Source organism: Desmodus rotundus, chromosome 13 (genome assembly GCF_022682495.2).
Source record: "Desmodus rotundus isolate HL8 chromosome 13, HLdesRot8A.1, whole genome shotgun sequence".
Taxonomy (NCBI): Eukaryota; Metazoa; Chordata; class Mammalia; order Chiroptera; family Phyllostomidae; genus Desmodus; species Desmodus rotundus.
In genome coordinates this window covers 12,376,072-12,520,250 of record NC_071399.1, presented here as the reverse complement: position 1 = coordinate 12,520,250, position 144,179 = coordinate 12,376,072, and the positions used below count along the sequence as shown (strand labels likewise).

Here is a 144,179-nt window from a genome sequence, read left to right as displayed (position 1 = left end):
CCTCTGCTCTTATGACCCCTTAATTGATAGTTACAGTCCTCACCACTCACTTAAACCTAAATTCTCTCTTTTCACTCGGGTATTCTCTGACCACACATTTCAGCTTAATGGGTTTGGATCCAAATTCACCATCTTTCTTCCTTAGTCAAGTCAGTGGTACTACAGTTTTTATTCGCAACCTGGAATTTCATTCCCCAGGGTCAATCTGTAAAAATGATTACATTTTATCAATTTTTTCTTAGAAAACAATTTTCACATTGGACTTGTGTCTTTTATTTTCATGGCCATCAACCTGAGCAAAGCCTGAATTCCTCTACTTCATTGTGCACGTGGGAACACTGAGGCTTTCCTAGGTCAGAGATAACATGGGCAACAGAAGAGTAGAGACAAAAATTACGCACATTGTGGAATGTAGTGAATGTTCTTATAAATGAGGACTCTGACACAAATGTGGCTCAAGACACATCTATTCCAAAAAGGCTTTATTTTAAATAAGAATCATTAGAGAGGGACTTAAGATGATCACACTCTCAGGTGTGGCCTGAGTCATTCTGAAGGTCAGTATTTGGCCAGGCAATGAAAAACAACGCCTCACTCCTACTTAAAATAATAGCAGAATGGTGAGCCAGTGACCCGTGTATACTCTTTACCCAAGTTCATCTGTAATGTAAATTCCTACAACATTTGATAAGTTGAAAATATTATTGAAAACTTAATCTCTAAAATGTATGTAATATTTTAAAATTAAAAATTTAGAAATACAAACTATTTTTAGACAATCATATTTTATTAAGATGTTTTAAAAAATAAAAGGTATTAAACATGTCATTTTTAAGGAGGGCTGAAAGAAAGATTAATAGTAAGTGGTATTTTTTATCAAAAAGTATGAGTTATAAGAATGGAAGATAGAGAGGCAACGACAATCATAGAAGTTTCTGGTTGTTGGCTTAAGAACTTGAACTTTATTCTGTTAGTACAGACACATTAAAGTTGCTGAAACAGAGGAAACATCAAAATTGTTAATTTTTTAAAGATTTACATTTTAAAAAGATTTTTAATAGATTTATAAAAGGTTGACATGACCTGGAATAGATTGAAACAGGGAAAATGTCTGTAGACAGGGAACTGAGGTAGGAGCTTGTCACCTTGTACAGGTGGGCAGTGACTGACTTTGAACAAAGGTGGAAGTAGTGTGAGTGACAAGGGAGATAGGATCTTGAACAGTGTCACAAAGGAAAGCAAAGTAACAGATTTAATCAGCTACCGTGGTTGGGATGATTAAAAGCTAAGTGGGAAAGAGGGATGATGCTGAGGTACAGGAGCACAGTAGTAAGAGGGAGGGGGTTTGGGACTTCAAAAAGGAAACTGATTTGTGGAGAAGGATGATGATGATAATATTCTAGAGATGTTGCATCTGAAGTCTGAGTAATGTATGCACACCATCCCACAGAAGGTTGGAAATAAAAGTGTGTGGCTCCAGACAAGGGTCAGTGTCCAACAGATAGATGTGGGAAGTATCTGTACATCTGTGTATACGTTTCATAGCTGAAGAGATGTCAGTGGGCTTGGGTTGGGAAAAGGAAGAATGGGGTCCAGTCAAGACTTGGAGAATTCCTTTATACCAGTATTTTTGTTTTAGTGCTCACCATTATCATTGCATTTAACATGATATTTGAAAATCACACTCGAATACATATCTTACCTTTTAAAGAGTACTTACTAACTTATGTGATGGAAAAGGAGTAATTATGTTGAAATGTCTTTATTTTCTAGCAATGAAGACTTGCTCACCTTGAGCTCGGAAATAATAATGTGCCCTGAAATAGGAGTCAGGAATCTTCTTCACCCTCCAATTGCATCGCTCACCTGCAAATACAAATGCAATTATTTCTGGCCTTTAAAAGCAGATGCCAGAAAAGAGCCTCTGGCCATCTCCTTCCTGGAATTATCTCTATTTTCTGATCTTTCTCACTTGTTTTCAAGGAGGCGCTTCCTCTGCACTAAAGCCACAGACCCTGTCCTCTTCCTTCATTGTTCAGTCGTCCCCTCACCTCACCTTGCAGGTTATCTCTCCTAAAAGGAGGCTCTTATCTCTTCTCCATTTGTTTTTGAAGTTAACCAAAATCCCCTTATCTTCTTTTTATTTCTTTGTTTGTTGAAACTCCCATAATTCCTTTGGACATGGTAAGGACTAAGAGGATCTTGGTTTGCTCAAAGAGCTGATTTAGCTGTGCACAGAAATCTGTATAACTAAGAGCATTTGGTTAAAACAGAAAGCATTTGTGTTTCTCTGCTTCTACCATGTAAAGAGCATCACTCTGTTATGTTCTCATCATCTATAAAAGACTATAAAAGTGCTTACGAATTTCACCTCGGTACTGCTTAGAGAAATGTTATGGGAATGACAGACACAAAAGAGTAACTTCTGAAAGGGAGCTACTATATAAACTTATATGTATGCATGTTTGCACATATATAAGCATGCATGTGCATATTTGTATATAATATATTCATGTATGAGCAGGGTGGGGCAAAAGTAAGGTTATTGTTGTTCATATGGAAAATAATACAGTAATGAATAAAAATAATAGAAGAATAAATAGTGTCACATAACTGTAAACCTACTTTTGCCCCATGCTGTGTAATATACACATTATTATATGTATTAATATGCATAATGTATTATATATTAATATAATGTATTATATACATTTCATACACGTTTTAAAAATCTGAGAACCTATTGCTTCCAAACTCTGAGAAATATGAAGTACCCACTAAGCATGTGGGAAGAAATCACTGATTCTTACAAAAATATGCAGTCCGGTTAACAAAAACAATTTTACATGAAAAAGTAGTATGACTGTAGAAGAGAGAGTAAAGGCTACGTCACCACATTCTTTCCAGATCCTGGTCAAAATTTCCCCATGAGGCCTCAACATTCAGTTAGGCACCCCTGTATCCTCCTAGTTAAAAGAATCTTATGATGTCTCAACATCCATTATTGACATGGAAAGGGGATACTATTAGCAATTATTTCAGGGAAACAAGTGTAAACTGCGGCTGTCCTGTGCAAATCAACCCAAGGTCATTATTATACGTTGAATGCATTTCATCTACCTGCCCTGCCCCACCCCCACATTTGTGAAGTCCTGACTCAGTATCTCAGAATGTGACCTCATTTGCAGATAGGATCTTCACAGAGGTAATCAAATTAAAATGAGGTCTTTAGGGTGAGTCCTAATCCAACATGACTAATGTTCTTATAATAAGGGGAAATTTGGAAACAGACATGCACATCATGTGAACTTGAAGATGACCATTTATAAGACAAGGAGAAAGAACTAGAATAGTGTCTTCTTCACAGCCCTTGGAAGGAACCAACCCTGCCAACATCTTGACTTTGGACTTCTAGACTCCAGAAATGTGAGGCCATAAATTTATATTGTTCAAGCCACCCGGTTTGTGGTGCTTTCTAATGGCAGCCCTAGCAAATTAATACAGTCTATTTACTAATAAATCTCTTTGTGTTGTTGTTGTTGTTGTTGTTGCTAGTTTGATTAATTTTGAGCACTGGCAGTCAAAAGACTTTTGACTTCAAGACTTCAGAAATCCAGTGCGAACAAGGAAAGAAGGCATTGTCCAGACCGCTTCAGACAGCAAAGTCCAGGCAAAGAAGTGCTGTAGGTTCACTCAAGGAAGCAGGATAAAAGCCAGCAGTAATGTACTATTTCAAATCCCTCGTCGCTTTTTCAAGAATCTATCAAGGTTGGAAAGTCAGCAATAGCAAGAATGCCTTTGGATTAGGATCCATGAAGTTAATCTCTCCTTCCCTCTACCGTGAGACTTGCTTTGGAGCAAAAGAACTCTCTCTTTCGCTTTGGCCTCAGGCATATGACTTGCTTTGGCCAATGGGATCTCAGCAAGAGGGATGGAAAATGAGACTGGAAATGTGTAAGAGCTATTGAATTGGCCCTCTTGCACCTCATCCTTCAAGTAAACTTGAGTGGTTTGTATCACCATGGACCATACAATTAATACACCTACTTAGACAAAAAAGGGTTGAATTTAGACAGGATGGCATGTGAAAATACAACAATTGTGAGAATAATGGCTCTGCGCATATATCAAGCACCAAATGTACCAGGAGAGAAAGGAATCACGCCAAGGAAAGTAGGAAGTAGCGCTAGCTGCTGGAAGTGCGTCAGCACCCAGGAAACACCCTGAACAGCACCTTCTCTCTTCGTGTGCTCTTATCTTATGAGATTTAAAAATTATTTGATGTGAAGGATCGCCCTTTCTCCTGACTACTTTTATATTCTGAGATTGTCAAGTATGAAACCTCTTCAACTGCACTTTTTAAATTACTCCAGCTCTCCCGTTGTCCCTAAGAAAGGTACAAAATTCATTTTTCCCCATGGTAAATCCACACAGCCCACTCAAGCTATGTCTCTACACCTCATAGCCAGTCAGTTTCCGGAATTCAGTGTGGATTGGCACGTAATCAACCAACTTCACTCTACGAATCATTAGAGGGGGCGGAGATAACCACAAGAAATCATGAATTATAGGTACCAGAGCTCTTTGCTCACTCTCTGATGAGACAGTGTGAGAATCTTAGAGCATCATTAAAAAAAACAAAACACCTTGAATTTAATCACCTAGAAAAATTAGCATGTGTTTCTTGTTGTAGTGAAATTCATAATTTCAAAATTACTGTACATTTTAACTTTTCTCTGTATGTAGCCTTGTTCAGTTTTCTGAACTTAGTAGGTAAAACATTTTGTAACTCTACCAAAAAAAACGTTGTCTTTTTTTACACTCGGCCTGATGCTGGATCTTCAAAGAGGGCTCACGGTAGCACTTGCGAAGCACACTCTGCAGGCAGAGGGGTGTGGGTGGGTGTCTATAAACATACCGCTACGCTCCTCTTTGAAATTATACTTGTAAAAGTTATTACACAGGAAATCCCCATGGATGACTAATACCTAAATTACATAAATATCCCCCACACCGTAGGAAACCTAGAAGCAACAACAAGGGAAAACAGCCAACTGACCTCCTCTCCACTTCTGAAACGGGCAACTAAAGACATTCATTACTCATTACCCACTCAACGGTGATGAGTGATTGTCTTATTACTTAACATAATGAGAAAAGAAGAACAACTGTCAAGTTCCTTTTCATATATAATGCCACATATTGCAGATTTGGCAAGAATGGTGGGGAGAAGCATGCTGTTTTACTGTACCACCATAATTAAGAACAACTGAAGTATTAGGTCTGAGTAATTAACATGAATTTCTGCAGAGGTTTAATTACTCCGTGGGTGACATATCTTCATTTTGCTATATTTTTAATAAAGAAATAATTAGGTAGTGTAATTATTATCCTATTTTTTAGTTTTGAGGATACATGTAAGGGAGATGATGGAAGAGACAGAATAAGAAACTAAGACTGGAAGAACTGAGAAGTGCACAGACTCTAGAAGTATTTAGAAGGGATGTACTTAAGAATATAGGTAGGTGTCTCTGAACGAATAGGTCCCAGGTACCAGAAGCAGAGTTTACACAATAGATCAGAAATTATGTTTGAAATTAAGGACCACACAGATATCAGCAATGAGAGGTGACACTACTTATATCAGTGCTTCTCCAACTTGAGTGCGCATGCATATGACCTGGGAATCTTATTGAAATTGTAAGATTATTAAAATCTATTTCAATAGTCCTGATGTGGGATCTCAAATTCTGCATCTAACGAGTCCATAGGTGATGTCAGTGTTGATGGTCCATACACCACACTTTGCATACCAGAAACTGAGTCTTCCCAGAAATGGGGGCATCAGAGAGTTAGGAAGGCCATCTAAGGGTTGCAAAGCAAGAGCTCCCGTCACGTGAGGTTAATGGTGCCTTACGTCTCAGCCATGACATTTGCTATAGCGGTTTCTTACCAACGGAGCAATAAATCCCAGAAGGTGGAGGGCCCAAGGCCCATAAATGGAAGTAAGTGAGAGGGGGGAAGTAGTAAAACAGACTGTAGGGGTAAAGTGAGGGCAAGTGACCATACCATCCAAGTGTGAAATCCAACAATTTGTATTTCATTAATATCTGCATTCTGATTTTAATAGGGCCACAACAATTCAGTATACCTTTAATAGGTGTTGTAGAAAACTCTTTGGGAACCTTCACTGATTTACTTAACTCGGGATAATTAAGGATATCTCCAGGTATGAAGCATTATATGGGCAGTTTAAGAGAGTGTGTAAGAGTCTGGTCATCTGGAAGTCATATTGCTGGAGTTCTAATTCTGGCCAACATTCATCAGCCGTGTAATACAAACCAAGTGCCCTAACTTCACCGGGTCTCAGATTCCCCTCCTACCACGTGGGGGGTGATGGGAATATTTACCTCATAGAAAGATGGTGATGACTCAGTGAAGGCACATACAGGTCTGAGGAGAGGGCCTGGCCTGGAGGAAGCAGTAAGCGTGTGCTGTGATAGTCAGAGCTTGCCTTGGTATTTCTCCAGGCACCTCTGTAGCAGCGCGAGGTTAAAGAGCACTGGTCTGCTGTGACCTACCTCTGGGCCAGGTAAGTACTCCCCAGAAACTTGTGACCTGGCTCCATCCTGGTCCCTCACACCCATGGCCATAGGGATACAACATCCAGGCCTCACTATACTTGGCACTTCTTGGTACTTTATGTATCTTTAAGGCTATTTTCTTTTTGGGGGGTGGTGGGCAAAGGGGGTGTCAGGAATCTATTCTTGCTCTCCAGTCATTATCTCTTTTCACCATTTCCGATCTTAGTTATGTCTTTTTTCCTCAATTATTAGCATATTTTCTGTAACTTTCTAGATGTTAGTGTCCTGTATTTGGAAACATATGAGTTAAGATTATTTATTATTTTATCAAAATATAATTTAAGGAGAAAATTTCAGGGGCATACACTCTAGTGCTTCTAATTTGTGGGTTTCTCCTACTATGCATTCATTTAGCAATTACATACCAGATCCAAATTCTAATGAGTCTTCACGTAACTCCTCTTGTATTTGCCTCTTTCTTTTTGGGTACCACCTCTTCTCTGCCCTCTTCGGTCCTCATGTCATGAGTTGTAGGTAAATATGGGCATCGTCTCTCATCCCTAATCATCCCTCCTCCAGGCTCTCCTGTGACTGCCGCTTTATTAATCTGCTTACAATACTGCTTTTTGTCGAGTTTCTACTGTTCTCGAGAATCTTGTCTTCCACATCAAGCCTAAAGTCTTTTGTCCACCATAGTCTAACCTGTCTATTTGACCTATCTGTATCTTATCTTTTTCAAAGCGACACCTACCATGGTGTCCTTAGTTGTCATTATCCTTTGCTTTGTTTGCCACCTTTTTCATTTGCCTCTAATGACCATGAGACATTCCCAAAGACATGCATGAGGTGACTTCCATGCACTTGACTGGCAGTTGACTGGAGCACACCCATTAAGAGAAGAAAAACAGAAAAGGCTCTAAAATACACTTACTCATATCTTTCCCTCAAAATTATGATTTCAGCCAAAGATGTACACCGAAGTGACATGTACCAGAGTGTGTCCTATTTTAGAACAAAGTCCTCATGTTGGAAATGAGCCCTGTGACTGACATATTGTCCATTGTTTGACAAAAGGTCACTGTATCTGAGCCGAACACGATCCCTACACCCTGCCTGAGATCATATTACCAGGCTACACATGGGTACAGAAAGCTGTCGAACTGTTATCTTAGAAGATGCGCAAGGAAGAACATGATGACATGGGTCATCTGCTGCCAGGAATATAGCTTCATGGCATGATGTGGCTCTTTAATGGTCCACTGATCGTTCCTCAGGACACCGGAGGGGTTCAAAGCTTTAGCCACCCAGGGTGTGTAAATGGACAGCAGTCAAACTATACAGCTTTAAGTAGCTACTTTCAAAGTTTGTTTTTCAAAAGCCAAAACGAAGTGTAACATGGTAATTCAAATTCCAGCTACAGAGAAAAATTATAAAGACGGAAAAGGTGTAGCAACAATAATTCTCTATTACTCTTGTATTAATAAAGAAGCATGATATAGAATTTATATTCTTCTCCTCTTTTGAAATAGTGACATTGTTTACAACATTTGCTTCCTATTGAATTGCCGTGATTAGGAAATATACAACTATTTGAAAGCAAATCACTCCCAATATTACTTTTTTAAAAATTAGTAACCAAAGACTTATTCCTCAGAGGAGGTGATAGAAAGATAGGCAGGTAAGGGGAAAAGGTAGGTAGGTAGATACATAGATAGATACATAGATAGATAGATAAATAATAGGTAGATAGATGTATTATTTTATGGGTTTTTTCTGTTCACACACACTTTTTATATCCATGCTTCATAGAAATGCTTATCGATTATACTTGACATAAATATAATATTAAATAAAAAGTAATACCATTTAGAGTACCGTAATAGAGTTTGCTAATTATAAAATCAGAAATAATAAAATAGCATTGGGATGGAACTGGTGAAATAGCCATTCCTACTTTTTAATAAAGTACTGGAGAAACAGAAAAAAGAATTCAGAACAGCACTGAAAGCAAGAAACTAAAGTCAAGCCATCACCAGAACCTAGATCTCCCCAAACTTCCTTCTGATGGAACCAGATCAGATTTTCAAGCAGTAGCTGGAGCTTGGCCACATTACCCTGAGACAGGGAGAAACCTACTGGTGGGAAACAAGCCAATGGCCTCACACCGCAGCTGCACACTCTTCTGCTCCCGTGGCCTCCTGCACGTCACCCACTGTTTTATAGACTCCCCCACAGAACTGGGATTCATGACCTATTCCTATAATCTTTCTTTTCTGTCGTTCTGATTTTCTATGACATACAAAATTAAGAACAACATAAGAAGAAAAGGAAAATTAGGGTGTTTATATAGAGAGCAGACAAGCAGCAATTGTTGATACCATTAGAGCAGCTACTTAGTCATCAAACGTTGATTAAGTCCCTATAGGGCATAGTTGTATATGATGTTTATAAATTAAGTGGAAGGTTTATAATTGGTCAGTTGTTTTTTGGGTTTTTTTACTCATTGGCTCAAAAATAAAATAAAGGCATTTCAAATGTTACCCTTTTTTCATAATGAATTTTTTTCAAAGCATAACATTTTAAATTTTTCATAACATTGCATTCATAATCATTGTATACTTTAGACTCCTTTGAAAAATCCAGGGGCCTGTCCTCTAAGAGTTTGTTTTCTAAAGAATAACACTAGTACTTGATAGCATCTGCTCTGTTTGAGTCTCATGTGGTCCTTGATATAAAAAGAAAACCCCTAAATACTTGTGGTTGAAGTTTCTGCCAAAATTCAGCTTTTCTAAGAAGGCCCCAACCACTAATCTGCAGTTTAGGGTTAACCTCTACAGTCAAATAATGGTCATGCTAAGTGTCCCTTCAAGGGCTAAAGATTGGTACTCCAGACAGGAGATTACAGGGGAATTTAAAGCTCAGAAATTAGCACTGGAATCTAAAGTTAAGGAAGAATTTTTCTCTGACTCTTAAGAACTGGGCAGCGGTTCAGAACTGGAGCATTCTTAAAGAGCCACTGTTGCTTTTTGAGGTGAACATGCAGCAACATGTCTCAGTGCGCAGGTTTTCTGGGGGGCTCGGATTATTCTCTTACCTTAGGTATGCATTTAGAAAAGAGCATTACTTTGGTAAAAGGGAAATTCCCGGTGGTAAATAAAGGTTATATAAAAATAACATTAAATTACACTTCCTGTTACTATAACATTTAGTATAATTCTAAAGGGTCTCATCTTGTCAGAAAGGGGATGGCATGTCCTCAAGTATAATTCTGAAAATTCATTTCTTCACCATTTGGGGGATCCTAGAGATCTGGATTCAAATTCACTTTATCTAAGAAAATCTATATATTTCATTTCTTCTCTATTATGTGGGAATATTTAGCTCATTTATTTATTCAGAAAATATGAAACGGATTACTTCTGTGTGTTGCACAGCGTAATGGTTGCAGCTGAACGAAAAGAAGGGAAGATGCAGAGATGCAAAGACCTGTTCCTGGTCCTCGAGGATTTCATAGGCCACTGGGGAAGGCAGAGACTTAGACTAGGAAAGAGCCTCTCATCAATCCGCACAATGTCAGAGACATCTCCACAGACATACTTAGTTTGATCTAGATTTAAAGAAAAAATTGCCAAGAATAAACTATAGGCAAGAGGGGAATATGAATTGGGAATTGTCTTCTAACAGGAAGGAAAATTGCAAAACATTCTCTTACTACTTTTTACTTGCTGATCAAGAAGGAATTTGTGAGGGGATGTTTGAGACTGTGTAACGAGCCTCTCCATCAAACCTTTACCCACTGGTTGTAGCATGCACTGATGATTTTGCCAGATTAGCAGTGATCCTATGACGAATACAAAGTGAGCATTTATTAATTCCTTTGATATTTATTACCTGGTGTTCTACCATAAGGAAAAGTTTTCTTTTCTTCTTTATTTATTTGCTTATAGGTTGTCTATTTATTTAAAGAGTTGTATCCATAGATTATTATTTTATTCTCTAAATTTCTTGTTTCTATCATTATTTATTTTGATGTTCAAATTGTCCCAGATTTGGCCTATGTCCTTTTGACATGTCCTCATTACTTTTTGAAGACATCCTTGCCATCTGGCACAAAAAGATGTCCCTGTGCTGGAGGGAAATTCCTCAACTTAGCTCAGTGACTAACATCACACTTAGTGCCAAGAAACTGGAAGTGTTCTCACTAAGATCAAGAACCAGGCAAGGCTATTGTTACATTGTTCTTAACTTCAATGTCTCTGCTTATATTTTGTTTGCTTTTTTCTTTTGTTGATTATGTTCCAGTTAAAGGTGAGATCATATGGTATTTGTCCCTCACCGCCTGGCTTATTTCACTTAGCATAACGCTCTCCAGTTCCATCCATGCTGTTGCAAAGGGTATAAGCTCCTTCTTTCTCTCTGCTGCATAGAATTCCATTGTGTAAATGTACCATAGGAGAATGGGGAGGGGTTAGTGGGGAGAGGGGTTTACAAGTGCTACTATAAAGGACACAAGGACAAAATCAAGGGGGAGGGTAGAGGTTGGGGAGGGAGGTGGGATTGGCCAGGATGGGGTGGAGGGATTGGGAGAAAATGCAGACAATTGTAACTAAATAACAATAAAAAGAAAAAAAGAAAAAAAAACAGGCAAGGATGTCTCCTCCCACCTTGCCTATTCATCATTGTACTGGAATTACTAGCTAATGCTATGCAACAGAAAAAGGAAACAAATGCTATATACATATTGAGAAGAAAAAAAATAAAACTGTCTTTGCAGATGACACAGTCATCTATGCAGAAAATAAAAATCAACAACAACTAACAAGTGAGTATAGCAAGGTTGCAGGATAGAAAGTTAATATACAAAAGTCAGTTGTTTTCCCATATACCAACACTGAACAACAGGAACTTGAAATTCAAAACACAATGCAATTTACATTAGCACCCCAAAAATAAAATATTTAGGTATAAATCTAACAGAGTATATATGAGATCTACAGGAGGAAAACTACAAAACTCTGATGAAAGAAATCAAAGAACTAAGTACATGGAGAGACTATCCAAGTACAGGGATAGAAGGCTCGATGTAGTCACAGTGTCAGTTCCTTCTAACGTGATATATACAGTCAGCGCAATCCCAGTATAATCTCATTAAGTTACTTTGTGAGTTTTAATAGAATGAATTGAAAGTTTATATGAAGAAGCAAAAGACCCGGACTAGCCAACATAATACTGGAAAAGAAGAAAATTAGAGGACTGGCTTCCTTCAGAAGAAAATTTTACCCTTTGCAACAGCACGGGTGGAACTGGAGAGGATTACAGTAAGTGAAATGGGCCAGTCAGAGACAGACAAGTATCATATGATTGCACTCATATGTGGAATCTAATGAACAAACTGGACCAACAAAACTAATAGAAACAAAAGAAACAGACTCGCAGATACAAAGAGCAAACTAACAGCTGTCGGTGGGGAGGCATGTTGTGAGGGCTGGGTGAAACAGGTGAAGGGATTAAGCAAAAAAAAAAAGAAAGAAAAAAACAGACACAGATAACAGTACGCGTAAATGGGGATTAAACGGTGAAGGAAGGAGACCTGACTTTGGGTGGTGAGTGCACAATTCAGTACACAAATGATGTGTCACAGGATTGTATACTTGAAACCTATATAATTTTTTAACCAATGTCTCCCCAATAAATTCAATGAAAAGGATGAAATAAAATAAAAATAAAGTTAGAGGACTGAGAATTCTTGACTATAAGACTTAGTAGAAGGTTTCAGCAATTAAGACACTGTGGTATTGGTGAAAGAATAGACAGATCGATCAGTGGAAGAGGATAGAGGTCCTAGAAATAGACCTATGTAAATAGTCAACCGATCATTGATAAGGAGCAAAGGTAATACAATGGAGCAGAGACAGTCTATTTTAATAAATGATGGGGGGCAACAGAACATTCACATGCAAAAAAAAAAATGTGTCTGGACACAGACCTTACCTACCAGTACCAGAATAAAATTTAAACTTTTTACTGCAAAAAAAGAAATTCCTTTACTAAATGCCCATCCTTTGTGTGCATAACAGCTGTGATTTTACTAATAAAAATGAAACTACCTTTATAAAATTCTATTTTGAACCTATATTAAACTTATTCAACAATTTTGATTATTATTGTCAATCACATTTTACAGGTGAGGAAATAGAGGCAGAGATTTGTAACACAAAATCCCAGGCAGCTTAGCAACATGCTCAACTATATCATTTCATACCATTTCTGACCTGAAGGATTAGGTTTGACTTAATCAAATATGACTTCCAATATATTGTGTTTGTTACTTAGTGAATATATGATAGAGATAGTTAATATTTAAACGTTATAAAAAGAATTAGAAAATAATTTTAATTGCCCTAAGTGCAGCCGAATGAGAGAAAAGATCCAGTACCGTCAACATACCATTGATGTGAATGGAATTCTCTAATTATAGAAGCTGTAGAGTATGTCAACTAAAAACCAGTGTGTTTGCAAGAGATGGAAGAGATAGGTACTGCCAGGTCATGGCTGACTTGCAGGCCCCGCTCTCAGGAAAGGACCTGGCCTTCAGCAAAGCTCCAGGGAAACCTCCTCAGCCCAGCGCTTCAGACAAAGCAAACTGTGTAGGCAACTTGGCTGTTTGCCTTTGTAGTGTCACTGTTTCCATGACAAACCGGGACATCATTTACACGAAAAATGATTTTGTAAGTCACATAAAATGTAAAGACTATACCAACAGTTTCTAAAATGATAACATAGTTTTCAATAAATTGGGTTCAAATGGTTTAGAAATTATTTGAAAGATTTGATATGTTTGCACTTCTACTTAAATCACTTGGTGAGTAGTGTTACATTTCAATTTATTTAGAGAAAATGGTAATGCATTTGAAGTGTTGATCTGTATAATAATTTATATCATACTAATTATCAAATCTATTGCATGTGAATTCTAGATCCAACTATAAAGTTAGTTAGACATGAAATAAAGTAAAGAACTCAAGAGGTTCGCCACCACTTTTTCCAGTTGCCGTTTAAGAAACAATAACACTCACAATCAAATTAACCAAATCCTTGAGGTTTCAGTATAATCCACTTAACTCCTTTTCCCCATGAAATTTCCCTTTAAGTGACATGATGCAGTAAACCATTTTTTAGTCTTACATAGGCACATGTAAGGCCAAGTACACATAATCCAGAAACCTGAAGAGGACCTCAGATAAAATTTAGCAACATGTAGGAGCCTTTGAAGTCATACATGCTTATAAAAATGTAACGTATTTTAGTATGTAAAAAAACTTTCTTGAATTTTAAAATGTATACTGTGTATATTTTAAGCAAAGAAGAGTAATTGTTAAAGTTCCTGAGGAGGTCAAATAAATGTTCCCCTTTATACTTTCAGTTTTAAGTATTAGTTTATGTGTACCAAACCCTTTAACGCACATTAAACCTTTGGGCTTATTAACAAGTGACAATATTTTAACAGTATTATGTTTTACAAGAGATAGGAAAATGGGATGAGCACTTTGTGAATCTGTCAATTGAAGGAGATGGTGCTCCGTATGCAAAAATATAGTAGCCATGGCTAGATACCACTTGCTGGCAAAAGGCTTCAATCAGATTTGAACTCACCTCACTTTAAGATTAGTTAGTTATTTTCTCCAGCTCTACTACACACATACACACACATGCACACATACAATACACATACATACACGTACACATATACACATGAACACACCACAAGTTAAAGTAAGGAACTCCTTGCCATTTCTCAGAAAAGTACCCTTTGGGCTTCATGGGCTTAGACCATAAGCTTTACATGCGTTGTTTCATTTAATCTGCACATCTTTATTTGCTAGACACTATGACTGTGTTCATTTCACTGATCATTAATCGAGAGTTTAAAGAGGTGAGGTAGATTGGGAAGGGAAGCTAGCACAGCGTTGGCTGAAGAGCTGGTCAGATCTGACTGGGGGACAATGAAGCTCTGACTCTGCACTCGGCAACGCTGCCTCAAACCGTGAGTTCAAAGTGCTTCGCGCTGTGTAGAGCACTTTCACAGATTATTTTCATGCAGTCTTCACAATCTCCTCTCCGAGAGGCACGCACATTTTACGTAATACGTGAAGCCAAGATCAAACCCACGCCTGCAGCTGCCTGTATGGCGGCACGATTTAGAAGAGATCACTTGTCCCAGAAACACCATTTCCTTAACTAACAGCTAAAATTGTTTATATTTCTAAAAAGGAGTCAAAAGTAAAAAAAGATTACCGCAATACTTGTAATGCACAATTGGAAATACCTAAAATATGGAAATGTTTTTATTAATTTTCCAAGTATTTTTTAAAATTTAGTCCATCCATCTTCTTGACATGAAATATTCTATGGTAAAAGGGGAAATTTTAATTTTTTTCTATTTAGTTAATAAAAATTATCACTCTTTTGATAGTGATGATCCTTTTCAAAATGAAAGGTTTTAATAGACATGTCAATAATGGAAAAGTTAAAGTAAGAAAAATATAGGAACATTTCAAGTTTTGCTTTTCATTAGAATTTTAAATATTCTTAGTAGGTTCTCCATTAATTGCCAGATTTTACTTTCTGTTTTTTAATTTTTGTAACAGAAATGAGCTGACAGAATTGAGAATATTCCATTAGCATAATTTGTGGGTCTAGTGGCTGAAATCATCTTTTCAAAGCCATTTGGGATGGATTTTCAAAGCACTCAGCACTTCCCTGAGAATTGTCTTGCTGAGTCCAATGGTTAAAGTTTAATCAATCAGCAGAATCCTATTATGTATTAAATATACCAAGATGACATTTATATTATGGGTATTCCTGCAACACTGACATTTGAAAACCAAAGAGTTTTTCCTTTCATTTTATCATGTATTTAATTGTTTTTTCTTGAGAAAGTAGTTTTGTCAGATGCATCTTTAATTTGTGCAAACAATGTGCCTGGCAAAAAAAAAGAAAAGAAAGATGCAATTGAAATATTTTATATACTGTACGATTATGCTTTACATATTCTTTATTAAATATTATATTTTAATGAGGTATGCTGTACCTGTGGAAGAGTAAGGTATTTTCAAGCATACTTTTGACCCCTTGTGATTTTTGCATGCTCTGACCTGAGAAATGAGCCCCTGGTAAGCTGTGGCCCCACCACACTCAAAATTGTATTAAGATCAAATTCCAGTTTTAAACCATCAGCATTTATTATGAAGAGCCTAGGCTTCTTCATAAACATTCAAATTAAATGATATGCAAATATTTGCCAATTTATATTGGCCACTAGGTCACTTCAATACAGAAGAATTAAATGTCATACATCCAAAAAATTATATGCAATTCTTCCTCTCAATTAAAAAAAAACTGAAAAGCTGACTATGCCTTTGGATCCTCCTCTTTTGTTGTCTGTTTTTTTGTTTTTTTTTTGTCCCAAGAATGTGATTGAAGCTACTGAGGGAGTTTAACATCTTTAACCTTTAAGGGAATCCTAAAAGCATTCCACGCCCTCCTCGACAGCACGAGCCGCAGTAAGATAGGACACCCTAGCGTCTAGAGCACATCTGATTTCCAGCCTACAACCTCTTACTCTTAAGCTTTAACAGTCTCAGAACTTGCAAAGAAAACAATATAAAAGCACCTCGTAGATTAACAGACCATTACTAGTTCTCGACACTTCAGCAGATGAAACCTCCTTGATCCCAGACTATAAAAACGCCTTCTGGAGGCTATTGAGCTCCGCTTTGATTCTCAGCCCAAGTCTTAATTTTCTCACAGTGCTGAAGCTCTGGGTTTCATTAGAGGTATCACTTAAATCCCTGTGTGCTCCTGCTTGTTTCCATGGGGTTTCTCTCCTTCAGATGCATCTGTACTTATTTTAAAGGTGAACTAATAAATACCAAAATACATTTCTAAACCCTATGGATAATAAAGACTGGGTTGGGTTGGTTGGTTGGTTGGTTTTTAGACAGAACCCAATGGTTAGCAGCCTGAACTTTTCTCGTTCCAACCCGATAATCATTTCCTATGGGATCCTTGGGTTAAAAGCACACCTATTAGAGTTAGGTCCAGACTTTGTCCCACGGCCATCTAAGTTTTTCTTGCACTTTCTGTCTCAACTAAATATATAGAATCTCAAACAGCAATTACTGAAAGTCACAAGAACCTTTTCATTCCACACACCATGAACAATATTATCGATAGAATTGGGGTCTGTAGTTGCCCTACAAGGCAAAATATGAAAACCTGCATCGTAGCAGAAGCCCAGCCCTTAGAGTGCGGAATGTGGATTCTGTGTTCGAGCTGTCAGTGGGTCTGGAAATGGACAGATGCTGTTCAAAGGGCGCAGACTTCCAGTTACAGGATGAGCGAGTTCGGGGATCTAACGCGCACAGCATGGTCTTTCTAGTTAATACGCTGTATTATATGCTTGAGAGGTGCTAAGAAAGTAGATCTTAAATGTTCTTACCACAAAAAAGAAACAGCAATTATGTGATGTGATGGAGGTGTTAGCTAACACTATGGTAGTAACAATCATTTTGTAATATATAAGGATATCAAATCAACACATTGTGTATCTTTAACTTGCATAATCTTGTATGTCAATTATATCTCAATAAAGCTTAAAATAAATTGCAAAGGATGGAAGTGGAATCTGAGATTAAAAGAAACTTAAGACCTATATGAATTAATCACAATGTGTTAAACTTGAGTCACATGAATAAATTATAAATATAAAAAGATATGATCTGTTTGGTATATCTAGCCGACACTTTAATAATGATTATATAGTAGCTGAAGGCATTATTGTTTTATACATAACTTTATACAACTACTTATTTAATATAAAACAGTATTGTTTACTTTAACGTGTTGCTTTTATCGATGCTTCAAGTATCCTGAACATCTGAGAAAAGGAGAAATAATGATATTTCCAAAAGAAGTGTTGAAGAACAGTCTGAAAGAGAAAAATTAATGATCTCAAAAATTCAAAATTCAACTAACTTCCAAAAATGAGTGAGCATGCAATGTTCTTTAAGGTTTACTTGCCTGTGAAAAACAAATTAGAGTTTTTTAATGATATAAAAATAGCAGAGATTCAAGCGGGGCAACATGCATAGAACTGATATACACTCACATTAGGCTCAGCAATTACACCGTAGAATGCACTAGAGGCTCGGCACTTTTGTATTTTAATGATGTTGATTGAATTCATTAATATGTGTTTAAACATGAACTGTATAACAAAGACTTAAACCCAGCTAAATAGCTATGAGAGGGGACCCCCAAAGAAACCGAATTATCTTCTGGAAGGCAGGTCCCTTGTAATACAGACCTACCCTGCTAGGTCAGTGTTCTAGGAACCCATCTGTATCACTGCACCAGCTGGCATTGTTGTAAGAGGCTGCGTTTGGCTTCAGTGAATTTTTTAAGACTCTTTCAATGTACTTGCCCATTTCATGATGGGTGATTTATGAGCACACCGCACCTGCCCACACCAGAGTTGAGTGTTCAGCAGTGTTTGACCAAAAATGGCATGACCCCTGCACCTCACCTACCCTATTCACCTGATCTCGCCCCAAGCAACATTTTTTGTGTGTTTATTTCCCTGGATGAAAAAAAGTGCTCAAAGGGAAACATTTTGTTGATGTGGAAGAGGTGAAACAAAAAACAGCAGAATTCACTAAAGGGCATTAAAATCAATGAATTCAAAAACTGTTTAGAGCAGTGGAAAAAAGTCTCGATAGGTGTATTCCACCAAATGGAGAGTACTTTGAAGGTGACTGAAATTTAAACATGTAAGAATAGATACACAATTTTTCATAAATAAATTCTGGGTTTTGGGGGGGTACCCCCTTGTATAACAAGCTGAGTCAGCAGAAAACAAATTTTAAGATTAGAAAGGCATGCTTACCAGGGTGACCTGGATTAAGGAGTTACATGCCATTTTGACTGCAGTTACTATTTTTGTAACATTTATGTTAATCATTTAGCCTATTATCATAGAGTTGGTAACCGTACTATGAAGGCTATTAAAAAAAAAAGGAAAAATAATTCAGGACACAAAGTAAGCTCCGATTAGGAGGAGATGCTGTATTTAATTAAAAGTAGGAACCAAATGTTTATTGACCCTCTATTGTATAAAAGATACAGTGCTGCTAATTACCTGTTAACTCACTTGAGCTCATCAATACACCTTTGAATTAGGTTTATTTTCTCCAGACCCTTCTGATCCACCAAAAAGGCAGGGGAACACTTGGAAGGATGTGGAAAACAAAATAACTACACAGTTCACAAGAAGGTGCACCACACAGCGACACAGACCACAGAGAATACAAGGACAGCACTTTTTCAGCCAGCGAAAGTCTGCACAAGTGTATGCACACAACGCTCACCAAAGCCGACTGACTCCAGAGCGAGGGGCGTGTCCAAGTGACACAGGTGACATTTGCAGCAGGAAGGGTCAGCCTCCGTGCCTCTTTTCTCTTTCTAATGTCATCTTTTCCCGTGGTAAATTTCAGATACAGTAGAACTTCAAGAACCGCACTAAAATCCTTAACTAACTGCTCTTACTTTTCCTACATTTTGGGAGACAGTGGCCAATCACACACATACACAAAATGCATATTTGTTTTGGTTAAACAAGTGAACACAACTTTAACAATATACTCTGGCCTCCGTCTAAATTTAACCTCAAAATCTGTGAACCTTTACATTCAAATTGTGCAGTAAAGTGGTCTAAAGCGTGCAGCTAGCACGCACTAGGTGTAGGCCAGTTGCTGGAGTGCAAGAGGTCTGAGCTGGGACCCTGGCTCCTCTGCCTGCTTGTGAAATTATTCAGCTTCAATGTATTCATTGGTGTGACATGGGAATAATAATGACAGCATCTACTCCCCAGGGTCGTTGTGCCCATTGAAGAAACTGTTCGTGTCAAGCACACAGGAAGTGTGCATTCTAATGTCAACAATTCAGCTTTTTATTTTAACTCTTTTGAAATGTGCGCACGTGTGTGTATGTGTGTGTGAGAGAGAGTGTGAGTGTCAGAAATCTTTTGGTAATAAATACAATCAACCCAACACAGATTTTGCTGGTGAACACACTATAACCTGAAGCTAACTCTTTATTATATACTTCTTTTTTTTTAAACATTTTTTCCTTTACTGAAAAGCATGTGCTTTGATGGAAAGAGAAGCTGTTTGAGAATTACATGTGTCTGGGTTTGAATTTCATCAGTCACTTATTGGCTTGGTGGCTGTGAGATACTGAAAACTTTTTCCATTCTCAGTTTTCTTTTACTTTTACTAATCTTTGGTATCCAGGTTAAAGGAGTTAATTGACACAAAGTAGGTACAAAATAAATAGTAGCTCTTATCATTATTATAATGTATATGATTATTCAATATTTATATGTAAGTTTTATGAGAGTACTAAATATTTAATTAAATGTTTAATTAAATATTTAATATAAATTAAATATTAATTTATTTAGAGTACTAAATTTTTATCATAGACAAGGTTTAACATTAAAAACATGTAGAGGATATTTGTTAGTCCTTTAATAAAAGTCTTCAGTTTACAACCAATTTCGGTGACTTCAAAGATAAGCGAACCCTGGCTGGTGTGGCTCCATTGGTTGGTGTGTTGTCCTGTAAAGTGAAAGATCCTGGTTCAATTCCCAGTCAGGGCACATGCCTGAGTTGTGAGTATGGATCCTGAACAAGAGACAACCAAACAATGTTTCTCTGACATCAATGTTCCTCTCTCTCTTTCCCTTCTTCTCTCTCTGTAATCAATAAATATATATATATTTAAAATTTTTTTAAAGAAAAATGAATTTAATTAACTGGGGAAGCAAAGTTTGCCAAATTACTGACATTTGTTGAGCCACCGTGGCCTCTTCTCTTGCGTGAGAAAGAAATGTCAGCTGATTAGAAAGAAGGAACGTACGATACTAAGCTACGTAGGAAAATTAGTGTTGTTCCAGGCCGACACTGTGGGGCCCTGGCAACCATCCTGATATTTTTTCCATGAGATGCAAATGTAAGAATTATTTTCCCATTTGAATCACACTCAGACAAGAAGGTAATTCAAAGCATAGTAGGTGTGCTTTTCCACCTGGATTGCAGAATAACAATGATGTATTTGGGCACAGAGAATATAAAGTCATTATCACATTGTTGTGGCTGTTTCAGAAAGAACGCAGGAGGCTGCAGCGAGCTCCAGCAACGATGGAGCTTCACATCAACAGCTGGTTAACATTACCAGGATGAATTGCGGGGCAGAAGTGGCAGCTGGATTGGAGCCAGGTAGGCCAAGACACACCAGAGATAATTTCTGTGTCTTAAAGGGAGATTTTCTTCAGTGCCTCTGACCTGGTGCTACATACATCTTAATTTAAGGTGACATAGTGTGATAATAATAATTAAAAAAAGTACAATTATAGTTTGAACCCAAAGGATCTAAACAAATTGAAGTGTCTTAAAGGTGGTGTATTTTCGAACCAGGCCAAAGCATTCACTTTGCTCAAGAACTCTTGGCTAAATGCTAGAAAGATCTAGTGTTCTAGGGAATGTTTATTTTTTAATAAGGATAAACTGTATCTGTTTTTATGGTCAAGTTAAGACAATACTCTTGTCTTATAAGTTTGACAGGTAAAGACACACCAATCTTTTCAGCTTTAAAACCAGTAAAAAAAAAAAAAAAAAATCTGTTTTAACCTTCTAAGATTAGACAACAAAGTCTGAGAGGATTTTCCCTTCAGATTTAGTGATGTCCCCACCTGACACACACACAAGCCAAACTATCAAACAGAACGATGATGCTGATGCTCAACACCTGCACTTCTAGAGCTGCCAACAAAGGGAGACACAGCCTTCTGCTACCTCCACACCTGCTGGGTGGGTGGGTGCCTTTAACCTCTTCTGTCTTAATGGATCCCCACATGACCGAGGTGGAAAAGTATGCTCTTCACAGGCTGACAGTCAGAGAGCAGGCAAGCAAGACTGCTCCACAGGACAAGTTTTAAATGCTTAATTATAGAGTATACCTGGCAGCGTGCTTGGAAGGAAATTACATATTAATAGCAAAAAAATGATTCATTTGTTCCTAATGAAAATGGGGTGTGGGGGGAGGGGAGTGGGGAAGGTGGGTTTCTAAAAACACCAGAAGATAAATTATTTAAAGCAAACTCATGACATCTCATAGAATTTATGGTAGCCAGTGTTTACTTTATTCCTAGAAAACGTATCAAGCATTAAAACATCATATACATATATCTGAAAAACATATTTTTGAAAACAGTTACCTCACAAATACCAGAGATGTAGCTTTTAGACTTCAAACTTGCCTACTCAATTTAATGCTATATGCATTCCTATTACTTATTTTTTTAATGGTATATAATTGTTTTAATCTAGTTTTTTGAAACCGATTTGATAAGTAGATGAGCATGAAGAAATGAATAAATATAGCATGTGTTTGGGAAAATGTTTAATTAACTCGACTACTTATTAAAGCAAAAGAAAAATAAAAATTCTAATAATTGTGTGACTTGAAGTATCACATTATTGAAAACCCAAAAGATTTCACTTTGAAGTACCACTTCAAATGGCAGTGTAAGCAAAAGATAATAAAGTGTCGGGACATTGTAGATGTTAAAGCAATTGGGATTTAATCACATTTAAATGTATTATCAAACAATGTGTTAAATGCCTATGTAATCAAACAGCAAGATCTTTTAAGTATCTTAATTTATAAAATAATAATTTTGAATTACCATATATACCTAAATGGATTTTCCAAAATTATTGACACATTTTTGTCGTTAATGGTTTGGATGCACAGAAATAATTCTTTTCACAGATAGAAAATAGGAATATTTAAGTGCACCACCCTTATTCCTGACACTGCAATTTGTTTCAAGACTTGAGGGGCAAATGCAGGGCTCATGGGTAAATGCCCATCGATGTGGGTGGGAGCAGGACCCCTTTGGAGTTTCTGCGAGATGAAGGAATAAACAACTTCCTTTCCTGCTCTTTTCCCATCACAGATAGAACAGATTTGTGTGTGAAACTACCACCCACCCAAAAGCCATTCCAGGCTCCGGGATTCTTTCCAAAAGTTATGAATGGGCAATTTTTTTTTCATTTTAATAAAGTGATTCAGCCATTGGTCTAATAACACCATTCTGGAGAGCAAGTCCACGCAGCAAACCAGCCATCACTGGAACCACCCATGTGTCAGTGGCCGTCCTTTGAACCCATGCATGACCTTTGGCCGTAGTTAAAATTCACATTGGATTGTCTACTCCTTTAAATGAAGCTCAAAAGTGCTGACAGTGTGTGGATAAGGTTTGAGCGAGTTAATAGGTTTTAGTGTCTGAAACTTTTGATAATCTGGCTTTAAGTGTCCTGGGTCTTTCAAGGTGGATTCCATCTGTCCCATAAAGTTATGTATTGAAACATAATGCATCCCTTTGATCTCCTTTGTGAAAACCCTATGAAGTCAACAAAATGCCCCTGTGGACTCAACAGCCAGATCCCCAACCTGTTGACATGAAAGATTCTCACACTTGTAAGTGTTAGTAAACAGTAAGTGAGCTACGTGTTGAAAACCTCTCCGCAAAAAGATTCGGGATGGGCTGAGTCTTGCCACAGGTACAGGCTGTCCAGCTGATATTTTGTGCCAAAATAAAACAAAAGAGCACAGCTCAAGCTAGGATTAAGCCTATAAAGTCCATTTATATAAGTTTCCAGTTATCCCCTAGTAAAGCATTTAGTTTTTAAAAGCATCATATAGTTTATTTCCAAAGCACTTACGTTAGGGGGTGAAAATATTCCCACAACATCAGTGTATGCCATGGTAACGAACACAAATAAGGTATGTTTGTGTGTTTTGTTTATGTACATGTGTTTATATTTGTATTAATTTTTGTTTAGAATGCTATGTCTACGTGTGTTCATGTGTATATTGTATGCTCAAGACTGGTGCCCGGGGCAACAGCATGCAGTGCAAATTACGCTGACTTTTGCAAAGGTCCAGGTCCAAGTATTTATTGGCTATTACTGCCAAGTAACCTTGAGCATTTTTGCTGTCTCTAAAAATGAATAAATAATACCTTCTCTGCAGATCTGGGGATTGAGACCAACTATATTAAGGACTGGTTAAATAGTAGCAATGACCAAATACTATTTCTCTTTTCTTTCCCCATATCAACATCATAACCAGACTTAGGTCCTAGTTTTTAATGCAGTTTTAGAATCTATTTAGTCTGCTCCTTCAGCATTAACACGTCCTGAAGTTCTTGAGTCACTGAACCTAGGTTCAGTGGGCTCTTTTAGAATGGCAAGGAAATGGGGTCTGTCTGAAGCCTGCAATTCTCTGTTGGCGCATCTCCTCACGACACAAAATCTTGTCCATCCTTCAACAGCCAGGTCAGGTGTCCACTTCTCTGTGAAAACCTACAATGCTGGTGGACAGCAATAATCAATTGTTCTTTTCTCTGTTGTCCCAAATTTTGGCTCATGGTAATATCAAAGTACCTGTTAATTGCATTATTATTAGTTCTTGTCCTGTCTGCTCCCTCCTAGAGAAATTGCATTTCATGAGGTCAGCGTCTGTGTCTTAGTCATCTTGGGACCCCCAGCATGTAGCCCAGAGCCTGGCAGAGAGCAAACACACAGCAGAAAGACACAGGGAAGCAGGAAAGGAAACCAGAAGTAATATTTGCTTACTTTTGTACATTGTGTCTTTGATCACCTGCTCAGCAATGAGTAAGGCTTAAAAATAAATGAACAGTGGTCATTAACAGGAAAAACCAATGAGTTTTGAGTTCTTCCCAATCTTAGGAATATGATTCTACATTATTTCAGCATCTCACTCTTCATCTGCCTCAAAGATCTGCTAATTTCCTAACACCATCTAGCCAAACTATGACAGATGGCTCTGCAAGCCACACTGAATTTTTGTGAGAGAACCAACAAATGTCCTATCCAGTGACATATGTGGGCACATATTAGCAATGCTAGATGCTTCAAGCTTGCAAACAGTCCTAACTGAGGAAATGTACAGCCATGTGAATTCATCTAAACACATAAACCTTTCATGTAATTCAAAATTTGTACTCGTGGATAGCTGCCCATTTATAGATTTATTCCCTTTTCTCAGTTAGCCAGTCTTATTCAGCTTCCTTGCTGGGTATGGCTTTTTTGTAGGCATTTCCATTTACACACACATGCACACAACCTCAGTACTGGAGTTTAAAGCCAGAAAGGAGAGGGCGCTTCTGTTTCTCTCTTAGAACACAAACAGAGACACGCACTCAGGCACATACACCCCCTAGGCACACATATTTGCATGAGTGCCACTTTCTCTCAACCACCTCCTGTGGTGATTGCAGCCAAAGGGATCGACCTAAAGCTCAAACATGAACATTTCCCTTCCATGCTGGAAATTCTGTGTCACCAGAAATAAAGCCTAAAATAAATCTATGATAATTTTAACCAAACTGTCTCCCACTCATCGAATATACTTCCTTGTGTTCTTATTCCTCGGCACATATTGTTTCCATATTCAAAAATGCCATTTTAATGCTTCTCCTATTAAAAAAAAAAACATTTCCTTTCCTCTTGATTTAAGTCCATTGTCAACTTCACTGGAAAACTTTTCAAGCTGACACTTCCCCCCTCAACCACCAAAGAGCTGGGTACCCACTCACCCTGCCCCAGGACACCCTGTGGGGATGGACAGACCATGTCTCATAACAACGCATGTAATTTTTTACATAAACAATTGCCTCACAGGACTGTATGCTACCTGAGAATAAAGACTGAGTTGTGTTCATCAGTTGTACACTCAGTACCTGGGATGCCGCCGGTGCGCAATTCTTTGTTAAACAGCTTACTAAACAGATATCGTCCATGAAGGATTCAGAGTAACTTTGTGTAAACACACATGAGATTACAAAGTTTAAACAAAACACCAGAAGGTAGAATTGAAAGCTCGGGGATCAGGACTGAGGAGGTTAGCAGATCAGAGTGGGCTTCATCCGTACCAAAGGAGGCTGGAAATGAGATCAGCTTATTTTTACAAGTAAGATCAGGTCAGTCCGGAACCTTGCCCTGCCCCCTTACTAACGAAGAATCCCTGGAGAGTTCCAGTTACTACAAGAGCATCCATGGCACACATTTCAGTGGGATGCATTTTTATCATCACGGCAGTAGTCAAATGTCACACTCAGGGCCGTAAGACAGCGGAAGAAGCACAGGAGGAGAAGACCAATGGTCGACCCAGTGACTGTGGCCTGTGGGCTGCGGCTGGCAGCGCCTCACAAGCACAGCCTCTCTGACCCTCTGGAGAACCCAAGCGGCGGCTTTCTGAGCCCTGGGTGCCCTGTGAAGCACAGGAACAAATGTCAGCTCATCAACCGTGCACCCCCTCCTTCTCTGCCCAAGTCATACTTTCTGGGTCTGGGTGCATGCCATGCAGTTCCATCAGTCAGCCTCAGAATGATAAGGTTAAAGAATTCTCTAGATTGCTGTTTTGTCACAGGTTGGATTGAGCAGAGGCTTGTCCTTGTTGCCTCCCCAGAAACTGATCAAGTAGACTAGAAGGGAAGTTAGGGAAGAGAGAGACAGTCCGGGTAGCCAGCACATAAGCATGGCTGATTGGCTGCTCCTAAGACTTTGCATCTTTGGAGAGTGATGGAAAAAATAGGCACGTGACAGACAGAGCCCATCAAAGATTCTCCCCACCATGGGACATAGAGTGCCAAGGCCAGCATGCACTAGCAGTATTGCTAACTGAAGTAGCCCAAGTGGATTATCCTACTAGCGGTGGAATTCTACATTATTCATTCCATCTCTTCTTTTTTTCATGAATTTTCTAAGTTCTCATGCTTCCTAACTTCAATTTTTTTTTTTAACTGCATATCAAGGTCTGTAGGATAGCCATCATCTCTAGCTGTCTTCCACTCCCACTAAGGAAAATGTCCGTATCTGTGTGTGTGGTTACTGTAAGGGACATGGTCCACCAAGATCTGGAAACAGGAAGAAACTGCATCACGTAGCTCAGCCACCTCATCTCTCCGATGAAGGAAGTAAAGCCGTGGAAGCTAAGTTACTTGTTCTAGGTCAGTATATGCTTTGGGTAGGATCGATGGAAGTCTAGCCTTAACCTACTGATCACTTGTCAGGCCGCCTTGCTAGTTCTGCGGCCATGACCAAATGAACAATATTCTTATGATAAAGGTTCGCTTTATTGCTCTAAATTGTTGTAAGCAAAGAACCACGCTGTTAGTTCACTTTGCACTTGTTCAAGCCAGACACGTCTAGTCATACCAAATTGTTACACTAAATAGTCTGGATTGTTTTTTGTATAAAATGGTTTGAATAAATTAGCACTTCATTCCAAATACAAAGTCAGTACTTACAACAGGATAAGGTACAACTCGATTTCTACAAGCACAGTCAAGACTTTTCAATCACTTAGAGCAATATATTTCGCCCGCACGTAAGATGGGCGGATTATTATAATTCTGGAGTTGAGACTCCAGGCAGGAGACAGGAGAAGAGTGATGAGGGTGAGAAGACAACCAAGCTTCAGGCATTTAAGTAGATGGACACAGTGAATTACAAGGGAAGATGGGTCCCTGGAGCAAAACTTCAGCCTGGTGCCTCTGCAGTGGAAAGAGGGACAGAAGAGCTCCTTGTCTGGCATACTATGAGAATTGCAATCGAAATCTCAAATGACTTGGAATTACATCCAGATTCTTTTCTTAGTAAATTCATTTGTAGATACTTGATAAAAAAATATTGAAAAGAGAATTATTAAAATGCATCAAAATAACCATTCCAATGTAAGTTTTGTTTTAGCTAAGATGTTGATTTTCTACTTGGTGTCTGATGCCATTCCAGTGGCCAAGCACTTCGAGTCAGAGAAGTTCCTGTTAAACTAATGTGTAAGAATAAACAAGCCAACAGCCTTAACATTAACATTGCAAATTATCATAATAAAAATAATAGCATGTTCTTGTGGTCTATCGAGTAAAGAGGACTTTTTAAGATCTCAATTCTTATTTGAAAAAATGAAAATTTGCAATGTGTGTTCTGTATATACACAGTTTCAGTAAGCAAAATAAACAGAAGAAACTCTTTTCTTAGCAATCATAAAGAACAAGGTAGAGAAACAACTTCCTGGAAGAGGAAAACTATATGAACTGAAGGCAAATTAGGTTAGATAACCAATACTCGGTGGATCGTTTCCTAGTCCTCAGGAAACCCTTACACATGCACAGCACGCATAAATTGACAGATATTGGACCCACAGCAATAACTTTCATATGGCATTTTAAGTTATGAGGAGGTCTTCATTTAGTTGTCTCAGCATGAGGTCAGGTAATCAATCAAGGTCATCAGCTTTCTGGGCCTCAACATTTCCATTTGTCACAAGGTCCTTAAAGCTTAACCATGTCTACAGTGCTGGGAGGTACTTCCCGCAAAGCCGGTTTTGAATAAAGTCTATTGTTGTTCGCTCCCTCAAAAATTCCAGCCCCAGGTAAGCTGTTCTTGAATCCCAGATGCAAAGAACAAAATATTGTCCTTCACTTTCACGCTCTCAAGCCTCTTGCAAATTTTCCCTTTAAGCTCCATTTTATGATTTTTAAAACATTATACATGTTTCAGGTCAGGATAAGGTCAAACTGGAGGTCTATTTTGTAAATAAAAGTGTGACCCTTCAAACAATTTGTTTCATTTTCCTGTGCAAATATTATTTGAAGTAAAGATAATACATTCGTAATTGATACCACCTTTTCCTCTGCATCAGCTTTGTGCATGGGGCGATTTCAGACTTCAGGAGACCTGTTTGCACGATTCTACTGCATGCATTAGGGGCCTGGGTCAGAATTTAGTACTGACTGGTCTCCTCGGGTCTGGGAAGGTTAGGAGGTGCCCTTGAAGAAAGAGCTGTGGCAACAGCAGAAGAAAAGCAAATTTCTGTAATTTATATTTACCTCATTAGATGGCAGCAAAACCTTCAAAACCAAAGTCTAACACTTGGATGAGGAATAGACCTCTTAGAAGTTGTAAAGGAGAATTAAATGTATTGAAAATAAGTCTTTTGTGAGCTGACTCTATCATATCCTGAAGGCATCCATCTGAATTCAATTGTTTTTGAAGATAGATTTAACATCACACAAAATCACACTCATGTTCATTAATTCAAAAAAATGTATTGAGCACCTACTAAGTGATAGCAACTCTTCTAGATGCTCTAATTATACATGTTCTGGTTGTCTCAACTACACATTTGAACAAAAGAAAGACCTCTGCCTTCCAAAAGAGGGAGGGAGGCATCGGATGGAAACGGAAGTGACACATTAGTAAATTTTCTAGTATGTTAGAAAATTGTTATGAATGCCTGTGGAAAGAATAATGTGGAGTACGGCAAAGAGAGAATCAAGAGTGCTGGTATAAGAGGCGAAATGTGGTGTTAATTAGGAAGCTCACTGTAGGTCTCCTTAAGAAAATGACATTGAGCCAAGATTGGAGAGAGATGAGGAAATCTGTCACGTAGAGAACTGGAAGAGACTTTCAAGCAGAGGAAATAGCCAATACAAAAGGCTAGAATATTGCTGAAATTGAGTGAAAATCTGTACAGGAGTAAGACATTAGATCAGAGAGATGCATGGGCGGAGAGAAGGAGCAGGTAATCCAAGGCCTGGTTACTTATTATGAGAACCACGGCTTTCATGGAGCAACATGGGCACATGTTGCAAGATAGTGAATAGGGAAGTGACTCAGCCTGAGTGAGATTTCAACAGCATCACTCTGGCTGCTGCACTGAGGATAAGCAGTGCACTCAGGAGTGAGGGCAAGTGTAAAGGCAGGGACACGAGTTAGGAGGCCAGTGCCCTATGCATGTGCAAAGGGACAGTGGCTGAGACCGGGACTACTGCAGTGGAGGAGGAGAGGAGCAGTCGGACTTTCAATATGGTTTGAAGGCGGACCCAGCAGGATTCTGGACAGGTTGGATGGAAGGTGTGAGAAAGCACAGGCAGTGAAAAATGAACCCAAGGTTATTAGCCTGCGTGACTGGAAGGATGGAGTTATCACTAGAGGACAAGGCAGAGGCTATGGGTAAATATGTTTTGTGGGGGAAAGTCATTCCAAACATGTTGAGCTTAATATTTAAAAGGGAACACAGTAGTGTATTACATAGCATTGTATAGTCAATACCGCGTTGGCTATCATATTAGTCTGGAGTTCAGAGGGAAGATCCAGGCTGGAGATACATGATTAGGAGTCACAAGCATATATGGAATATTCACAGCCATAACACTGGATGAGATCATTAATAGAGTGAGTGTAAAGAAAGAAAATAAGGGAATTAAGATCTGCGCACAGAGGGTACTCTAAAATTAAGAAGTTGGGGAGGAGCCTACCCTCAAAAGAGACTAAGGAGGAAGAATAAGTAAGGCTGGAGGAAATCCAAGCGGATAGGGCATATTGATGTCAATGCAAGAAAGAAGATGCACTGTTAACTGGTGGGAGAAGTGGGGAAGAGAAAGTTTGTTGGTTTTGTTTTTAAGAGGAGGAAATAACAGCATGCTTGTGTGCCAGCTAGAATGATTCAGGGGAGAGAAAAAGATAATGATGCAGGAGAAAGAGAGGAGCAATGTGGAAACATTTCCTGGAGCAATGTGGAAAATTCAAAAGGCAGGGAAGCCAAATACGTCGGTGACGATGCTCACAGTATGTAACAGAGTACGGGAGAAAATGAGCAGGGGAGGACGGTGTGGTTGCCTGGCATTGGGCCCCCACTTGGGATTCGTGGTCATGATTCTCAGAGTAAGACAGGCAAGCATCTTTCTCTGGAATAATAGAAGAACAGAATTGAGAATAGAAAGTTATCTAGGTCATTCCACACTGTGGAATGGATTACAAAGAAACTTTACAGTGGAGGAAAAAAGGTAACCTGTTAACATTTTTTAAAAACATTCCGTGAAACTCACAGCACCTCTTGGAGATGCATCCCAGCACCTCACAGCCCTTAAAAAGTCACTCCAGTTTTTTTTTTCTTTGCCCACTAGGCACCCACTGCATTAGGCGCAGGGAAGACACAGGTGAATAGAACATTGCCCGTGTCCTTAGGGGACGAACTGTTCAGTGATGCAGACAAATAAAAAGTGTGTAGTGCACTCCAGAACAGAAAGCTATGCGCTGGAGCTGAAGCATCAGTAAAATGTTGGTCACTCAGGAAGCCAGGGAATGTTTCTCAGACAAAGTGGCATTTCATCAGGGACTTGAAAATTAAGTTTGTTTGGCAAAGAAAGAAGAATATGACATTTTTCAAGCAGAGATTAAAAAATACAAAGACACTAAGAAGTTTTTTTATTTAAAAAAGTGATTTTCCAGGAAACCAAATAATTTTTATACACCTACGTCTTAGATGTGTAAAAGGCAGAGGGAAATTTTTTTTTTAATTCTTGTTCAAACATGCATTCGATGCACATTTACCTGACTCCAACTGTATGCATGCAGTGTGAATGGGGCTAGAGTTAAAACAGAAATGAGGATAAAAAGTGCTATTCAGTGTTTGTTACTGGAGACGGGATAACTCATGGGTGAAATGAAGTCAGGCTACCTATGTCTGAACCCCTCTTACACTATTGACTCATTATTGTGCCCTCGGAGAAGTTCACGGCCCGCCTTGAGCCTCAGTTTTCTGGTCTGGAAAAGAGAGTAACGTACCAGTTGCCACACAAGTTTGATGTACAGAATAAATGAGATATTCCACCTACAGTGCTCCTCTCTGCACCTGCTAAGCATTATTAGTGTTATGTGCCCCCAATGTTTTACCCGAATCACCTCATTTCATCTGAACAACACTCCTGTTACAGAGACATTAACATCATCCTCACTTTCCGTACTAAAGAACTGAGGTTCACGAAGAAGTTTCACAGCCAAGGTGACATATTCTATGAAATGATGAAAGCACGAAAAAGAATTTTCTGTCTAGTGACAGGAGCGACAGAGAAGGTCAAGAGATGCTTTTAGTGCAGTAAGGAATACAATGTAGATAAACATGGGCTATGGAAGAAGTAAAGAGGAAGCCTCTAAGCCAGAAGGGAGGGGTCCAGTAACGGTGTCCTGGAAGAGTCAAACGGGAGCTAAGTCGCTACAGGATGAGCTCACTGAGGAAAGGAAGGAAGACATTCCCTCTCCTTAGAGGGATTTGAATTCAATGAACTGTCAACACATCTGCATTATCTGAAGGCCGTAAGTAAATTTAGTCTTAGAAACGTCACACCAGAAAAAACCTGGAAGATACATAAATTGCAAAGGGGAGACAGAAGATAAAGAGGCTGATGAATTGCCCTACGTAACAGATGTGAAGGTCCTATAATGAGACTAAAGCAACAGCAATTGAGTCATTTCCCCAGTGGAGCTGCCTCTGATTTTGTCCACTCAGAACACCAAATCTTCATCCTGTCTCCAATGTCCCTTCCAATCACCTCACTTTCCAAGCCTGCAAAGGTAAAAACCAAAGAACTGAAAACAAAAAACAAGCATGGAGTGCAAGCGAGTCAAGAGGACTTGGTACCACCCCCCAAACTTCCTCTGCTGTAGCTTTTCCCACTTTCTGTGCCTGGCCCTGGGGCCTACCCTCTTGCATGGCTGCCCCCACACCTGGTTCAAGGTGTCAAAACGAATGCTCTCTTCTGAGTGTGGGATAATTAATATCCAGAGCCATGACTGTTAGGATGTGCTAATGTCCATGGTCAGGCAAAGCTTCTGTAGCAGCTCGGTACCTTGATACTGTACTGAAAAGGTCAAGTTGTTAAAAGAGGAAAACTGAAATAGCAATGTGCTTACATTTGTACCCTTTATCAGTATGACTATTTTAAACACAGCCTCCTACGTGAATGATATTGTATTGTTTGCAAACGTGTATAATGATAAATGTGGCATCTCCTATAGGCCAAAAGTGTCTCCCTACTGATCAAAGGCCTGCTAGCTTTTTACTAAAATTTTCTCCACCTTGAGTTATATCTAAACCATAATTAGGCCTTGTATGTTATGTGTATTTTCTCTTTCCTGCTGATCTACAGCCTTTCTGCTGAAAGAGACACCTAGAAAGGAGAATTTTTGCTCCTTTATTCCATTCTCTTTCTCCATTAGTCCCTCTTTAGTGATCTTAGAGGTTTTGCTTGCCTATTTCCCCTGGTTAACAACACCAAGTAACTAATACTTGGCATATAATTTCTTAGCATTGATATATAAAAAAACTTCAAAGACATTTTACAGGTGAACAAGCCCCTAGATGTAAATTATTTGTTAAACCATGTTAATCTATGTTTGTTATAAGACTGACCATGCCATGAATTATTAGGAACACACAGGGGAATGAGAACATGCCTTTGATGGGACTGAAGCTGTCTGGACCCACTGGCTGTGCCCCTCACCATCGTCACCTTACTTCCAGGGAGTGCTCCATCGCTTTCAATTGCATTGTTGCAACAGGAGATGTTAAATAACCTACTCAGGTTTTAGGATGGCTGGTCGGATTTTTCAGTTAGCATGTGTTACTCGGTAATTGTAGGTTGCCCCACAGGATCTGGTAACCCAAAGAAGACTTGGATTTCCTTGACCCTTTGGGTCTGTGACAAGTTGAGTCTCTGAATTTATGACTTTCTGGGGTTAGAACAATAGAGTTTCTCTAGGAGGTTAACACTCCTCCCCTTTTTATTACCTTCCCCGTATCCAAGTTTCAATTTCTCATCCTTCAGTTTTGTTTTCTCTCTGTACTCTCCCAGGCTCCCTGCAAGAAGTTTCCTCTGTGCGAGGTGTATGTTTGCACAAACTGAAGGTGGTCTGCCCAACATGTTGTTAGCTTGACTTAGAGGTCTGTTAGAATGGTGTAATGGAAGGCCTAGTCTGTAGTTCTGCGCTTTGATGGTTTCTTAATCGACTGGGCAATAATTCAACCTGTAATCACCTGATTTCATCACTACACAAAAACAGTCCTTGAAATTGGTACTCAAGTTAACTTCTTTTTCAAATGTGTACCTAAAATAGCAAAGCAGCTTGTGGGGTCTAGCAGTATGCACATAAAATGTTCTTGTTTTGAGTTTTAAGGTCTTTCAAAATAAGTTCCTTTGTTTCCTGAGTTTCTGATGAAAAATATATGGAGAATTTGGAATCTTATATGTAAAAGGATTCTTCAAAAACTTTTGTATTTGAAGAACACTGAAATTTTTATGTCAGCCCAAATTAATTTTAGATGTGACATCATCATCGAGGTGTCTTTGAGAATGGAATAGAACATAGAATGGCGATATCAGTTTAAATATATGCCTAAAAATACAGCTAAACAGCAGCTTATCTCTTCTAAGGTTTATTTTATTGCAGAAGTTGTAACTTTTCCTTTGCTGATTTAACATTTATCAATTATAGGAATTATACTCCTTAAGGGAAATGTGGAAAACAGTAAAATAAAATGAAGACTAAGGAGAAAATATCATTGATTAGTTCTGACTGATCCATGTTAGTGTTTTGAAAGAGGAGAATATGCCAGACTAAAATTTGGGATCTTATTAACAAAGAAGAAGAGAATAACTTCGAGTCTCTTACAGTACACAAACAAGTAAAAAGTTTATCATAATTCAGTTTGATGACAATTAAAATTACTATATTAAAGGCTTACCATGCATCGGACTCTAAGTTGGATAATTTATAGACATAAAATCGTTTAGTCCTCAAAACAACCCATGAGGTGATGTACAAGTTTCCTTTGACCTGCTGAAACGAAGTGCCACAAAAACAACAGAAAAACATCTTGAAGCAGTTTTCTACCCCCTACTCGACAGTTAGCTATTCAGTGACATCCACTGTCTCATTAACGTTAGTCAATCAGATTCAGGAGCAGTTCTATGCTGCAGCTGTGTGCCGTCCAAAGAGTGACTGTGATTCACACACTGTTTCTTCTCAGGGTGGTCACTGCTATTTTCCAGGTGACTTTTCCTGGTATTTTAAACCACTTTTAACTTCCTATTTCATTATGAAATGCTCAGTTACAAATTTATATCTGAAAGTGTATCTATGAATTTTTTTCTTTGAATTAAAAAAATCTTCAGTCTAATACAAATCTTTTATACAAAGAAAAACTTAAGGACAGACTTAGTCATAAATGTAAGTCTCTCTATCAATAGGCATGGATTATGTATTGTGTAGCATATGCAGTGTGGTTTTTTTTATAATTTACCTTATATTTCTAGAGGTTTGTCTTTGTCATGATTTTCTCTCTGATTATCTTCCTTGTTCTCTGACCTCAGTTCCTCAGTTTCTTTCACTAGGTTTTGCTGTTGCTTACCTTTTTAATATTAGTATTTCCCTGAACTTCATCCTTGACCCACTTTTCATTTCACCTTTCATTACTAGGAAATCTAATCCTCACTTATAAGCCAATGATTCCCAAGTCTCTGTTCCTTTCTTGGAAAGTTCGTCTATGTTCCAATCTTTATTTCCACATTCTTCCTGGGTAGTCCCTTAGCACATCCCAGAGGCATCAGTTCAACATCTCCCAACGTACTCAAATCCAATCTTCCTGGCACTTCCCAGCAAGTCCTCCCGTTCTAGTCATTGCATCCATTAACGCACCACTGTTGACTGTGTGCGTGAGTCATCCTCGATCTTCCCTATTTCTACTCCCCACACCTCACTTCTCCCAAATACTCCCCATTTTGCTTCCAAAACTCCTCCAACTATTTGTGAAAGATTAAAAATGGACACATATTGTGTGCCACTCCTCTCGCCTTAGCTGGATGTGGCTGTGTGATTTCATTTGGCCAGTCGAACGTTAGCAAATACGACACAGATTAGGGGCTCAATAAGCATTTGTATTTTAGGACTTGTCCTCTTGGAGCTCTGCCCTGAGACACAGCGATGTAAAGGAGTCAGCCTTGCCTCGAGAAGAGAGGCCATGAGGAAGAGGGAGCGATGCCTTGGCCCACGGTCAGCGCCAACAGCCAGGCAGATGAGGGAGTCCATCCTGAACATGCAGGGTTTCCAGTCATGATCGGGTGGCAGCCACAAGAATGTCCCCTGTGAGACCAGAAATAAAGCCATCCAGCCGACCCCTATATGGATAACAACATACGGAGATGACCTGCTGCAGCCACTCAGGCTGAGGCGGCTCGTTAGGCAACAGTGGGGAACAGGAACATTACTTCCTCCTCTCCGTGTTGATGGCTCCACCTAAGTCTCTTCTGGATTTTGGAAGTAGCAAAATAACCAGTCTCCCTAATCCTATATTTCCTTTCCCCATTTATCTAAAACCACTACCTTTATTACATTCACCTATAATCATATCATTCCTATATTTAGAAACTTTCAATAATCACATTGTGTGAATAACAGCCAAACTCCTTAGTATCTTTAATCTTTAATGGCCTCATATTCTCTCCCCAACTTCCTATTCCAGTTTCATTTCCCACCACAGCCACCTTCTTGTGCTCCTGTAGGGTATTCCGCATGTGTTTTTACAGTACTTCTCATCTACTTACACGATCTTATATATTTAAGCATTTGTTCCACCATCTGTACTAACCCAGGTGACCGTAGTGCCTAAAACACAATAGGTATGCAATTATTGCCTGTTGGGTTGATGTTTTACCACGACCAGACACTTGGGTTTGCTTTCTCTCATTTAAATTTTAATCTTGAAAGCAAAGCCGTTCTATGTCCCTTTTACTGGTCTCAGGTCGCAGAGTACTAGAGCCTTTAATAAAATTGTGGATATCTGTTTCCTAGCAGAGATCATTTTGCCTTAGTTGTATATTCTACATCTTCAAAAACACTATGAATTTGAGTATTTTCAAAAAGAAAATTTAAATATTCTATCCAAATCAGGGTCTATGGCAGTGTTGTGTAATTTTATGTAGTATTCTTTGATTCTATGTTATAAATATACAGGGGATTCCATTCCTTTAGTCTTAATGTAAAGTTTTATGGTAAAAAAACTTTTATTTAATGCTACTTATTATGGTCAGCTTTCAAATAGCCCAATCCCCTCCCCTAGTACTGTCAGGGAACGCTTATCATTTTAGGAGGGTTGGCCTGGTAAAATCAACATATTTAATCTTCATGTGTAATAGTTGGCCGAATGCCAATAGAATCAAAAAGGCAGGTCTGAGCAAGGGAGAAAAGAGGCAAGTGTAGACGAGTACAGGGTGAAATATCCCTTCAACAGATGCGGTAGAAAGCGTGTTCTATTCTGTAGGGAATGAACAACTCTAACGGATTGAACAAGTCATTGTTTCTCCCACGTACTCGACTGTCCCCTGGGACACAATCTTAATTTCTCTGTCTTAACTTGTCTGAGAAATAAGAGTAATTATGCCTCACAAGGTTGTTGGAGGCTTAGCTGAAATAGTGTAGTATACAAGCATCGCACAATGCTTGGCATACAGCAAGAGAACAATACCTCCCTTCCTCTGTGGACGGCCCTTTCTCTTCCACTCGGCCTGATGTGCCTCAACACTCTCATTTTGTCCTCACTACTCTCTATGTGCCAGGAGCCCCTAAGTTATATCTCTGGCCCCCACTTCGAGACCCACCTGCTGAATTGCTCACTTGACTTATTCCCCAGATCCCCTCACTGATACCGCAAACTTGACAGTTCCGGAACCGAAATTTTGATTTTCTCCCAAGGCTGTTTCTCGTACATTCTCACATCATTTTAATAAATGATATTATCATCCCCCACTGTTTTTGCTCAGGCGAAAAATCTGGGCACATCCTGACATATTTTCTCCTATCGCCACATTTAATACATTACTAAGACTCTGTGATTCTACCCTCAAAATACCCTAAATTGATCCATTCCTCTCTATTTTCATTGCCAACACCTGAGCCCAAGGTACTCCTTACTCTCACCTAGACTAATACAACTGTCTCCTAACAATGTCTGTCTTCTTCCACTCTCACCCCTAATCAGTGCAATGTCCATATTGTAACCAGTGTTATCTTTTAGAGATGTAGATGAAATGATGTCCCTCTCCTACTTAACTAAAATCTTTTCGTGACCTCCCATTATACCGAAATAAGAGTCAAACAATTCAGTACGGCCCGAAGGCCTGGCCTTATGGATGTGGGTGTGGCCCATCTGAGCCAGTCTCTTCACGCTCCTCTGGCGCTCTGCTTGTCCTACCTGTGCTGTGGCCGTCCTGGCCTTTTAGCTTCTTGAACACTCTTTCCCAGCCCCACGACCTTCTCCGTACCGTTCCTCGGACGGCCTGTATTGCCGTCCATACCATCCTGCCTGCCACACGTGAACTGCACAAGTCCTCTGTGTAACTCCTATTCCTCCTTCAGAAAGACTTTTTAGGATTATCTCAACTAAGAGCAACGACCTGTGTTCTTTCTTATAGCACCTTATTCTTTTCACTCATAGTACATATCACATTTTATAATTTTAAAATTTATTTTAATTCTACAAACAAACAACAAAGGTATCATTATTAAAATTTATTTCATACTTTTGCTTCCTGGTACATGTGATATGTGATTTAGAGTATTTGTTAATTTACCTACCTGTATATATTTTTACTGGATGCTTGGGACCCATCTCCCATTCTCAGAACTGCTATAAAAAAATACAATTACACAAACACAAGTATGCAAAGTTTCTTTAAAACCCTGGGGAACTAATTAAGCTCTAAAATTTGTGCATATTACTATGGGATTCTAAATACCATTTTAACTCAACAAAATTCAGTCCTTGCTAAAAGTGATTTCATTCTTGCAAAATGTTAGATCCAAGAAAGGAAGGGAAATATAAGTTCAGTAATATCAAGCTTCAAAATTTACTCTCAATAATGAATTAGAAATCTCCAATCCAATGAAATCTAATTTATTTTGATATGTATATACCAATAAATTACCTATATGTCTTTATGGACTCTGTCTTGTCCTTGATTTTAACTTATTAGAATGCTTCAATCGCTCTATGTCGATTACTTAGAGGGAAAAATATCGGTAACATTTTGTCTTTAACATTTCAAATAGGAAATCCCCATTAGTATAATAAATAATGGATCTGTCAGGGATCTGGCAAACCATCTTCATCAGAAAACTTCCTGGCTGACAATCACACAAAACTGAGACCACAAAGCATATCTTAAATGTTTCAGCACTTGGATTTTCCTAAATACTCCTTTTAAGTTCTTTCTGAACAACTTGCACAAAGATCAAAACATGCTAATTTCATCAGTCTGCCCAAAATCATAAAAGAGACTTATAAACACATATGGGTACATTTACTAACTTGTAAACAACAAACTGTTTCGTGGCTTTAGTGAAGAGAGCAAGGCGATGGACGATTTTCCTTATTTCTACAATGGAGAGATTGAAGAGGACAGCTAAGTATCTTCAAACTACAAAAATTCTAAACTTTTTGCTCTTAGACTAAATAAGTAGTACATATTTTCCTCTTCTCATAAGGTAAGGTAATAGTCTCTATGTTTTACCATTTCTATATTTCCACTTTATATTTATTACTGTGCAGTGTATTGAACTGGTATACTGAAGAGCTGGGTTCTTCTTGCCTCTCTGAGAAGTAGAAAAACAAAAGAGTAAGTCATTACAACTTCTTAGTTTGAATAAACAGCTAATTTGGAGGATTTTCTGCCACCCATTTACTCTCTCTTTCTATACCTTTCTCTGCTATTAAACACATATACACACCACCATCACCACCACCATCACTACCAACACCCTCACCACCACCATCACCACCCACCACCATCACCACCATCATCACCACCACCCTCACCATCACCACCACTACCACCATCACCACCACCACCACCAAAACCAACACCAACACCCTCACCACCACCATCATCACCACAACCACCACCATCACCACCACCCTCACCATCACCACCACTACCACCATCATCACCACTACCACCACCACCATCACCACTAACACCAACACCCTCGCCACCACCACCACCACCAGCACCTTACCATCACCAGGATGTTTGTTATAGTTATAACCATTTCTGAAGCATTGATGGCAAGAGAAAGCATCCTCAGGAACCACTGAGCATAAAAGCCTTCCCTAGAATCTCTTTCAGGCATCTCCCCTGACAGTGCAGCTAGAGCTGCTGCACTGTGAAGGCATTTTGCTCAGATCCTTGTTCACAGTACTTGGAAGTGGTGCCTAAAAAAGTAGGAGACTTAAAATTGAATCAAATCAAAGATGCCTCTAAGCAAGCAAGAGATTCCAGGACCGCCTGTGGTGCGGTCCAAACTGTACCTTGCCACGCGAGCCAACAGACCCTCTTGTATGACAGGTTTCAGGGGTGGGAAAAGACACTCTGTGGATGTATGAGTAGTCACACTGGAACAGTCACAATATAAGCCCCTGGGGCACTGGAGCAAGGACATACAGTTTGCAATAGAGAACACATGCCTTTTGAATGGCAACTCTTACCATGGTACTGAGCCACGGTACAAACCGGAAGTCTGACTGTGAGATACCAAGTGACCGTATGGCTAGGATTTCCCATATGAGCTGAATTCTGCCTTACTCATTAGTTCAGATAGCCCAAACTCCCTTCATCCCCATGGCTGCACCAACACCTCTTCCTCAGCTCCTCCCATGGTCCAGAACAGGCATGTGTGAGGACTAGCTGACGAAGCATGAAAATGCCCAAGTTTGGTTTACAGGCGAATGTGTAGATGTATATCTACAGTATGCAGATGCAGACCACTACAGTCTAACTCAGGGGAAATCTTCCAGTTTGGCAGAGTTTGGGACAGTGCATCTGGTCATCTACTTTGCATGATACAAGAAGTGGCCTGAGATTAGAACATGTAAGGATATACAGACAGTCTGGTTAGTTGATCAAAATCCTAGAAGAAGAAAGGTTAAGTTTAGAGGCAAAGATGCCTGGCAGGAGGGAATATATATGAATAAATGGAAGTGTGTATAAAGCAGAAGATCTTTGTATTAAGTTAACACCAATCCAAGAGCTCCCACCATGGAAGAGGCACTAAACAACCAAGTAGACGGAATGGCTTAACCAGCTGATGACAGCCAGCTGATGTTGGCCATTCTAATACTGGAACAATGGACATTAAAAAGCAGCTATAATGGCAGAGATAGAGGTTAAGCATCAGCCCAGCACTTTCCATAATGAACCTAGCTACTATTGCCTCTGAATGTCCAACCACCATCAATGGAGAACAATGCTGCGCCCATATATGGTACCATTTCTCAAGGAGACTGTATACATGATGGCAAGCTGTCTACCCTGAGACCCTCCTATCCTGAGAAGTCCTGTGATTGAATCAGATAGGAGTAGACTTTCTGGGTACAAATTGCCTTCACTGCCCATAATGTCTCAGCCAGCATCACTGTCCAGGGGTTTGTTCTGCCTGCACAGGATCTCGGTACAACAGAGTAGGTGTGAGAGTAGGCCCATGACAAAGGGCACAGCAGTCACATCGTGTTCATGAAAATGTGGATCTAAGCAGTGATGGGTGGATGGTTATGGAGCTGGGGATGCACTGTCTACACACCTTTGCAAGGAAGGGATTATGACTCCAAATGACCAGGTGCTATCAGCCCCTTGAGGAATTGCCTCAGCTGCTGAGAAGCATACTCCCCGTGGAGGTGCACAGCCAGCAACTGATCCAAACATCAGCAAAAAGTTTCAGCCAACTCATCCCAATCAGTTAGGACCATTTGAGCTCCAGAGCTCAATCCAGATGGCCAAGTCCGACATCACATACACATCAGAGTTCAACTTCCCCTCCCAACCTTATTTCCTTGCCTTTTCTTCCATAGGTGCTCATCCCAAGGGCACTGCCCAGTAAACATCTACCCTCTCAGCTCCACTTACATAAGGTTCCCAGAGTGGTCAAATTCATAGACAGAGAAAGTAGAATGGTCGCTGCCAGGAGCTGGGAGGAGAGGGGAATGAGGAGTTCGTGTTTATTGGGTCAGAGTTTCAGCTGGGGAAGATGAAAAAGTTCGGGAGAGAAATGATGGTGATGGTTGCACAGCAATGTCACTGTACTTAATGCCATAGAACCATGCATTTTAATGTTTTAAAAGGCTAAGTTTTATGTAAATTTTAACACAATAAGATGAGAGGTAGTGAATACAATATGTGAAGGGGGAATTTGGGAACCTCCTTGAAATTAATGCTTTGTTTCTATTGCGGAAGGCATGGGAGCCAAGGTGAGCTGATTTGCAAGGAGTGATGGAGCAACCCAGGCCACGGAAAACTGAGAAGCAGGGGGTCCAGCAGGTTAGATGGGAAGAACTTGCAATAGCTACCATCCTGCACAACAGGATGGGTGAGCCCAAAGACTCAGATGATTACCTTTATGCTGAAATGCAAACTAATGGGCATCTTAGGTCTCTTCCAAAGGGTTCTGTTTCTACCTTCCAAGAGCTTTTCATGGATGCATGAATTTCCTGGGAAGTTGTGGGAGAACCGGCTAATGGGAGGATTTGGATTCGGATGGGGCCTACTGTCTGTGCAGCAACTTCTCCGTGGACTAAGACAAAGGATCATTAGATTTGGGATGACTTCCCCCAGTCCATAGGAGGAACACTGGCAAGGTGCTAAGATTCAGAGGAGATCAATAGGACACAAGAATCGGCTAAACTTGCTGGCACTGCAGCCATAGCAACAACCTTGGCAAGCCCTCCACACCGATAGCAACAAGCCACTTCAGAATCACTGGGAGCTGAGCCAAGAGAGGGAACACTGAGACAAGGACTTTGTAAATCTTAAGGATAAACACGCTGCACATGAGAAACAAAGAACAACTTCCAAAGTATTTCCTTTGATTTCTTCTGATCTCCCTTAATTTAAGAAGCCAGGCCCTAAAGTCTCAAGCTCAGGCCCAGTCTTTCAAAGGGAAGGACAAATTGCCCCAAAGTCCTTAACATGCAGGCAGGTCCATAAAATGTTAAATCTGCCTGGAAAGACCTGTTTGGAACAAAGGATAATATTCAAAAATCTTAGGGATCAAAAATAACATTAATTCTGGGAAATTAGACTATAAGTAGGGAAATTATTTTGATTACTAAAGGATATGGAGAAAAAAGTAGCTGATGTTGCTGGGTTTTGATCATTGCTGGGTGGAGAGGACCAAAGAAGGTTTCCTGAAGTGGTATCTCCTTTCCCTGAGTGTGTAATTGCCAGTGATTCATTGCAATTCTAGGCATGGAAAGAGCCTTCAGCAGGTTAAAGAATAGGACCCAAACAATTGGGCATGACAGGAGGGAGCCTCTAGTACAACCACCTGTCACAACAGCAAATATGAAATAGTATCAAGGTGCAGTGGGAGTCTACTAAGTTACATAACAAGGATGTTGAAGAAACTGGGAATAACCCCATACACCATTTACTCCCTTAACTCCCTGGTTTAACTAACCTAAAATAGAGATGAACATTAAATCAATCTTTTAGTAATCTGTGGTCACTGATGTAGCAAACACATTCTTTTAGATCCCTGTTAACTTTGGTCACTAATCTATTTTGCCTTCATTTGGACAGAATTGTGTCTTTATTGTCCTATTATAGAGATAAATTCTCGAGCACTAATAAAAGTAGGAATTACTTTATTCTGAAGATTATTAAACCATCTTTACTGTTTATTACATTCATAAAACCAAAGGTTTTGAGCTGACACGTTTTTCTCTCTCTTACCCTGAACACACACACCACACACCCAACGCACACATTTTCCCACATGGCTTTACCGAAGTTAGATGTTAAAGTCCTGTGCTCACCCCTCATGTCACAATTAATTCACTTAAGCAATTAGAGGGTGAAAAAATAAGAATAACTTCAGAGCATTCAAGCAACAGCCAGTCTTGCTATTCAAAGTGTGGTCCATGGCCTACCAGCCATGGCCATCAAGCATCACCCAGCATCAAACATCATCTTGGACATTGTTAGAAGTGCAAAATCTCATCTCCCTCACCGCAGTCCCCCCTCACCTATGTTTAACAGATCCATCCTTTAACAAGATCCCTTGGGTGATTTTGTGGGCATTTTAAAGTTTGAGAAACACTGCTCTAGACTAGTGGTTCTCAAAGTGTGGCCCCCGTGCCAACTGCATCATTATTCCCTGGGAACGTGTTAAAAATGCAAAATATGGGGTTGGGGGTAAAGGGGGGATAAATGGTGACGGAAGGAAACTTGACTTGGGATGTTGAACACACAATACAACATACAAATGATGTGTGGTAGACCTGTACTCCTGAAACTCATATAATTTTATTAACCAATGTCATCCCGATAAATTTAATTTTTAAAAAAGCAAAATTTTAGGTCCCACCCCAGACGTGCACATCAGAAACTCTGCTGGGGCCCAGCAGTCTGTGTTTTCCCAGATTGGGAACTGGTGGCAGCTGCTACCGTTACCATTACCACAGCCCCGTGACAATGGCTCATCTCAGGGTAGTGGTGGCATTGACAACCATAGAGCAGAAGCCAATAAACCTCACACAGGGGACCTACAGGGTTTGTATCTGCACAGCTTCCTAAACTCATCTGTCAACTGACCAGGAAGTTCCATCCCCAAAGCCCTTCTGTGCCGTCAGGCCTCCAGACTCATGGTGTCCTCTTCCTGTGAGGCTCTCGTTCTCCTCTTTGCCTTGCTATTCTTTAAGGCCCATCAAAAATGTCACCTCTCTAGAGAAACCTTCTTGGACTCATCCCACCAAAATTTGTTCTCTTTTTTCTGTGTCTGAGCCTTGTTTTCCTCCCAGAGCATGTCACAATTCACAATTATGGGATGTATTAGTTTGTTTACCATCTGCTTCCCTACTAGACGTTAAGCTCCATGATGCAGGACCCGCCTCCCTCTTGATCACCAAATTGCGCCAAAGAGCATCTTCTGGATAGCAGGCTTTAATGGGTATTTCCTGGGTAAATGACTGACTAGGAGATAGAACGGAAGAGATACCAGACTCAGATAAGCAGATGGAGCCGTACCATTGTTACTGGTGGTATGACTAAGATCCATTCTTTCTGTGATCATAGTGGGTAAAAGAAATGGTCTTTTCACACTGAATCAAAAAAAAAAAAATGTGTGTGATTTGCCCATAATGTTTGATAATCTTCAACATTAGAAGTTCTCTAAGTACTGGAGGTTTTCTCTAGGAAACTTAAAATTTTGTCATTTGAAAAATTATGCTATACAAGTAGACTTTGACCAGAAAAGGAATGAAGCCAAAACATAATATAAAAATGTTTAATTCCCTTTTGAATGTGTGTTGGATTCAATACAAATTGATAAAGCATTTTTCTAGGTCAAAGGAACCAATATTACATTTAGAAAGCAATTGACTGCAAAAAATATATAATCTATGCTATACTTTATTTTTGAAAAGAAACTCAAGATCTTATGCTATCTTTAATTATTGTAATAAAGATGTCTTCTTTACAGACAAAGACACCAGAACAAAATAATGGCACTATAAAGGGATTTTTCTTGTTTTTTTCTCTTTGTAACATCTTCATATAGCAGTAAAAAATAAACTCTTTAATAAATAAATATATAATAAATATTTGCAAATTGAGAATGTATAAATAGGTCCATCCTTTAAAAAATGTCCCGTCTTGCTGTGGCATGTTTCATGGTCCATGTTTCACCCAGGTTTTTTACCGAGAATGCCATAACCTGCAAAATCCTTCAAGGTCCTTAACATAGATGAGCCGTAATCCTGGCCAGCTGTGTCAGTCCATTTCTTCAACATGAAGTATCTGTTTTTAATGTAACTTTTAAAGTAAACATATTCCAGAGAGGTGAAGCACCGGAGCAGCAAACTGAGTGGGGTTCCCATCATGCACAGTGTAACAGGTTTCCGCTTCCATCTGCTAGTAAGGACCGAGCCAGTGCCCCTGGGGAACCTAATCCACTGATAAAGAGGGACCTTGATCTAGGTCAAGTCAAAATATGTTTGTTTGTTTGACTTCAGGATTCTTTCCAAATTCAGTCTCCCGGTGGAAAATAGGCTCTGTACCATTCTGAATGTCTTGCTGGGTTATTATTTTACCGTGGGAACTGTGATAAGAAAGAATGGTTGTGGTTTGGTTCTTCAGTAAAGAAACTATCGCACTTCAGGTGTATATGAGGATGTCCTTATACAATGCAGGCACTCTTTCTGGGTCCACTGGTCTAGGCAGGAAATGTGTAAATTTCTGATGCCTTTTAGATCTGGCACCGTCCCTGGGAGTTCCGTCCTTGTTAAGTGCCACAAAATACCTGCGGCCGGTGTCTCCGTGTTTGTATATGTTGGATGAATAGGTATTATACCAGTTCTCTTCAAATTGCTCCCTAAAGATGCATTCAGAAGTCAGTTTCTCCTAAAAGAGAGAAGATAACGACCATTAAAAAAAAATAAAAACCTTTGAGAGAATTTTTTTAGAAAAATCTCAACTTTGTCTTTTGATTTCTTTGCCTATAATTATATCCTTGGCAAGAAAGGAGAAAGATTAAATTGTTTTTACTTTATTTTGCTTTTAGTTCTTATGTATCTGGAATTCTTTCTCCCAGCAGTTCAGTTCAAGGAACTTTGTTTAATGTGAATTCTCAATTTTATTTTCAAATATTTAGACAATATTCTGAACTTTCTCATGCTCTATTTTATTTCCCTTCTAGTACTACCACCACCAGGCAGGCCTGGAGTTTATCTTGTTCCATCATTAGGTGCCAAAGTTCTGGGTAGAAAGTCTCTAATATATCTTGAAACATTTCAAGATCTTCCTAACATCCAATACCTAATTTAAATCATCACTTTAAATCATCTATCTTCACTTTATAAATTTATTAATTGTTTGATGATACATTCCCCATGCTTAACTTTGATCTGGAAGTTATTATTTGGTAAATGTGGTATAAAAGCCCAGTGATTTCTTGTTTCTTCAAAATGGGCTGTATATTATTCTAAGGGAAGAACCACAGTTAATTTTTTTAATCCAACACATACATGAAGAGGGAAAATTATGTGCATGTTTTTCTCCATCAATTGTAATTCTATACGTAGGATGATCACACAATGTAGTATTTCTCTTTCTTCTGAGCTGACAGAAAGTCTGGAAGGGACAAGGCTTGTCCTTACAAAGGACAGATATTAAATGGAATACCACTTACTGAGATACTATAACCAATTTTTATCAGTGTATATTGCGATCCTAACTACACATTGTGGTCTCAGTTGAGATTTTAAGGAAAACAAGGTACCAGCCAGTGCCATCAGCTAAATCACAAAAAGTAATTGTCTTGGTAAATTCTTAGAGACTTTGACTTTATGAAGTGATTTCATATGAGCACATGGATGGGAGAATGGCACACAATTACACTTTATCAATTTTCTTAAAATTTTATCAGCAATTGTGAACAAATAAAAAATATTACCAGTGAAAGAGAAAAATCTGTATTTTGTTGCAGATTGAGTTTGATATTATCCTGTTTCTCTAATTCTTGGATTGTTCTAAAAATACTTCTCATATTGGTAAAACATGAACCTGAAATATTTGCTTTAAGCCCCATATTTAAAAACATTTACAGTAGACCCACAAATGTACAATGCAACTCTGAACAAGCTCATGACTATTGTAATTATCAAGGCTGCATATATGGTCAAACTGGTGTGGTTACCATTATCTGTTGCATCTTGCAGTAATCTTAAGATTTCATTCATTCTTTCCCTGCATACAAAGATCAGCAAGTAAGGGATATATACTTGGCTATAGAAGATAATGAGTAGAGAAGTTTTACGTTAAATGAGTGTAAAGGTGAAGAGAATCTAACATGGCAGAAAGAAAATGCTCTCATTTTCTCCATCTTTAGTGGGAGTGATCAAAACATGGAGAAGAAAGACCCAAGATAATGGCCAGGGGAAAGTAGTGAGCTGTAAGCGGTATGTATGGCTTTAGGGTTTAGAAAATAAAACTGACATACTATACTATTTCCCAGACACATAGACACATATCACGATATAAATGTTTAATCTGTATATAAGCATATTTTGTATATTTCTTCAGAAATGCATTATTAGTAGATATTTTACTTACAAAATGGATAGTCATTGTGTTATGAATTACACAATTTTTTAAAAATACATACCGATCCATAGAGTTCTCCTTTGTCATTCATTCCCAGGTAAAGGCCACTGTCCACGCCTCTGATACTGACCAGTCCCACTGCCACACTGATGAATTCCAGGATACCTAAATTTATAAACAAAACAGTGATTTGGATTTATTAATTAAAATCTTCCGAACAGCGGTATAGCAATATTGCTACATACAATGATGTACGTGAGAGTCCTTTGTAAACTAAAAAGTGCTGTACAATCATCTTATGATGATGATTCTCCTACTTTATAGATGGGAAAGCCACTAGAAAGAAAAAGTGCTCATCGAGGTATAATGTTAAGGGTATAAAACCGTAAACCAGACTGACCTAGGTTTGGACTATGCAAGTCAATTGAACCTCAGTTTCCTCACATGCAAATTGGGTGAAATGCCTCCTACAGGAGAGAGGTAAGGACGGACACATTTAGGCATTCTACAAATGGAAGCTATTATTATCATAAATTAATAGAGGTGTTCCTAGTTGTCTGTGATGTCATGAGTTAATTATAACCATGTTTTATTAATTATACTTATGTGGGATTTTTTTTTGCTCACTATGAATCAAGTCCATCTTTCTCTAGCTGCAAGCAATATATCTTGTATGGGTATGTTAGTATTTTATAGTTTATGAGTCTTCTATTTACATTTTCTACCTGGTCCTTAAAAACAGGCCCCTAACATAGGTATGGAGATATTATTATCCCTATTTACATAAAAGGAACATATAAGGAAACTGAGGCTCAGAAGGTTTAGTGACTAAACCTAAGGTCGTGACATTTGTAACTCATAGAACCCAGAGCTGAACCCCACTTCTGAGCCCTGATCAAAGTTTCTAGTTCAGGACCCTGTTTTTCGAAGACAATACAGTGGTTTCAAAACTTTATAGATTATATGATATGCTGTTTTCTGTCACATGATTTTTAAAAGTAAATTTTATAATTCAAAGACACAAAAGAACTTCATAATTCACTAAATGTGGTAGGCAAATGCCAAGAATTTAGCATGAAAATCGATTTTTCTATCAGTAACTTTCCAGAATCATTTTCATTCATCAGAAGGTAAACTAGTGTCCAAAACTTTCCACTTAATACACTAAAATACCATAGGGGCAAAAAAAAGGAAAACCTTAATGCTTACCTCTGCAACACTCCTTTTCTAACCTTTGGACTAATGTTTTTGTCTTGTTCTTCCTCTTAGACTCTGCTGGAAAAGTATATAGACATACTTTCTGTACTTGCAACTTCCTTCCTCAATAGCTTTCTTCCTTCACCCCTTCACCCTCTCTTAAGCTCTACAAACAATATAAATGTGCACCATTTAACCTGACTCTTGCTTTTAAGTCATTTCTTGCTTTATTGTGCAAGCTTCTATTTGGACACGTGATGTTCCCAAGTCCAAGGGAAAGTACAAAATCTAGCTATTTGCTAATACGGAGGACTCTGTTCTGTCCAGAGCCTACTTAATTCTTTGGCAGAAATGTAGATTCTTAAGCTCTAAATGTAGATGCTTAAGAGCTCAAATGAGCTCTTTCAAACTATTAGAAGATCACGTAGAACACTAGAGGTATCAAGGATCTGAAAGTAACAATACACTACTAAATAGTCTATAAGTGGCTTGAAAGAGTCAGTGTCCCTAATTGAGAGGCTAAGGCAGAGAGAAGATAAGATATAGCAGGAAGACAGGGACTTTTTAGGATGGCCATTATAATGACAAATACAGAGGTAGGGAGTAAACATCAATTAAATTTACTGCTAAGCTCATCAATGAGTGATTCATATTAGAAATAAAAATATCAGGCAAATCATGATTGGTAGAAGTAGATGTGTTAATGGAATTTCATCCAGGATATACTTACAAATATATAATTACTTGAAGTTGTATTGAATGTTAAGTTCAAATTGAAAAGGATACTATGGCTCACATGTAACTTAATTCTCTTTAAGGATCTGATTTACATTAAGATGCTCCTGTCTTTCAAAGAACAGGAACTGATTAACTGATTAGGATGTATAATAGAACCAGTTTTCAATACAAGAAAATATGGTTCATTTGCATATAGACCAGCTATATAACAGATCTTATAAAGTATTTATTTTTCTTGCACAACTAAAATCACCTGTATTCTAATTCTCATCTTAAGATAATGCTATCTCGTTTTTAAAAATATGTAGTTGTAGAAAGATAAAAAATTACATATATTCTTAGAATAATTATATTCAATATTTTAACTTTATTAAATAACATCTAAAACTTCATACATAACCAGGTATAAATAATTTTGCAATGGCTTATAGGGTTGATGGGAAAAGGGTTATGTGTTTTTGTGTTCTCCTTAAAGATTTTAGCCACACTTTTTAATTCTGATCCTTTTTCTCCTCAAGGAAATAGTATACCACATAGTAATTTGTAATCATTTGATTCTTAAATGAGATTTGACAAGTCTTTCTTATTTATAATATGAGGTGGCAACTAAGCTAATTCCTTCACAAAGAGTAGACATGAAAAACTTTCCTTAAGAGGTAATCACGGATTTTAGATAGATTTTCTAATGCCCAGTGTCCCATAAAAAGACTTGGAGGTACTTTGTCTTTCTGGTATCATTTTCAAAGCCAGCCTTTTTAAAAATCATAATAAACAGGTGAGTCAACCCACAATGCAACCACATCAGACAAATGTATGGAGAAGAGGGGAGAATAAAGGAAAAGCCTTTAAAGAACTATGTTTGATCTCAGGCTAAGCTTTTTTTTTTTTTTAAGTAATGACTCCATGTTTATGTATTAGGTAAAGTCTTCCTACTGTACTACTGTGCAGAGAAACTCTATTATAAATACGGAGCTAACTCTGATAGGAAATTATTTTAACCTCACTGGGACCTTTCTGTCATTGATGTGGTTTGAAAATTTAAAATCCAGGATTCTGAACTTTTTATTTAATTATGGCCAAATCAGCATAAATTATCAAACATGTTAATTTACTTTTGCATCTGAAAAAGCCAATCTTAAGGTTTTTCAAAAATTTTTTTAATGACACAGAAATGAATATAAAAAACAAAAAAAGATCCCTAATTAGTAATTGAGACACTAGGATAGAAGGCAAAGAGAGAAAGAAGCATATAGTATTGTACACATTAAACATAAACTTTCTTCTTACCTACACTCCTTTGTCGTTAATGATGATGTCTGAACTATCAGAGGCCACCAGGATGCGCTCTAACGCATCGCAGAGTCTGTGCAGTCCTTTAGGCTGCCAGACTAATCTGGGTTATCTTGTCTTTGTGTGACACTAAATATTTTGTGTTGATATGGAGCCCCCCACCACAGAGTGACAGACCAGCACAAAATCAGTCTCAGTCATATTTTGGCAATTACTAAATACTTACACAAATTTTTAGCCAAAAAAAAAATTCTAGTAAGATAGTAATTCTGATATACAGTCTTCATTTCTTAAGGAATGGATTGAAATACCAGTTTATTGAGAGTTATCAAGTCTACAAATATTTGCCGATCTCTTCTAATAGGGTCAGTCTTGTAAAGAGACACAAAGTGGAAGAAGCCTCCCTTATCTTGGCGAGATTACAGTTGAATTACAAGTGTCTTAAAAGCAGAATTTCCAAGGCTACATTTTCACAGGGGGAAGCCTGAATATTTCCTAAGCTTAACTCCCACCTGGTCTACTAATAGGCCTTAACACATTTGTGTCCATTTCTAAATCTTCTGGTAGCTGGAGGATTTTCCTGTCACAAATGAAGGGCAGTAATTCTTTAAGGCAAGACAACTGAGCTGCCTGGTGTCAGCAAAGTTCTTTAGAATCAGAATCGCAGCCTCTTTAATTTAGAAACCACTTTCCAAGAGTGACCCAAGGTTGGCCACTAGGTCATGACACTCTTGAGTCATAGTCAATGGGAATTTGGAAGAGATCACTGGAAGCTGCAAACATATGGGTTTTACAAAGTTAATTTTCTCAGCCTTTGAGTGCTACCAAATGACCACCACATGCTCATTCCTACATCTAGAGTGACAAACGCCACTCAACCCAAAATTTACACTTCTCCAAATTTTAATGAGTACTAGAAGCCAAAGAGGAATGAGGGTGAAACAAGGAGATGAGGACAAGATAAGAGAAGGCCATTTAGAGAGGAGGTTCTCAGAGAATCCCACAGTGCTGAGCAAGGGAAAGGAAACTCGACACCGCGTTGAGCCCTTTCACACTGCCGCTGACAAGTAAATGGTATCTTAAAAAAAAAAAAAAAAACACCAGTGATTCTCTCCAATGATGTGCCACGTTTGATGATCAAAAATCCTTTCAGAGTGCTAGGCAGTTAACTCTAATATGAGAACTTCTGCAGTGGAGGAAAGATACTGAGATGTCAGAACCGGAAAGCGTCTTAAAGCGACCACCTATGTAACCCCACCATTGTGCAGTCAAGAAAACTAAGGTTCAGTCTAATCACACAGCTAGTTAGCGTTAGAGACCGTATGGTTTCCCAGTCCAGTGTCTTAACAATCAGTCGCTTGTTTCTTTCCTTTAACCCCTCTGCTCCCAGGCACTGCTGGAGGTATTCTGAAACCTGTCCCTGGGTGTTCCCACCCATATCGTCTTTCGCTTCCCCATTTCCTCTTACGTGCGGTCAACACCAAGATCTTTGCTTTCGGGTTTCACAATTTCTAGAAGAGCTTGGCGGAAGGACTGGGCATGCTCAGTAGCCAGGTAGGCGCGCTGTCTCTCTCTCTCTCTCTCTCTCTCTCTCTCTCTCTCTCTCTCTCTCTCATACACACACACACACACACGCACACACCGAAATAGGACTTTAAGGACGTAGAGGGCTGCTGCCAGGTGAGCCTGCCAGTGGCGACGGTGCCCTGGTCTGTTACGTCTTTAGGCGATCACCTCCCTTCTCCAGGTGGACACGTAAGTGCTCGCATCCCAGGCAAGAGCGAGCCTCGGAGCAGTAGCCCTGACTGCATAGTCCACTGCATAACTGTGGGGTGTGCTTGAAGAAGTGGGATGCTTCCTGGTATTAATTTTTGTTGATTAAAAAAAAAAAAAAAAACGGTAGACGGTCCTGGGGAAAACCTGAGAGGAAGTTGGAGGAAATAATATAGGGATTTCTGTAACACAAACAAAGCAAACAAATTCAAACACCTGCCTGAGAGGTAAGTAGTGCGAGCCAGATCCCAGACTGCAGGAAGGGCTGGGAAGCCCAGTGTGTGCGGAGCCCCCACCCTCTCTCCTCCCGCCCCCAGCGCCCGCAGCAGCAGACCTAAACTCGGGGAGAGGATGAGTCCTCGGGTTCGCTGCGCTGGCTTGCTTCAGCCCCGAGCCACACCTCGCACTGGAAGGGTCCCGGGGCTCGGCTCCGCGCAGCCCTGTCTCCCTGCGCAAGCAAGGAGGGAGGCGGACGGGATGGAGAGGAGCCAGAGTGGGGGCGCGGGTACGTACCGAAGAGGCTGTGGTCCTGCCGGGTGCCCTGCACGGTGCCGTCGGGCAGGATCTGCAGGTGGAAGCCGGTGCGGCAGTAGAGCTGCCGGCGGCGCAGGATGCCGTGCAGGTGCGCCAGCTCCGCGGCCCCGGGCCCCCCGCGGACGCCCCGCTCCGCCGCGCCCCGGCGCTCGCCCAGCAGAGGTGGCCGCTCCCCCGCAGGAGGCAGCAGGAAGTGCGAGCCCACCTGCTGGCCCAAGCCCTCCAGGCCGCCCAGGAAGCCCCCGACTTCGGTTAAGGGAGCCATGGTGGGGCGCGAGGGAGACGCTGAGTATCCGGGAAACAAAAGACCCCCAATAAAAAGTGTAGCGGGGATGGGGAGGTGAATGAAGAAAAATTATAGCGAAACAAGCGCAGAAAGTTAAGGCCCGGTTACTCCCGTGAGGTCGCTGGACGGACTTTGCACTGAGGGAGCCGGGAAGCTCTCGCTGTCTTGGAGCGATCTTCTCTGCTTGGGTAGGTGGGAGCTGGCTGCTGGCTTTGCAGAAACATCTATAGCCGCGCTGCCAACGCTGGGACAGGGGGCTGGGGGCTGGGGCTCCCACTCCGCAAACTGATCAGATCAGCCCTGTGTACATACACACCGAGTATATAAGCAGGTCCTCTTGACATATGCTAATCAAGTCCTTTCATGCGCGCTGGGGAGGTTCTGTTTGAAATCTTAAACCGGCCTCCTCTCAACACGTTTTTGCTCTTCGGAAGTGACCAAAAGGGGCCCTTGACGGTTTTCTATCCGTGCAGTCGCAAAAATCATTCCCACACTTGGCCAAAGCTGGCCAGCAACTTCGGAAAGGCGCAGTCAAGGCCCCTCTTTGCGGTTGTCTTTGGAACAACCTTGATGCTGCTCGGCTGCTGCTGTGCAACCGCCTTTGATGTGCGCTCCTTCGCAGTGATAGATGGCTGCTAAAAGGAGCCCAGCTTGGCAGGTATATAGAAGGGGAAGTGGGGAGGGAGGGGAGACTGGAAGGGGGATGGGTAGGAATGGAAAAGGAGAGAAGAGGAGGAGAATTGGACTCCTTGGGAGCTGCTGGGAGCCTGCAGTGGACAGGTGCAAAGAAAGGTAAGAGAGGGAAAAGGAAAAAAGGGCGTTACCTGAGGCTTAGACCTGCCCAGACACACATGAAAGGAAAATCAAAGCTTTTGACAGTTTAACTCGCTAATTTTAAAACACTAATAAAATGTAGAAGCATTACTCTTTCCTTTTATCATTTAGATGGGGGATTTTCTTTACATAATCAGGGTTAGGATAGAAACACACAAACCCCCCTGTCCAGGTTCTCTTTAATGTTTATCGTTAGTCAGCACATGATATAACCACGATTGTCTTCGATCTACTGTATATAAAAGTTTTGAATTGTGTGCTAAGGTCATGACCTTTTAATCAATATAATAATATAATATAATGTAATCCTGAATCTAGGGATTAAGAGTAAATCCAAATAAGGCTGAAAAGAGATAGTTTTCATTCTCGCACTTGCCCGAATGGAAAATGAATGTCTGCAGTATTGTCGTGAGTGATGAGTGGCCTCTGGGGACCCTGGTCCAACCTGAGAGCACGTTCTTTCCTTTTTGGTTGTATTTTCCTTAAGGCTGGATATTTTGGGGTTCACTTTCCATTATAAAAACAACTAATGGAAAACGGTGTTGATTCTTGATGTGTTTTGAGACAATGGAAAGTTACTGGTAAAAAAAAAAATTGTGAGAATGTCCTATATGTATTTGTAAAATAAAGTCATTGAAGGGAAGGAGTTGGATACATGTCCATTTGAACTTATAAGCTTTGGTTATGGACCACTAGTTAAATGTAGGATGTTTCCATTAAAACTTTTTTCAGTGGTAAAAGAATTAAAAATCAATCATTTGGCAATTTATGCTCCTCCTGAGCAAAAACTTTTAGGAACTCACTAAAGATTAGATTTTCAGTCTTGTTTCATGGTCTATTCAGCAAAAGCCTACACCTGGGAGCAGAAATCGATGTGACTGCTGTATTTTATTTGCTCCAAGGGTTTTGTTTTGTTTTTTGCTAATTAGTTGGCAGGTGCTTTAAAGTGGGTAAAGTTACACCTTTTCATCACTAGGGCCCTAAGTACCGACCCTTCTGCAACCAGGTTATAAAAGGGCCCTTAAAAGGAGTGATTCACTGTGGATAGATATGAAATAAAACAAAGACACGGGCTACAAACAATAAACAGATAGATCACTTTAGAAATGCACACTGCTAAGTCTGTTTTAAAGGTTGAACCAGGTAAATGTCCTATTATTTCACCTTTCAAATAACTGCACTCTATCTTGTGGTGGGACCCCCACATCCCCCATAATCAAGATTTCAAAGCACATCTGTGTAAACATTATCACATCAGTGTAAAACATCAACCAATGAGCTTTTACTTTGAACCAAATCTTCTTAATTGCAGTGTTAAATCAAAGAAAGTTAGATCAAAGTTGCGTGAATCCCGTAGAGGGATAACTAAAATAGCCAGTACACACATTGATCACTTTTAAAGAAGAGATACTTAAAGGTTTAAAACAAAGATCAAGTACCTTTTAATGAGGTTTATTTCAAGGTCTAAGTTCTGTACAGCATTTAATGCTATTAATTATTCCACAATAGATATATAGCATCGTCACCTGTTCCTTGAGGTACTAGTTTGGTACAGAATTAAATATTTTAATTCTATCAAATATTCCCCCACACTTTAAGTCTTGCTGTGTGATTTATAGCTCTAAGACTGTTTAAGTCTCTTATATTACTGATATATACAAAAATACGGGGACATTTTACACATAGTCACCCCAGCCCAAATACTTTAGTAATAAAACTACCTTCTCTTGACACAGCTTTGGCATTTTCAAGTGCATTGCCTTATTGAATTCCAAAATAGCACTATGAGACAGGCACATTCCACTTTATAAGGGAAAAAAATGCCCTGGGTTCTAGTTCAGGATTTAGTTCCACATCCCAGGACCATGTCCTTAAACTCTTTATGTGCCTCCGCTGCCTCTTTTAGAAAGAAAGTACAATGTAACTCCTGCCTAGCTCACTATGCCTAGGGTTGCCTATGAGATTTAAATGCAAAAGTATTTAGGAACATGTTTTTAAAACTAAAAAGTTTTCCATGCATATAAGATGCTAGATACCTTCAGTTGTTGGAAAAATTTCTGCTTTATCATTTAACAAATGTAATTTATTTGAAATACAAAATAAATCTTTTTTCCACAAACCAAACCTTTAATGTGTAAGTTTTGAATGGTGCTTAATGCCATTTTATAAAGGGCCAGAATAGAAACAAAAAGATAAGGATTTCTTTTGTTTGCACTAGTCATGTGACAGGAAAAGATAACAGTAAAGATTTTTTTGCTCATGCTGTGATGATATCATGGGAAGTTAAATAATTTTGAAGAGTGTTTTACAAGAGTGCATTATTCAACTTTTAAGTATACATTGCAATCTAATCAACTCTCCTATACTTCCTAGAGACCACACTTGCCTTGCTGTTCTACAAATATGTGGTACAATTTCTACTTCCACAAATGTAGTTACAGTTTTCCAGACCATGTAATTTCTTTGTAGCTTTGCAGCAAGCATATTGCCATGAACCTTTGTTTTTACACATTAAAAAAAAAATGCCTTTTACTATTTCTACATGTGTTTAACTTGAAAAAAGAGCCAATTTAAAAGGCATGACTTATACTCCCCAATAAAATAAAAATACATTTGCCCACATCATTTTATTTGCAATTACAAAATATTGGCAACAACATACATTTCTATACATAGAAAACTGATTGAATATGTTATGATATGTTCACACAGTGGAACATTATACAGCTGGGAAAAATGACAAAGATCTCTATAAACCAATATGGAGTATTTCCAGGATATATTATGAAGTGGAAAGGGCAAAACTTCAGCATACTTTATATGTTGTGCATTACCTTTCCTGTCAGAAGGAAAGAAAATAATAAAATCCTACATGTGTATACTTTTTTTTTCCCGACAATAAATATGGAATGGAAAAACCAGAAACGAATGAAATTGGTTACCTGGGGTGGACATAAGGAAAAGAGAGTGTGACACTTCTGTGAGAACAACTTCTAATAGAGTTTGGACTTTTTGAGAAATCTAAATATTATAGATTTTTTTAAAGTAAAATAAAATAAACAAGAATGAGGAGGAAACTGAATGAAACCAGAAACAAATGAACTTAACTGAATTCAAATGAATAACACAACCATACGGAAGGAAATAATATTGTTTTGAAAAACTAAGTAAGTTTTAAATATAGTTTATTGACTATATAATTAAGGTCTAAAGACCAAAAGAAACATAAACAAATATTGAACTTCAGTTGCAAAGACTGTTTTTCTCAGTGGCAGGGGTTAGACTGGTGTGTTGTACGATGGAACCAATGAGTGGATATATTGACAACAATGAAGAGGTACGTGTTTCACTGTTAGAGAATGGAGTTACAAATATACCAACAGGAAAGAGTAGAGTGAATACGATAGTATTGAGTTAAAATTGTGGTCATCGGTATTAGCACGTGTGTGTGTGTGTGTGTTTGTGTGTAGGTGTGTGTTTATCTTAGCTCTGTCCAGTAAAGGGGCCTAGAAGCAGGGATACACCGGAGACAGTTGAACACACCCAGTGCCTAGATCTTCCGTTTCTCAGCTCGAACGACCACTGAAATGACCCATGGTTCCTGGAAAACATCTGATTTGGGAACTGGGGAATTTTTTCTTCTTAAGACTATTTTTTTAGACCAGTGTCAGATTCACAGCAAATAAGAGGATATACACTTCCCTAGCTTCCCCCACTGTCAACATTCCCTGCCAGGGTGGCACATTTGTCACAGTGAATGAACCTACACTAACACATCATCACCCAAAATCCATAGCTGACCTTAGGGGTAGACTCTTAGTGTTGTACCTTCAAGGGTTTATGACGGATAAATAGGGCCTGGAGGAAGTAAGGCCTGCTTGGATGTGGTTGGTAAGGTAATAATATGGGTGTACTTATTTATAATTTTAACTCGAACATTTCATCTAAAATGTCATATGGTGTGCTTGAGTGTGATATTGTTATGCTACAGAATTACATGCTTATGCTTTTGTAATAAAAGATTTTGTAATAAAAAAGGGGCATTGTTGGTGCTCAACCCTGTATAATGACAGGTATCCATCATTATAGTATTGTACAGAGTATTTCCAATGCAATAAAAATCCTCTGTGTTCTGCCTATCATCCTTCCCCTCATGCATCCCGTGGCAACCCCTGATGTTCTTACCGTCTCCATAATTTTACCTTTTGCAGGATGTCACATAGTTGGAATAATACAGTATATTGCTTTTTCAAATTGCTTTCTTTCACTTAGTAGTATGCATTTAAGTCTTCTTCAAGCTTTTCCATGACTGGCTAGCTCATTACTTTTTAGCGCTGAATAGTATTCTGCTCTCTGCATTTACCGCAGTTTATTTATTCATCTACTGAAGGATATACTGATTGCTTCCAAGTTTTAGTAATTATGAATAAAACTCCTAAATATCCATGTGTAGGTTTTGTGTGGTCACAGTTTTCAGCTTTTGGGGGTCAATACCAAACAGTGTGATTGCTGGATTGTATGGTAAGACTGTGTGTAATTTTGTAAGAAACTGCCCAATTATCTTCCAAAGTGGCTGTACCATTTCGCACCCCCACCAATGGTGAATGAGAGTTCCCATAGCTCCACATCCTCACCAGCATTTGTGATTGTGGATTTTGGTGTTGTGGTGTTGTATTTTGGTGTTGTGGTGTTTTGGATTTTGACCAACGAATATGTGTGGAGAGTATCTTGTTGTTTTTTTAATTTGTGATTCCCTAGTGACATAGGATGTGGAGCATCTTTTCATTTGCTTATTTGCCACCTAGATATCTTTGGTGAGGCATCTGGGAAGATCTTTGGCCCAGATCTTTAATTGGATTGTTTGCTTTCTTTTTGTTGAATTTTGAGTTATTTGTCTATTTTGGAAACAGTCCTTTATCATATGTGTCTTTTGCAAATATTTGTTCCCAGCCTATGTCTTGTCTTCTCATTCTCCCAACATTGTTTTTGTCAGAGCTGAAGGTTTTAATATTAATGAAATTCTAGCTTAGCAAATTATATACAGAATGGGGCAAAAACAGGTTTATAGTTATATATGAACCACAAGAGTTTATTCTTCTATTACTCATTTACTATGGTATTATTTTTCCATGTGAACAATCTGTAAACCTACTTTTGCACCACCCTGCATTTCATGGGTCATGCCTTTGGGGCAATATCTAAAAAGTTGTCACCATACCGAGGTCATCTAGGTTTTCTCCTATGTTATCATTTAGGAGTTTTATGGTTTTGCATCTCACATTTAGGTGTATGTTCCATTTTGAGTTAATGTTTGTGAAGATGTAAAATCTGTGTCTAGACTCTTTATTTTTTTCATGTGGATGTCATATTGTTCCAGCACCATTTATTAAAATGATATCCTGCTTTTGCTCCACTGACCAGTGATACTGGTCAATGATCAGTTGACTGTTTGTGTGGCTCTATGTCTAGGATCTCCATTCTCTTCCATTGATCTATTCGTTTACTCTTTCACCAATACCACAGTGTCTTGATGTTGTAGTTTTATAGTAATTCTTATGGGTAAGTATTGTCACTTCTCTACCTTTGTTCTTCTCCTTCAGTATTGTGTTGGCTAGTCTGGGTTTTTCACCTGTCCATATCAACTTCAGACTCAGTTTCTCAATTGCTGTAAATAACTTCCATCAAAATAAGTAATGATAGGAGCAAGATATTCATAGAATAAAATAATAATCTATAAGTGCAACTGTTCAAATAAATAAACAACTGATCAACAAATAAAAAATAAAGCAGATGGGAACATTTTTCCTTATGGTAGAATACCTACTAATCAATACTGAAAAAAACTGATGCAATTAGAAACTGCTGACTTGCTTCCATCCTAGGATCATTGCTAATCTAGCAAAATCATCAATGCGTGCTAAAGCAAATGGGTAAAAGTTTAATGAAGAAGAGGCGATTTACGCAGTCCCCAATATCCCCTCACAAATTGTTTCTTAATCACCAAGAGAAAATGATAACTTTACAGTGGACCAACACTAGTAAATACTACCTTAACCAAATAAAGTAAACGATGATAATGGGGCAAACCGTGTGCCTCTCGATACTCCAAAAGGATGCAATGTCAGTTTTCTCGTGTTCCTGTCAAAAATGCATAACTCAACACAATCAGTAAAAAATTAGCCTACCCCCACCGAGGGACATTCTTCAAAACAACTTGTCCATATTCTTCCAAACTATCAAAATCAAGAAAGAAGAAAGAAGATTATGGAACTCTTCCAGATTAAAAGAAACTTAATTAAGAGACATAAAAACTAAATGTGATGTATGATCCTGGTATGAAGGCTGAACCTGAAAAAAAAAAAAACCCCATAAGGGACATTATTGAAACAAGTAGCAAAATCTTAATATGGACTGTGAATTAAATAATAGTATTGTATCTATGTTAAATTTCCTAATTTTGAGCATTTTACTATATGTATAAGAAAATATATAAGGAATATATTCATATATTACTATGAATATATAAGGAAAACTCTTAGGAAATATAAAATAAACCTTTCGGGATAAAGATGCATGATGTCTATAAAATTATTCTCAAATGGTTAAGAAAAAATGTATACATAGCTATATATAGAAAAAGAGGGTAGATGATGAAGTAGATGGAGCATTTGAAATGCATGTCAAAATTTAAAGAATGTGAGGAAAGGGGGTGTGGAATTCTTTGTACTATTCTTGTAACTTTTCCCTAAGTATAAAATGAGATCAAAATATAAGTTTTTAATGTAAAATTTGAAAGGTCACAACATAGATGTTGGAAGCATTAATTAAGGAGAGAAAATCTAAATCCAACAGCTGTTATGAAAGGTAAATGAGATAAATCAGAACTCCTGAACTTGAGCTCAGCATTTGCACAGACTTCCAGTCGGCACAAAGTCTCCAACCTGGACCAGAACAGGTTGTGTACGTGTATTCTCTGGGGACAGTATGAACAGATGTGGAGAATTGAATATTAATTGCATGAAAACATGTAATTTGGGGGACCCAAATCAGGCAGAATGAAAATTTGACCCAAATTGAACATTGTTGTTGCTACCGCCTTGTCTCAAGAATGTCAGCTGCTCGAATCCCGCCCTCGTCCTCACTTTACCCAGCACAAGGAGGAAGAAGAATTATCAACAACACATACTTTGATTTTTGCCTTGTATTGTTTTCTTTCCCTATCCACCTTACTAGGCACCATAGTTATGAGACCTTGGGAAAATTACATGCCTCCCTGGAGCTCAGCTTCTCCTGTATGAAACTGGGACAATGAAGTGTGTTACATCCAACTTGCTGAAACATTGTAGGGATCGTATAAATAAATGTGTAAGAAAATCCATTAGTGCTATAGCATGTAAGATATTATCTTAGTGACAATAATCATTATCAATTTCCCCTGGGCTTGGGGCCATTTAAAATTCTACTGACTCTGTAGTGAGAGATGTTAGTAATGGAAGCCAAGTCAAGCATTTGTCAGGTGAGTACCAGCTTGGAGCCAGTACCAGCTATGTAAGTGCCATGTTGCAAGTCACCTGCAATTTGCCCCGAAGGTAGGTTAGAGAAGATAAGACAACCATCAACCACATTTAACTGTAGATTTTAAGGATGGGTGTCAAGAATACAGTTCATAATAGCACAGTTATTGAACTTGTGTGGAGAGTAGCCTGCTTTGACTGTTATCCCAAGGAGAAACAAGTTCATCGGTGCAGTCCTTGTGCTAGAATGCGTGCCCGTGAGGGCAGGGGTCTCTGTGCCTTTCGTTCAGTAATGCCTGCCAAGCACCGACAATAGTACCTGGCATGTTTTCACACTTGATAAATATTGTTGGATGATTGACATACAGTTAAAGACTCTTCCAGGAACCTGGAGTGTTCTACTTGCTTTGATTTTTTTTTAAAAGATTTTATTTATTTATTTTTAGAGAGAGGAGAAGGGAGGGAGAAAGAGAAGGACAGAAACAGCAATGTGTGGTTGCCTCTTGTGTGCCCCCTACTGGGGACCTGGCCCCCAACCCAAGCATGTGCCCTAGACTGGGAATTGAACCGGCAATCCTTTGGTTCACAGGCTGGCACTCAATCCACTGAGCCACACCAGCCAGGGCTTGATTTTTGAATTTATTTTTATATTTCCCCTAACTAAAAATTGTTCTGAGTCATAGAATGTATAGCCTTTTATTCAAAGGCTTAAATTTAATTTGACTGTTAAAAAACACATGCACACTAGGAAAAACATGCTTCATCTTAAGAAATAAGAACCCCTGGGCGTAAAAGCCATGTACCAAGAGAAAGGACAGTCATGGGGGTCAGCCACTAGAGGACGGTGTGGGCACACTCGCTGCCAGACCCTCCAGAACGCCAAGAGGGACCTTGACAGACAGGCAGGAATGCTGCCTGGTTTCATTTCTCCAGCTTCTAGCCATTGGTAAGTTCCTCATGCAAAGTTTCACCTCCCCGCCCGAAACAAAAACAGAATAAGAGCACAATGATAAAGAATAGGTCACTGGCAAAGATGAAAGTCAGAAAAACTGTGTCGATGTCAATAATCTTATGAAGAATAAGATGCAGCTCAGCTGTTTTGTCAGCTGTCAGGACACCATGAAAGTGTTGACACTGAATATATTTGACTCCAGCTATTCCTGCGAACTAGGCTATAAGTTTCTGGCTGGCAATGAAATTGTGAAATGAGCTCAAGGACTAGGAGCTTGAGTCAAGTACATGAAACAGCGAGGGACTGGATTCAGAGTCATTTGTTGTCATGCAAACCAAGTAAAAAGGTAAGATCTTTGAGAATTGTATCACCCATAAAACTGCATGTACCAGAATCTGCAACAAAAAGACATGATCACAACAGCAAATATCCTCTCTGTGGGTTTTTTACATAAGAGAAGAAACTTTCAGAAAGCAACCTTTCATGAGCGAGAGTTCAATAAATTCAGATCCACTATTATTTCTTCAATGTTATCAATATAAAACATAAATATTTCTAAATGAGCTAAAACTATTGAAAATAATTTTTCAGGGCAATCTTTTTTTTAAGATTTTATTTTTAGGGAGAGGGGAAGGGAGGGAGAGAAACATCGATGTGTGAGAGATACATCAATCGGTTGCCTCTCGCATACCCCCAGCTGGGGATCTGGCCCACAAGCCAAGCATGTGCCCTGCCTGGGAATCAAGCTGGCGACCTTTTGGTTCAGAGGCTGGCACTCAGTCCACTGAGCCACACCAGCCAGGGCAGGGCAATCATTTTAACCTAGCAATTCATTGGCTTGGGTTTCTGAATTTTGAACGATAATTCAATCTACATCTCTATTATTGTGAAGAAAGAACTTCTACTCATGGTAAATTCACATGGATTCTTAGTCATTTTATAAAAACAAATATTTGAATTTCATTCAAAAAATATGTAAGTTTTTACTGTAAAACAGGTACTGTCTGTGTTTAAAAAGCAAAACACCATCTCTATCTTCCTGCCACTTAGTCTAGTTGGTGGATACAAACAAGTAAAAGAGAACATTGTAGTGGTGATGCTACCATGGGGAAGTTCAAAGTCGTTGACGGGAAGCAGGTCGCAGGGTACACTGACTACGTTGGAATGGTGTGAGCATTTTGGAAGGAGTTCCATTTAAACAGAGCCCTGAGAGGGAGCGCCAGGGAAAAGAGGGAAGCAACAGCTGGGTCAGCAAATAGCTCCCGGGAGGCACCGTCCATTCAGTGTCCTCTTCTCTGTGACACAGGCCTCAGGCTCGATGATCTCTATGGGCCCGTTCAACTGAACATTTTAAAATGTTCTATCTGAATTTCCAGGTGAAATTTAATTGGAAAATAGAATTCAGCAACTTTACTCTATAAACTAATTGCACAAACCTCTGTCTTCAAATTATTTAAATGCTCCTTCCCTTAAAATCAGAGCTTCAATGAAGATAAAGAAGGTTCTAATTATGACACTCTAATATTGATATTTTGTCAAAATAAATATGCAAAGAAGATATTGGTATATGCATGAACTTCCAGTGTCTGAAATTACGGAAATGCTATATAATTTTTAATTTTTGACTGTTAACATAATCGACTCACAGCATATGTTAAACTGTGTTTCAAAGACAGTTGGTTTGGTTTTTTTTTAACAATTTCACATAAAAGGCCAAATAAATTTCAATATAAAGCCAAGTAGTGGTCAGTTATCACCTTTAAGACCTCTGTCCCAAAGTTCTAGCTACACACCTCTGCCTAGTGTCCTCTTCTAGTTGAATGTCATATCAGTCCTTCAAAATTATCAGAGAAAGATTGTACAAAAGTTTAATTTCCACCTGCAGACTGGAAATAAGAACAAAAGCACACCATGTTCTGAAATTCATTTCTCATTTGTTTCTGTTTTTAAAAGACTTAAAATAATGAATTACTCTATTTAATGTGTAGCTCCTCCTTCTCATTTGGTTTATTTTCCGTCTGAGAAAGCACCTGGTTTGGATAATGATCTTGAGTTTCATATATTAGTTTCATCATTGTTTGATGTTCTTCTTTATTTAAAAATCACTTTAGGGACAAACTCTTCACAGGCACATGTGTGTTTAATTAATAAGTCCATGTAATATTTTTAGCCAGAGCCAAGAGTTCAGTGATTAATTCTAGATGTAGAACTCAAGCCTCCAGTACATAGATTTTGACCACAGCATATGCCCTGAAACAAATATTACACCCAACAAAATCCTGATCAAATATGGTTTCGTTGTATAATACTGCCAGGGTGAAGGCACCGACTTCCTTATTCTGGAGTAATTTGTTCAAGGAGACCCATGCACCTGCATGATGACGTTAGAGTAGCTCATTTAGTGCTTTTTTTATAAAGCCTTATCATCACTGAAAGGTTCACTTCATTCCCCTTGATGTGGTGGTCTGAGGTTTCCAGGTTCCTGAACAGAAGATTTGAGACAATCCTGAAAAAAATTGCAATCACTTCCAAAGTGCATGAGTTTTGATATGCTCCAGTTGCCAAAGAATTTATGAAAACCCATACTTTCAGCCTTTTAACTTTTACATAAATCTCTAGTGTTTGAGGCAAACTGATTTATTTTGACAGAAAAGATACTGCATAGTATTCTAAATCACTTGATTACTGCATTGCCTCAAGAATGACTACCTTTCTGTGCACAAAATATAAATTTTAACTGTAATAAATGTAAGTATTATTTAGATGTATTATACCATTGTATTGTAAATTTGAAATAATATATTTTAATCAAACTTAAAAATCAACGTTAGCATAAAGCAACACCTAATGACCTGGCAATATCACGCGAGAGCTGGGCCCTAGTGGTTATGAGCTGGGAATGCACAGCATTTTAAGTGGCTAGCTGTAGGCTCAGCTGGAGTCTGCACCTGGCTCTGCATAGTCAGTGATTTCTGTTCATGCCTGAGATGATTTTTTTTAACCCTAAGTCTTTGGAAACACAAATATAGTTATTTAAAAAGAGTAAAAGTAATTTCATAGAGATATCTGTATATAGGTTGGTTGAAACCAAGTAACCACCCCAGGAAGGGAAGGGAGGTTATTAAACCCCTTCTTGACTAAAAGATAGGTAAATTTTTGCCATTTGTGGCTAAAGATTTTTTTTGACCATTGCCACTAAGGACGTCCTCCCTTCCCCACTCCCATACACACAGAAAAAAACTTTAAAAGGTTTAAAATTTTTCAGGCCAAGCTATTACTAACTAAATTCTTCTGTAGTTTTGCGATGTAAACACAACATGTTCACATGCATATTACAGAAACATTTAAATATTTTTAATTTATCTCTTCCTGCAGTTATTTGCACTGTCTTCTCTCATTGAAGAGTGGCAAAAATAAAACATAAACATAAACTCTGGTGGTTCTATAATGCAGCTCAGTCCAAACTGATAGCCTGCCCTTAGCTCTTAGCAGACATATTCACCCACCAAGGCACTTTTTCCTATGAATTCTGGCCTGACATGAGAATTTTGCTCAGTGTTCTGGGTAACCAATACCAACCAATTGGAGCTGGCGAGAAGTGGATCTGGTTTGCCGTCCTGCTAAGCTCCTGCATGTACGTACACTGACCTACCTTATGTTCTGCTTGATTTCTCTAACGGCTCCCTCTTGGTGCCGAGCTTTCCATCTGTTCTGAAGCCTGCCCTTCTGTTTGGTTGTCTGCCCTTAAAGCAATTTCCCATCCAACACCTGACAATCTGGGGTTACAGCCAGAGACAAGGGTATATACTGGTCTACGAGGCCTTACTACCAGATACCTACTGGGTCTATCCATATGGACATTTCACAGGAGAAAGTACTAAAAGTCAAAGAAGGTAACATACTAGGTGGTTGCTTAAAATACCAAGTTATTTTTGGTTTTTCCTTAGTAAATAAGGAAAATAGCTAATGAGCATCGTCTTAAGGGTTTTCTGGCACCAAAAGACTTTTGTTAAGATGCTCCTTGCTTACATCTCTTTAGGTTATATCAAGATTATGTGCCTTTTCCATGAGTTTCCAAGTCTTCAATTTTTTGCTCATATCTCAACTCTTCACAAATTCTGTACATGTCTCCTAAGTTGTATAGCTCATAATGGAGCAATTACTCTAGTAAATAACACATTAGTATAAGAGCATTAGGAAGAAAATCTATTTTTCTATTTTATATAAGTTCTTTATTGAAATATAACATACACTAAAAGGATATACAAATAGTAAGTGGACAGCTCTATGAATTCTCCCAGAGTGAATACATATGTCTAATGGGCACCTAGATCAAGAAACAAAACTGAACAGAGCTCCGAAACCCCTTTTTCTCCCTCTTCCAGTCACCCTCTACCCAAGGAAACCACTATACTTCTGAATATAAGCATACATGTGAATGTGGGTTTGATACTATAAATAGAACAAAACAATTGGTTCTTTCGTGTTCATCTTCTTTGACTCAACTTTCTGCTTGTGAACGTACATCACATGATTGCATGTAGTTGCGCTTCAGTAATTTTCATTGCTGTATAGTATTCAACTATGTAAATGTACCAAATGTTAAGAAAAGACATCCGGGCCACTGTAGATGCACAAGTGAATACTTTCTAGTTTGGGGCCAATTACAAATGTTTGGTGTGCATAAAGCAATCATTGTTGATGAGTATTTCACCTAGGAGTGAAATTGATGGTGATAGGGCATGCTTATGTTCAACTCCTGCAGTTACATTTTTAGAAAGATGATTTGTTTTGCTACTGTAGTGCCATTCTTGCATGATACATGATTATTGTATTACCCTGAGGCTATTCTCCAGGAGAAAACAACTTTTAATGAGCATAGGTGCTTGAATCACTATTGGCATGAAAAAAGGCTATGACAATTGAGAAAGGGCTCACTTATTTTTAGACAGGAGGATTTTCTAGTAGCAAGTCTGAGTTGCTATTCCTTGTTTCCCAAATAGGATAAGAAGTTCCTGCCACTAAATGGAGGGTGAAGACATGCACAAGAATTAAACAGTGAGACGCTGTCGGTAAAAGCCCTGGAAATTATATAAAATCAGGAATGGTTTAATTCAGAGTGGGTAGTTGTGATTGTCAAAAAGATTGTTGCTGGTCTTGAAGTCGGATAGATAAATGTGCACAACTGGCAACTTGCTTGTTATTACCAGCGAGATATGTAAGGACAAAAAGGGAGCTGTCAAGGTCAAGTCACTGACCTTTGGCCATGGATCACGCTGGAATTCCTCAGAGGACCATGAGAACTGGGTGGAAGCCTATTGCTTTAAGGCTCTAAGTCCAGCAGGATCACACCGAATTATAATATGTATAAGGTTGGTTTCAAATAGCAAAATCACAAAATTTGTTCCTGACTCAACCCTTCTCCATGACCACACTCTGTGTAATCTTTCCTTGCCAACGCCTCCATTTCTCCTTCTGGCCTTCCATTTGCACTGGTTACATTTCCAGATGCGCTGCTGGGTTTACCGTCTCCTGTAGTGTCTGATGGGCTTCTCCATATTTGTCATCTCCTGATTGGCCACTTATATCTTGCCCCCCCCACACACACAATAATAAAAAATTCCCTTCTTCATTTAATAGGCTCTACTGTGTGCCAGGAATTGGGCTAAATGCTAAAGAGCTCCGACTCCTTGGAGCTTAGACACAGCCCAGTTAAACTGAGGGAGAAGGGCAGGGTGCAAACCACTGTCAATCTGTCTTTGGGAGTGAGAGGCAGTCAAAAGAGAAAACAGACGACCCTCAGTGCCTTGAGTGAGTTGCTTTCCATAGCACTGGATTCTGGGTATTGAGTTTCAGACTCCTAGTGTCTAATACTCTGAAGAGATCAAGAAAAGGCCGTGACTGCACAGAACACACCTTCCCCACCAGTTTTTCCTTTGATTTTGCGAATTGTCCCCTAAGGCATTCAGCCCTGAAAATGAGGACAGTATTTATAACAATTTTCCTGAAAAAAAAAAGGGGGGGGGGCTTGCTGCAGCCTTGCTCTCTGGCTGGTAGCCTCCCTCTGTCAGAATTAAGTGGACCAGGGGGTAGGGGCCTCACGTGTCCTGATGTAGGGTATCAGATATAAATGCTTATCTTTCAACTTGTCAAGAAGCGCATTTTGTTCATATGTTATAGAGGTTTTTCTGTATATCACTTTTAGTGTCTTCAAGAAAGAAAAATTCCATGAACCTCTATTAAAACGAGAAGTGACTAAGGTGTGTCTGATAGCTTCCTATAGGCAAGTGGTAAGTGAGGAATGAGCAGGATCTGGCCTACAAAACCTCATTTTGTTTGCTTCTGCAAAACCCTGGTCTTCACACTAATTGCCAGATCCCATCGACCTCATCCCCTGGGGACTGCAGCTCCGCTGAGACTCCTGGGTTTATTGTCCGCACCCCTAGACCCAGAATATTTTAGGGGCTCCAGGCACCACTCCCCAAAGCTAGCGTAACTGTTACCAAAACTGGCGCAGGGGTGGAAAATGGTAACAATGTTATAAGCGCTTTTTCCTAAAAGTGATACCGACCGTGTATCAAACAACTACAGTAGTAACAAAAGTAAAGACGACACAATACACATTGATTCATTTTCTACTGAAACCACAGCAGCTTCCCTCCACTATTAAGGGTAACTTTCATGACAGTTCTGATTGGTTGAATTAAGTGACCGCAGGTATGGTTTTTTGTTTTGTTTTGTTTTAGTATTAACGGTAACTAAACCTAGCACTCGCTTTCTTCCATCAAAAGTCCAGAAGCTTTCATCCTATAGTCAAAACACCCCTCGACTTAATTTGCCATTTTTATGACTTGAGCCAACTTTTTATACCTCATTTTTTGTTGGACTCTTCAAGATACAATTGCAAATTATTCGCGACCATGTGTCACAACCTCAGGAGGACCGTTAGGTGACTTGACTTTCCTAGAGGGGCCCCCGACACCCCCGCGCACCCGGTCCGGCGGCGACGCCCCGCGCGCGCTCGCAGGTGTCGCCAAGGGCGGGCGCAGTTATTCCTGCCTGCGGGGCTGGACTGGGGGTGCGGGGCGAGGTAGCCGCCGCCTTCCCCTCCAGGCTCTCGGTGGCCAAAGACCCGACCTCCCTGACAGCGGCCCCCGGGGGACCGGGCCACGCGTCCGCCGGGGTCGCCCGGGCTCCAGCGCGAACCCCCGCGCACCGACTTCTCGCGAGGTTTCCCCGCCCCCTCGCCCGCCCCTGCGGGCTCCGGTGCAGGCTGCGCCCGCGATGGCTGCACTGAGGAGGCTCTTCTGGCCGCCGCCTCGGCTCCCGCCTTCCCCCGCCCCTCACCACCCCGTCCCCGGGCCCTGGGGCCGCCCTGTGGGGACCGCCGCGGGCCCCCCGGGCCGGCCCCTCTCCTGCCGCGAGGAGGAGGAGGGGGCTGTGGCTGGGGCGGCGTGGAGGCGGCGGCGGCGCTGGGGGGAGCTGAGCATCGCGGCGGCGGCCGGCGGGGGTCTGGTCGGCCTCGTGTGCTACCAGCTGTACGGGGACCCCAGGCCCGACTCCACGCGGGCGCCGACCCCCGGGCGCCCCTCCGAGAGCGCGGACGCCGAGCTGGAGGACGCGCCCCGCGGACGGGGGCTGCTTCCCATCCCGGTCGCCGCTGCCAAGGAGACGGTAGGTGCGCGTGCGCGCGCGGGTCCGACCCGCAGGTGACGTCGGGTGGAGGGGGTGGGGGGCCAGGTGTTGGCGCCACCTGAGTGCGGGGCTGGACGGGGCGACCACCGCGCGCGGGGCGACTGAGGCCGTGAGCCCCCGTGACAGTGGAGGCTGTCGCAGTGTGAGCCCTGCGGCCGCAGGCAGGGACCCCTGTGCCCGAGACCGAGACCGAGAGCGAGACCCAGGCCGGGCGGCCCCCGGTGTGTGTGCGCGTGCTCACCCAGGTGCTGGGCCAACAGAGGATGCTGTCATGGTGTTTGAGAGCCTGGAAGGTCGCTGCAGCTACCACTGTCAACGGGCAGCCCAGACCAGGACCAAGCAAGACGAAAACCCAAGGAAGATGTCAAGGGCATGGCAGGCAGAAAGTGGAGGGCTGCGTTTGTTGCGGGAAGGAACTCCCGAGCTGAGCGGGGCGGGAGCAGATGGTCCAGGAGGCCCAGTGCAGTGCGGGGGTGTCGGGTCCCCAAAGACGTTATAACTGTGTGGCCTCCGTAGTGATACAGGTCAGAAAGAATGAAGGTATCAGATTGGAAAAGAAAAGGAAAAAAAATGTTCAAAAAGATTATATCCCACCCACCCCCAAAGGAGGATCTCTTAAGTAAGAGACCAGTGAGAAGATGGATAGGACAGCAAAAAGTAGGAAACGGAATGAGGCTAACTGCTACAGGGGAAGTTCCCATGAAAGCGTTCAAGTATCATTATGTACTTAACACAAAGTAAACATGCGTATAAATACTGCAACAGTGAGTCCAGAGGAACGATGTTTTTGTTACAGCAATATATTTAATAACCCTGTAAATGACTGGGGAAATCGCCTAGGGACATTTTCCTTCCAAGACTAGAGGAGTGTGAAAGGTTAGAGGACAATAATTTAGGAAAAAAGGCAACTATTCTATTTTTAACTTTAATGAAATTTCTATATGCTTTGTTTGTTGCCCAGATGGACAGTGGTGATGTGATGCTGTGGGTGCCTCATTTCTTTGGGTGGAGGTTGTCGATGCATTTAGGTCAGGGAATCTACTTCATGGACCTCCCAGCAGCAAATTACATTAAGTACTTTTCTACAATGAATACTTAAAATCCTAGCAAATGCCTTCAACCTTCGTGCGCCCAACCCTCGCACACATACATGCATACATACATTAAACATGTGGCCCAACTGACCAAGACGGAACTTTTAATCAACCACAGTTGATCTGGGAACAGAATAGGAACATAGGAAACAAGCAAATAAGAGTGTTTTATTTTCTTCTTTTTTAAAACTAATTTTACTTTTAAAGTTGAGAGAGACAGTCTCACGCAGTTTTTAAACGACACCCTCAGAATGCCAGGACTCCGGTTCTACCATTTACTGGTTGTATCCGAACTTAACCTCTCCTGTTAAAAAATGCCTGTTTCCTCACCTGTAAAAGGAGATTGGTAGTGTCTTCCTTGTAGAGTTAGGAGAATTAAATGAGATAATGGTACCCTGGCATGTAGTGAGCACTAAATCAATTTGTTTTACTTTTTGTTTCATTCATTTATGTACTTACGATCGATTCACTTACATTATTATTGCTTATTTATGAAAATACCTGTACATAGTTTTAGAAGTCAACTAATATTCAAGTCCCATGTCTTACCTTCTCCAAGTTTCCAATTATACATTCTGATCATTATTTCTTTTGTATTTGAACTTTTCTTCCTCTGAAAACTTCTCTTTATTATCTTCTCTTTAAGAGGTAATCTGAAAGGGGTAATCTCAAAAGAGATAATCTTCTCTTTATCCCTGGTGTTTGAAAACTTCACAATGATGGGCATTGGTGGGGGCATTTTTTCATTTATTGTGCTAGGCACTTGAGGGCCCTTTCATTATGAAAATTCATGACTGAAAGTTCTGTCTACTTTTCTTGTGTTATTTCTTTGAAAATTTTCTCTTCTCCTTTTTCTCTGTTTTCTTTCTCTGAAACCTCCTTTAGTCTGGTCACATCTTCCGACAGACCCTAATCTAGTTCTGATCTTTCTTATATCCCAGCTACTTTATCTTTCTGTTGGCTTGTTTCTATGGGAGATACCTTTATCTTCAGAGACTTTCTCTTCTAACCTTTCTATTGAATGTTTTATCGCAGTTATCCTAACTTTTTAAATTCAAAGAGCTATTCTGTGTTCTCTGCTGTTCCTGTGTTACAACATTCTATTTTGTTTTACAGCTACTACATTTTTCTTTTTACTATAAGTATATGACTTATAGTTGTGCTTTTAAATTGCCTTCTGCTCCATGCATTGTGTTGTTTCTTCCAAAACGGCTTTGAACGTTTTTTGTTTGATTTTCCGTGCTTTTATTTTCCTTTTGGAGGTTTCTCCCACACATCTGCGGTTGTTGCCTACCTCTATTTGAGACCACTCAAAAGCTCTTTGTACACAGGAGTGTGGCTTTTTGTGTGTGTGTGATCTGGGCTTTTCCTGAGAGTAGCATCCAAATTTCAGTATTTTATAAATCTTTTTCTCTGTTGTCCTTGAGCTGCTCCCAAGAAGGAGAGGAGGGAGGCACCGCCATCTGCCTGGAGGCACTCATGTGCGTGTGTGTGTGTGTGTGTGTGTGTGTGTGTGTGTGTGTGAGGACACGTGTTGGGGGAGGACCCAGTGACGTGTTGCACTTACATATTGTTTTCTGATCCTGTTTGCAGCCCCACAGCTTTCTCTGCCAGCTCAGCTCCTTGTGTTCCGAAGGCCTTCTCCTCTCTGAGGTCTGTCGCCCAAATTAGCTCACCTCCGTTTGGTGCCCTTCACAGTACCTGGGTTGTGTCTGTGCTCCCTCGGTCGATTATCACCCCCCTGTCTCTTCAGGTTTATAAGAATTTGATGAATTCTCTTCAGTGTTTTGGTCTCCTCTCCTTTTCTCTTTCTTAGTTCTTGTATGTTCATACATTAAAAAAAAAAAATCCATTGCGATTTTAATGTGGTTTTGGGAGGAAGAGGTTGAGAGAAACTCATAAGGTCAATCTGCCATTTTTCAGACATATTTTAAACCTGTGTTGCCACTTCATTTGTTAGGCTTATTTGATTTTCCTGAAGTGGTAGAAATGATTTCTTTTGATGTTTAAAACTATAACGAAGAACCCTTGATTGATTAAACCTCTTTTAAGTAAGCAGCACATCATACTGAACGCCGCCTAGCAAAAACACTGACCTGCGTGTTCCTGACCGAGCTAGCCGGTGGCGGTGTGCCGCACCAACCTGCGCACGGGCTGTTGCCCTCGCCTGGGAGGTCCTGGTTTCACAGACATCGCCTGTGATCTTCCAGAGGCCTTCCCGACACTGTCGTATGTATACGTCCAGGCGATGACGTTTTGCAATTATCTGGTAATTGTCCGTCTTCTCTGCTTGTCTTAGCCCTTTAGGGAGAGGTATTGTGTTGGTTTTGACCACCCGTACGTCGTCATTGCCTGGTCTTGATAAATATTGTCAAATCAATGAGCTTACACTAAATAGTTGTATGGGACATGCACATTGAAAGGGCACAACAACATTCTGTGAAAATTAATAGTTCAGTATTTTGTTTAGCTGACATAGTTATTTATAGCATTAGAATTGGGAAAACTTCACTTAAGGTCAAAATTCCAGGCTTTGGGAAACCAAATCACGTGACACTGTGTTTATTTTAATTGTGCAAGTTTGGCTTGCCAGTTTTTTTTCCGGCAAACATGACCTTGAACGTTATTAATATTATAAGGAAATGTTGAAAAGATTCTGTTTAGAACTTTACAGTTTTAGTCTTAAAGTATTATTTTTATTAGTGGAAAAAATTTTTGTTCTGTAACTGCCTTTTTGTTTCAGGTCCCGAATTAATCTACTAGATTGCTTAACACACTTTAATCCACTATTTTACTTATTATATAGACCACATGATATATTTTATGATTTGTTCATCTAAAGAAGCTTTTAGCAACTTAATTTAGTTTTACTCTCAAGTGGAAAACAGAATAATATTTGTATTTCTTTTGCATATGTCTGTAATACTTGCCAATAATCATGCATTTTTAAGCTTCTTTCACTTTATATCTTTCCCAGCCTCTTTTTTAAGGTAGCACGTTTTGCAACATGAGGTTGTGCTTATTCTTTGCAGAATATTGCAGAATATGCCAGATGTGTAAATATAGAAAAGCCCTGATTTTTTATAGGGTGAGGGAAGTGACATAGATGTGGGACTGAAGACAGGCTAATTCTGTGTAGAATGGCATTGTTGTACAAGAAACTGAACTAGGTGATCCCCTTTTTTGGTTTTCTGAATCACTCTCTGACAAACAAATCCACCAGATTCTACCTGCGTTCCAACCGGTGGCCTGACCAAGTTGTAGATTCACAACAATCCGAGTGTAGATTTTTGTCTAAGTAAATCACAGGATAAAATTTGGATGAATTTGGAAATAATATTCCTCTTTCTGGTTATACAAACCCAGGAATTATAGAAATGCATGCATTTCTGGGTTACAATGAAAGCTAGCCATAGCATTTTATGGATATCTTCAGGTTCACAGAAGGAATCTGGAAATGAAACTGTTACGACCATGAACTTAAATTTTAAAAAATTCTCATCTGTAATTCTCTTCCAAGACTTAGAAATGGTCAGTCAAATAAGGCGTAGTAATCAGTTTGAATGAAGGTATATAACAGGTTCCACCCCCCACTTGGTCTATGTAATTTCCACATTAAAAAAACAAGTAAAAACACTGAATTGCATTTTGAATTGGAATTCAGGTAATAGTATTTGGGTTTAATATGACTTCCGAATTGATTGTCATGTTCTCACATAAAATTCTGTTTATATAATTTTGGGCTGGACTGTTTATGAATACTAAGTGTAGTGGCACTGTTATTAATTGAACATGTAATTTATCTTTAATAATTTTTGAAAATGAATGCCACTTTTAACTTAATGATTAAAGAAGACATTTTGGGATTATTAAAACAATTATATTAACCCTAAATTTATGAAGCTTCTTTGAGGGAGATTTCATTTATCCCCCTTTAGCACATAAGCTTTGTATCTCATAGATTTTATTTATTTATTTTTGTTTTATATATTTTTTTATTTTATAAACATTTTTTAATTGTTGTTCAAGTATAGTATTCTGCCTTTTCCCCCCACCCCTCCCTACCACCCCAGCCCTCCCCACCTACCTCCCCTGTTTCCACCCCCCCTTGTTATTGTCCATGTGTCCTTTATAATTGTTCCTGCAAACCCTTCACCCTTTTCCCCTATTATCCCCTTCCCTCTCCCCTCTGGTCACTGTCAGCCTGTTCTCAATTTCAGTGTCTTTGGTTATATTTTGCTTGCTTACTTGTTTTGTTGATTAGGTTCCTGTTAAAGGTTAGATCATATGGTGTTTGTCTTTTACTGCCTGGGTTATTTTGCTTAGCATAATGCTTTCCAGTTCCACCCATGCTGTCCCAAAGGGTTGGAGCTCCTTCTTTCTGCTGCATAGAATTCCATTGTGTAAATGTATCATAGCTTTTTGATCCACTCATTTACTGATGGGCACTTGGGTTGCTTCCAGCACTTGGCTATTGTAAATTGTGCTCCTATGAACATTGGGGTGCATAGGTTCTTTTGGATTGGTGTTTCAGGGCTCTTAGAGTATAATCCTAGCAGTGGAATTGCTGGGTCAAAAGGCAGTTCCACTTTTAGTTTTCTGAGGAAATTCCATACTGTTTTCCATAGTGGCTGCACCAGTCTGCATTCCCACCCACAGTGCACTAGGGTTCCCTTTTCTCCACAACCTCACCAGTGCTTGTTTGTTGATTTGTTTATGATACCATTCTCACTGGTGTGAAGTGGTACCTCATTATGGTTTTGATTTGCATCTCTCTAATGGCTAGTGATGCTGAGCATCTTTTCATATGTCTCTGTGCTGTCTGTATGTCCTCCTTGGAGAAGTGTCTATTCAAGTCCTTTGCCCATTTTTTAATTGGGTTGCTTGTCTTCTTGGAGTGGAGCTCTGTGAGTCCTTTATATATTTTGGAGATCAAACCCTTGCCTTACGTATCATTGGCAAATATGTTTTCCCATATGGTTGGTTCTCTTTTCATTTTAATACTGTTTTCTTTAGCCATGCAGAGCTTTTTATTTTGATGAGGTCCCATTTGTTTATTCTTTCCTTTATGTCCCTTGCTCTAGGGGACATATCAGTGAAAGTATTACTGCGTGAAATATCTGAGATTTTCCAGCCTATGTTCTCCTCTAGGTGTATATCATAGATTTTAATAAATTCTTTTTTAATGACAAAATGAATGAATTCTATGTCCAGAAATAAATTGTAATATTTTTATTATTATGGTTCTTTAGCAATCTTGCTTTTACAAAGTTATCTCATCCGTACTTTACTAGGGAAGTAGCAGTGTAGCAGTGAGAAGTTGCTGGATTGGAAAGAGATTTGGGAGGTGGGATCAATAGGATTGTTATTGATTAGATTTCAGGGATGAGGGAGATGGAAGAGTCTAGGATGATATTCAAATTTTCGTCTTGAGCTGCTGGGTGGATCGTGCAGCAGCTCACTGAGACTGGGTCCTCAGACGATGAAGTGGGAGGCAGCAGTCACGGGTGATGATTTTTCAGCTTGCACAATGGATCAAGGTGTCTTTTGTCCGAAAGCTGAAGTGAATTCCAGGTGGATACATGGGTCAGAAGCTCAGAAGAGAAATCTGTACTATAGGAATAGACTTGGGAAGACGTCAAGTGTTAAAAGTCATAGAATGGATGACATTGTTGAGAATATGTAAAACAACAAGAGAAGGTCGCCTAAGGAGAGAGCCCTGGCCAGCATCAGTGATTTAAAAGACCAACAGAGCAATGGGCGTCTGTAGAAAGCTGTGAGGGTGAAAGAAAGAAAGGTTCAAGAAAGCCGGGAGAGTCATGGAAGCCAACCAAAGTCAGTGCATTAAATGTGAAGTAGTCAGTTACAGTGGCCCCTGCCAGAGGAGAGGAACTAAAGTAAGAAATATAAACTGCTGAGTTTAGCAATAACGAGGCCATGCTGATCTTGGTGAGATCTTGGAAGTGATGATCAGATAGTGGGATAAGTTGAGAGTAAAGAAAAGAAAAAATGAGGCAAACAAGATGAGGTGACACCCTTTCATGAATTTGGCCATGAAGGGGAGGAGAGAGGGCTCCAGCTTAAGGGACATAGAACTGATTCCTTTCTCCCTCCCTCCCTCCCTTCCTCCCTTCCTTTCTTCCTTCCTTCCAGATGAAAGACCCTCACATATGTTTAAATGCTAAAAGAATGAAGAGGAACACTAAACCCAAAGGAAAGAGGATTATTTATTTGTCAAGGACCCTGGTGGAGATGGGAGATGAAAGTGAAAGCACAGGGAAGAGGTTAATTTTAGATAATGGGAGCCATGCCATTTTCAGCAGAGTTGGAGGAAGGATGGGAGGAACCAGACAGTGTACATGCTTATTGGTAAATAGTTGAAGGAGTTCTTGCCTGGTGGCTTTTATTTGCTCTGTGAACTAGAGAGAAGATAATAGAAATTTGTGGAGATTTAAGGGAGAGTGGAGGATTGACATAGCTATTAAAAAATTTAAAAACCATGAAATCTTTTAATTTGCTTCTAGTTTTATATTTTCCAGATTAAATATGAGTTTTTAAATGATAAAGTGAATTGTTAGCTTGCTCATAAAATGTAATTTGTTAATGAATATTTTTACATGGTCACAACTTTTGCTGTTCAAATTTTTGTTTATATTATCCCTCTTTTTGAGATGTGTAAACCTTGGTAATATGATCCAATTAGTACTTTTTTTTACCCATGATGTAATATTTAACTTATACAGGAAATACACCAGACTTAACTACAGATTTTATTTTTTTGTTAAAACTTGATAGGCAAGTTTAAACTGGAGAACGTTAGTTCTTACTGATCTTCTGTAACTGTTGTGCCTAACACTGAGAATTTGAGTAATTTTATTTTGTGTTGTATAAACACTTTTGTGTTGGAGAAAAATGTATTTTAAAAAATCAAACAAGTTCTCTTTATGGCGTTATTTATCTAGCATGTGAGACAATGCCTAGTCATTCGTGTACTACACAGAATTTTCTAAATATACTACTTTTTCACCTTCCACTTTCTGTAACCCTTACTCCTTTATTTTCTCATGTGTTGATAGGTTATATAAGCTAAGTAAAATGTGGAACTTTAGAGCTATCATTTAATTGACTAGCATCATGAATGTTTGCTCATTAAAGAATTGGTTTTTTCCAAATTGGAAAGTAGAATACACGTTTTCTGCTTTTTTCTCCATTCACTAAATTGCCTTTTAACCATTTTAATTATCAACTCTACCCTCAGAATTTAGACATAGGAAGTGTATATAAAAGAATTTCATGTAATTCTATTTTTTTCTGCTTTCTGATAAGAATGACATTTATCCAATTGATACTGAAGTATAGGTAAAATATTTGAATTATCTCTTTCTCTGGAAGGAATATAATGTATTGTCCAAACTGCTTGCAACAATTCAAAGTTAATATTTTCTAATAGGCTTCACGTCATATCAGAAAGGCTCTCATAGATTACGTCCAGCTTAAGTAGCTCCAGCCTGGTACTTCTATTCAAATAGGATCACTTCAACTTCTTACAACCACTTCAAAGTTATTCTTACTGATCTAATGATGGAACATGATTTGCAATTCTCTATAACGATACAAGCGCATTTATGCCTTGTCCCCAGGAGGTTAGGAAAGGTTTTGAGCTATCGCTGCTATCAAGGTCATGATGGGACCCTCAGGACAACAGGAGTCAGCTTTTGGACTAGGGTTCATGGCGAATGGAGACCAGTGTGACTCGAATCTTTACTATTCAATCTTGGTTGTCACATGGCTTCCTCTAGACTGTTTCCTGTCCACGAAAGTGGTCACAGCAGGATTGTATGCCCTCCTAGTGTGAATACAGTCTGAGCACCCATTCGGTCCAGCACTGTGCAGATGTGCTAACACATGCGCCTGTCACGTTCTCTTCTGGTCTGTCGCCCTGCTGAGTCCCTGGTCATTGTAAAACTCAGGGAGGAGTTTGATTCAAGTCTTCTGTAACACAGACTTAATCGAAGTCAAGCACCCTGTTTAGGGAGTAAGGTTGAAGTCTGTACTTCATACTTGGATCAGTATTCTAAATATTATCAGTAAAAGTACAAATACTGGGTGCTATTATGAACTCTTTATCAGAAATATTACACATGTATGTCACTAAGCAGTTAAAATCTAGAATTCATCCTGAATTATCGTAGTAGTTACTTGTTAATTTTTATAGAACGGTAGGGAGCAGGCCAACTTCTTCAAGTACTGCCCTTCGCTGGCAAATTACAGGACAGCACTTTGTGTCTTTGGTGCTCTGCTCGCACCGCATGCCCAGCAGGATTTGGAACATGGCTGAAGCCATAAATTGGGCTGAACATTGCTCTTCAGTGGAATGATGGAAATTAGAAGGATATGGAGAAGTGAGCCAGCGAAGAATTTTCTGAACGTCAGACACGTAAGAGCGGAAGTTACTCAGGTAGTAGGGGTGTGTGGTTTGACTACAGGCTGATAAAGAAGTTCTTCAGGGGTGTTTTGGTGGTGTGTTTGATTCAGGATGTGTTCTTTTAGGATCTACAGGGGAAGTGGCATTCCTAAATGTACTCTGTGATACAAGTATCTGGAGTTATGCTTTACTAGCTGTAGGAGAGCAGAGTGGCTCCCTGGGGAGTTTACTTCCTTTGGAAAAAACGAGGTACTGGGGCACAGAGGATGAGAGTTACCTAACCTGGAATAATTGGCAAAGACACTGTGGCGTACCTGCTGATTCTTCACAGCACTGCATCCTAGTCCAAAAGCAACTGTGATCTTCATGTACAGGTTCAGCTTACGCTTGGGAAAATACATATCTCCCTCCCTTTCCTTTCCATCACGCCCTCCCTCTGCACTGATCTCCTTGCCCACATCTACTTACAACTGCCCTCTGCAGCAGCTTTGAACTCAGGGATTAACGTCATTGTGGAAATAACGTAGTGAAATAGGGTGCAATAAAGAGAAGTTGGTTCAGGGTCAGGAGAAATGGGTCCAAATAATGACTTTGCCTTTCTTACCTTTGCCCTGTGTAGCTGAGTCAGCACCTTTTAATTGGCCTTCCAGGAAGTCTCAAATTAAAGAAAACACAAACCCACTTTAATTTACATGTCACTGACCAAAACTCAGTCAGTTGGCCCACTCTAACTGCAACAGACCTTCAGAAATGTAACCTGTATACCGTGTGCTATTGTGCCCAGCTAAAAATCAGGTTTCTCTTTCTAAGAAAACACTAGGTAACAGGTAATAGGTTATCTATCAGTCTTTTGTTAGGTTTACAGTATAGTATATTGGGAAAATGGCTTTTAAATGAAATGAAAATGCTTATAAATAAATTATGGAATGCCCATTTAATAAAATCAATTGTTTTGAGTTCTGGTTTTAGCAATACAGCATACTATATAATCTGTCATAAAAATATTTTAAACATTTGTTTAAATACTGTATAGTAAATATTTTTTATTTTTTATTTATAATATTTTTTCCATTATCATTTATTCCCCTTATACTTCCCAACCCCTGCAATCACCACACTATTGTCTAATACTTATAGTAAATTAAGGAAAATTGTCAAAGGCAAAATAAAGAGGAAATTAATGGTACAACAGTGTGAGCTGTAGCTTACTTGAGGGGAGTGATAGGTCATTACTCATGGAATTCTGGGGAATTGGATTTTAATGCCTATGTGGGGACTGGAGACAAGACCTTCGGAAGTTGGAACTGAGACCCCACCTTCGTAAAGCCAGAGCCCACATCAAAAGAATGGGCTAGAAAGAAAACATCCACCCATTAAAAGTTGATGACAAGGAAATCTGAAGGTATCTGACTGGGCTCTAAGGAGAAAGAAGAGACTCTCCTGAAAGCGTGTAAGCATGGTCCCACACTGCCTCACATAGATTCAGAGCTAGAACTTGGGGAACCCAAGCAGAGAAAGAGCTGACGTTGCTGGCAGAATGGAACGCAAGGCTTCTTTAGAAAGAAAGGCCCTGAGCACTGGCCATAAGTAATTTCTGCAGATAAGACCTATGAGAGTATACGTTCATAATCCAAAGTATAAAGTTCCATGAAAAAGAGTTAGTAAACTGATTAAATTCCTAGCAACTTAATAATAGGATAATTTGGTTGCACCTACAAATTAAATGTATAAAAAAACATTAAATACATAATGAAAAAGAATAGGTAGACTATAAAAAAATTAAATAGAACTTACAGAAATATTAAATATGCTAATTGGAGGTTGGAGAGGTTAGGCAGGATATAAGATGTAACTGCAGAGGCAATTAGTAATCTGGAAGATACTTTTGAGGAAACTACAGAGAATATAATATAAGAAATGGCAGATATTAAGGAAGAGTTTATGAGACGTGGAAAATAGACTGAGAGGGTCTAAAATTCTTCTATTAGAGGGTCCAGACTAGGAGAATAGAAAGCATGAGAGAGGCAATATACTAAGCAGTAATGGCTGAACATTTCTCAGAGAGGAACAAAGACATTAGTCCTCCGATTTGGGAAATATAAACAGTCCTGAGCAGGATTAATAAAAATAAATCTGTATTTATTCAGATTATTGTGAAACTGTCAAATCAAAGACAGGGCGGATTCCCTTAAAGGAACAGCTGTTGGCCTGACTGAAGACTAATCTGTGGTCACGGATAGAAGGCAGAAGATAGCAGACTGTACTTCCAAATGCTGAGAGAAGACCAACGTAGGTCTCTGTCCCGAGGTAAATTATAATTCAGGAGCAAGGACAAAATAAATTTCTTTTCATAAGCTGGAGAGAGTTTACCAGCCTCAGGTCATCATTAAAAGAACTGTCAAAGAGTGAACTATGAAGACTATCAGGAAGAAATGAACATAAAATGAAGGGTGAAATTCAAGAAGCAATGGTGAATGAGGAAATTGGTAAAAATGGAATAGTTTTTAAACAGTGCCCATATATTACAACAATATTATTGTTTTGAAAGGAGTTAAAATAAGGAGGTTCTCAAATGTTGAACAACAGTGATATGCAAGACAGTAGGGCTTGGGTGGAGTTGAAATGCTGTGAGGGAGACAAAAATGTGTGTCTGCTTCGTAACATAATAGTCCGAGTGCATTAGAGTTTTAAATGTGGTAAGTGAAACTTTAAGATACTTAGAGGAATATATATGAAAATAAAATTTTGAACCTAAAAGGGGGATTTTCAAAACAACACAAAAGCACAATCTAGAATGGAAACATTGCTACATTTCACTTTATTACAACAAAAATATCTAATAAAACACAAAGAAGTCTTGGAATGGAAAAAGATACTTATACATTATAGCACTTGTAAGGAATAAATATCTAGAATATATCATGATGATCTACAAATCAATAAGAAAAAAGACAATATAGTAGAAAAATGGACAAAGGGTCTAAACAGGCAATTCAAAAGAAATATATTGAAAAGACCAATAAAAAGATGCTCAACCTGACTAATTATAGGGAAATACTATTGTAACCACAGTAAAGCACCATTTCTTACTAATTGGATTGGTAAATTTATAAATAATAATAATATGGGCAAGGATATGGAATAACAAAAATTCTTATATTCTTGGGGTAGGGGTACAAGTCTGTAGAAAATAGATGGGCATTGTGTGTTACATTGAAGGTTCTTGTGCCACATCACTCTGAAACTCTATCCGGGTATATCCCCTTGAGAGACCGAACCGTGTGCTCGTGTAACAGGCCTTTCATATGTCCTCGATGCCTCGGTCCCTCATCCCACTCACGCTATGCGAAGTGCTGTGTTCCCCTGTGCCTGCAGCACACCTCGCCTTGCCCTATCTCCAGCAAGTGACCTCTCTTTTGAATTTGATAGTAGATTTATAATGTGTGAAACCCAGATGACATCATCAAAGAAGTAATTACAGATTAAAGTAAGAGAAGAGGTTCAAGGACTGGCCACAGGGCCCTGTGTAGATGAGAAATACCAGCAGTAGTACGGAAAAGGAACTGCCAGAGGAGTAGGACGAAAATCAGCAAAGCGTGGCCTTGGAAACCGAGAGAAATTATTTCAAGGAGAAGAGAGTTATCAACAGTGTCAGATGCTGTGAGATGAAAACTGAGAATTGACCTTTGGATTTAGAAACAAGGAGGTCATGGATGACCTTGACAAGCAGCTGGAGTGGAGTGGTAGAGAGGAGAACCTGCTGAAGTAGAGGAAATCAGAGACAGGAAATGTGGGCAGCTCTCTCCAGTAGCCTTGTAAAGAGCAGGAGAGAAATGGTGTGAAACCCCTATCATGTAAGCTACTGTTACAATACAGTGGACACTTTAAAATCATAAATGATCAGTTACTCCTTTTTTCTATTTCACTACTTTCTTTTTCTATTTGATCTCAACCAGGAAAATACTATCAGCTGAACTTCAGCCACCTGTATTTCCACATAGAAGCCTTTACAAAGCACCAGGACATTTCACCTACAATACTTTGGGATTTTCCCACACTGGGAATTTGATATTTAACCTTTCGACCACCCAACAAGCAAAGAAAATGTTACTCCTTTTATCTTCATAGAAGCTTTTAAATAAGCCTGAAGCCATTTGACGAAGTCAAGTGTAATACTTCCATGAACATCTTGTTGGCTAGAGTAAAAAATAGATCTCATGTGCATCTCTCTTATAAGATTTTTGCCTACAAAATAAAAATTCTTTTTAGGGTTTTAGAAAATGTTGGTACAGTTGCCAACATCTGGGTGTAAAATTCTAAACTTCCTGCATGTAATCATGTATAACTTCATTTTTATTTAAAAAATTAGTATTGATTTAATATAAAACAAATGTTTTTAAAAATAAACTAGCAAGGATGAGTAATCGAAATAATTTTTGTTAATACAAATGGTGTTTATTTTTCCTTCTTCCATTTTTCATTTTCACATCTCTGCTTCTTGGCTGCTAAGAGGTAATGCATTATGCAGTGTTCAGATAATTGATACAATTGTTTCAAGTTACCTCTTTAGGGTATTATCAGCTTGTAGGAATCAGTTTCTCTAATCATCAAGTCCCGAATCCTTTATCTGGCATTTAATCCTGCCTCCCTGGGAAAACCAGACCTTACCACCGAGTGAGTTTTCACACTGCAGGGCTGAAGTAACCTGACACTGCCCTTTGGCAGTGAACCTCGGCTTTCTGTTATTCTTGGGAAGGATAATGATTCACTCTGTTGCCTCACGGGCCTGGTTTCACTACCGTAAGAAGCGACATCTAAGTACTAGTTACAGAAGTCTTGAGTTTGGAAATTCCAGAGAATGTGATTTCATTGAAACATATTTTTACTTCTTTTGGAAAGATGAGATAATTTTTAAAATGTAACTTTTATCATTTCTACCACTTCTTAAGCCATTGATCTAGCACGGTTTAGAGGATCTACAACATATCTGAAATTGATCCTTACCTGTTTTTAAAACTAAATGTGTGTGATACTTTACAGCTGCATTTAAAATTTTTATCTCCATGAAATTCTCCATTTTTATAAGTAGGAAAACTGAGGTTAAAGAATTATAATGTAGCATGTAGAGCTTTCTGGAGCTAAAAAGGAGTCTCGAAACATTTGTGTAGCAAGCTTGAAAAGAATGTTAAGTAATTCCCATAAAATAATTTCCTAGAAGGTATAAAATGTAATTTCCTAGAAGGAGTAAAATGAAAAGGCAAATTTAAATTCTCTTCTACCTCTAGACTTCTGCGATTTCATTTTCCTGCTGTGTGACCTTGCATTTCCAGTGAATATGATTTATGTGCCAGCTCTTAGACCCATGCTTCAGTAGTTTTCAATAGCAGTTTTACAAGATATTTTTGATATGAAAAATTCCATTTCCTCCATGAAATTTGCCACATCTGAAAATATTGCCATAATACCTTACCTTAAACTTAGGATGTCTGTATTTTCCTATCCTGTGAAACACCATAAAAATGTTAACATATCTAGTTAGCATATGCCCACATGAAGCCCGGAAATCATCATTGTATTACATTTAATAAGTAATATTTCTCAAAAATCACACCATCTGTAGTTTCATTATTTTGAAGTTTGATGATGCTTTATTTTCAGGGTGAATTTTACTGTATTTATGAAAGAAATGAACTTGTTAGAATTTAAAACTTAAGTTTATGCCCTGGCTGGTGTGGATCAGTGGATTGAATGCCCACCTGAGAACCAAGGGTTCGCAGGTTTGATTCCCCGTCAGGGCACATGCCTGGGTTGTGGGCCAGGTCCCCAGTGGGGGCTGTGCAAGAGGTAACCACACATTGATGTTTCCCTTTCTTTCTCCCTCCTTTCCCCTCTCTCTATAAATCAATCAATCAATCAATCAATCTAAAAAAATAACCTTAAGTTTATATATATGAATTTTGGGGTAATTTTATATATTATTTGTTACTTAAATTTTAGAGTTTTTAGTTATTTTATTTGGATATTTTAAATATAGTAATGTCACCAAATTTAATTTAGGAATAACTCGGTTTTAAATCAAGTTAAAAAATGTGAAGGTCATCATCATTTTACCTATAGATAGTTCAATTCTGTTTTTGTAATTTCGACTATTGGGCAGTAATTACGTTAACCTCCCGTGGAGACTGTGGGCAGGTCCGTGAGGCAGAGCACAGTCTGTTCACACCTGGCATCTCTCGATATTCAAGGATGGAGGACCAGACCCGGTGTTCCTTAATCTCACTACACCGTTTTGTGAAAAGGCTGGAGTTACAGAAGCATTTTGCCAAATTTGGAAAAACGAAGCTGGGAAAGTGCAACTGCAGATGTTAAATTTCAAGTGAATAGTGGCTGTGTTTACGACTTTGGAAAGAAACACAATATGCAGAGGAAGAAGTGTGTGGAAGTGTCCATCGAAGTGAATCACAGTAGTTCAGTTTTGCCTAAAAAATTAATGAGGGTGATTTAGATGTCTTATTTCCCAAGAGGCTACAGATGTGGTTTGTTTTGGAAGTGTATCTCTCCAAATCTTTGTAAAACGTGCTATATAAAATTGTAATGTTTTCCTCCCTGGTCCTTTATATTCCATCAGTCCTTGATGTTGTCATCAAAAGTGGGTGTGACAGAAACTGTTGACCATAGTCTCTTCTCTTCCCCCATAATAGTTAGGCCTGTGGGTGCCCTGTTCTTTGTTTTCCGTTATCCCTTGCACTTAAGTATGGCCACGTGACTAAGTTCTTTTCAATTGAAGGGAAGGAGAAGTGATTTGTACCATTTCTAGGCCTGGACTGTAAAAGCTTCTCACATGCACTTCCTCCATGCTACCCCCGCCCCCACCCTCACCCCCACCAGGTGGCAGTTATCATCACCCTGTATCTCTGAATGACTGTGTGAAACAAAGCTCCCTGATTCCGACACCCCCCCCCCCCCCCCCCAGCCCCAGACCCAGCAGGTCCGCTCTGGACCTTTATGAGAGAAAAATGAACCTACTTCTGTTGTGTTTGAGCCATTACATTTGAGGAATTTAGTGTAACCTATCTAACACAGTAGATAGAGGAAGGATTAATTGGTGAGGGCCTTGAGTATTGAGAAGGGAAATAACTGTTTTAAATTTTTGTATTCAAATTTTTTTATTCAGTATTGTCAGCATACAGTATTATATTCGTTTCAATTGTACAACCTAGTGATTCAATACCATTATAGACAATGCCTTACAGTGGGACAGCCACACTAAGTCTAGTAACCATCCGTCACCACGCAACGTCATCCCAGGGTTGTTATTGACTGTGACCCCTTCACCTCCAGTACATCAGGAATTTCCCACACTGGGAATTTATGTTTAACCTTTCGACCACCCAGCAAGCAAAGAAAATGTTACTCCTTTTATCTTCATAGAAGCTTTTAAATAAGTCTGAAGCCATTTGAGAAAGCGAAGAATAATACATCCATGAACATCTTTTTGGTTAGAGTAATAATAGATATGAAAAGAATCTCATGTACATCTCTTAAGATTTTTGCCCACAAAATATAAAATAAAAATCCTTTTTAATGTTTTATAAAATGTTGGTACAGTTGCCAATACCAGCTCCTTACCCACCTCTCCTTTGGCGGCCGTCCGTTGGTTCTCTGCTTCCATGAGTCTGTTTTGTTTTCTTTGTTCATTTGTTCATTTGTTCTTTGAGGTTATACATATAAATGTAGTTATGTGGTATTTGTCCTTCTCTGACTTATTTCACTTAGCATAATACCCTCTAGGTCGATCCATATTGTCACAAATGGCAGAATTTCATTATTTTTATTGCTGATTAATAATTCATTTTATATATATACATAAATATATACATGTATTTATATGCATCACATCTTTATCCATTCATTTAGTGATGGAGGAAAATGATTGTTTTTTTAAAAAAAAATTTAAAGATTTTATTTATTTATTTTTAGAGAGAAGGGAAGGGAGGGAGAGAAACATCAATGTGTGGTTGCCTCTCACATGCTCCCTACAGGAGACCTGGCTCGCAACCCAGGCATGTGCGGGAATCGAACCAGCAACCCTTTGGTTTGCAGGCTGGCACTCAATCCACTGAGCCACACCAGCCAGGGCCTTGATGAAAGTGGATTAACTTTGTCAGCAGGACTGATCTCCTGTATTCTGCTATTATGAGAGTTCAGCTGACCACCCACCTGTAGGTTCAACCTCACTGTAGACACTAAGACCAACAGGAAAATATATGGAGCTTCATATTAATGGACCACTGTTGACATTGTTAATGTAACCAATCTATGATTTAGCCCCAGTCAATGGATTCCTATCATATACCCCAGGGATTTTGGCAGTATCCAATGGACTACACTTCTTCTTCCTGGACTCGGATTCCTCTTGAATTGATCTACTCATCTCTTCTTTGAACAACGGATTTCAGCCAGTTTGCCTGCTTCTGGAAGCTCTGTGTATCACCTGTATCCCTAGCTGAGATCCACAGTCTGAATCTTGTACTTGGTTCAGGTAGTACCAAATAAATCATACGCTACATCTCCTATACCTTTTGTTCTAGTTCTTGCGCTCTCCACTGCTGTCCCTCCTGCAATCTCCCATGTAGCCAAAAGGGTAAACTCCCAAATTTGAGACTCCTTCAAATCACATTTGTGTTTGTCTATTTCTCCAACAATAACCAAGGACCTTCTTATATGTTGTAAGTCCCAGTCTTCATTCAAATTTGGAAAGCTGTATTCTACTCTTTCTGGCTTTCTCTAATTCATATGCTTATAAAATTCTCACCAGTTTGCTGTGCATTTGTTTTTGTTATTCCTGTAGTCAAAGGTTAGAAGAATTTGTGAATTTCATTAATGTTTTTGGAAAGATATTATAGAAGCAAAAATTACTCTTTATTGTAGAAAACAATTGGTAATGTATAACTGGAAGAAGCCAGCTGAAATAAAATGTAGCTAGTAACATTGTAATTACTTAAAATTCGAAGTACATAGAGCTCTTTTTTAAAATCTAAATAAGAAAAAAGGAAAAATCAAAATCCAGTTTTTGTATGTTGCAATCACTTGGGAGGAGTGCCTGAGAATTGAGGGCCAAATTTCAAGACTTAAGCCACAAGTTACTTTTGCCTACATTCCTGCTTAAGAAGAGATTCATTTTACTAGAATTTTTACTCTATTAGCATAATAAACAGACAAACTGAGAAATAAAACCTATAAGCTTTATTACAACAGTTTACCTTAAACAACTGCCAACATTAATTTTGAAGATTTGTTTAAACAACTTTAAAAGAGATACACGTAAGTTGTGTGGTCTCTTTCTCACTAAAGCTTTAGACTCTCCCTGATTCTCTCTTTCTAAATTCCTAACTTGGAATCAGAAGCCTCTCCTCTGGTTGTCCTTAACTGCCACCTGATCCAGGCTCAGTATCTCTTTAGCTCTTTGTTACACAGTTGCCAATTTTTTTCAGCCATAAGCATTCATTTAGCCATGCAATAAACATTTACTAAGCCTGTTAGATATGCCAGGCACTTTTAATCACTGGTTAAGTTCTTAGAACGTAAAAAATATTGCCCCTGTCAAGGAATTAATGGTTAATTGGCAGGGCAGATATGTAAACAGGTAAAAATACAACCCAATTTGGAAATGAGGGAAAGGAGAGCCAGTGATATAATAGGGATATATAAAGGAAATAACTAGGATTTATCCAAAGTACAGTGTTAACTCTCAGGGAAGGTGTGTCGTAAAAGTCTAAGATACGTTATTACAAAAGATGTGATTGATTAGGATTGATTTGGAGCAGTATTTTATCCAGTCAGGAGTGCATGGCGTCCGAAGTTTCCTGGCAGGTAGCCCTCCTGAGAGTGTGAGTAGGAGGATCACGTAGCTCATTTGTTACAGAGCGGAGATTCATCTCCTTGGCAAATAGCTGCAAAGGTATCAGGGCTCACCTCTAGAGAACTGAAAAGCTAATCAGAAAACTGCAGTCGATCTAAAATATTGTTGGAGCTGACCGTAACTCAGACACCATCATGTTTCTCAGAGCTCGACCAGGCAGAGTGAAATCAGACTCATTCTTGTTTTTAGCAACAGGTTAGGACTAGACTTTGGTTAGGATTAGCCTAGTTGGTTTCATGAAGTTCTAGCAGTAGACAACCATTGGACATGTTGGTAACTAGCAGATCTCTGTTGCAAAGAGTCTAGAATGAAGCATCAAGGGGACCTCATAAATAGCACCTAAACACCAGGCACTGGAGTGGGTAGGTAAGCATGCACTGTAGTTTCAGGGGAAAGGTCTCAGGCACAGGCCAACAGGTGGGAACCCAGATACTGAAACTGGAAAAATATGGATGGGTTCTGATGATAGGAATGAAATTAGGAGTTCAGTTCCTGGTCACAGAACAGGACAGATACCACTACCCAAGTCTTTGGCCTCAAAGACTTGAGGTTACCTCCAGTTTGGGATAGGATTGGTTCTAGAGATGGATGTGAAGCAAATACCTCTAATAGTACTTAGGTAGCTTCAACCTCAGATGCTTATAGGAAGTGGAAGTCAAGGACACTATTTCAGAATCAGAGTTCTCACAATAAAGACTCTGGTTCTTATAAAAACCAGGGAAAACATGAATTCAAGGAACAGATAATATTAATTATATTCACCCTCTAAGAATTTTTAAGGAGGACAAATTTTTAACATTGATAATTTTTTATGGTTTCTTTTTTGTATTTTATTTAATCTTTATTGTATTTTTTCCATTACCCTTTAGTCTCTTTATACCCCCTCCCCCCAGCAATCACCACCCTGTCGTCCATGTCCATGAGTCCTTTTCCCTTTTTGCTCAGTCCTTCCACTCCTTACCCCCCACCACAAGCTGTCATCCTGTTCACCATCTATGAGTCTGTCCCCATTTTCCTTGTTAGTTCAGCTTGTTCATTAGATTCCACATGTGAGAGAAATCACATGGCATTTGGCTTTCTCTGAAGCTGTACTCCTGGTTTGATGTGCTATTCATTGCCGAACAAAAAAATTGTTTCAGTCTTCCTTCATTTAAGAGCTTCCTCGGTGGGTCTGCTGATAATAAGAAAAACAAAACAAAAAAGACAAGGCAGGAGTACATGCAGAGAAAGGATTTCACCTAATAGTAGGCCATTTGAAAGAGGCGTTTCCAGAAAAGATGGAGCGTGGAAACTCGGTTGTGTTTCCTGCGTTTGAAGCAGCTAAGCAGGCTTCCGCTCCCTCTGTGCTCTCCTCCCCGCCAGCTTCCTAGAGAGGCTATTCTCTTTGCAGCCGTTGTAAGCCAGAGGGTTTTCTCGCTGATATTTCTTAAAAATGTAAAGGCTGTCACTTCCTTAAATTCCCCCAAAAGTGTTTTTTTTTTAAATTTGGCTGACAACCTATATAAATTAGATTTTTTCTTAGTGAACATGACTTCTGTAACTTCTGTCTGTCTCTTCTCTGTGGTTCATAAATGATCTAGTTGCACTTTATCACTTTTGGAAGGCTTATTTTTTAAGTACACCATACTGGGTTGATGATAATAACTTTCATTTTAGCAATTACATGGATATAATTCAGGGTTTGTTTTGGGGGTTTTTTGTTTTTTGTTTTGGCTTTCAGGTTAACTTTCCCATTCACTTTAAATACATTATACTTACTGTTGAGTTTTTACTATATTGGAAACTTGTGATGCAAAAAGTATCATTTACTGAGACAGTATATCTAATTTTTAAACTGTTTTCTTTTATTGTATTTTTCCCATTACCATTAATCCCCCATACCCTCTTTCATTTCCACCCACTGTCTCCCCCGCAATCACCACACCATTGTCTATGTCCATGAGTTCTTTCTCTTCTTTACTCCAGCCCTCCAGCCCCCCAAACCGCCCCAGAACTGTCAGCTTGCTTGTTAGTTCAGTTTGTTCATTAGATTCTACATGAGTGAAATCGTGGTAATTTTCTTTCTCTGACAGTATATATTATTGAAAGATGTTTACATTACTTTTAGGTTTTAGAAATTAAAAGATTTGGTAGACTTAGATAAGCGAAAAAGGTATTAACATAGATCAGCCAGTGAATATAGGAATACTTAACCTGCTCCTTGTAATACAAAGATTATACCCAGAGATTCATGCCAGTGTTCTCCAGGGAAATGGCTGCGCCCACCTGTATTATGTAAAGCGTCAGAACATTCACATGATACAAGATCATTGTCTTGTGTAGGCAAGCAAGACTGTCAAGAGGATTAATAAGCTGGATTGAATACCATTTTCCACCTTTACTGTTTCTGAATGCTTGTAACATTGATGTGAAAACTTGAGAAGGTTTAGACTTTTCAAACTTTGGAAAATTCAAAAGCAAAGTTGAATTTGCTTTTGCAAAGTTTTAAAGGTCTGAGTTCTTTCTGACACTTGGTGGTCTACTGACCTGGCACTGCCCCTTTCCTCAGAGATTCCAGTAGTTCAGGTCAGAATCCTCAGCTGAACTTCATGGGCCGCTGCTCCACGTCAGCCTCCTAAACACTGTAACATTTAATGTGGTTAGACCTGTTCCGCAGAAAAAACAATAAATAAATAAAATTCTTTATATGTGTTTTTACATCAGTAGGTAAGAAAATTGTCTGTTTGTAAACTATAGAGAAAGAAGCAGGTGGATTTTGGAAAGGCTTTCAAGTAGTCAGGAATGATTAAACCAAGCTTACGTATTCATATTTTCCCCCTAACATGGCTTTTGATAAAGTAATTTCTAATCTACTAATTACTTTATAACTGATTCATTTGTATGTAGTAGGCATGCACCAAATATCCATTGAATGAATGAATAAATTCACATTAGTTTATTAGTTGAAATTCATCTTGGAAACTAAAAATAGTTCAAAGATAATGTACATAATAGAGTTTTGTCTAGTGTTTTCACTTTTGGGGGGACTTTTGTTTTGCTTCTATTTGCCCAGCATATTTTAATTGTTGGGGGACTCTATTTATGATTCTATTCTAGTAAAAAGGCAAACAAACAAGAGGACCAAATGATCTTTAAGGACAATTCTAACTATAAACTCATTTATTTTCAGGAATAAATAAATAACAAAGGAGACTAGGTAAACACCCATTCCTGGTTTAAGATAGAAGATAATTATCAAAGCTAATAGCAAACACTGCATTTAATGACAATTCATTAGAAGCATTCTCTTCAAAAGGTGGAACAAGAATGCTTAATATTCCTGATACTATTCAACATCGTTTTTAGAGACATAGACTTTTAGTAATTAAGGCAATGAAAATGAGACATAAATATTAAAAAGGATAAGCAGTACATCTGTCACTATTTTGAAAGAACTTATGATTCTCTACTTGGAAAATCTGAGAAAAAAGTTATTAAAATTAATGAAGGAATTTAATAAGGTTACTTGAATACAAAGCAAATATATTGGGTTGGCCAAAAAGTCTGTGTGATTTTTTTCCATAAAATAAAAGACATTTTTCATTTATACCAATAACTTTATTGCTTTTGATATATTGAGTATATTGGCTATCTGTCATGTGGTGTAACATTGATCGTTCTCAGTTAATGTCTCCGTTTGATCACTATCAATCGCTGTCAACTTCAGCTGGTCTACCCGGCCGTGGAGCATCATCCAGCGAGGAATCTCCAGCATGAAACCTCATAAACCACTTTTGACACATTTGATCAGTCACAGCACCTTCTCCACATACTGCACAAACCTTTTTTTTGCATTTCAGTTGTGTTTTTAACTTTCTTGAAATAATACAGCATAGTATGCTGAAAATGTTGGGTATTTTCTTCCATCTTCAATATTAAAATGCCTTCACAAAAATTCAACAGTTCTGGTAAGTTTTCGTGTATGCTGATATGACGGCTGTCACAATACAATCTAAAAAAATTGTTTCGAATGAAGTTAAAGACAACTAAGCGCTGCTAGAGCCATCTTACAGGAAAACCCAAACAATCCTTCTAACCAACCCAGTACTGCAATCAATAGCTTTCTCGTTCCTATGAAATAACCAGTTGAAATATAATAGTAATGAAGTGTTCCATTCCCAAGTCACTATTACACAGAAACTATACCATATATGAGTGAATCTACCAAAAATATTTAAAACTTAGGTGAGGAAAACTGCAAAACTTTACTGAGTGACACAGTTCAGGAAATTTAACCTGAAAGCCAAAAAAAAAAAAAAACAACCACCCTGAATTATATCCATGTAATTGCTAAAATGAAAGTTATTATTATCAATCCAGTACTGTGTACTTAAAAATAGACATTCACACTTCCAGTAGGGAAAATTTAAGTGTTCCTAAATTACTCCAAAACTCAATGTCATCCCAAACAAACTATCAGTAAGACTTTAAAAAATTGACACATTGATTTTAAAGTTTACTTTGAAGAGAAAATTACATCAGTCACCATGAATATTTTAAAAAGATGGACAATAAGATAGAGTCTTGCTTTACTAATGTCAAAAATATAACCAAAAGCTGTGGTAATAAAATACTGTGACATATTAGTAGGGAGAGACAAATAAATCAGTGAAGAGAATAGAGAATACAAATACCAAGTATTGATTTCATCCCATCCCGTTCTCCAACCAGAGAAGCCAGATTCTCCTCCTAGGTGATCTAGGATCTGTTGGAGCATCCAGCCAGTTCAAGGGACTCATGGGAAGATTGGTCCACTTTCCACCACCCTGGTCTCACGTGGGCAGTGCCGGTGTGTGTCATTACACCACGTGCTATTATACCACGTGTCTTGTCATTACACCACATGACACGTTACCCTGAAGAGAGCAGAGGCAGTGGAGGCAGCAACACCCGCCGCAGCAGGGCACTCTGTTAAGCCCCCAGGCTCGGGTTATCTCTTTTCTTCATAAATCATATTCTTCCCTTTTAGGATATGTATGTATTTTTAATCCGGGAAACGCACCATTTCCAAATTCCTCCTCAGACCTTCTTTTTAAGGCGGTGCTAGGTCGACTTGTGGGCTTCTCCAAGTGATGCTGTTGCCCAGGGCGGTGGGACCCCTCGCTGGGGTGATAGTGGGCGCCACTCACGCCGCAGAGTGTCAGTGAAAACCGTGGATTGTCCTGGGAACATTTCTTCTGACGGCCCCGCTCGAGTAGTTAGCGAGTATAACATTATTCTGTACGCTGCCCATCCTCCTCCTCCCAGTGCAGGATGGGTTGGAGGCAAGGATCCTGGCGAGGTCATCACCGCAAGATCCGAGGGAAGCGGGGAGTGTTCGGGAAGAGGCCGTGGCGGCGGGGGGACTGGGAAAGTCGGAGGGAAACCCGCAGGACTCGCGGGTGGACTGGCGGTGGGGTGGAGGAGAAAGGGGCGAGGTTAGCATTGTTCATGTGGATGATTTATCTATAAAAGTGTTAGGTTCTTTAGAAGACAGTATTTTCCAATTTTTGCCTTGTTAATTCACTTTTGATACAATTCTAACAGCAGGCATCGCTCCGTAGTTCACAGTGACTCGCCCTCCTAACTGCAGGTCGCTGCGGGCCGCGCGGACGCCGAGGACCTGGACCTGTGCGCCACGTCGCGCGAGCGGCGGTTCCGGGTGTTCGCGTCCGTGGAATGCGAAGGGCAGCTGTTCATGACTCCGTCTGACTTTATTTTGGCTGTCACGACAGATGAGCCCAAATGTAAGTACATCTTTCAAAGTATCTTAATAATTTCGTAAGATTTTTTTCTTATCTCTAGTGTACAGCAGTGTAAGTTTTTCAGAAGAACTAACCAAATAATGTGGTATTTTGAAAGGCATTATGCTATAAAATTTTACCAGACTAATAGTTTATAATACAAATACATGTTAATTGAGGTCCCTTCTAGAACTAAAATAAGTAATTGCTTGCTTTCATATAGCTTCAAATAGTATTTTAATTTTAGTTTTAAAAGATGTGTTATTTAAAAAAATTGGACATCCATAAAAATATTAAAAATAAAATAAACATTAACCTATAGCTTTAAGAAATAAAATTTATCCAATAAATTGAAGTCCCTCTTCAGCCAAGTTATATTTATATATGCAGTAACTTCACATTAAATAAGTTTAGAAAATCAGAAAATCCTTTGAAGAACAATCTTAATGGCTCTTTAGTCTTTATGAGAAAAAGCTAATAATATTGAACATGCTGACATATCCGGCAGAATGAATATGCCTTTTGTGAATAATTTACCCTGGAGATCTCATAAACCCTACAAAACTCAAGAGTGGGTCTGACTTCCTCTTTTGATAAATAGCTACTGAACATTACGTAAGAGCGTGTGCATGCACTTTGGTGCCATTTATTTCTCTCCTCTTCTTGCTGCTGTCATTCAAAAGCAACAGAATAATACGTATTACTCACATTGTTCTGTTCATTGTGAAAAGGAGGATTCTTTAAATGTGAATGTATACAGGATCATAATTAAGGTTAAATGCTGAATTCTACTTTGTAGACGTATGGCTTTAACCACTTGATTATACATTTCTATAAATAACCATGGGTAAAGAAAGGATGTTGTTGCTCCATAAAGAAGAAATCTGTCTGCCTAGAAATCAGTTTGCTAAATATTAGAACATGCTCCCTTTTGATCTTAAAATGATACACTGTTTAAAAAAAAGAGAATGTTATATAGCAAAGGAAATGCTTATCTTATAATCTTGAATTTGATAGGTTGTTTACATTAATTATGGTTAATTACACAGAAATAACCACATCCCCATGTAGGACTATTTCTGGTTGTCATTACTGTAATGTAGCAAAAATACTTAATATTGACCAGTTTCTAATTTAGCTGTATGAGAGGACTTAATCCTACATAAATCTGGAGATAATTCTTGGGCAGTCATTAGATATTCACAGTGTTCAAATCTGAGCAAAGGAAACAGCAGCATGACGCACATTTATTCCAGTGTTATAAGACTTGTAGCTTTTGGGATCTCCAGGAATGTGAAAGGACTCAGAAAAAGGAAGCGATCCCTGGTGTCTTACTCAACTGTGACATCATTAGGGGAGAGGAATGAAAATGGGACGAGACTCTCCAGCTCACGTTATTTGCTCTCTCCTTCACCTCTTTCCCCCGTGTTCCCATCTTTCCCATTTACACCAGAGAGACCTCACTTTTGAATTAACATCAGAGATACTAATAGAGCAGAGACCATGGTAACACCTTAAAATTATAATTTCTCTATGTTAATATTTTATATCTAGTGTGAATATTGAATACACAACATTATTTGTGTTTTTAAGACCATAGATGTTTGACACGAAGTGAATTCACTTACTTTATAAATCCAGAAATCCTCAAAGTAAGATAATGATTATGGAAAAATGTGTTTTCTATTCAATTTATTTATTATGAATGGTTTATAGTACATGAAATAAATATATACCATAAATAAAATGTCTTGTATCCAAATCTTGAGGTTAAAGAAACTTTGCCTTTTAGATATGAAAGCTTGGTGTTACAAGTTACAGTTTTTGTTATCTAATTCTTATATGTTTGTTTATTATAGTTGTTAAAACATGGAAGTCATTTTCCAAACAGGTAAGTTAAAGCTCTTGGTGTGCGTATTGTCTCTCTCTCCCTCTCTCTCTCTCTCTCTCTCTCTCTCTCTCTCTTTCTCTTCATCCACACACATCCACGCACATATATAATGTGTATCTATTTTTTTCTGGAAATTAAATCACATCCAAGAGCAATTTGAAGATGTGGATCAGTGGTAACTCTCAGGTGTGAATGTAAGTTGGTATACCCGCTTTGGAAAACAGTTTGGCAGTAGCTACTAAAATTAAAGATCCACATGTCCAATACCTATCAGTTATACTCCTGGGGTTAAGTTTTACAACAGTGGATGCACATATACCTAATACAGTAAGCTTAAATATGCCCAATGATTCAGTAATTTCATACCAGTGTGTGTAAGCAAAGAAACTTTCACATATGCAGACAGGTTCATAGGACTGCCCATAAGTTGTTTGTGGTGGCCAAAAAGACTGTGATGCAATAGCAAGAGTAGAACTGACCGATGAGTTTTGACATAGTTTTTCTGACTGACTTATTTCGCTTAGCTTTAACATTCTCAAGGTCCGTTCATGCTGTCACAAATGGCAGCATTTCATCTCTTCTAATGGCTGAGCAGTATTCCATTGTGTATATGAGCCACATCTTTGTCCAGTTGCCTATTGAAGGACCCTCGAGTTGTTCCCATGTCTTGGCCACTGTGTATGATGCTGCACTGAACATGGGGGTGCATGTATCTTTGTGAGTAAATGTTTTTAATTTTTTTAGGTAGATTCCCAGAAGAGGAGTTGCTGGGTCATATAACTCTATTCTTAAATTTTGAGGAACCTCCATACTATTTTCCACAGTGGCTGTACCAGTTTACATCCCACCAGCAGTGAATGAGGGTTCCTTTCTCTCCACAACCTCTCCAACACTTGTTATTACTTGTTTTGTTCATAATAGCCATTCCAACAGGTATGATACAGTATCTCATTGTAGTTTTGATTTGCATTTCCCTAGTAGCTAGTGAGAGAGTGAGTATCTTTTTGTTTATCTGTTCACCATTTGTATGTCTTCTTGGGAGAAGTGTCTGTTCAGGTCCTCTGTCCATTTTTAATTGGAGTGTTTGTTTGTTTGGTGTTAAGTATATGAGTTTTATGGATATTAACCTCTTGTCAGAGCTATTGTTTGCAAATATCATCTTCCACTCAATTGGTTGCCTTTTTGTTTTCTTGGTGGTTTCTTTTGCAGTGAAGAGGCTTTTTTAGTTTGATGTAGTCCCATTCATTTATTTTTCTCTTTACTTTCCTTGCCTTTAGGGTCAAATTTATAAAATCTTTTCTGAGTCCAATATCTATAAGTTTAGAACCTATGTTTTCTTCTATGTAATGTATTGTTTCAGGTCCTATATTTAGGTCTTTGATCCATTTTGAGTTAATATTTGTATATGGGGATAAAGAGTAGTCTAGTTTCATTCTTTTCAAGTGGCTTTCCAATTTTCACAACACCATTTATTGAAGAGCTTTTCTCCATTGTATATTTTTGACTCCTTTCTTGAAAATTATTTTCACATATACTGTGGGTTTCTTTCTGTACTCTCAATTCTGCTCCACTGGTCTGTGTGTCTGCATTTTTTTTCTGCCAATACCATACTGTTTTGATTATTATCACTTTGTGGTATAACTTGAAGTCAGAGAGTGTGATACCTCCAGCTTCACCCCTCACCCCACCCCCCTGTTCAGGATTGCTTTGGCTACTCAGGGTCTTTTGTAATTCCTTACAAATCTGATAATTTTCTTCTATTTCTTTTTTAAAAATGTAAGTGGGATTTTGATGGGGATTGTATTAAATCTGTATATTGCTTTGGGTAATAGGGACATTTTAACTAGATTAATTCTTCCAGTGCATGAACATGAACTGTCTTTCCATTTCATTATATTTTTTTCAATCTCTTCTAATAACACCTTGTAGTTTTCAGCATATAGGTCTTCCACATCCTTTGTTATGTTTATTCCTAGGTGTTTGATTCTTTTTGTTGCAATTGCAAAAGGAATTTTAAAAATTTTCTTTTTTGAAATGTCATTGCTAGTATATAGGAACACGGTGGATTTTTGTACATTTAATGTAATACTGGAAGTCCCAGCCAGAGCAGTCAGTCAAGAGAAAGAAAATACAGACACTCAATTGGGAATGAAGAACTAAAAGTGTCACTTTTTGCAGATGACATGACTCTTTATGTAGAAAACCCTAAAGACTCCACTAAAGTGATTAGAAACAATATACAAATACAGCAAAGTAGTAGTATTTAATTATATTTTTTAAGATTTAATTATAATTTTTAAAAGACATAAGTAAACAGAGAAATATATTATGTTCATGGATGACTGCATTTGGAAGAATAAGGGCCCCACATTTTCAAAACAATTCTGAAAAGGAAGAAAAGAAAAACAGTAAGAAGAGAACATTTGGGTCTGTATCATGTTAAGATTAATAATAAAGATATAATAATTAAAGTAGTATTGTTATTATTGCAATATTTTAAATTAGATCAACATAATAGACTATAGCATCCAGAAACAGATATAGACATGTATGGGAAGATCTATAAATCATTGGAGAAATGATTGACCTGTAGGTATTGAAACAATAGTCTTTCTTACATTTGGGCAAATAAAATTAGGTCTCAAACTGCCCACCATATACAAAAGCAGATTTCAGATGGATTAAGTTCTTATTTTTGAGAAACAAAAATTCTGATATATTATAAGCAAAATGAGAAGCCTGGGAAGTTTTTATTAGACACATAAAGAAAAACTCAAAGGAAATTATTGATAAATTTTACAAAGTTAAATATCAAAAACTTTGGCACTCTAAAAGATAGTGTCAGCAATGTTGAAAGATGTATGACAAATGAGAGAATATGCTTGCCACATTTTAACAGTAAATCTAAAGTGTCTTGTAAGTCATATAGAACTACTGTAAGTCCATATAGAAAAGAAAATCATCTCAATAAGAAAAAAGTGGACAAACAGGGTTAGAATGACTGGTGTGTGTGTGTGTATATATCATATGTATATATGATATATATCACTAGTCATATATGGTGTGTGTGTGTGTATATATATATATATATGACACACACACACACATATATATATATATATATATCACTAGTAATCAGGGATATGCAAGTTAGACCAGATATGATATTATTTCACAACCATCAGATTTTCACCTTCCAGAAGTCTAACAATACCAATACTTAGTTTGGACAAGAAGAGAAAAAACCAGGTGAGATTGTAAATTGGTATATTCACTTTTGAGAGAAATTTGACTATCTAATAAAGTTGAAAATGCATATTAAACATTCTACTTCTAGGTGTGTGTACTAGGTAAACATTTGTGTGTTTGTACCAGGAGTCCTGTACATATTTCCTGTAATAGTAGAAAAAAATTAGAAACATTATAAATGTCTGTCAGTAGAGAAATGAGTGAAGAATTGTGAAATAGGCATATCAAGGACAAATACAGTAATGCAAAGCTAAAATGAATAAATACATAGAGCTACTTACGTTACCAACATGAACAGACCGAGCAAACGTGAGGTTAAGTAAACCAGCAAGTTGCAGAATAATATAGACCAGCTGTTCTTTAAAGCGCTAAGACCTCTTCAGGGACCCGTAAGGTCACAACCATCTTCGTAACAGTACTGAGAAGATGCCTGTTCTACTTCTCACCCTGTCGCGAGGCAGCGTGATCCGTGGTGACACTGTCACTCTGGCAGCCTGCTGAACGTGCACTCACATGCTTTTGTGTCCTAGGCTTTACCGTTTCTACTTCCACACGCACTAATACAGAGGCACGTTTCAGAACTGCCAACGTAGATAACTGCCGTGTAACTGTGAAAATGAAAATGAAGAATATTTGGCAGGAAAATGTGCCCCCATATTAGATGCAAGGAGTGAGTTACTAAATAGTATGTACAAAATGATTTGCTAATTGTCACAACAATAACAAAATACTCTGTAAATATGCCTGAGAGAGAATTAAACTAAAAGGGTATTAAATTTTTGTGGTTGATCCATGGATTACAATTAATTTTTTTTCTGTACTTAACTAATTTCCATATAATATATGTATATTAGCTGTATACTAAGACAAAATTGTGTACATTTAAGAAAATTGTATAAACCCTTTAAAAGGCAACTAGAATTCTAGGTAACTGAATTCAGTCCAGCAAATATTTATTTGGTACCTGTTTGCAATACTGCAATATCATTCTGACACCAACCACGCAGAGTTATTGCCAAACTCCACGAGTTCAAGGCTCCGGTCCCCAACAAGACCACCTTCATTTCAGATGCTAGCTGCAAGTTCAAGAGTCCCGGGCCAGCCATACTTCTGACAACTGGCTGCCAACCCAGGCAGTGCCCACAACCCACCTCAAGTTTTAATAATTTGCTAGGCTGACTCATAGAACTCGGGAACCTGCTACACATAAAGTTACAGTTTATAGTTATCAGGGACACACATAAGGGCCAGCCAAATGATGGCACACACAGAGGCTGAGGTTACAGGAGGGCCCCCAAACACAGAACCTCTGTGCCCTCTCCCCATGGAGCCAGGCATGCCCCCCCCCTTCCTAGCACATCTGTGTATTCACCAACCTGAAGGCTCCACTGAGCTTGGTGTCAGGGGTTTTTACTGGGGGTTTCACTGCGTAGGTCTGATCGACTGGATCCTTGACCATGTGATTGGCCTCAGGCTCCAGTGCCTGTCCTCTTCCCTCCCCAAAGGCTGGGCCAGCTCACAGCCCCCGCGCTCTAATCACATGGTGGTTCTTTCTGGTTTTCAGCTCCCCCCATCCCCTTAGCATAAGCTCAGGCATGATGCGAGGGTATAGAGTCTCCCTCCCAGGAACCTGGGACAAAGACTAATCAGCTTCTTTATTATCCAGCACTACTGCATGTGAAGGACTAAGGCAGGCACTGGAGTGGGGAAGAGAGTCCCAGCTTGAATGGAAAGAGGGATTTTAATAAAATTGAACAGTCCCTAGAGTTAACAAAAGACAGAGGGGAGTGTGTCAGTTGAATGATCTAGATGAGAAGAAACGAAGTTGCTACTAAAATAAACTGCCTAGAATCAGGAAGGATCTGGCCACTCATTTACCTGTTGTGTGACCTTGGGTTAGTTATGTTTGTCAAGACTCAATAAAATATGCAAAATGAGAATTGTCTTTTAGAATTAAGTGAGATATTGTAATAGCCCTTTGCCAACCACACTGAGGGGTGATGAAAGGTAGCTAAGTTTAAGATGAATACATATAAACAGTTAAAGTGAAAAAGAAATTAATATTTATATAATAGGAATGATAAAAATTAAAGTATATAAAACACATTCAAAATATTTTTAATCCCTTGCTCTAACAAAAATACTTATGAGTTTAGTGTTGTTTAGCCAGTAAATATCCCAGCTTCCCGTCATTATTCATACCTGAATTTTCACCTCTCTGCCATGCTACCCATTACCTGGTGGCATCTGTTACCTGCAGTGCAGGGATAACACTATGAAGGAAATGAAAGCCAGGATTCACAGATGGGCTTCAGGGTGTCCATAAATCCCCTAAAAATACCTCTTCTGCCTTTGGCATGCAAGGATTCCTTATTTGCATACCAACTCCACTCGTAAAGAAAGAGATGGCTTACAAATGGCACAGCACATTTTTAGGTACAACTACCTCAGGAAAGGTTCGCTCAAAGTGCTTCTCAGTATCAATGTACATAAAAGTCACTTGGATATCTTATTAAAAACACAGATTCTGATTTAGTAGGTATGGGATGGGAACTGAGATTCTGCATTTCTAACAACCTCCCAGGTAGTGACGCTTAGGCTATTGGGTAACCAGACTTTGGTGGCAAGAATCAGATCTGGAAATAGAAGTAGTTTCTAGTGGTTTTTTTTCAGTGTGCTACTTAGCAAACTAATTTTTTCTTAATAGATGCAAATCCTTTTATTTCTTTTTTTAATGATTTATTTATTTTTAGAAAGAGGGGAAGAGAAGGAGAAAGACAGGGAGAGAAACATCACTGTGTGGTTGCCTCTCGCACAGCCCCTACTAGGGACCTGGCCCACAACCCAGCCATGTGCGCTGACTGGGAATCGAACCAGCGACTTTGGTTCGAAGGCTGGCACTCAGTCCACTGAGCCACACCAGACAGGGCTTAATTTTTAAATTTCAAATTATTTCAAGTCATCTCACCAAATCCTTTAATAACTTTTCTCTACATTTAACCAAATTATAATTTTCACTTAGTTATTTTCAGCACAGTATATACAATAAATTTGAAATTGTTTTAGTATCTAAAGAATAATTCAAATGTTTAAATTTTCCAAAACAGTTTCCCCCCACCCCCAGCTATGATAGTTTGATTAAAAACAAAGCCCAGTTAATCAACAATTGAAGTCTGTATCCTTTACTGAATATTTAAATTCAAATTAGAAAAAAGAATTGAAAGTGTCCATAACTCAATGTCCATGTCCTCCCATTTCATGTAATGTCATAATTCTTTGAGTCACTATTAAAACATTCTTCATTCCTTCCTGATACAATTCTTTGTCCATTTATTTCTTCCACCGCAAAGCCCCCTAAATCCAAAAGGGCAACAGAGAGCAGACGGTGTGTGAAGCCAGGGGGTCTTCTCTGACCTCCATTGGGAAGTCTGCTTTTTCCGGTGGCTTTCACGAAACTGTCTTTTTCTAACTGGCTCCACAGCTTAAACTCACCGTTTTATCCTCATTTGGTTATCACATATATGTTACTCTAACTATTAAATTTATCTGAGTTTTTTGGTAGCTCTAATTAGGCTACCAGTTGTAGCATCTTTATCATTTATTTTATGTTGGGACCACGGGCAAATACTGGGTTTCATGGGTAGAGAATAGGATGAATACAACTGTGTCTCAGGTCTTCCAAGTGAAATTTTTTATAGGAATTCAAATATTTTTATGTTTTATAATTAATTTACCTATAATCAGCATTATGACACCTTATGTTATAGGAATTAAATCAAATGCTCTCAGAAACACCACCCATTTGGAAAGGATCATCAAAGCTATTTCGAAATCTTAAAGAAAGAGGTAAGTTAACTTTAGTACTTAAGCATTTTAATATTGATGTAATATTACTTATACTATTTATATATACAGATTTTCTTCATATTTAAAATAATTTTATAACTGTGTATATGTGTGCATAGAGAACAACTGATGAGAAAAACAAAAATATTAACGATGGTGGTTTCTAGGCACTAGGATTAAGGGTGTTTTTTATTTTACTTTTTGTATATATTATTTACATCATCCAAAATTTTTACAACAAAATGAACTTTTATAGGTGAAAAACCTTTTTAACCATATTGAGAAGCGTAGGCTATATTTACCTATAGAAAACATATTTCAAAAATACTAATCTCTAAATCTGTTTTACTTCCAGGAATTACAGGTTTTCTTAAATTTACTCAATATGAAAAACTTACTGGATCTGTCTTTGGCCACCCAATTTAAACATGTTTCTTTTAAAAACAACTCTTACTGCAAAATTCACTTGTTTCAATTTACTCTATTATCCATATCTATATATCTTACTTAACTCACTAATCCATACATATAGTCAAATTATATAGCTTTTATTGCAGTTTTCTTTTACAGTGTACTTTTTGTACAAATTTATAGCAAAAACTAATAAAACATTTAGGATTAATTTAATCTTAAAGAGGAATGTTTCTTTGAGATATACTTTTTATATTTTCAAGTATAAGAATATATGAAATAAAAATATTAAATAACTTACATAAAGTCACCTTTTTCTTTTTCATCATTTTTAACTGAGAGTAATTTGAAAATGTTTTAATCTTGTTTGAAGACAAAACAGTTTAAAGGAGTAGTTATAATCCATATATTTTATGTAAGTAGAATTAAAAATTGCTTCCACCTGGTTCTTATGGAATTGGGAAGGAGAGGACACTTCATCTTTTACTTTAAGCTTTTCATAACTTAGGGTTTTGAAATCTGCAAAAGGATCTCTAGAGGTCTTAGAAATTTTTCCTGGAGGTGTCTTAAAGACCGCCGTTGAGATCTTAGGGCAGGTGACGGCATCAGGACATGTGTCCCACTGAGTCAGTGTGGACAGCACCCGGCAGAACCCTGGGGACAGAGCCCGTTTCCGGGTCCCACTTCTTCCCCTCTGCCCTGCATTTATGCTTCCTTCTTCTTTGTTTTTTTGTTTTTTTGTTTCGAGGGATCCCTGTGAAATCTAGGCATTGTATCTTTATATACATTGACCGTTCCAGAATCTCTCTCCCATAACCTTCACGGCAGTCAAGCAGAACTGTGTCTATAGGTCACAATACTCCAGTGTAAACAGAAGAAGGGAATGCTTTCAGGGCCCGCTGGCTCGTCCCCTCCGGGACTTCTGACAAACTGCCTGACAGTGACCCCTCTTCCTTTGCTCTGTGAGGCAGAGGGCGGCACAGGTAGAGGAGCACCAGGTGACACAGAGGGTTAAAGTTCACAGCCTGACTGTGTCCGGGCTCTTCGTGCCCTGTCACCAAGCATCCGGACTGGTACCTGGACAAGCGTGATTGGTTATCCCCAACTTTAATTTTCTCAGGATCCACTCGCAAAGGCAATTAGCACAGTAATTGTAGTCCTGGGTATTATAGTCCCAAAACAAGAATGTGAGTAACAGAATTCATATTTTTACTTACTCCAAATCAACTCCTTTTAAAGTTTGTGATTCTGGTGTTACAGAGAACTCAGGCTGCAGTATATATATAAATGTAAAGTACAAACCATTTAATGAAAATAAAAACTTCTTAGATTACACTTAATAGAAGCATTAATTTTATCAATGATAATGATATCTTGAAAGCAGAAAAAAGATAACTACAGAGTTTGGTTTTTTTACTGCAATGCAGAAATCAAAATTCTAAAGAATGTCTAAATGTTTAATTCAACTTACTAAGAATTAAGTACTTTACAGTTTTAACCACTTCCAACCTTTTTATGTTTGATTCATACACTGAAAACTAGCAAGTTTAAAAGCTGCAGCTATTAATAAACATTATAATTTTGATTTTTATTGCCAATACTACATATATCCAAAAACATGAATGAGAATTTTATATGGGTTTCTACAGAGTCATGTAAAACAATGAAAGTACAATTAAATTTGTTGCCTTTTTTGCTATGATTTTTCAATAAGTTTGATCTCATTTAAAACAATACTTACCATCTTCTTTAAAACCATAAGTTCTTTATTAATATTACTTATTGCTATTATAAGAATATTTTACTTGATAAATATGAAGAAAAAGTAGTATTGTTTATGTAGCATAACTGGCATTGTTTTTCTTCTAGGTGTGATTTCTTACACAGAATATCTTTTTCTTTTGTGTATTTTAACAAGTAAGTGTACTCACTAAATATATTTCTGAATATAATTTTTTTAATCAGAATTTTGGAAAACAAACCTTTCTTAGATTCTGTTACTATGGAAAATCACTTTAGGTCTGTCCATGCTGTTTTGCAAAATTTATGTCTAAATGACCACAGAAAATGCTAAGTATGGTATATCAAGTCAAAATCATAAATACTATTATGGCTTACAGTATAGTTGTAAAATGCTCATAAATTATAAATTTAATATCATATATCAATCCCTGTGGTTTCATCGACACGAGAGCCTAAAGGTCAGGACATACAATGATTTGTAAATTTCTTGCTACACTCATTCAAATCACATTTTCCACAAAACTAGTGTGAAAGAATGAATCTTTTAACTAGTAAGTTTGTCGGAATACCCATCATACATCCTAAAACAGCTTCATTTTTCTCTTCCTCTTATATGCAGCAATTCTTATGAAGTAAATGAAGGGTTTACTAAGGTTTTTAGTTAAATTCCATTGCCTTTAATGGTGGAGCTATACTCCAGCTGCCTGACCTTTCCACTCCCTTATTCCCACCTCAGGAATTTGCACTTTCTGCTCCCTCTGGCGTCAGTGCTTGTCTTCCAGGTCCTCATGCTGGTAAACGTCGTTCAGGTTTCCTTCGAAATGGGAAGGTGTAGGGAATCCTTCCTCAACCATCCTTTCTAAAATAGCTCCCTCTCTCCCTTCTTCCTTTGTATCCCTTTACCGTGTTTAATTTTCTTCATAGTACTTGAGCTATTGAAATTGAGCTATTGAATTGAGCTATTTGAAAGTATTTATTTATTGGTTTACATCTTCTTGTCTGTCTCGCCACATTTGAATGCAAGGTCTGCCATGGTAAAGATTTTATCTTTTTTGTCCATTTCTGTATAAAGAATAGTGTTTGACATATGTATGTTAGCCTCTCAAAACATAGTTGGTGAATGAATGAAGAACAACATGAATGAAAGAATATTGGTAGTGGAATTCCCCATTGTGGGGATTTATAGAGATAGATGTATGGAAACAAGAACTGTGATGATTTGAGTCCTTTCAGTGATGAATGATGCTCCCACGAAAGTTAGAGGGGATACTGGAGTATCTCAGAGACTTGTTAAAAAGTTACTTTTTTTAGCTATGGTAACTTTGGATGCAAAACTCAAAGTTACAAGCACTGAAACCACTGGGTGAGAGGCGAGTCTGAAGCACCTCTGGTTGAGGAGGTTGCGTGTTGCAGTGGGGGGAGGACAGTGCAGGGTGCTGGGGAGGACACACAGGGTGCTCTTTGCCGCTGTGGAATGGTGAGGGGATGGGGGTGCTGAACTCTGCCTTCGGAGTCCAGGGCCACTCTCAGAAACTCCTGAGAGTTTGAATTTTAAAATTATGGATATCGTTTAGATTAAAACCAAAAAAAAAAAATGTGAAAAGAGGGCTGGCAGGAAGTGGGTTAGATAATTTGTGCTACTTGCCTATAGTTTTCTCCTCTTCACTTTTTATTATTTTAACTTTATTTTTCCTTCCAAACAATGCTTGTAAGGACTTTTTATCTACATATATTTTCATGAACTTTTTAAGGCTTAAAACTTAGTTGTCAGAGGTGGTGTAACTTTTTATTTCTTTCTCAAATGAATACTAATGAAAGCAAGTTTCGATTCCTAACATACATGCAAGAAATGAACTTGCATAAAAGTCTGGCTTCTGTTTCCTATATTTTCAGAGACAGCTCTTACCGGTTAAGAAAGTGGGTCTGTGTGCTTCCCTTTTGCTAGGTTCAAGATTGCACAGCGGGCTGTGGCAAGTGTACATGTGGGAGGTCCCTTTTTAAACTTTTTGCCAGTCATCCCAAAAGAGCAGGTCAAACGTTTTGAAAAAGGTGTGGACCCTGAGCTCCTCCTCCAGCTATATGTTCAAGTTTTCTGGTGTCCAGGGTTTCTTCTTTATGCTTCAGAAGTAAAAAGAGAAAAAAGATTGAACCTCATTGTAGGGTTCATAAAATTAAAGCAGTTCGTAATGAGTGAAAGTCTGTCCTTTTCAGAAAAGTAATTGTTCCTTATATTTGGGGGGTAATTAGGAATTAATTATCTAAGCCTCTTATGTTATATTTCTATTTTTGAAACCTCTAAAACTTTGAACCCAAATAGGTAATCTCTCGTGCTTGATATTTATTTTGATAGGTCATTTCCATCATAATTTTCCCCAGCATTTGGACTAGTTCCTTGCGCCATATTTGTTTTTGGAGGGAAGGCGGTCAAAGTTTGCTGTCAGTGCTATGCAACAACTGTCACCTAGTGTTTTTAAAGTATGTTATCAGTTCTGCCACTAAATATGCTAATAGATGCTAACAAATGTGTATACTTATATACCGCTTGTATTAGATTTAATAGTAACCTGTTGCTTTCAATTTGTTGGTTAAGGACGATATTTGTGTACCAAATACAAGTAGCTGTTTACATATGGACTTTGTACTTTAAAATCATTTCCCGTTTCATACATACTTTTCTGTTTTTTTGTGGCAGAGCCCCACGCAGGTTTTAGAATAGCTTTCAACATGTTCGACACTGATGGCAATGAGATGGTGGATAAAAAGGAGTTTTTGGTGGTATGTATATTACATGCTGAGTTTTGTCAGTAATTCAAGGTTGCTTCTATTTTTATGTTTCTGCATTATTTTAAATAGTGTTGTAGAATAAAGTGAAGATTTTATGCTTTCCCCTTAATTTAATAAAGAAGTGTATGCTCATGTACTTGGAACAATTTTTGCATTGTAAAACTATAAATTATATTCAGTGTATAAGGATGATTGTAGTTGATTACACATTTTCTGGAAGTTTGAAATGTGTCCAGGAATTTCTGTTGAGTGGATGACACGCACCCTGAGGTGCTCCACGTGCCCAGCCCACACTCTGTCCCCACCATGCCAGCCACCCAGTCACAACTGTGCGGCAGGAGCGCCTCTTCCTTCTCACTCTAGGGTTTGTGATTGTTGTTCTGCCTGCACTCCAGTCTTGTCCCCGTTTTCCTGTTCTCTTCCCCTGGCTTTGACCAAAGGCCCATCTAACGTGGGAGGGGTACATTGCTTTTAGGTGTTTGTCCTTTGACTTTCCTCACCTGACTGGTCCAGCGCTGGTGCTGGTCTGGCCACCTCCTTCATCTTACCTCTGCCACCCTACCTTCCAGAATGTTTCCATCTCTTTTTACCCAGGTATTTCTGCACCTCCTTCTGTGGCAAAATGTCTGTTCCATTTTTCTCTCCAGAAGGTGGGCTCAAACCCAGAGGCCCTGAGTCCTACTCCAGTGTTCTTTAGACCCTAGTAGGCTTCATCTCTTTTGTGTGTGCCACAAGCCCCGCGTCATTGTGTCTTAAAGTATTGCTGTGATTTTGTACATTTTACTTAACCACGGGTTGCTAATGCCAAAGGATGTATTTTCTTTGTCTCAGGAGAAAAATTGGCGTTAGAAAAAATATATATAGTACTTTTAATGTTATGTGTAGATGACACTTGTTATTTCCTTTGTTCTAAGACTGTACCTAGTTGGTATAAGGTGGTGGGTAGGTACCCTGAAACTCTTGTCTGATACTTGATTTTTGAGTGGTTTCCTTTTAGCTTCAAGAGATATTCAGGAAAAAAAATGAAAAAAGAGAAACTAAAGGAGATGAAGAAAAGCATGCAATGCTGGTAAGAATAATTTATAGTTTTTGGTGAATTTTCCATGTAAGAATCACTCATGTTGAAAACAGTTAAGTCTGTAAGTTTAGAGCTGTCCCTTTCTTGAAAACTTTTTAAAGTTCTTATGTAGAAAAATTGCTTCAGTATTGATATGCGTCAATATCAATATTTATATTAAATATTGATATTAAACATCTGTATCCATAATTACATTCATGAAATCATTTTATTCATATTGTTGTTATCTGTGAGATTTGAAGGGTGTATCATATTATAGATTAATATAGATCATTATGCATATAAAAATTTAAAGGTGAATTGCAAAGATTTAATTACACATATGAGTGAATTTAGTGGTGCTATAACAGTATGAATGTTGAAGCAAAAACAAGGAAATAATGGGGTTTTTTTGCTTTCTTAGAAGTATGTATCATAGATTCTTCTTCTGGGATGATGTTTTTTCATCTTACTCTGAAGGTGGAATTAAGCAGCATTTCACTCCATTATCCTACCACTTTTCTTTTGCTTGCCCCAGGTATTTCAACCTGAAACATCCCACGTTCACATAATAAAAAATAACAGTACTGAGACCTTCCTATCAGGCTCTGTACTAGACGCTTTGCATGCATTTTCTCATTTAATCTACCCAGCAATTCTCCTATTATCTGTAATTACAGATGTGGAAGCTGATAGTTTGAAAGGTTAAATATCTTGTCCAAAATTACATAGCTATTAAGTGACAAAGCCACGATTTGAGCCCATGGCTGGCTAGCTCCAAAATCTACACTCTTACCCACTGTGGCATATTTTTTCATCTAGTACGTAAATAGCAGAAACACTGTGAATTTTGTTGGCATGTAAATGATAATTATTTCATTTGCAAATTAGTGATTTGTATTGGTCTACCAGGAATTCAAATCATTAACTTCAGAGAGTTACAACATTTTTTCTTGTCATTGTTATAAGCATATATGTTAGGTTTTTAAAAACATGGATTATTGGTGGGTTTGGATGGGGTGGGGTGGAGGGATGGGGAGAAAATGCAGACAACTGTAATTGAATAACAATAAAAATTAAGAAAAGAAAACATGGATTATCTGTAGAGGAGGGGTGCCATATTCAATCCCAATCGATTTATAAAGTGTATATTCATATTTGTATTAATAACAGTGGATTACAATGCATATTACTTCATTGAATAGTTGACTATGATATATCAGCATTTTTCAACTACCCCCAATATCCTAATTGACAAAGCTTATGGAAGGCACTCAAAAAAAAAATCAAAGGAGCTGATTATAATGTCAGCCAAGTATTAAAGGGGTATTGAGAGTTCTCTAATTCAAGCCTTATCATTTTCAAATTGTAACCAATAAATTCTATATGCTTTAGCCCCATAAATGCAATTCTTAGGTTATTAGCAAATAACACTAGAAAATTAAATTCCTTCATGAGTTTTATTTCCTGTAGATAATATAATATATTCAACAAGTAAACAATTATTTTAATTTTGATAGGTTAACAGCTATAATTGACTGGGTAGACAAGTTGTTAATAAAATATCATTTAGGAAGTTGAATTATTTTAATTAATTTTGATATACCTTAGTGATAAAGTAGATTGTATTTTAGTGGATAGAAATTTAGCTTTTATTTATTTGTTTACTTATACTACTTCCAGAAAGGACTTATGGATCTTCCAGTAAAAGTACAATAAATACTATTCTAATCATTAACATTTACTAAAATATGTAAGTCAAATAACAAAGGGAGAGAAGAAAGGGAGAAATCATAGCAGACAACCCACATTGGGAAAACCTATAGAGTCAGCACAAAACTTGGCTCTGAACTTCATTGTAGCCCAAGTAAAGTAAATTTAATTCTGATTAAATATGGACCGTCTATAATAGTGACATAAGAAAAACTCATTAACTTTGTATTATTTAGGGTAAGTCTGCCTCAATTATGAAATCTAAGTTATGTAAGCCCACCCCAAAGTCTATTATTTTATATGCCCATTGGTCAATGAAGCTTTCCCTAGCAGATATATGGGGAAGAAGACTTGTTTTAAAGAACAAATAAAAATAACTTAGAAGTAATATATAACTTGTTTCTATGTGAAAGAATGCTTACTAAAAGCATTGATCTCCACAGGGACCTCCCACGAATTTATCTGACATAGTTTAATTAGTGCTCCGGAAATCTCATTTGCTCAATTTAACCATCGGACTACTTCTTAAAAGTCTCAGCACTCTAGGATGATACAGCTCTCTACAAATATGTGTTACTAGGTGTAATGATAAAGATGGTTAGTGGTAACTTATTGTTAACAGTCACATGTTTTAAATAATGCAAATGTGAACTGACGAGATTTTTGAGTTTTGAAGCCATTAAAATGTACAGTGAAAATATATGGATTATATGAGGGAGACTGTGTAGCACAGGCTCAGGAGCCAGATTTTCAGGGTTCAAATATTAGCTCGACCCTTCATTACCTGGGTGACCTTGAAAAAGGTCCTTAACATCTCTGTGGCTCAGTTTCTTCACTTGTACGAAGGGGATGATGGGAGTAACGATCACATGGGATTGCTGTGCTAAAATATGTAGCCCTTTAACAGTGTGTGCAATGCCATAAAGACTCAAAGAGGAATTAGTAGAACAACGTAGCTACTTGAACTGAATATTTACATACCCAAATCAAAATGAAATTGAAACTAAATTTTAAATTATTTACATGCCAGACAAAACTAACTATGCCTCTGTGCTATAGCCATTGTAAACGTTACTTTTGTTTAGCCCTCATGTTTCCCCCAGGTAAGTACCATACCGTTGTACAGATGAAAAAACAGTCTGAGAGAGATTCCTTAACCTGTGTAAGGACGTGGCCCTAATAAGGGCAGAACGAGATTCCACGGCAGGTCTCTTATTCCATCTCCACTGCCATGCTGCTCATCTGGATTTCCCCCACCCCACAGAGAATTGCTGAGGTGTGTCTACATAAAATCGCATACTTTGGAGGAACATGTTTTACTCACAGCTGTCGTTCTCTCGTAAAGTTACAGTGAAAATGGTTGAAATGAGCACAAATTCATGTAGTGTTTAATTACTGATATTTGGAAAACTTTGCTACTCATCTTTAACATTTACACATGTGTGTGTGCTCTATATATAGAATGTAGCATAATGATTTGCCCTTCCTAATCGATTATTTTGTCGTCTTTTTCTTTTTTTCTTTGGCTATACTTGGGTTCATTCTGAAATGTGACACTTCATTTGGCCCTTTGTGCTCTGTGTCAGCGTCTTCAACTTTATGGATACCATTCACCTACTAATAGTGTATGTACAATACTTTCAATGTTCTTTATGTACTAGCCCTCCCCTGTTCTACTTGGCAATGTAATTTTGTTGTATACAGCTGTATCTGCTACTGAAAATGTTTAGGCACTTCTTGAATATAATAGGGTACAACCGAGCCAAAATTTTTTATTTCCTTCCTAGATTTATGAGAAGACTAAAATTTACAGAGTAATTATATATCTTTAACTTTAAATTAAAGTAGAGATGAGTGAACAACAACTAAAACCTCTGGTAGAACAATTGAAATTTTATAATTTTCATCAGTATTTGAAGAGTTAAATACAAAGTATGGAGCAGATTTTCAGCCCTGCTCCTGCAGGACACAGGTATTTTAAGAACTAGATCTGCATATCTGATACACATTCTCTTCTCAATTCTAATGTAGAGGTATGGTAATGGATAGCTTTTTCTTAGTTTTCAGCACTTCTTCCCAACTTTTTTCTAAAACCTTTGATGCCTGCCTACTGCCTATGGTGTATACACAAGTCTGGTAAAAGGTGACATTAGATAGCTTAATATATCATGTTATTTCTCAAAGAGGAATATGATATTCAGACACTTCTTTTCCTGACAAAGTTGGGAGTTTGGTAAATCTTTCAAATGCACTCTTCTTATGCTAAGCTTTCTTCTTCTTTCCTTTGTGCTGGAAAGTTGAGCTTGTTGGGAAGCCCAGCTACTAAACAACTAAGAGTAGGCGGGGGCCCTACTCTTGAATGTAAACATGCACAATTCATTTAATTTTCCCAAGGTTAGAAGGGTCCCTGAAATGATACAAATTCCACCTGAGAGAAGGCCTTGAATTCGGGTGACTGACTCAGTATTACCCGCTAAAAGTGTTGGTTAGTGTGCAACTCTGTAAGTAGCTGTGCTGCTCGTGTATTGATAGTCAATAGTCCAAGTCCAAACTTCTCTGTAAAAGTAGCATCTGAGGCTATATTCAGCTCCATGAACTGCACTCACACTACATACTTCATCCTCCAGTTGATCTAGAGCTCCGTAAACTAGTAGATACTGACCAGGTAATTCATAATCTGTGTTTGCAAAACTGTGTATTTTCTAATTTGGGGTACAGGGTTATATTTTTAAGATTCTATCATAAAACACACATATATATATTAGATCAAATGTGTTAATTATATATTTTAAGTCCCTGTCAATACTAATGTTTTTGTCTGTTTGATCTGATCTGTCATTAGTATGTTAAATTATACATTACAATGATAGATTTGTCAATTTCTACTTATAATTCTGTCACTTTTTATTTTACATATTTTAGAACATTGTAATTGCCTACTGAAGAATATAAATTACTTACCTATCTTTTTAGTGAATTGAATCTTGTATTATATACTATCCCTAGATATCTAGAAATAGTTTTACACAGTTCAAGGATAAAATGGACCACCTCAGTAGCTTCTGAGGCTAACACATTTCTATCACCACAGTTACTGTAGCAAACCTGGTTTTCCTCTCTTCTCCAGTGTCAAGCAGAGTTGGTGATCAAGTCTGCATGAAATGTTTTTATTTTAAAGTCTATTTTGTTGTTAGAATAAATTTACTACCTTTATTTGTATTTTTTTTTACAAATCAAGTGTTTTACTTTATTTTCCATTATCATTTATCTCCCTTAATGACCCCCACCCCCTACCTTTATTTTTATTAATGTTTTGTGGGGTTTTTTATTTGCCACTTTTTCCTCTAGTGATGATGAAGCTTTTCCTGATTTGTAAAATATATTTCAGTTCATAAATTTACTGCAAATAAAGTATAAATAAAATAACTCATAATAAGAGTTGAACCACCATATAGATCAAAAATAAACATTGCCGTTCCCCAGAAAGCCCTTCATACGCCTCTCCAACCACGAGCCTCTCCTCTTCTCCCAAAGATAACCACAGTCAGAACTTCTGTGTGAATCACTTCTCTGCTTTGGAGCCTGCCCACCTACTTATCCACCTACATAAATCATGTAATACAGTTTTTCCCATTTTGAAACTCTTATAAATGGGATCACATCATATGAGTTTCTCCGTATCTTGTTTCTTTGACTCAACATCTCGATTGTCAACTTCATTTTCTTTGTTGTATCTGATCCTGGTCCATACACTTTCACTGCCATGTGCAGCAGTTCTCAAACATTTTGTTTTCAGAGCCCCTTTACATTGTTGAAAATTATCGAGGACCCAAAGGAACTTTTGTTTATGTTGGTTATGTATTAGAAGCTAAAACTGAGAAATTTAGAAATATTTATTAATCCATTTTTAAATAAAAAACATGCATGTTAACAAATGTTTTATGGAAAATAATTCCAGAAATGTGGTGAGGGCAGTGGTGTATCTCCTTCTTTGCAAATCTCTTTAGTGCACTGGCTTCAGAGAAGGCAGCTGGTGTCTCATAGATGCTTCCGCATGCAGTCTGTGCAGTATGTTGTTTGGGCAACAGATACGATCAGTGGGTTCTCTTGGAGCGACGGGCTCACTTGGTTCACTGTCAAGAAAAATGTCTGCCAGACACCAGTGTCTGAACAACCCTAGTGTGTCCATGACTTTTCCTTTCAAGTAAAAATGGTTGCTCATGAAAGAAGTGACTACTTGTCTTTTCAACACAAACCATCACACAAATGTTTTTTTCTGAAGACAACCATATTACTTCAGTAGGCAGGAGAAGTGCGTGCTCCCCATTTTGTCACACTGAATGTTGAAAAGATGTGTGCTCAAAGGTCAGTTTAACAAAACTGTAAGTTTACTCTTCAGCAAGTACATCATAAGTGAAACATTTTTTTTAGTGTGAGTAGGTGGAACTGAAGAGTGTAATGGCTTTGGTCTTTGGTGCCCCTGCTGTCTTCATACTAAGGCTTCAGAAGTTTTACCCACTGTTGCTTTTGCAACGTCACTGCGACTGTCAACACGGTACCAAGGGCAAAGTGCTGTCTTTAAGATGCTTTGCAGGAGATATATATTTTGTCCAGCGAGAAGATCGGTGCTATCGCCAGCCTGTCATTTATAAAAGCTGGTACATCCTTTCCAACCTCTCTCTTTCCTTATATTTTTCAACCTTTCTCTTTCTTTATATTTCCTCTCTGTGACTACTGTTAAGATTTTGTTTGCCTTTATTAAAAGTATATTTTGTGTATTTTATTGGTTCCTTCTATCTGTGTTCTAACTGGAAAATTCAGTTAATTTACGTTACTGTGATTACTAATTTATTTGGATTTGTTTTAGACATTCTAAGTAGTTTTATTCTTTCTTCCCTTTTTATTTTCCTCTGTGTTCATTTAGAAAACATTCTATTCTATTTCCTCTATATCCTTGAAACTTTAATAAGTGCACTTAAAATAACCCAGTGTTAGATTAGGGCATATCTTTACTCTCTCCCTTAAAAGTAGATTCCTAATTTGCTAATAACAAATTCCTAATAGCTTTCACTCCCCTCCTGGCATGGGTACGCGACATTGCACAATGCTTGCCCTGGTCTCTTTTGTTAATACCACAAATTAGACTTATTAAATATATACCATCAGTATTTGTTTAGCATTACTTACATATTTGCCACCTCTTACTCATTAATTCCCCCTTTAATCTCACCCATTCTTATATGCACAAGTGAGGGTCTTTTGGTAAAATTTTTTTAAACCCTCTTTCTGGAACTACCTTTACTTTGCCCCTACTTTTCCCAAGTTTTATTAAAATATAATTGACACAAAACATTGTATTAATTTAAGGCAAAATATATAATTTGATATATGTATATATAGCAATAAGTTTAGCTAACATCCATCACGTCACATAGTTACAAATGTTTTCTCTTGTGATAAGAACTTTTAAGATCTCTCCTGGCCAATTGCAGCATACACTACAGTATTGTTAACTGTTGTCACCATGCTGTGTGGTACATTATTTATCTTACCCTGGGAGTCTGTACTTTTCAACCGCCTTCACCCACTTACCCCTCTCTACCCTGCCGCCTGCCTCTGGCAACCACTAATCCATTAGGTTTCTATGACTTTGCTGTTTTCCTTTCAACTTTTTTTTTAATTGAGGTATGATTGACATACAACATTCTATTAGATTCAGGTATACAACAAAAGGGTTCAGTATGTGTATATACACCCTTATTTTGAAAGATAATTTCACTAGATGTATTATTGTAGGTTGATACTTATTCTCAGAAAATTACACCATTTCAGGCTTCTGGCTTCTTTTGTTGAAATTGAAGTCAGCTCTGAGCCTAATTAGTATTCTTTTGTAGATAATCTACTTTCTTTCTGACTGCTTTTAAGATTTTGTTTGCCTTTGGTATTCTACAATTTTACTATAGTATATGTTTGCTCTTATCTGTAGTGAAATTTATTGTACTTTTCAAATATGAAGATTGTTTACATTTATTCTTGAATATTTAGTGCAAATATCTCTGTGAATATTGTCTCTTCCCATTTCTCTATTATTGCTTTCTGAAGCTTTCACAGGTATTCATGCTCTCTTCTGTGTCTCTAAACTTGACTTTAATTTGCCATATTTTATCTTTTCACATTGCATTCTGTATAATTTATTCGTATTATCTTCCAGTTTACTAATTCTATCTCCAGCTATATATGATATAATATTAAATTTTAGTGGTTCCAATTTTCATTTCTAGACATTTTATTTGGTTCTTTTTCTAATCAGCCTAATACTTTTTTGGTATTGTGTTTTTCTTGAAAAATCCTTTCAAAAACAGCTTCATTTTTATAAATTTAATAAGTTGATTTTGTATTCTATATCTAATAATTTGAATATCTGAAGTCTGCAGGTCTAGTTCTATTGCTTGTTCCTTCTAGTTCTCAGTTATGGTAGCTTATATTCTTTTACTTCCAGTAATTTTGTATTGTGAGTATGTACTTGTTGGAGTCCCTCCGTGTGGACTCTTTAAGGACTCAGTTAAGGGTGTGTTTTTCCTGTGAAGATTTATGTGTGTGTTTCTGCTTCTATTATATACTGGGGGGAACTGCAGTCCCACTAAGTTTAAATTACAATTCTCAGATTATAGTTATTTCAGTCCACAGTTGTCATAGTGACAGAGATGACAAAGCTTTATATTTTTCTCTGTGCATTTTTAAATATCACTAAGAGTAAAGATGGTTTACTGTCTGATTCTATGAGCTGCTATTTTGGTTGGTTGGTTGGTTGTTTTTCATAGTTTGCCCAATCTCAGAATATAACCATTCTCAGACCCTAACTGTATATAAGGTCTGAACAGGGTATATTCCCGTCTCTACATCAGTTTTCTTTTTTTTTCTTTTTCCTTCTTTCCTTTCACCTTAATTTTCTCCCTTCTTTCATTTCCTTCCTTTTTTTCTTCCTCTTTCTCTCTGTCTTAGTCCATTTGGGGATGCTCCAACCAACTACCATAAGCTGGGTGGCTTATAAAGAGCAAACATTTCTCACAGCTTTGGAAGCTGGGAACTCAAAGATCATGGAACCAGCAGATTTAGTGTTGGGGCTGATGAGGGCCTACTTCCTGGTTGGTAGGCAGCACCTTCTTGCTGTGTCTTCCCATTGTTGAAAAGGGGCAAAAGAGCCTCTTGGGCCTCTTTTGTAAAAGCACTAATACCATTCATGAAGGCTCTACCCTCATGACAAGAACGCCCCGCAAAGGCCCCACCTTCTCCTAATACCATAGCCTTGAGGTTTAGAGTTTCAACATACAAATTTTTCAGACCATAGTTTGCCCTCCCCTCCCTCTCTATCTCCCTCCCTCCTTTCCTTCCTTCTTTCCTTCCTTGCTTCCCTCCTTCTCTCCTCCTCTCCTTCCTTCCATCATAAATGCCATGGAATGCCTTGCATAAGACCATGCTTTGGCTCAAACAGTCATTAGGAATTCTTTACCCAAACTGCAAAGTTTAAGGAAGTTCTACTAACAACAAGTTCTAAACTTAGCCTAAAAATTTATCAGACTCACAGGACACAGTACATTTGGGACATCATTTTGCTTGTACCGTTCATTTTAAAGTTCTCGTGCACGATCCATTTCTTCTTCCTCTTTGAATGGAGGTCTGCACCTACCTTACTCTTTGGTAGGGAGGCCTAAGGCTCACAGGGCCATCAGAGACACTAAGAAGACTGAAGGAAGTGCTTGCCAGTTTTTCAACATTTCCCAGCCATCATGTTGCTCAGTCATATTTGGACATGTTCCCTTATTAGTCTTTCCTTAGCCTGCAGGCACATTCTGATTTTGTATTTGCTTTGCATTTCTTGCTATTAAAGTATATCCTGATTTTTATGGTTACCTTAAATTTATTTTAAATATCCTATTATATTTGTCTGGTATTAACAATTTCTACTAGTTTTTTGCCCTGTCTGGTGTGGCTCAGTGGATTGAGTGCTGGCCTCTGAAGCAAGGGGTCATTGGTTCGATTCCCAGTCAGGGCACATGCCTGGGCTGAGGGCCAGGTCCTCAGTAGGGGGTGCACAAGAGGCAACCACTCATTGATGTCTCTCTCCCTTTCTTTCTCCTTCCCTTCACCTCTAAAAAAATGAATAAATAAAATCTTTTTAGAAAAGATTTCTACTAGTTTTGCATGTTCTGAAATTTTACTCTTAATTATATCATTGAAGTCATTAATTAAATAATTAAATACGGGCTTTCGAACAGACACACATAATAGGAATCTGTGTGCCAGAAAGTCACTGATATATTAGCTATATTTTCTCGTTAATTGTAAATCATATGTTTACTTAAGGCAAGACATGACAGTAGTTGCTGTTAGAATTCTATCCCTCTGTGAGAAATGATGTAATTTAAAAGACTCTTTAAGATAATTGCAGCAGTTCAGTTATATATTGTAGCATAATTTAATCTTTGGAGCTAAATAAAAAATGGGAAAGCTTTCTATAGGAGAGGACTATTAAGATGTTATGCTTTAAATAACTTATTTAAAAAAGTTATATATTATCCTGATAGATAAATACAAAAAGAAGAAAATAAAAAAAAATATTTTAATGCCACTATTCAGAGGTAATCAGTATATAGGAGTATGTTTACCCCTTTTCTATACGCAGAAAATGTATTTTATAGAGAATCATGTCACTAAGGTTTCTGAAGCTAATTTTATCTTATCCCTTAATAAGTTGCAAATATTTTTTCTGAGGTCATCAGTGTGTGTGTGTGCTCACGCATGTGCATGCATGTGCATGCATGTGTGTGATGGGCGGGACAAGTGTTGGGAAATAGGGAAGAGGCATGGCTTCACAAAGCAAGTCTTTCCTGTCTCCCTCCTGATAATAGCATAGTAAGCCTTACTTTCTAGTTTGACAGATTTAATAATCCCTTTGTTTAGCATATACTAACCTTCTGATATGATTTAAAAATTTACCCATGTTCAAAATATTTAGATAATATTTGCAGAGTATTTAACCTAGCTACCATTCATTGGGGTTCCGCCAAACCTATACAAGAGAAAATGAACTACGTTAGTTCTATATTCAGCTTATTTTACTTATTTAGCTTATAACTGTTAGTTTAAGCTTATTTAGTTACAAAAGGGGGTAATGAACAGATTCTCTGTCATATTGTTACATTTACACTTACAGTAATAAATATGTCTGTGTTACGTGATTCCTGTTAAATAATACTATGTTAACATATTTAAAGATATTATTAAAATATGGGCAATAGGCTGTGCTTTCTAGTTAGTAATGTACTAAAACTTAGATTGTTGAAATCATTCTCAGATGCATTATAATTTTTAGTGGCATCAGACTTTTAATAATTAACACACAAAAAAGCTAAAGTTCTTTCAGAATCAGCTATGCACTCCTAAGTATATCATGCAGCACTTTCTTCCCACAATAAGCAAAAGAACCTGTGAAATCTTCCTGATAAATCCTTACAGAAACTTGCATTTCATTTTTTTGAGGCTCTATAAGCCTGTAAGTTTAAGTTATCAAGTTTAGCGACTCTGTAAACTCTTAAGCATATAGTTCTGCATTTTCCTATGAAGATTAGACCACACTTCTTAATCTTGGTATCACTTTCTTCAGACCAGTCAGTGCTGAGGTAGAAGCTAGCGTTCTGTCCAGGGAAGAGATTAGAAAGTACCTATCTGTTCACGACAGACACACCTATCAAATCCCTGAGTAGCTTTGAGTAGTTTGACTTAAATTGGCTTACTTGGTTTCACAAGTTTTGGATTAATTTAAATTTTGTTTCTCTAAAGTGTGGATCGGGTCCTTTTGATTCTTTGATGCGCTAACACAACGTACACTAGCCAGCAATAATTCATTTTTAACCGACTCATGAATTTTATTGGCTGCTACAAAATTCCCCAGATATTCTACCAAAGAATTTACTTAACATAGGGTGTGAATAAAATTTTTATTTTACCCCATCTTAGAAGTTACGCATGTTTCAGTAGAAGGGCAGGGGGAGGGGATGAAGACTGTGATTCTTTTTGACAAAGCCACAATGTACTTAGAAATACTGGTTATACACTCTTACACCTTTGAGAGTGCCCTGGGGTTCCCAGCAATGTCACACGATACTGTTGTGTGCCACAGAAAACAAAAAAGGTAAGCTCATGTGTTTTCTTTTCAAGCTTGGCTAGAAGAGATTCAAAGTGTGTAAGTTATCACTCTCCGTGACTATTCCTTAGATTTCAGTTGCGCTTCTTAAAACTTCTACAGGTCCTTAAAACAGATGCCGAGGAACTTGTGTCCAGGAGCTACTGGGACACACTGAGACGGAACACCAGCCAAGCTCTCTTTCCAGACCTCGCGGAGGTATAACTAAACCTCGACCAGGTCGCCGTGCTGTTTGCCTGCACTTCATTTTGGAGTTGTAGTGACGGAACCAAAAATATGTTTTATGATTTTCCTTCTGTCCAGCAAAGCGAGAGTATTTATCTGTAAATGGTCTATTTGACTATAACAGCTGTGCAGGCAGAGGCTGCAAGATCACCTTGGTCTTGGTCTTGGTCTATGTTAAACCAACTTGCTTGTTGTAGAAAACATGACTTTCCAAGTTAATTTAAAAGGAAGTTACTTTTTACTTAAGGACCACTTGCAGAAAATTTGAAAATACTATTTTATAGTTTCACAGATTTTTCTAACCTTTAACTTGCAATGTTACATGAAATGTTGAGACTTTTAACTTGGTTAGAGATAGCTAATGCTTTAGAGTTATGGTGGATTTAAACAGTCAATTTCCCTAACGTTAATAGAGTGGCTTATAAAGGGCAGGGTATGAAGCAGGTGTGGTAGGAACTGTAAATCAAGGAAGGGAAGACTCTCTCACCCTGACATTGTGTAGGGTTGCCAGTGCGTGGAACATAAAAAGCAGGCTGACCGTTGCCCGTGCCGTTTGGAATTGTATGGAGACACACGCCTTCGTGCGGCACTGAGACAGCCCCCGCCACCCCACTCTGATCACGCTGCTCCAGCAGGGCTTCGTCATTGTAAACGAGAGGCTGTGTCTTGTAGCTTAAACAACGCTGTGTGTTTTCTGTTAAGAATTTCTGAGAACTTTTTTAGAGAAGGCTATCAGTCTTCCACAAAGAACTTTTCAGTAAATAGTAAAAGATATATACAAGGTCTGTCCAGGAGGTAAGCAGCCATGCGATATGAAAAATACAGACATTTATTGAAGATACAAGATACAAGAAACATTGTATGTAGGACAATGACACCTCAATCCCCTTCGAAGTAGGCACCTTGGGACCTCACACAGTTCTCCCAATCACCATCAGCTACCCTGTTATATTTTCCTGAATCTCATTGACAGTCTGAAATCTCTTCCCTTTCAAAGGTGTTTTTAGTTTTGGGAAAAGCCAGAAGTCACAGGGTGCCAAATCTGGGCTCTAGGGGAGCTGAGTCACCTGGTGATTTGATGTTTCACCAAAAAACCCTGCACAAGACAATGTGATGCATGAGCAGGCACGTCATGATGAAGGTGCCGGTCACCAGTTGCCCATAGATGTGGCCTTCTGGATCATCCCAATAGTTTCCGCAGAGGAATTTTCAAGTCTAATGCAAAATTTGATACAGGTTCATTGCTCTCCTCATTCACTCATTTTTAATGTGGTAGCCACACAGTACACATGCTCACTCAATGGCGCCTACTGCCTCCACTGACTAGTACAATGAAGTTGTCATTGTTCACACATGCTCATTCCAGTCCACTCTCCTTGGCTGCCAGGTAATACTGATGTCGTACAAACCATCCTTGTTATATTAAAAATGGCTGGACTTATTCTGGACAGACCTCGTGTTGTTACTAGCTTTTTCTTGATAGAGTTGGCCTCTCATTTCATTTTTAAAGTTTGATATTTAGCCCTGGCTGGTGTAGCTCAGTGGATTGAGTGCCAGCCTGCAAGCCAAAGGGTCACCAGTTCGATTCCCAGTCAGGGCACATGCCTGGGTTGCAGGCCAGGTCTTGAGTAGGGGGTGCACAAGAGACAACCACACATTGATGTTTCTCTCCCTCTCTTTCTCCTTCCCTTACTCTCTGTCTAAAAATAAATAAATAAATAAATAAATTCTGAAGTTAAAAAAAATACTTAAAAAAAAATAAAGTTTGATGTTTAAAAGTTACACCTAAAGATATCTAGAGAAGTCAACTAGATCAGGTGTAATTTCTGTTATTTATATATACAGTGTTAATTGATACCTGTAGGGCAAAAACTTAGAAATGTTCATTTTTTGTCAATTGTGCTCAATTTAAAAAATCCCCAAATAAAGCTGTTTTCCCTATCTCTAATCTGCCTTTGATATACCAATATGATGTAATTATAATGAGCAATTACTTTTTTAAGGTTACCTTTTAAATTTGAACTATTTTTAGGCATGAAGTGGTGGTGATAGGTGTTTCCTGTACAGGTATTTTAGAAGCCCTTAATCTGTAATCATTTATGCAGGCACATATTGGAAGTGCTCAATTCTGGAACCGTTTGTGCAAGCACAAAGTAAAGGCACTACTATGTGCCTATGTGCCACATAGTAGTGCCTTTACTTTTCAGTGCCTAAAAGTGAGAGCAGCTCGTGGCGCCAGCCCTGGAGTCCCTGCATGCACTGTGGCCTGGCTTCCAGTTATGTCACGTCCCTGGGGTCCGTCCCTCCGCTCACTAGACTGTCCACCGCTCAGCCTCCAGCCTATCTTTAATCTCATTTAACTCTGCTAGAAATTTTCACAATTAGAGGCAATCTGTTAATGAGATGTTGAGTTTAATTTAAATCCTGGGAGGTTTAATATCAGAGGACCAGTCAGCTCTTACATATGCCTAGAGATTATAAATGATTAGAAGACACTTTGAAGATGTTTAGCACCTGCCAGGGCCTGCTGGAGCTAGCTTTTTGGCTTCCCACAGCCAATTCTGTACATTTCTTCCCAGCTCACCATTCTGTTAAATCCCATCAGTCTCTTGAAAGTGTCCATGATAGGAATATTAATATGATAGAAATTGGCAAATGCTACAAATCAGCCGTTTTCTCCAGGAGAGCCAGTTTACTAGCGCACTATTGGCTGTGGTCAATGTATACTATAATCATAAGCTGCTAAATTAATTAATGAATTAAATTGATTCAAACATCATGAAAGTTTGAATGGGGAAGAGAAAAGAGAAAAGAAAAAGAAGAAAAGAAAACAAAACTGTTATTGTATTCCAAAGAAAATAATTATTTGGGAATTATCTTTGTTTCCAAACCCCCTCACATGAGAGAGGGTAATTGAGAATTAACTATAGTTAAGTGACAACTCATTCTAACTCCTTATGGGTTATGACTAATGCCAGTGTAACATTGAATTGTATCAGTACTTCAGGATTTAAATTGGTTCAGAAAGAAAGCTTAGAAATCTATTTGTATTTTGTTGTTACTTATACATTTAAAAATGTAAATATTGAGATAAGCACTTTTCTCTAAATATTGTAGATAAATTTGAGATTAGCCTCTCATATTCTTATTCCAGAGCTTTTTCTAACAATAGATGTTTTTCAACTAGAGTAAAACCATACTATAATGGAAATTTGAATATGCCACAGCCAGCGTCAATTTCTAACCAAAACAATATAAATTGATGGCATAATACAAGCCTCTCTCAGACAGTTGTTGAATACATTCAGAGCACTAGAATTATAAAAACCATTTTGAGTTTTATAGATAAACTAAAATTTTTTGTTTGTTCTATACTTTACTTGTCCTTAATAAATTTCAGTAAATCATTCAGAACCTTCACCAACAAATCAAGAGTTTGATGATTTCTTGATGATTTCTATCCAGCCCTTGAATAGAGCTTGATAAGATTATCACATTGTAATAAATAAAAATGTGTTGAAAGAATATCCTTAAAACCCTTCAATTGTTTGACAAATTTTTATTTCATGCATATTTACTAATTTATTGCATTTTTTGATGAAATTCACAGTACATTTAAATCAAAACAGTTAGATAGTGGCTTTTCGCATAAACGACCCACGGGTTCTTTTGTGGCAGTTTCTTGCTTTGTTATGAAAACACCTGAATTCATTTTATTTTAACAATGAGCACAAGAATCAAAGGGATAAAGTCTCTATTTTTGTCTCAACCCGCCTGTGATGTGAGTTATATAACACTGTCAGGGTACCGGGGACTCTGGTGTGGTTTTCAGTGACTCCCAACACTACTCTGTTTCATCGAGGGAGGGGCGAGTTTTCACCCATTCCATTTTCTATTTTTTTTCCTCTAATGTCAAACTTTTTCTTATGCCTCTTTGGGTCTGGATTATCTGGATAAGTGCAACCCAAGTCTAATAAGATTTTGATGATGAAAGACTGTAAATGAAGATCTGCTCAGCTCAGCGGGCCTGAGAAAAACTGGCTGAATGAGGTCATTATTTAAACCCGTGTAAAACAAAGCCAGCTTATTTCAGTGTATTATGCCTTGAGGTAAAGCACATCACTAGCGAAGGCATTCATTATTTTGTTATCTGAGTTTGCTAAGTTTTGGTATTCCCGTAACCTCTCATTTTAAGGCTTTTTTTTTTCCCCCAGATCTATGTAACATACATGGGTGGCTTTAATAACAAAAAAGTAAAAGTATACCATGTAAAAATCTTTTTTATTTTTTGACAGTAAGCTTCAACATTATTATCTTCTCTATCTTGTCTGGCCCTTTTTTAATTTCTTGAAATACATTGATTTGGCCAAAATAGTGATAGCTAGCATTTACTGGCCACGTACAACACACCAGTTATAGCGCTAAATGATTTGCACGGGTTACCAAGTGCTCACAACTGTCCTTTAGAGTAGATACTATTTATTATTCCTGAGGATAATCATATCCTCGGAGACATTAACTTCCCCAAGGTCACATAACTATAATGAAGAAAGTCAGGAGGACTCAAAGCCAGATCCTGACTCTTGAGCTTATCATACTTGTTCACCACACTACTGCTTATTTGTGAAATGAGCAACTTTTTCTAAAACACCATCCCTTCTCTTATCTACTTTGTCCTTCCCCCACTTTCCATTCCTCTAGCTTCTAGATGGACACCCCAGTTCCTCATGCTGACTTCTGGTTGGCTAGAGCCCTCACTCTTGCGCTCCATTTAGGCATGCCTTCTCAAATATGTCCTTCCCCTAGTCGTTTAAGCCGTTCCATGGATAATGAACTGATTAGACTTGATTGTATACAATCACACAAGAATGTATATAATTAACATTGGATCCCCCCCACCAAGGTCTTATGCCTTTTTTCAAAGCATCTTATGACTGCCAATAAGAACATTTTTATATTTCTTTTACATTCATATTCTCATTTTATTCTTAAAATTGTTATAGATAGGGTTATTCCCATTTTACAGGTAAGATAGATAAAGGTCAAAAAGTCATTGAACCCAAGTGTTCTAATTTTACATCCTGCTGTTTCCATTCCACCAGTCTGCCTCCTCAACCTAAAGCTACTGATGAAGGTAGCAGTGCCTTTTGGACACTACTCAAAATTACCCCAGTGACTGTCATGTACAGAGCCCTGGAAAGCTGATACCACTAATACACCTCAACATCCATAGTAGGCTTGTTCAGGAAGGTATATTTAAAACATAGCATGTGACACCTGATTTCCTGGCTGTGTTATTTTCCTCCTAGCAAGCAGATCTTCAAAGAAGTTGGTTATATTGTAGGGAACTTCTTGTTTATTGCAACTTCTGAGAATACTTAGAACTTGTCAACAAACTAAACTAAGAAATAGTAGAGATCTTCTGAATTTTAACCAATTATAAGGAGGTTATACACCAGAGATTATTTTAAAAACTTAAACTAAATTATTTAAATATAAAGAGACTAGATGATTACTAAGAATTTCAACAATTTTAGATAATTTAAAGCAAAAGATGTCCTACATGTTGGCGTTTTTAAGAGAGATGTGAATAATCAATGTAGTAGAGAGATCACTTTAGAAAAAGTGTCATGGATTTAAAGAGGACATGTGGGAGGGGAAGGGACCACCATACTAGTTAAAATAATATTTGGTTTAGGGAGAAATGAAATAAAGATCCCATAAATGTTATGAAGGATAAAATAGCTATCTTCGTGGAAGATAGGAAAGAGGGCTATGAGGAATCAAAAGATACCATCTGATTTCACTCCAGTGGAATCTAATGAACAAACTGAACAAGCAAAATAGCGACTAACTCGTGGATAGAGAGCAGGATGACAGCTAAGGTGGAGGGAGGTTAGAGGGTGGAGGAACAGAGCAAAAAGGAGAAAGGACTCACAGACACAGACAGCAGCCTGGTGATTGCAGCGCAGGGAGGGGGCATAAGGGTACTAAGTGGTAATGGAAAAAATACAATAGAATTTTTTTTTAATATAAAAGAAAGATACCAAAATTTAGAGTGTGGGAGAGGAGAAAACAACTGATCCTTTATAGAGAAGTATATGCTTTCTATTATATTTTTTATGGAGTACTTATTGTCAGAATTCTGGCCAAGAAGTAATACATTTCATATATGTATTAATAGAGAAAGTGGTAGTTATTATTTGACCTCTTAATTTTCTTGTATTTCCAGGATAATATATGAGAGGGGTACAATTATGTGAAATTTATCATGTTTTACCTGAGTTTTTAAGATAGGAGTCGATGGCCAAATGAAGAAGGAAGAGAAGAAAAAGAAGGAAGGGAAAATATAGGGAGGGAGGGTGGTGGGAAGGGGAAAGAAAGGAAAAACCTATAAAGCTACATAAAAAGAATGAATGAAGATTTCCCATAGGTCACCGAACTTTATAAGGACTATAATTAACTTATTTTAAGAATATACTTGTTGGAACTTAGTTTATCAAGTTGAGTGGGAAAGGAAAAACCCTCTGGAATTTTTCAAAAAATAATGTAAGACTTGTTTTGAAAACAATTATAGATGATGTAAATTCCAAGGTAATTCTACTGTAGTTTCTCTTTCAAAATATAAGTACCATAAATATGCAATACAATAAAAACCTCATGGGTAAAGGAAGTTATTTTGTAGAGCTTGAGACCATTCCTTTGTCAGCCCCATATGTTCAATAAATCTGAAGAATTCGCCTCATTTGAACATCTTAAAAAAAGTATTTTCAAGTTGAATAAGAAAATCTATACTACAAATTACTTAAGTAAAAATAAAATAGATGATTACTGAAGGAGTTCAACTGTTTTAGATAATTTAAAATATAGATACCCTATATGCATCATTTGAGGTAGAAAACTTCCTAAAATATATCATCGTATTTTAAAAATTTTTTGAGGATAAAGATAGATTTTGTTCATAAGTCTAATATCAAACTTCATTTTAACTGTAATGACATTTATTAATATGCTTTTCATTCTAATATTAGTATAGTTGTATTTTAGATACTTATATGTTGGTAAAATTCCTTGGGGATATCGGGCATCCCTGTTCTGTTTGTTTTTTGCAGCTAACCTTTAAATTGTAATTTTTTTAAAGCGTGCTGATGACATTACAAGTTTAGTAACAGATACTACACTTCTTGTGCACTTTTTTGGAAAAAAAGGAAGAGCCGAGCTGAACTTTGAAGATTTTTATAGGTGAGCTTAATTGTTGTATTTGTATTGAAGAAAATGTTAACGTGCTAAAGTCAGAAAGGTCTTTAGGGTCATCTGGCGCAGGGATACCTCTTTGCTGTTTCCGTCCACCTTAACAAACGTCCACTTCCAGCAGTACCTGTAGGCCAGCGGTTTTATTGCTAAGTCTAGGAGGAAGTTACTGAATGATAAAGAAGGTCTGGATGTCTGGACCACTGTTTCCTGTGCACTCAGAAACCCTGCAGCAGGCACTGGCCACTACACACAGTTGTGTCCTCATGGCCCTGCAGGGTGCTGCGGTGATGCCCATTTGACAGATGAAGAGGCCAGAGCCCTGAGGGGCTGCGTACCATCTGTTTCCTTCTCTCTTCATTTATCTCATTCATTCTTTATGTATTTTTGTCATAGATTCATGGATAACCTTCAAACAGAAGTTCTAGAAATAGAATTCCTTTCCTACTCTAATGGGATGAATACTATCAGTGAAGAAGACTTTGCTCATATTCTTTTACGATATACAAATGTGGAAAATACGTCGGTATTTTTGGAAAATGTGCGCTACAGTATACCTGAAGAAAAGGTATCTAATCCCCCATATATATGTCGTTACCTATATCATTATCTTGTTATTATATAAGTTGATAAAATATACTGTCCTTTTTTCTTTTTCTCATCTGTGGATTGATACATACTTTGCATATATTTCATTTTTTCCCTATGTATTCTAAGCATTCTGGCTAAATATTAAAAATTCATCAATTTAAAATTCTGGGTAGATATTCATATTTTCCTCAGGTATACTAAAAACCATGAAGGTTAATTGTTTTACTCAGATTATGAATATCATTTTTCAAGAGAATTCTGGTGAGCTGTATGCTTTGACTACTACATACACATCAGCTCATCTGAAGCAGTTGATGTTGACATCACTTCAGTCACACTTTATGCATTTCTATAATATTCGTAGTAAAAGGTCACTTGAAGTTGGCCATTGATGAGTGAGTGATCTTATCAGCAGTCGAAGTGAGGTTTTTCAAAGACTTTGGATGGCATGAACGGTTAAGAACCTGGAACAACTGACTGTCTGTTTGTCTAGTAGCAAGTGCTTTGTCGGCAGTTCTGAGCAGTTGTGCATTATCTAGTGGTCTTTGAATGCATCATTGCAACCAAATAGAACTGGTGTTACAAGTACCCCTTCAAGCATGGGGTGTTTGGGATATATTGCCTTCTATTTGTGTTTGTACAAGGATCAAGTTCATCTGTCCAAGAAAAACTTGCAAATAGCTTGTCTTTGTTTAAAATGGATACAGGATGACAGCGCTAACAATTGTCCATGTCCCCTGAGGAATGAGAAAAAAGGCCTCACTGCATTTGGCCATTAATTTTACATCATCTTGTGATTAGGAGTCTTTTATCTGTATTACATGTTGAGCTGAATTTTTCTGATTCATAAACACTTCCCTAGTAAAAAAGTATTGGAAGTTGAGCTATGTAAAACTATTAGGGTATTTTTAGGGCCTTAAAGAATCTGCCTTTTTTATTCTTTCATCTTATGGAAACTTACAGAAATCTGTAACTCAAAAAGTTGAATTCCAGGGTGAAAAGTGCAGGAGATCTCTTTGTATTGTTTTTGGAACTATTTTTCTCATTTAAATTGTTTCAAAATAAAAGTTTTAGGTTAAATTCAGCTTCTTTTTTATTTCTTAATTTTTTATTGTTGTTCAGTTACAGTTGTCCCCATTTTGCCCCATTACTCTCCCCTGTTCTACCCACCCCCACCTCCCACATTCAGTCCTCCCCCCACCTCCCACATTCAGTCCTCCCCCACCTCCCACATTCAGTCCTCCCCCCACCTCCCACATTCAGTCCTCCCCCACCTCCCACATTCAGTCCTCCCCCCACCTCCCACATTCAGTCCTCCCCGCCATGGTCTCTGTCCCTGGGTCCTTCATACATGTTCCTTGACGACCCTTCCCCTTCTTTGCCCTGTTATCCCCTCCCCCACCCCTCTGGTCACTGTCAGCTTGTTCTTTATTTCCATGTCTCCAGTTCCTTTTTGCTCATTTGTATGTTTTATTCATTAGGTTCCACGTTAGGTGAGATCATATGGTATTTGTCTTTCACTGACTGGCTCATTTTATTTAGCATAACACTCTCCAGAGTTCCTTCTTATTTGGAGTTTTGGTACATAAAGAATTCTTGGTTGACAGATTTTGTCTTTCAGCAACTGAAGTATCCTGCTCACTTCTGGCCTCCATGGTTTCTGACGAGAAATCAGCTCTTAGTCTTATTGGGGATCCTCTTTATGTGAAGAGTCACTTTTCTCCTACTGCTTTCAAGATTATCTTCGGCTTTGGCTTTTGACAGTTTGAGTGTAATGTGTCATCATGTGGGTCTCCTTCATTTCTTGTATTTGGAGTTTGCTGAGCTTCTTGGATGTGTAAAATCACATATTTCATCAAATTTGTGAGGTTTTCAACCATTACTTATCTAACTGTTCCTTCTGCCTCTCTCTCTCTTTTCCTTCTGGAAGTCCAATAAGGCATATACTGGTACACGGGATGGGATCCCCAGGCCCCTTAGGGTCTGTTCACTTTTCTTCATTCTTTTTTCTTCTCCTCAGGCTGAGTAATTTCAGTTTTCCTAATTTCAGTTCACTGTTTCTTTCTTCTTTTGGCTCAGATCTGCTTTTGAATGTCACTAGCCAGTTTTTCATTTCAGGTATTGTATTTTTCAGCTCCAGAATTTTTTTTGGTTTCTTGTTTTACAATTTCTCTTCCTTTATTTTATCCACACATGGTTTTCCTGATTTCCTTTAGTTCTTTGTCCATGGTTTCCTTTAGCTTTTTTGAGGATATTTAAAACTGTGTATTTAAAGTTTTTGGTTTTTAGTCCAGTCTGGGCTTCCTCAGAGTTGATTTCTACTGACTTATTTTTTCCTGTGAACTTTTCTAATTCTTTGTATGTATTGTAATTTTTGCTAAAAACTAAACATTTTGAATATTATAATGTAGTAACCCTGGAAATCAGAGTCCCCCCGGCAGTTGTTCATGTGTATTCTCTGTCACGTGCAGTCACTAAAGGTTCTGTTCCACTGTCCGAGTGCTTAACCAGAGAACTGATAGAGATTTCCTTAGATGCCCCAAAGCAGAAAGAAAAAAATATAGTACTCTCCCTGAAAGTATTGACATTTTTGTTTGCACTTTGCTTAAAAATATTTCATCCTCCTGGTTTTCACTTTCACCAGTGTTAGAACCCCGACACAGACACTGTTGCTGGCAGCTGGTGGCAGCATGAGCTGACTCAGAGCCAGAGCTGTGACCAGGTTTCCTGGCGACCAGTCTTCCCCATCAGCACCAGCCCCTTCTGGCCCCATGTCCCTAACTGAGTTCTTGTCTGCAGAACATGGCAAGTGGGACTGGGTCACAAAGCGGAGTTCAGGTTTGGAATAGCCAGTCCTGAATATAAAGAGAGAGAAAGGAAAAAATGTGAAGAGAAAAGACACGGAGGATTTTCCTTGCAAATAAAGAGGGATTATAATTGAAGTGGAAATAATGTATACCAAGATTTGTTCTTATTATTTTGATAAAAAATACTATTTTGATAATAATCCCTTAATCAGTAGTTGGCTTATATGAAAGTAGACTCCCTGTGCCCCTCCGTTCAGGTCAGGAATCGGTAAGCCTAAGTAAGCTCTTGGCCCTCTGCTCTTTTCGGTCTACTTTTCCTTTCAATTACTAATTTTACTGGGAATGTGTTAATTAAATGCAGCTCTTCATGGCCACATTTGTATCATCTGAGGTATATGGTGCTTACTTTAAATAACTTTCCTGTTTAAGGCCAGTAATAGCAGTGGCAGTAATGGCAATTTATGTGAAGGACATCCCAGAGTCCTTTCTGTGATCCCACATGGGCCCCGAGGTGGGCCTCCCAGAGCCGCAGCTGTGCGGCCACGGTGCGTCCTCCTGCTGCCCTGGGGTGGCCCGGCAGGGACAAGGGGACGTGTGCTGCTATCAGCTGAGTTTGCTTTTGCTCTGTCCTTGTAAAGACGTTAATGACCATAATATAATGCTGAATTGTACTTGAGGAGTACATGTACAGGGGACATTATTTTAGGTGGTTTTCTTTAACTCTTTTTTTCTTCATCATCATATTTACTTAGAGGGTTTAAACAATTCAGGCCTGAAATATAGTTTTCAAAACTGAAGATTTTGTATCCATTTTTATTGTAGCAAGTTTTTGGAACTTCATGCTGATAGGACGGTATTTTTAAAATATTTTCACCTAACGTTGCCAGCAACAGCATCACTGCGCAATAGGAGAAAACCTGAGTGAATTTTACACTGCATTGGAGAAAGGCTCAGAATGCGCCGTGGAAATGTTTACTTGCGTGTGCTTCATCCATTTGTTTTAGTAAGTGTAGGTAACTTACTTTAATAAATTTGGCAATACTAAAATGTATTTACTTATATTCTCACAATATAGGGCATCACATTTGATGAATTCAGGTCATTTTTCCAGTTTTTGAACAACCTAGAAGATTTTGCAATAGCCTTGAATATGTATAACTTTGCAAGTCGTTCTATAGGGCAAGGTAAGTAACAATCTTTCAAAAATTAGAAGCACATACTAACCCTGCATTGTTCTAAGGACTTCGACGGCAAGTTAATCAGATATATCATAGTAGCCACCAACTTGCCTGGAAGTTTGTTGTGCACTTCGATGGCCAGTCCGTTTTCCCTAAGCACAGCTTAGGGAAATGTGCTAAACTTTCATATTAACAATACAATATACGGATGACGTATTACAGAACCGTACACCTGAAACCTATGTAATTTTATTAACCAATGTCACCCCAATAAATTCAATAAATACAAGTATAAAAATAAAATTTATTATCATAAATAATAAATTCACATTATTATTACGGGGAAGAGTTAAAGATGTCTGTGAAAGTGCAAAGAGAGCAAACCGCATGGCCCCTCAGGAGCACTGAAGGGTGTGTGTACTTACAGAAAAGCCAGCTGGTTACGCCTCGGGCATCGTCATAGGATGACACGTGTATAACCCACAGTCCCTGCTGGCTCAGAAGCCTGAATTTTGTTAACAGAGTCCCCTCTGAGCTGTGTACCTGCATTAGCTGCATTTTAAGAATGATATATAAAGTCGAATGTCAGTTTTGCTTAATTTACAAAGAAATACAGCTGTCACAGAACTCAATGTTAACCTCAGGACCAGCTCTTTCCTTTCCGGTAGGTAGATCACCAAGTCAAGTCCTTCTTCTAGGGTTCTGTGGCTATGACTACTTCGCCTTCTTCCCTCAGGGCAGTGTCCTTTTTAGATACTCATGCCACACGAGGACTTCCTGCTCATGTCTGTAAGGTCATTGGACCCATGTCTGCCATCCCCTAAAAAATGCCATTTCCCAAATGTAATCTGAGGGGATGGTTTTGTCATTTTATTGCCAAGTTCTAGGGAGAAGCCCAACTGCAGCCCCTAAATCCTAATGCTAATTAATTATCTCTCTTCCAAAAGCACAGAGATTGAATCCCTCACATGGCTTCATTCATTTCTTCATTGAGGAAGAGACACCTGAAAATTTGTCATACTTTACCCTTTGCCTAGTCTAGAATTTCAAATAGGGCATCTTCTCAACTCAACCCATTTTAGTGGTTTAAGACCCAAACCTTTGGGAACCCTGCCTTCCCAGACCAGCGTTCACCACCATAGTAAACCTGCCCATCAGCCACAAAAGGAAAACGAGTCTGCTTGCCTGGTCCAGAATGCACAGTCGTTCTCTCACTTCGTGCAGGTGGGGAATGGGAAAAATCAATTGTGTCCTCTTGCAGGTAGTAGGAATGTCTCTCTCTCTCCCTTTCCCGTTGCCACTACTAGCACATTAATTCAGAGCTGGTATCCCTGCCAATACCCACTTTCCTCTCCAGTGTTTCCTAGACAACTCACAGAGTAATCTTTCCAAAACACAGATTATTAACCTTTCTGTGGCATGGCTGCTGTGGAAAACTTCAGCTCCCCAACTGCCTGTGAAGGATGTACAGGTTCCTCAGCACAGGCCTTGTACGGGGCTCCTCCAGCTCCTCCCTGTCCAGACTGCTCATTGTTTTCTGAATGTGCGTCATCTACCTCCTGCTCCCTCCGCGCCTTCGTTCATGTCGACTCATCTGTCATTCTCTCATCCCCAAGCTGAAGTCTTCTATCCTTCAGGGCTCAGCTCAGATACAAAGTTGCAGCCTTTGCTACCCACTGCTCTTCTCTCTCCTTTCTCTACTCCACACTGCAGACAGGGACGATCACTCATTTCCAAATTCTCATAGCACTTTGTTGGTACTTTTGTGTGGTCCTGTGTAATGGTTATTTGGGCAGGTATCTCATCTCCCATCAGAACTGTAAGTTTCTGGAGAACTTACTCATCTTAATAACCTCTAAAGTATCTGTTGCTGATAGTAGGTGCTCATTAAATATTCATGGAATATGATTGCATTATTAAACTAAGATATACTTATTCTTGGCCCTTTATATTAAAACTGCAAATTATTTTTGTTCCCTAAAAGATAACACAATTAATGAAAAGTCATGTTACATAAGATCATGACCATATTTATAAAAGAACTTTTTAATAACCTTTCTAGTAATTAAGGTGTATTATAAAAATAATGTTAATGATTTACTCCTTTTCTGTAACATTTATCCAGATGAATTTAAGCGTGCTGTCTACGTAGCCACTGGCCTCAAACTTTCACCACATTTAGTGAACACAGTCTTCAAGATTTTTGACGTTGACAAAGATGATCAATTAAGTTATAAAGAATTTATTGGAATTATGAAAGACAGACTCCATAGAGGATTCCGGGTAAGCCTATAAATTTCAAGCCTATGAATACTGTTTTTTTAAGCTGAAAGAAAAAAATCCATCTAAGTTTCAGAAACAATTTATATAAGTTTTTAAGGATGTAAACATGAAATGTTATATTTGAAAGAAAAGTGTAAGGCCCTACCTACTTTCAAAAGTAAGTTGAGGTGATAAAAGGTAATGCTTTTTTAAAATATAAAATCCATTTGAATTTTAATAACATTTTCATATTCAAGCAGTTTAATGTCTTTTTCATCCCAATTTGTGGAGAGAAGTGTTGCCAAATATTTTTGGCTAATTCATTCTGCACACTGGCCCGCAGACTTGTCAGTGTACAAGGAAATATCACTATTTCTCATTTGATATGATGCGGGTTTCCACTAGGCATCTGGAGGTGCGTAAGTCACTGCATATTCAGTACTTTTTCTGTCTCGTGAGCCACTCATTACTTTACACTGCAAAGTAATTATGAGGAATTCAATGACCTTTTCTCAGAAACATGTTTTAAAGAATGAAATGTAGTGTGAGTCACTAAGTGTTTACGTATCTAACATATTTGTGGATGGGGTCACAAATGGAAAAAGAAAAAAAAATCTGTTAACAGCTAGAATATGCAGCCCTCCCTCTTTAGTAAGAATACCCCTAAGCATTATACATTTAAAAAGAGAAAACGTTATGTATGTAAAAAGTCAGTATTCATCTTAGACAGTGTTTTTAAAGATCTTTAATTAGAGTTTTTAAAATCCAGGCAGTCTTGGTAAAGATACTGTGTACTTAACTGCCCCCTAGTGGTTAGTTGTTAACATTTGTGATGATGGCTCAAATACCTTTCAAGGGCATGTATTGAAAATCATCTTTTCTTCTTCAAACATTTTAGAGTAGCAAGATCAAATTAAGATATAAAATATGATGTAAACCTCTGACACTATATTTCTCACTTAGGTGTTGTATTTCTTTTTTCTTTATTTAGTGCATACCTGTAACCCCATAAATTTTATTTACATTTGCATTTTTTAATCCTCTCTTCCACAGGGTTACAAAACAGTTCAGAAATATCCCACTTTCAAATCCTGTCTGAAGAAGGAGCTTCATAGCAGATAAGTACGTTAGCTTCTCTGTCTAAAATTGTTCAGTAACAGTAACAAAAGGGCCATAAATTATTTTTCTGCTATGATATTTAGGAAATAGCTTAGAGAACTACAACATATTTTTAATTTTTAGAAACATTAATTCAGTTTAAGAATTACTTTTTAAATGATTTTATTTTAGATCAGTAATTCAGTTCAAGAATTAGTCATTATAACAAAGCACTACTTTGCCACTATTAAGTTGTGATCTAAAAATAAACTGGGTAGAATACTCATCCAGCTGGAATTCTCTTGGAATGTCTTGATTGAAAATTTTTCTGTTTAACCTGCAGTTTTGTATCCAGGTAGATACAAAATAATAACTTCAGACTGGGCTTTTATAATCTAGATTGTTAACATCTAAGGGATATTTATTACAATTTTTTAGGACTATGATTCCAAACATCTGCTACAATAATGGCACCTAATGTTTGCAGTGTTAGTTTAGGTGCGTGACACTGTATGGGGTGTCCTTCCCCATGTAGAATCGCATTTCACCCTCACAGGTGTCCCATTTACCAGCCGGGGAAACAGAGGCCCACAGCGTCATTTGCCCAGCAGGCTCTAGTGAGCCACACACAGGTTTGAGCATCATTCTGTCTGATGGCAAATCCATCTTATCTGTTATTTTTTAAACTATCACTGGAGAGCGCCATCAGTGAGGAAGACCTGTTCAATTTGATTCAACCCAAAGAAAAGTCTCAGACTTGCTGCTGATCTCCAAAATGAGGGTTTTGTGTCTCCGTTTCTCTTCTAAAAGTCAACTGTACCTATAAAATTTTGGCCAGTTGTGGGTGGGTTCCAGTTAGGTCTCTATTTGAAGGTTTTATTCATTCATATGTGCTTACAAATGTATACTTCTTGCTGTTTTCCTCAAGCTTGAAACATTTATGTTTGTATATAGCAGTATTGCCAAAGAGATTCCAAGGGATATCAATGCATATTATTCTTTAAAAAAAGTTTCATCCAATAAGTTATAGAAATATAATAAACATAGTTAAAGAGGTTCCTTCCCTCTTAGAACTTACAGGATCTTATTATGCTACCATGTATGTGTCTCTTTAAAAGGAAACAGCAGTATTCCGTATTTTGCAAAGTAGCTTTGAGACCTAACGTTTTGTGGAACCCATCTCGGGAGATGCTGGTCTAAAATGTTCGGTGGCAAGCGGGCTTATGTATTTGCCTAAGGTGATAGCTGTTTTGATTGAGCAAACAAAAGGTCTTCCTAATCTCTAATTTAAAGAACTTGATACTGGCCTGTAAGAACTTTAAGTATTAAGAAAAAAAAAAAGTAGGGCCTTACAATTTATATGTTCATATCGATACTGTTGCCAGCTAACTCGTCACACTGTCACACCGGCACTGTTGATTCTGTGCAGTAGTACAAAGAGCCGTGGATACAAGTGACTACACTTACTATAGACCTTCATAAGACTGACGGTTAGACCAGTTACTACACAGAGCACTGAACTTTTAAATTAAAGGCAGTATTTTATGATTAAGTCTTTTGATCCTTATATTTTCTGTTGGGTATTTTTATTATGTACCTTACTGTTTCATATTATCAGAATACTATTTGATTAATACCATCACCTGAATTTCATTCTAAATAAATACTGCTTTTATATGTATATTTTTTAATTAGGTACCTGTGAAGCAAAGTTTAAAGGATTGTCTACATGACAAATGCAAGAAGCAAACATTTCAGAGAACAGAAGCAGGTCTGAGGTCAGAACTTGCAGAAATGAAGGAAAAGGTGAAATGCTAATTACAATTGTTTTCTTGAACTGAATTCTTGAACATAAGACAGATAAAATGCATCTTTTTACTGACTACAAAGGTTATATGTTATCAGGTTAAGCTTTTGCCTTGATTTACTGAACTCTGCACTTTTTCATTCCTTTCAGGAGTATATAGATACTTCCAATGACTTTATATGAATGTATTTTAAGTATTTAAAAATGGATTGGAAATTTGCCTAATTTCAAAATGATGTGTGACTCCTGGAATCTAGATCACTTAAAAATGAACAATGACATATTTTCTTCAGTTTTAGACTGTGAACTTATTTTAAGAAAATGAAGGGCCTTAGAATTGTTAATAAATCCCTATTATTTATTTTTAGTTAGATGGAAAGTGTTTTGAAAAACTAATAGAAATTAAGATACTATACAATATGATGGTTTACATTGTACTTTTAACTTTTAAAAGTACTTAATATACATTGTTTGAATCATATAAAGTTTTTATTTATCAAAGTCAACAGAATGTCTGGTATTCTTTTATGTATACAGTAAAGAAATTTAAGTGTAGATTTCTTTTTCCAAAAAAGTCACGCAGTGATGGTGGAATGGCAGTCGTCGGGGCGGGAGCCACCGTCCTTGTCACTGTTTGACTTGGTGCCGCTCTTGGCGGCAGGCGGCGTGCGTTAGTGACACTAGTGGGAGCAGCACCTCACGGCTCTGTAGCTCACTGCGAGTTGTGAGCGGTGTCTGGAGCACCACACTGAGTACTATAAGAGACTGGCACCAAGTGGTTTAAACACTTAGGTAAATATTAGGTAGGAATTAATATTTTGTTTCTTGCAAAAGGACCACCTGCGAAAGTGATGCCAAATAGTAATAATGAATAATATAATGTCATTCATTACTTCAAAATAATAAAAAAGAAAAACTTTCTATTACAAAATAATAAAGTTAGATTTTCACTTGGAGGAAAATTTGATAGTACTTAAGGGAAATTTGTTCAATTATAAAGTTTCATTTATAAAAGGATACTGTACAAAAGTAGAACAATTAATTTAAATTAATATATTCATGTATTATATGAAGAAGACAGGTTCATTTATCTTCTTTTTCATGATGTATTTAATGTAAATTACATACACTCCAGCTATTACCTTGCTTTTGCTTATGAAAATAAGAAATACTGACTTCGTTTTTATAAGTTATTAAATGTGAAATTGATAGCTGTGCATCAGCCTATTTATAATAGTAATGTTATTTCCAAGAAAAATGTTATTAGCATTTACTATGTATTTGACTTTTTACATTCTTTATCTGATATTATTTATTACATTGATATAGAAATATGATTCATAAATTTGAGGATTCTGTATAGTATAATAATTTCATCTGCTTTCAAGGTGATTCAATTGATTGATATGAAAATGCCTGTCTATTCATTTAACATACCCAGGTCTATTTGCCTTACCTGAACACCCTCAACATTATTTGCTATCTAAAATAATTGAAAAAATGAAATTCACTTTCATCTTTGATTGTAAATTATCTTGCATATGTGGAAAAATTGTCATTTAGAACAGTCCTGTAAATGTACATTAAAAACTAAATTGGCTCATTAAAATTATTTATAATTCTCTTCTCTCGAGATACTATGTATGCAATCTTTATTCTTTATTATGTATCAAAGTGAACGTACATCCATCTCTTTATAAGACTACAGCATAATATCAAAATAGGAATAAATGAAATATTCTAGTTAATTGAAATGAAAAAGAGTGGTACATTACAATGATTCCCTACATGTTATCACTCATGAACTTTACCCCCTAATTAGAATGAGAGAGAAAAAGAACTCATTGTATTGTTGTTTACATCAACTGAAAAAAGTGTAAATGCTTTGGAAACAGTAATGTGCTAAGTACACATGTGCTGTTATTTGCAGCATTTCCTTCTACAAACTGTGCTTTGGACAGATGAAACCATACATGAAATGTTAGTGTCATGCTCTTTACAGAGAGCCCTCGTGATGAAACGTTCGTGGTACTTCTCAGATCATTTAGTAGTAAGAAATTTATTTACCATGAGTTCCAGTTTATTGTTTTTATTATCAAATATAATTGTAAAGCAACCTTGCATTCTTGTATTATCTTAAAATAAATATAACTGCTCTTGAATCAAGCAACTTAGTACTTTGCCTTTATGTATATCTGTGGACTCGGGGCTTTCGGAACAAGGTCAACCCCAGACTTCGGCACTGGTTATTGGTTACCACACCTCCATCGATCTCATGCCTCTGCTGTACAAGTGCATGCCAAGGAAATCAATCTCAACATTTCCGTAGGCAAATCAATCGCAGAGCCAGAGAGCCTCCCAAAATGTGTAATGAGAATTGACATTTGTAGAATGTGGCCATTGGTACTGGGAAGCTTCCACAAAGTTTACATGTGAATTAATGGAGTATCAGCTTTGTTCTACAGAACTGACTTCTTTAATGGCTTAAAATAATTAAGCCAATCCTGGCAGCGGCCCCTTTTGTACTCATGTTGGTTATTTTGTAGGCATCATCTTCTGTAGGTGACTCACTAATTTACCAGTTTTCAAAATACACTAATTATCCTACTTTTTATAGCCATACAATCAGTTAACATTTTTACATATGGCTTTTTCTTCCAAAGGATGTAAAAATATGAATTATGTAATATTCAGTAAGTATAAAATAAAAATTTTTAAGTGATAAGAAAGCATACTGTTTTTTCTTTTTTTTTTTTATTAGTAGCTCATAAAATAATGGTATGGCTTGCAGTCAGTCACATCTTAAATTCTGTGAGATGTTGTTAAGATGAAAATCACTGCAAAGATATAATTCTCTTTACAACTTTATATCTTTATATCACAGTCAGTATTTTTGGCACACATCTGAAAGTGAGGAATGTATCTATAATTGTGCTTATAAGCATATTCATATACAGTGCTCATGGAAAGTAAGATCATTATTATAACAGTTTTCTGGAGAAGATAAATTTTGTCCAGCATTGTAAAGGAAGAGAAGGATATATGTGTATGAGAACTAGAATAGAGAAAGTAAGGAGAGGATGGAAAAGGGATCTGAATGGGTATAGATTTGTAAAATTGGGATTGAATAGACAGTTTTTAGAAAATAAGCTTTCAACAATGCAATAAAGCAATAACGCCTGTCCATCCTTTCACATACCGGGTTGAGAAGACAAAATGTCCCTGAGGTCTGCAGTATGGGTCCGGGTGTGGGGCAGTTGCTGGTGAAGCTGGACATTTGGGTGCCATGTGTTTGGAGGGAAATAGAGAAATATCTCAAAGTTTTGACCTAGAATTTCACTTCTGGGGTTGTAATATCCCAATACAGCATATTTATATGAATGCGCATGTCAAAAATGTACCGATACATTGAAATAGTATGTAACTGTGAGAAAGGACAGAGTCCATTTGTCATGCTGATAGGAGGTGACGTGCACGGTATTTTTATGGGAGCATGGCAAGGCGTGGAAGAGGGTGTGTTATGCTTCTGTCTATGTTCAAACACATTCGCATTGCAAAGAATTATACTTTAATATATCTGTATCAAAGTTATGTGTACAATCTGTTAAGAGAGTTCCGAAGGGTTTAAATAAAATATTGTGTTCCTCTTTCCTCATTTCTGCTTCTCAGAAGTCTTTTAGCAGTATCCTTCATTTTCTGCCTTCGTATTTCAAGATAACATGCTTACACCAATATTTCTTGATTGATTTTATTTTTAGTATATTACTGTTGACTTCCTACAATGGAAGGTGATGATTCAGCTCTATTACACAACCCCCTTCAAGACACACACACACATTTCCCTTTTCCCATCCTTTAAATATAGTTAAGCATAATTCCAGTTAAATCAATTATTATATCATCAATTACTATATTTCCTTCCTTAAACATCTTCTTACTTTCCCTAGAGATAATAATTTTCTTTTTAGTTTGCTTAATTTTTGTGTAGTTCTCATTTATCTATGACTCATCCCCAGACTCATCTCTGTAACTAAATGTATATTGTCAATACATTGTAACATATCAAGTAACACATAAATTTTTATTATAATTTTAGAAATGCCTCCTGGAGCTCTCCGTCTTACTGTCCCATCTCGAATGGCTGTTTTCTAGTCCAAATGCGGAACTGGCATTCCGGGATCTCCCTTCATCTCTTTTGTCCTCCCCTTATCCCAGGTCTTTCTCTTAATTTTCATTTTTTTAAGTGAAGCACAATCCTACATATTTACTGAGAAAGGCTGTTGGGTAAATAAATGTTAGAGATCTAATATGCCTAAAAAATG

At 38.1% G+C, this 144,179-nt stretch overlaps 2 protein-coding genes and 1 non-coding gene across 5 annotated transcripts; 1 reads left to right on the top strand and 2 right to left on the bottom strand.

Moving 5' to 3' along the window:
• Positions 1-44,935: 44,935 nt before the first annotated feature.
• On the bottom strand, positions 44,936-54,234 carry FGF20 (fibroblast growth factor 20). Its single transcript, XM_053916459.1, has 3 exons — positions 53,236-54,234; positions 47,786-47,889; positions 44,936-46,023 (listed from the first exon to the last, which is right to left on the bottom strand). The coding sequence occupies exons 1-3, from the start codon at positions 53,519-53,521 to the stop codon at positions 45,778-45,780; spliced, it is 636 nt and encodes a 211-aa protein (XP_053772434.1). The 5' UTR covers positions 53,522-54,234; the 3' UTR covers positions 44,936-45,777.
• Positions 54,235-70,091: 15,857 nt separating this feature from the next.
• MICU3 (mitochondrial calcium uptake family member 3) lies at positions 70,092-142,509 on the top strand. 3 transcript variants are annotated; one of them, XM_053916456.2, is made up of 15 exons: positions 70,092-70,516; positions 95,590-95,743; positions 97,600-97,631; positions 104,648-104,726; positions 107,007-107,054; positions 109,573-109,655; positions 110,662-110,733; positions 114,021-114,059; positions 122,741-122,836; positions 130,005-130,105; positions 130,511-130,682; positions 134,588-134,696; positions 136,816-136,973; positions 138,006-138,074; positions 139,746-142,507. In XM_053916456.2, the coding sequence occupies exons 1-14, from the start codon at positions 70,127-70,129 to the stop codon at positions 138,072-138,074; spliced, it is 1,602 nt and encodes a 533-aa protein (XP_053772431.1). In that variant the 5' UTR covers positions 70,092-70,126; the 3' UTR covers positions 139,746-142,507. The 3 variants fall into 3 exon arrangements, with proteins under 3 accessions (XP_053772431.1, XP_053772433.1, XP_053772432.1); XM_053916458.2 differs by lacking the exon at positions 122,741-122,836 and having other exon boundaries at positions 139,746-142,509; XM_053916457.2 differs by lacking the exon at positions 114,021-114,059 and having other exon boundaries at positions 139,746-142,508.
• Positions 115,460-115,592, bottom strand: LOC112306820 (small nucleolar RNA SNORA66). Its single transcript, XR_002974994.2, has one exon. It is a non-coding gene; the product is annotated as a small nucleolar RNA SNORA66 (small nucleolar RNA).
• Positions 142,510-144,179: the final 1,670 nt, after the last annotated feature.

Coding starts and splice junctions, on each gene's coding strand:
- FGF20 (XM_053916459.1), bottom strand. CDS start 53,521: ATGGCTCCCTTAACCGAAGTCGGGGGCTTCCTGGGCGGCCTGGAGGGC. Junction 47,890..53,235: donor GCAGGACCACAGCCTCTTCG/GTACGTACCCGC, acceptor TTATAAATTTAG/GTATCCTGGAATTCATCAGT. Junction 46,024..47,785: donor AAGGAGAACTCTATGGATCG/GTATGTATTTTT, acceptor TCTCTCTTTTAG/GAGAAACTGACTTCTGAATG.
- MICU3 (XM_053916456.2), top strand. CDS start 70,127: ATGGCTGCACTGAGGAGGCTCTTCTGGCCGCCGCCTCGGCTCCCGCCT. Junction 95,744..97,599: donor CACGACAGATGAGCCCAAAT/GTAAGTACATCT, acceptor TGTTTATTATAG/TTGTTAAAACATGGAAGTCA. Junction 104,727..107,006: donor TCGAAATCTTAAAGAAAGAG/GTAAGTTAACTT, acceptor TTTTTCTTCTAG/GTGTGATTTCTTACACAGAA.